The sequence below is a fragment of the Furipterus horrens genome, unplaced genomic scaffold (assembly GCF_987537825.1).
Source record: "Furipterus horrens unplaced genomic scaffold, mFurHor1.1.pri manual_scaffold_10, whole genome shotgun sequence".
In the NCBI taxonomy this organism is placed as follows: domain Eukaryota; kingdom Metazoa; phylum Chordata; class Mammalia; order Chiroptera; family Furipteridae; genus Furipterus; species Furipterus horrens.
Genome location: NW_028327180.1, coordinates 98,360,330 through 98,502,457, shown reverse-complemented (window position 1 = coordinate 98,502,457; position 142,128 = coordinate 98,360,330). Strand labels below are relative to the sequence as shown.

General features: G+C 53.6%; 2 protein-coding genes and 1 long non-coding RNA gene across 3 annotated transcripts; 2 read left to right on the top strand and 1 right to left on the bottom strand.

Annotated features, from left to right (window-relative positions):
• Window positions 1-56,007: 56,007 nt before the first annotated feature.
• Window positions 56,008-133,846, bottom strand: LOC150001023 (uncharacterized). The gene is made up of 3 exons (XR_016513758.1): window positions 133,483-133,846; window positions 68,022-68,115; window positions 56,008-56,173 (listed from the first exon to the last, which is right to left on the bottom strand). It is a non-coding gene; the product is annotated as an uncharacterized LOC150001023 (long non-coding RNA).
• STC2 (stanniocalcin 2) lies at window positions 75,861-86,196 on the top strand. Its single transcript, XM_090289821.1, is given in 5 exon segments — window positions 75,861-76,227; window positions 76,229-76,310; window positions 78,302-78,444; window positions 80,817-81,028; window positions 85,682-86,196. Coding segments are annotated over 5 exon segments (924 nt in total). The 5' UTR covers window positions 75,861-76,158; the 3' UTR covers window positions 86,100-86,196.
• Window positions 133,847-138,231: 4,385 nt separating the features above from the next.
• Window positions 138,232-141,658, top strand: NKX2-5 (NK2 homeobox 5). Its single transcript, XM_090289818.1, has 3 exons — window positions 138,232-138,306; window positions 138,435-139,027; window positions 140,547-141,658. The coding sequence occupies exons 2-3, from the start codon at window positions 138,697-138,699 to the stop codon at window positions 141,185-141,187; spliced, it is 972 nt and encodes a 323-aa protein (XP_090145944.1). The 5' UTR covers window positions 138,232-138,306; window positions 138,435-138,696; the 3' UTR covers window positions 141,188-141,658.
• Window positions 141,659-142,128: the final 470 nt, after the last annotated feature.

The following is a 142,128-nucleotide window of genomic DNA, read 5'->3' as shown; positions in this document are numbered from 1 at the left end:
GGGGCGGTAGATGTCGGAGAGACAACCACCATGGCCACTCACGGTCCTTCTCCTCTCCTGCTGGGAAGGCCCAGGCCCTGCCTGCGATCTCGTGCAAGCAGGGTCCCTGGGCCTCTTCCGGCTTGGCTGCCCTCCCCACACTGCCTACGTGCCCTGGGCATCCAGAAACACTGGCCAAGCCTGACCTGTGGCTTTCACAGTCATGTCCTACGTGGGGCCTACACTAGACAAGCTGCCGTGACCTGCAGCGGGGCCGCGGTTTGAGGTATAACCCTAGGCCGGTTCTTTTACCACGTTCCCCCTCCGTTTTCTCATCTGTAAAGTGGAATAATAACGCTTGGGTTCCTTTCAAGAGATAAAGCATGTACAGTCTGAGCTCACTGCATGGGGCACATGTTCCTCACAGATCTTGGCGGTATTAACATTAATAATAATCATTATCAGTTAATTCATTCTCTCCCGTTAGATATCAAAGTCAGTATCCACCTCCCCTGCACAGGGAAGTAAAGGTTGCCTGCTTCTCTGTCACTCACACCAGATCTGGAAGTGTGACCCCTGCCATCTGTGGATGCCCAGCTGTGCAGAAGGCCCACATTCTCTGCACAGCTCGCTCTCTGCCCGCCCAGACGCCACCCCTACCTCCACCTGCTCTGCGGCTGCCCCCTGCCCTCTGCCCTTTGTACCCCAGACTCTTGATATGTAGACTAAGCAGGACAACGCCACCGCAACAGAAATACCCACTTCCACTGACCGGGCGTCTTTGTTCTGCAACTTCAGTTGCGACTTTGTGCCTCCGTTACACAAACGTATCAAAGCAACGTCTGCAATACTGAGGTTCATTATAAGGGGGGGAAAAATCAGGCAGCTGGAAAGATAGTTTTAATAGTAACCATTCATCTTGTAAAATATTCGGCAACAAAGTAACTATGACACTATATTGCAGATGAGTTCAGCTAACCTTATGGTGGGGATCGCCTCACAATACATACATATATCGAATCACTGTGTTGTGCCCTTGAACTTATAAAGTTATATGCCAGTTCCAGCTCAGTAAAGCTGGGGGAAAGGGTGGTGAGTGAAGAGAGAGGAGATCTCAGTCCTAGCAGGACAGGAGAGAGCAGGGTGGCCACTCTCCTTGAAGGACCAGGGAAGAAGGAGATCAGCATCCCGCATGGGACGCAGCGTCGGCCCCTCCTCACATGCTCGCGTGGCGAACAACTGCTGAAGAGACACCTGCCGCGCACCCCTGCCCCCCTCCTCTGGCACTAACCCCAGCCTCCCTTGCGGGGAGCCACAGCCCCTTACTCTCAGCCCTGTGGTTTAGGAAGGCTTCCCTAACTCTCTGGCTCTAGGCAGGGGCTCGGGGGCATTCCTCTACCCTGGCCGCAGTGAGTGGGTCGCGGGTGGACACGTGACCCACGCCAGACCCGAAGAGCCAACCAGGGGACTTTGGGGGGACCGGTTATCGGGAATGAGAAGCTCACTTTCTGGGGAGGCTTTGGCCCAGAGCTGCGGGAGCCACCGCAGAAAGACAGACTGCCCAAGAAGGAAACACAGACAGAGGAAAGCCAGAGCAAAGAGCTGGAAAGAGACAGATGTCCAAAGACTTGGTGTGAGCGCCCAGACCCCGCTGCACCTGAAGTCAATACTACCCTGAACGTGGGCCCATAAATTTGTTTTCATTTCTTCAGGCGGTGGAGTTGGGTCCTTTCCCTCCCCCACGGAAGGGTCTCGATTCAGATGCCCCTTTGCCAGCCACGCTGTGCAATTGTTTCTCTCCATCCTTCTGCCTCTGGGGGCTAAAGTTAACGTTAAGAAAAAGCGTAGCACATCTGCGCTCATCCCTGGAAGTGCTATGGCCGGCCATGGGGTCAGGCCAGTGGCTCAAAACCTCTGAGAGGGGCCATGCCCACCGCTGCTGGTCGGGAGACTATGCAGCAGGTACTCATGCGGGCCTTCCTTCTTTCTCAGCAAGTGGCTGACCTTCCATCATTCTTGGGGGGCACTACTGAACACATCACCACCTCACCCCCCACCTCCCTCAGGACCCAGGGCTATGGCAAAGTTGCACTGAATATTTCTGAACTCTAGAGAGTTAAGAATTCATCAAGCCGTTCCACCTCCCAAGTCCCCACAGCAGCCCCCTCTAAAAAGCAACCTATCTTGTCACCGAGGGTCCTCTCCCTTTAAATGCATGCCAAAGCAATGCCACAAATGCACGCATTCAAACCAAATGCCATCAGCTGCTGGTTGAGGCCGTCTGGAAAACATGTTCCCCTTCCAGCCACCCCCCACCCCAGCTGTCAGGTCCCCCCACTTGGAGTCCTCAAATTCCTGAAATGATATGGGCAGTGCAGATGTCACAGGGCTTACGCAAGGCATTAGTGCAGCCTTGGCCTTGGGTGCTCCCCCGCTCAGCTGTCACGGCTGATCTGGCCACCCGTCCAAACAAGGGCTCACTCAGAGAGTCCCCAAGACAGGACTCACTGCCCCCTCCACCAGAGTCAAGCTGCTGAGCTCCCAGCGATGGCCTTGGTGAGACTGTGGACTGGCAACACTCACCCCTCTGAGGCCACAGACTTTACTGCCATTTTTTAAAAATCGTCCTTTCATTGTGGTAAAATGTATATAACATAACATTGACTGTCTCGACCATTCCTCAGGGCGCTCTTCAGTATCATTACAAATGAATTCACCGCGGGCAACCAGCCTCCAAGTGTGTTTACCTTTCGAAACTGATACCCTGTGCCTGTTAAACACCTCCCCACTCGGCCTCCCCCGGCTCCCAGCCCCCGCCACCCCACTTTCTGACTCTGTGGATGGGTGACTCTGGGTGTCTCATGGCAGTGGAGTCACACAGTACTTGTCCTTTTGTGACTTCACTCCGCATAAAGTCCTCAGAGTTTACCCACGTTGTCACAGGTGTCAGAATGCCCGTCCTTTTCAGGAAGAAGTAATATTCCACCTGACGTCCGTCCCACGCTGTCTCCACCGAGGACGTGTGGTGGCTTCCACAGCCCGGCTACTAAGGACGCGGGCGTGCTACCGTCTCTTTGTCAGCTCTTCTGAAGCTACGTACACCCCGAGGTGCACTTACTGGATCCCATGGCGGTTCCATTTTTAATTTTCTGTTTCCTGCAGCTGCAACCCCATTTCCGCATTTTACGTTTCCACCAGCAATACACAAGGGTTCTGATTTTTCCCCATGCTCCCCAACACGTGTGATTTTCTGGGTTCTGTCTTTGTTTTCTGTTGTATAGAAGACGCCCTAATGGATGTGAGGTGCACCGCACTGTGGCTTTGATTTGTACCATTAGCCTTGTTGTGATGGTCTTCACGGCCATGGATCGCCTTGTGCCTAATTACATCCCAAAGCCCTCCCCACCCCTCCAAATGCCATCATACTGGGGATGAGACTTATACATATGAACAGAGAGAGAATACAAACATTTCTCCCCAACCCTCCACCACGGGCCCCCCCAAATCCGTATCTTTTTTCGTGGGCAAAGTACATTCATTCCACCCAACAACCTCAAAGGTCTTAAGTCATTCCAGCACCAACCCTGAAGCCTAAGCCCAAAGCCTCACCCAAAGCAGACACCACCACACGCTGGTAGTTTCTTTAAAGGCTGTGCCAGGAGCATGAGGTGGGAAGTGAGACACACAAGAGAGAGGCAGCAGCGATTGGGGGCGCGGTGGGGGGTTACACCTTCAGACGAGTGGACCCTTCAGAATCCAGGCAGCACATGCCTCAGACTAGGGCCACTGGCAGACAGGGAGGCGCGGGCGGGGCTGGGGCATTTATTCGTCGTCTCTGCCCTCAACCGGCTGAGGCTTTCGGCAGGAGGCACCAGCACCCCCAGAGAAAGACCCTGGGGCGCTGGAGGTGGGAAGCTGCCAGTGAGCAGGCACCACCAGAATCTGCTACAGAACCTGTCACTACCCACCATGAGGTCATGGAGTGTGCCTGTCGGCCAAGGAGAGGACTCATGCGCGCAAGTCACTGGGTCTCAGGAAACGGACCCTGTGATCACGAAACATGCGTCAGACGCACTCCCTGGAGCTCAGACTCGGAGTCACCCCTACAATGGAGATACACCGAGCACCTACTATGTGCCAGGTACCGTGCTAAGCTCTGGGATAGAAGAGTGGACCAGACAGACATAGTTTCTGACTTCACAGGGCTTACAGGCTGGCAGGGGAGACCTGCATGCATCAAATAATTGCGCACCAAAATAAGTAACAGCTGTGACAGCTGGTCTAACGGTACAAATCTTCCTGCAGATTCAAGGGGGAGAAAGGCATTTTCTGCAGAGAATGACCATCCAAGACAGGCCAGGAATCTACAGCCCTTGACAAAGCTGCCGAAGTCGTCATGCGTGGTCCTAGGGTACACCAAAGACACAGTGGGCTGGTGTTACGGACTGAATGTTCACGTCCCTCTCCCTAAGTCTCCATGTTGAAGTCCTACCCTCAAGGGGATGGTATTCTGGGTGGGGCTTTTAGGGGGTGACTGGCTTAAATGAGGACAAGAGAGTGGAACCCCTGTGATGGGATTAGTTTCTCTGTCTCCCCCGCACCCCCAAAATGTGAGCACACAGCAAGCCAGGAAGAGAGCCCTCACCAAGAGACAAATCTGCCAACACCCCGATCTGAGACTTCCGGCCTCCAGAATTGTGAGAAATGGGTGCCTGTAGTTTAGGCCGCCCGTCTGCGGCGCGTTGTGACGGCAGCCCAGGCTGAGGAGACCGTGCTGTTGGAAGTGCATTGAGCCCTGTGGGGCTGCCTCTCAGAGGGGCTTCCTCACTCACGCACGGCGTAACGCGGGAGCCTCCGGGGGATACAGAGAAGTCAGGCAGACAGGAGTGTCTTCCAGAAACTGGACTTCTATCAGGGGGGTTGGTATCACTGCACCACAGATCCAGGCATTGAAATAATTGCCCTCAAAAGCAAGAAATACAACGAATACCCTAAGAACGGTGGGTTGCAGAGACAGAAGCCTGGGCTCCTTCATGACACTGTCAAGCCCTGGCGCTGGCTTTCCACAGCTCACCCCCACACCCCTCGTTATGAGAGCTCATTAAAAGTCCCTGTGACCTGACCCACTGTAAATCCAGCCTGCTGTCCCTCGTAGCCCAAAGTATCCCTGACACCACACATCATTTTCCCAAGACCCTCCATGAGAACTTGATCGTTCCCATGAGCCCGTGAAGGAAACTGACTCCCAGGGACAGGAACTGAGAAGCCCAGGGTCACACAGGTAACGGAGCTGGAGCTGGTACACAGGGCTTCGCAGGACCCACACTAGTCCGAGACGCTACAGTGAATGTAAGCCCTGTCGCTCCCCCCACGTTGTCCCCCACCCCCACCCCCAGAGCTGTTTTTAGCCTCCAAAGGCTGTGAGCCCCAGACTGGCAGCTGCTGCCTCGCAGCTCAGGGCCCCTGACATGATGTATCACCGTGGTGGCCTTTGCCGGCGGCGTCACCGTGGGAGTCCAGGGGGCCCGCAGGCCCCGAGCATCCCCGCTTTGCCAGTCGGTCCCACTCCCTTCCTTCTTTGGGCATGTTTTTCTGCCGGCCCCTCCAGATGTCCCCGCGCGCACACATTCTTGCAATAGTTAAAAGGGTGGCTGGGAAAGCTATGTAGTAACATTAGGACGTGATACGTTAAGTGGAAAAGCAGGGTACAAATTTGCATGCGCCAAGATATTAAAAACACACGTGCACACATAAAAACTAAGAGCAAAAACGCTAGGCTGCGTGCTGCACCTCAGGTTCCTTGGTAAGACTATGGCTGCTGTTTTTGGTCTTCTCTTCTGAGTTTCCAAATTTTCTGTGAGGTACTTATAATTTTAAAAATAGGTTAAAATGTGTTGTTGTTGTTTTTAATGTCATTGTTTATCGGACGCCTCTCCTGGGAGGCAGCAGAGCAGAGCATGCTGGTTAAAAGTATGATTCCTTGAGCTTCAGTGCCTGGGTTCAAATCCCAGCCCTGCCGTGTAAGCTCTGCACAACCCCTGGCGAGTTCCAGAACTATTTATTCTGTATCCCAGTTTCCTCATCTGTAACATGGACCGATAAGCGTACCTATCTGTAGGGTGGCTTTGAGGACTAAGTTCACATTCGTAAAGGGCTTCGAATGGCACCCAGTACACAGTTACATGTGGGATAAATACAAGCCTTTTCACTGCACCTGGGCAAGCGGGCAGGGGAGGGGGCACCTTGGTAGGCTTGCAGCAGTAGGACAACCTCATGTGGTTGAGAAGGACTCAGGCGGTGGAAGCTGCAAGGATGGACCTGGGCAACCCTAGAACGGCCTCACGCCAAGCAGGCTGGAGGTGAACTTCTTAGCTGGGGTGCTGCCTGTCCTAAATACTTCGTAGTCCATAAAGCATCCACGCGCTGGGCTGCTGGAGAACCAGGGGAAGAGGAGGTGAGCACATGCCCACAACGCTCAACGCCCTGAACATGTCTTCCTCTGCTTAAATAGGAGGAAGTCCTCTAGTGGCCAGGAGGGGACACGACAGCTCCCCGTCAGAGCCCCGGCCCAGGGGCCCCATGGTCGCTGGTGACCTTCGGCTGGGTTTGGTTTTGCTGAGCGAATCTGCAGAGAATGCAGGGCTCCCCCTCTCCCCACACTGGGAGGAGTCCCACAACATCTAGAACGGTGCCCGCAACTCAGTAGGTGCATCATGGAGACTTTATGGGAACTTGGTGTCACTTTCTATACTTGTCATTACTTTAGGAGTGGTCCTCATCAGAAAACCCACCTGATGATACATCATCTGCTCTTGCATCCTCAACTCATCACTGGTCAACGCCCATGAAAACAGGGCGCTGCATTAGAAACAGCCTTCCTCTGCTTTTATATTGAAAAAAGTAGCAAAAAGCAATAGACCACAGAAAAAAAACCCAGCGTAGCTCTTGGCAAACTTTCTGTCAAGGGCCAGGTGGTAAATAGTGCAGGCTTTTCGGGCCACGAATCTCTGTCACTACTCCCCTCTGCCACCTGCAGCATGACAGCAGCCACAGACAACACGCAGGAGGACGGGCGTGGCTGGAGCCCAATCCAACTAGGCTCCCCCCTCCCCGCCATGGCGCCACGGTCCCTCCCAGGTCTCCTCTCCACCATCACCACCTCACACAGGTCTTCCCTCTGCCCTCTCGGCCACTCTCTGCCCCCAGCCCCCGCCCCCCGTCCACCTTGCCTTATTTTTCTTCATAGCATTTCTATTCTTGTCCATCATCGATGGTATATTGCTTATTTGTCGTCTGTCTCCCCCAGAATGTAAGACCCATGAGGGCAAGGGCTTTGTTTTGCTCACTGCATGTCATGAACTGAACGTGTGTGTCCCCCCCCACCTCAAAATTCTCACATTTATGTCTTAATCCCCACAGTGATGGTATTTGGAGGCAGGGCCTTTGGCAATTGATTTAGATGACGTCGTGAGGGTGGGGCACTCATAATGGAATTAGTGTCCTTCTAAGAAGAGACCAGAGAGCTTGCTCTCTCTCTCTCTTCCCCCACGGGAGAAGGCAGCTGTCTGCAAAAGAGCCCTCACGAAGGAATAAAATGGGCCAGCACCTTGGTCTTGAACTTCCAGCCTAAAGAACCATGAGAAATAAGTGTTCATTGTTTAAGCCACCCGGCCGATGGCATTTTGTTACAGCAGCCTGAGCTAAGACCGACTGTTATCTCCGTTACTTAGAAGAGGATGTGGTGGGTGATGGATGCCCCATAAATATTGTTGAGTAAAATTTTCTCACAGTCCTCTGGGCAGAGCTCATATTCCAATTTGGAGGCAATCTGCTTCTCCTATCAAAATAATGGGAGGCAGCCTGGGGCTGTGATCGTGCCCTGGGGTCACCGCTCGCTCTGTGCACACAAGCCCACGCTCCATCCTAGAGTTCATCACGCCATCTTGCCATGACGCGACACATCTGTCTCCTGCACGAGTCTGGGAACTCGTCCTGAGCTGAGTGAAACTCCAGGGTAATGCTCAGAAGTGTTTCCTTGGGTCTCTGGGGTAGGAGGACCTGTCCCAGAGCAGCGATTTTATTAGCGGGTATTCCCAGTACCAGAGGAGGCCCGCAAGGGACAACACTCTGGCTGGGCGGCTGTCACAGTGCAGGTTCTTTTAGTTCCTAGTAACAGGAAGCCCAACTCAGGCTCAGCCTTGAAAGGGAACTAAAGATTCTGAAGGTAGTGCAGGCTTCAGGCATGGCCTGATCTAGTGGTGGAACCACGTTCGCCCAGTATCCATTTCTTGCCGTCTCCCTGTGGACCTACCCTACCCCAGCGTCAGCTTCATCCTACCACCGACTCCTCTCACGGTCACAAGAGAACTAACAGGGGTCACCGTCCTCGTTCATATCACAAGGGGGAGAGAGTTCCCCTTTCCCACAACCTTCAAAGAACTCCTGGGCTTCCTCTGGTTGGAGCCACTCCTGAACTAATAACTCAGTGCAGCAAGAATTAGGCTAATTGCCTTCAAGCAGGAAAGATCCATTTCTGGGGCTGGAGGTGGGGCCACCCTATCCACATGCTGGGACATGTGGGGTCCTCTGGGAAAGGAAGAAGGAAGATGGATGCCGGGGGAGTGACCGAAAAGGCTCCACGCGGTGGGTCTTCCAGAACGTTAACCCCTCCCAGGTGACCCTGCCCGTCTCCACACAGGATTAGTTCTGGGTGACCGCAGTCAAGTTACGGTTTGTATGAGATATGAACGAACCTAACCAAGGCTTTGGAATGTCTCTTTCAGAAATTAGTGGTGAGCAGGCCAAGCATACAATTAAGGATTGAATTTTTCTATAAACACAGAAACACAGATATGCACACAGCAGGGCCTGGCAGTCTGTCCTCCAGGCAGAGCCCTCTCCTGCCAGCCTGCCTTCTGCCAGAGGACCGCTGGTTAGAGAACGTGCCAAAGGCTGAAGCCGAGATGTTCCGCCGTCACCGAGGCAGCCCCTGCCCTCCGCACGGCGTGGGAGGCCTTTCTGTGGTGGCCCCGCAGCCCCGAGCCTGAGGGCTCTTGCTCCCTTTACGTCTCACCTCTCTCTCCTGCCAAGATCAACAGGAACTAAATGCTGGGGAAATCTTGACTGCTAAAGCGTTCCAGACCCTAAATAAGCTTCCCCTCTCCAAGTGATTAAAGGGTCCCAAAGAGCTTTCTTGTCTGTTACCACCTCTTCCATGAGTCCGTCTGGAGCCTAAAATTCCCATGGTGGTCAAGCCTTTGCATTGAGGGTCTCAAAATTGCAAGGCAATTATCTCTTGGGTAAGTAAGTAGCGGCTACTGACTCCAAGGCAGTTATAGTCTACTCTGCGCATATGTATGCATTACACGTTTACGTATGATGTACAGTGTACTATATCCTACACTACAGGCTAACGTATAATCTGTAATAATAGAACAGTGATATCATAATAACCCATGGAGAGCTGGTGGTGGCTTAAGTGGCATCGGTGGCCAAGCCTGAAGTACTGGCTGATTTCTCTGGGCCCCTGTGGCAGTGCTGTATTCCCACACCCTCACCGTGGTCTCCAGGAACGTGGGGGAACCTTCCCTTCCCTTGACTTTGGACTTGACCGTGCCACTTGCTTTGACCAGTGGGACGCTAGCAACGGCAGGAAATGGGCCTGCATGGCTGGCACTGCTCTCTGCGACGCTGCCTTTGGCCGCGGCCCCGGCTAGTGGGGGAGGGCCAGCCTCACTCGGAGCCGGCCCAGCCCAGCCCAGCCGCACGCGGGTCGGGCAAACCCCAGCTGCCCTGCGGACGTGGGAGCCGCCGGGCCCCGAGGGTCTGCGTTCGTTCATCACACAGCCAGCGCCGAGAGCCTGGTAAACACTCAGTGCCACGTGCTCTCCACGCTCTGCCTGGCATGAGGAGCGGCACGTGCTTCCCACAGCCGAGGATTCCCTGGCACTGCTCATTCATGACACAGTACTTGCCCTCGTGCTAGAAGTCACACCTGCGGGCTCTCCAGGGCCCACGCAGCGTGCGGACCCGCGGCGCCGTTCCCACGGCTCCCCTCCCATCGGCTCCTCACTCACTTTGAACGAGTGCCTTCCACCTTCACCAGGCGGCAGGACACACCACAGCAACGGGGCAGCCGCCTGCCGGGAGGGAGATGGAACACGCACACACATGCAGAAGACAGCGGGCCCAGATGTGGGAGCCGGGGGTGAGCACGGGGCAGGGGCCAGAGAGTAACTGGGGAGGCCTCTCTATCTGGTGGTCACGGAGGAGGGAAGGGCACGTGCAAAGTGTCTCAGGAGCCACGTGGCCCGAGAAGTGAGTGGGGGAGGGGAGGGGAGGCCAGCCTTGCAGGTCGAGGCAGGAAGTTTGATTTTATTCCCAGTGCAGTGAGCGAAGCCTCTGAAGGGTCCAAAGGAATGAGGACCCCCAGCCAGTGGCAGGCTAGCGAGGAGCTGAGCCTGGTGTCCCCTTGGAAGCCCGCCCAGCCCCCGGTCAGCCTGCACCCCCCCACACGCCGCCAGTGGGGGCAGCACTGGGTGGAGGGCATGAGACCGCACTCTCCTCTCCTCGCCACCCATCCAGGCACATGTGCGCAGCGGAGGGACAGAGCGTGCACCACGGCCTCGGGGAGGGACGCAAATGACAGCAGACATGCTGGCCTTCAAAGGCAAACGTAAGGACCCCAGACGGTGCCAAATCAAAGGACGGAGTCAAGCCCCAGCAGCCCCTCCTTGTCCTGCCCCAGGACACGGGCCACTCCAAGCAGCCGAAGGGCAGGCGAGAGAGACGCCTGAAGGAAACTCCTTCAGGTGCGCGGCTGGCGTTTTGGGGGTTCGTGGTGTTTCGGACTGTTACCGCCAGGGCAGTCTGGCCTGATGGCGCAACTACGTGAAGAAATAAAGTAACTTCAGTCCCCACCACCGGAAGGGGTTGGGTAGTGAGGGGCTTCCCGGGGCTCCAGGCCAGCCTAGCAGCCCAGACTCACTGTCCCCCAATGTCCACAGGAGAAAACGCCCCTTCTTCCCCTGCAAGGCAGCTCAGACCCCTCCCAGAAGCCTCTCGGGAACCCCCAGATGGGAGTGGGCTTGGCTTTCTCAATGCTCGGGGCACCAGGGAAGGGAGAGCGTGCCGTCCTTAGAGCGGGCGTTAGGGCCGGTCCCCTGGGATTCAAACCCCTGTTTCCATCTTATTGTCTGTCTGCCATGAATGAGCCACGAGCCTCCCTTTCTTCGGCTTCCTCACCTATAGAACACAGATGGGAACCAAACCTGCCTCCCAGGGGCGCAGCAACAGTGAGGTCACAGAGCAAAACACCGGGGACGAGCTGGACGCAAAACACACCCTAAGCTCCTGGTCGCCATCATCATCATCATCATTGCCATCACCATTATTTCTTCTCTTGGGATAAAGATCACACCATTTCCTGTAGGATCTCAACTGCTGAATTCTAGACCGGAGGCATCACCATGCATCAGTGACCCAAATCTCTGTTTTGCTCGGTGTGGCTTACACCAACTAAACAGAAATCGATAAATATTTCCTCAACGGATATACAGGCGCACTGGACGGATGCCGCTCCCTGCCCCACTGCCCACGCATTAGAATAAAATCTTGACACCGGTAATATTCAACGACCCCTTTTCCCAGGGACCCGAACGGCGGCGGGCTCCGCGTCCGGCAGCGGCAGGCCTGGCCGGCTCTTCCAGGCTCCAACCCTCCTTCCTTCCTCATAATGCTCTTCCCAACCTCCTTTCCCACAGCACAAAGGTGATGGGTCCTGTGGGAACTAAGGAGCAGGAATGAGGAATCCAAAGTCCGTTTAATGAGGAGGAACCAACCGCACAGCAGAGCAGAGGCCTGCACGCAGATGCCGGCCGGCTCTGTGCCTTACGGGCTCCGTGGCCTGGGACCAGTCAGTCCCGGTCTCGGAGCCTCAGTCTTCCTCACCTAGGAAATAAGGCTCAGAGGTCAATCCCCAGGCATGGCGGGGGATAAGAAAGCTCGCAAAAGGAGAGTGTGTCCTGGGCCTGCCACTCGGCAGACGCCCCAGCCCTGGGTTCTGAGAGCCGGGAGAGCCTGGCGCGGCCATACCCACGTCGGTCTATGCTGCAGTGCCCCCAAGGGAGCAGCAAGCTGCTTATGTAGATGTGCCTTGGTTTACTTTTCCCGACAGCCTGAAAGGCTGCCATGGGTGTGTTACCGGCCCTCTACCAACACTTCAGAAGAGCTGGGGACCTCTGGCCTGTCCAGGCAGGGGAAAGCTTAAATGATTCAGCAATGGAACCGGGACTAGAATTCAGGTTTCCTGGCTACCACTCTGTAGTAGGAGGCATCAGACGTGGGTCTCACAGCCCGAGGCCACTCAGAAGAGGACAAACAAGGTCTGCATGTGCCAGCGTCAGAGCTGGCTGGGCACGGACCACCAGGTTTTCAAGATGGAAATGAAATAAAAAGGACCCAACAATAATGTGAAAATGTTAAAACAAAACCAAGGAGAAGGCCGGGCCTCCCTCTCATCAGCAGCCAGAAGGATGGGAAGGACAGAGGCGGCAGCAGAGCCAGACAGAGACAGCGGAGGAAAAGGAACGGAGAAAAGGCAACCGAAGCAGGAAAGGGGACCAGGGAGGACAAGGAGGTTCCCTGAGAGTCTCAGTAAGACGCCGGCAAAGCAGCCGAAGAGACGGCCGGGGAGCTGAGTGCGGAGGAGCGGGGTGCAGAGAGGGTCCAGGGAGGAAAGCTCCTTCGGGACCGAAAGTGGGGACGGAAGAATCAGGCGATCGGACGCTCAGGGGTCTCCACAGCTCGAGCCAGAATCCTCCCTCCACCAGGCAGCCGAGGCAGGTGAAGTGAGGGCTGGTTATAAATTCGTGCTCCGGAGCCCAAAGCCTTGACCGGACACGGAGCAGCTGCAGTGTGAGGAAACAGAGACTATGTCTGGAGAAGTGGTCGCCGTGGGGAAGGGCAGCCCACCCGGCTGGGCTGTGCGGTCTGGTCTGAGAAGGAAAATGAGAGGCATTTCAGCAAGCCCGACTTCCCCAAGGGAGCTCTGGAGGCGGGTGACGGGGATGGCGGCCCAGCAGCGCGAGTTGCTTCCTGTCCCTGCTCTGTTTACACTGAGCGATGGGCACACGGATCAGTTTTGCGTCACGTGCACTTTATTACCGTAAAATATATATATATACACACAGACATATACACAGAGTGGAATATTATTTGGCCATGAAAAAGAAGGGACTTTTGGCCCCTGCTTTAGTTCTGAGACTCAATTTCCAATATGGAGGGGAGGGCTCACACTAACAAGCAATTCTTGGGACACCAGCTAGTGTCCCATAGTTCAACTCAATGCTAACACTCTACCCAGAGACAGTGTCAGACCCCACAGGTTGAGGGCTCAGTCCTTTAAGACTGTCCCCAACCCCAGGCTGTCTCCTGTGCTTCTGACCTCCTGGCTACAGATTGGAGGTTCCTACAACTCCCTCCTCTGGTTCAATTAAGTTGCTAGAGTGGCCTACTGCACTCAGAGAAACATTCCCCTTACTAGATCACTGGTTTATTACAAAGGATGTACAGTAATTCAGGAACGGCCCACGGGACAGATACGTGGGACCAGGTATGAGGAAGGGGCAGGAGCTTGCATGGCACCCAGGTGCTTCCCTCTCCCCAAGATTGCCAGTGCACCAGCCCAGAAACTCTCCAAACCCTGTCCTTTGGGGGTTTTATGGAGGTTTCATCATATGGGCATGAATGGTTAAATTTTTGGCCAGTGAAGATTGATTCAACATCAAGTCCCTATCCCCTACCCAGCAGGACCGAAAGTCCCAACCCTCTCATCGCCTGGCAAGGAGGCCCCATCCTTAGCTGCCTGCGGAGTCACCTAGTCACATAACAAGACACCTTTACCATTCTCACTCAGCACAAGAAATGCCAAGGGTGTTTGGGAGCTGTGAGCCCAGAGCTTTGAATGAAGGCCAAATATATATATATGACATATTTTAGTCATCTAAATGACCAAATAGTGTTTCCTATAAACCGCAATATGGCAGTTGCTACCACATGAAAACATTACATTAAATGAAAAAAGCCAGAGACTAAAGATCAATAGTTTATGATCCCACTTACATCGAGTAGCTAGAAAAGGCAAATTCCCAGAGACAGAAGAGAACAAAGGTTCCCAGGGGCTGGGGCGGAGGGAGAGGGGGCCTGGAGGTTTTGTTGGGGATATGAGAAGGATTGGGTATAGACCTTGGTGATGACCACAAAGCCTTGCGAACGTATTTAATGCTACTGAACTGTGTGCTCACAAGCTGGTGAAATGGTGAGCACCACGTTACGTGTATTTTACCGCACTCACAAAAAGGACCCTTACTCTACACGGATGTCTGTTAGAGAAACAAGCTGGGCCCCGGTGACACTAAGACCATTAAATACCTCCTTCAGTTCGGAGGCGGCAAAGTCCCAGTCTGCAGAGGCTGGGGACAGCCTCCGTCCTGGAGGGGACGCCACGTGGCTGGCCTCTCTTCGCCAGGATGGCTCAAAAACCAGGGTAACTTGGGGCCAGTGTCCTTCCTGAGTCTGCGCTGGCCCCCGGGTGCCTGCAGAAAACATCCCAGCTCCTTTGTCTATAAAAAGCCACCAGCTCACAAGGTGTGGCTGAAACCTCCCAAATCAAATGATGAATTTAATCCCACCTGGCATCGGGGCGCACGGACAGGAACTGTCTCCGCCACCCGTCCTCCTCTGGGGTCGAATAAATACAGACGGCCATGACGCTGACTTTCCTCCCTCCATCTCGCAGCCCTGCCCTGCTCTGCCAGGTGGGCTCGGAGGACAGCATGTCTGTGACAAAGATCCCACATTATAGCCAATGACATCAACAGCCTTTGGGTGGGGATGGGCACATTTCCACAGACTGTGAATTTCAGAACTTAAAGCGCCCTTTGAGGTCCTCCCACCTCAGCTCTTCACTTTCCCCAAAGGAAAAACAGAGGGAGGGAGCATGAAGCTCACTGACTCCTAGAGTTCCGCTGCCCTGGATCTGAACGTGACTTTGACACGTACTAGTTCTACGGTCTGAAACAAGGTGAGTCGTTGTCTTGGGCCATAGTCTGCTCGTCTGTAAACTGGAGATGATACTACTAACTCTGCAGGGTTGTTCGAAGATTTAAATAAGATTGAGCAATAAATGTCAAGAGCCTGGCACATGTGTCTCTCTGTGGCCGCTCTCCTCTTCCTCCTCCTCCACCCTTTTCTTCTTCTCCTTGCTCTCCTTATTCATCACCGCCATCATCATCGTCACCATTAACACCAGGAAGCTGAAGCCAGGAAGGTGGAGGGTTTGTCCCAAATCACACACAGCTGTGGTTTGTAGCAGAACCAGGTCCCCCACCCTAGTGGGGTTTTCCATTTCATCGCCCTGAGACAGCGCGATTGCCTGCGCCTGAAGTTTTACAGCACTTCATGGAAAATATTTGAAATTATATGGCTTTTCCACATTTCCAAATTAAAAGTCCGGCTTGATGTCCAAGAGCCTTCAGCTCAGAAACAAACTGTCCCAAGGTAAGCTTTGAAACCGGACAACGGGAGTCTCTGCTCCGCCACCTCCACGTGTGAACCAGGAGCTGTCAGACAGAACCACAGTGACGCTGGAGTCGGTCCAGAGAGCTCAGCCAGAGGGGTGGGCGCAGGAGTGGGCCCACGAAAATGACTAGACTTCTGTTCAGAAACTAAAGCCTGGCCCTGGCCAGTGTGGCTCAGCAGATTGGAGCATCAGCCCATAAACCAAAGGGTCGTGGGTTCGATTCCCAGTCGGGGTGCATGCCTAGGTTGCAGGTCCATCCCCAGTCAAGGCGTGTACGGGAGGCTACCCATCAATGTTTCTCTCTCTCCCCCTCCCCTGCCTTCTCTCAAAAGTCAATAAACATGTCCTCAGATGAGGATAAAAATAAATTAAAATAAATTTTAAAAGAAAGCTAAAGCCTAAAGGAGAGCTCAGATAAACTGTGAAGGGAACATATGTGATAATCAAAATGACAACATTTATTGAGCATTTAGCATATGCCAGATACCATTTTAAGCACCTTCTATTTATTAATACCTTTTGTAAGCCTCCAACCTTATGAAATAGGCAAAATTATTACACACGTGAATGAGAAAGACCATGGGACCTTTAGAAACTCACCCCCACCCCCGAGGAAGGCTTGTTGCATCTCATTGCTAAGGCCTAGCCGTACTAAGATACGAACTTGGCTCCCCAGCCCCCTGAACGGTCAAGCTCTCCTGTGTCACCTTTCCATGTGAAATGCCTTTCCTCCTGTCTGCTCGCCACAGCCCTCCTCATCCTTCAAGGCTCAGCAGGAATGTCACCCTCTCGGACTTCCCCAGGCCTAATTCTCCAGTTTGCTTTCTGAGTCACTCGCCTGGACGTTCTGCCCATACCCCATTGAATTATAGGTCATTGTGTGTGTGTGTGTGTGTGTGTGTGTACTTCTACACTAGGGGTCAAGCTCAATAAGGGCCTGAATTGTGTTTTATTTGCCTTTATATATTGCTTAGTGTACACAGAAGATGGTCAGTAAAGATTTGTTGGAATCTTGTCATGCCCTTGGGCACCCAGAAACTGGGACACCATCAATATGGACTTGCCTTTCAAATCTAAGAGCTCTCCCAAGCTGCTGATGGTTCAAATGTGCACAGTACAGTTTCCAACGAGCAACTTACCCTTCTGGGGTCACTGAATAAGTGGACAGAGACCCACATACAAGTGTGTTCACTACAGCCTCGTTTATAATGGGGAAAAGGACAGAACTGACTCGGAAGGACTGGTTACAGGGCTGCCAGTAAAGCTACTGTGGTGTGCACGTAAGATGAAGTGCTGTTACTTTAAAAGTGATTATGTGCATCTCAGCGCACAGAAATGCAAAGCTGCCTGTGATGGATTCCTGAAATAAAAAGTAGGTTGCAAAACCACATCATTAGTGTTATCTCATCCAAGGAAGTTTCCACAACTACACACACTGCCCATGTGCTTGGGGAGGTTTTGAAGGGAGCGGACCAAAAATAACAGCGGCTGTCTGTGTGAAGATGTTTGGGAGAACTTTTACTTTCTTTTGATACATTTTGTACACTCCTTAAGCTCTCGATTTTCAGGATGCATTGTCCACATGATCAGAAAATAAACAGTAATATATTTTTATTGGGGGGAGAAATGTATATCACCTCAAAGGAGACGTTATCAATTCATAGGCGACAAACTACTTCCTGAAGAGAGTTAGGGACCCTTAGACATGGAGGGGGCTTACTCCATGCAGGCACTGACCTCCCCATGGGGGGGGGGGGGGGAATTGAGCCATGCTACTGCCCTGCCCTGCCCACGGGCTGCAGCCAGGGTCTAAGGGGTTTGAAACTCTTGAAAAACAAAAGGCACCAAACAGATGCAAAACACGGATCATCTTTAACAAGGGGATCACTGCTTATCAAGCACTGGCAATAAATTTAGGAAGGCCCACGAGTTCAAACTGTAATCTCAAACGCCGCCAGGGGCTGGGCAGCTCAAGAGAAACCTGAAATCCAGAGTGTTGCGGAAATGCTCTCAATTTTGGAATGTTGGCATCTCATTTTAAAATTTCAAACATTATGCCATAGTACCATGGGTAGAAAACGGCCCAAGACCACATGTTTGCAATTTCTACTACATATTCCTTTACCTCCAAAGGAAATCCAGAATCAACGATCAATAGTTTATCGCTAGTCTATTGACAGAGCTATGGCATCATCCCAAGACTGAAGTACCCCCGGAATTAACAAGATCCAGTTATGCGTCGTCTAACTTTAGAGTCAGGTATTTCATTGCATTCTTGCTTTATTTTTTTAATTTATTTTATTTTATTTTAAAGAGAGGGGAAGGGAGGGAGAAAGAGAGGGAGAGGAACAGCGATGTGAGAGAGAAACACCGGCTGGTTGCCTTCTGCAAGCTTCCCAACCAGGGACGGGGCACCAGAGACCGCAACTCAGGCGACGTGCCGCGATCAGGAATCAGAAAACCTTAGGCATCCACTTAAGAAATGTGAATAATAATCTCAAAGAAAACAATGTCATGCATAGGCTTACCATCAAAGACAGCTACTGTTATCACTTTAGTCTGGTTTCCTTCTCATCTTTTTTCTATGGATCATTTTTAGGCTTTCTTTTTAGTTTAATTCATCTTTTTAAAAACTGGTAATACCTTCAAACGATTAAAAAAAAAATACAAACAGAATACAAAGGTGTAGAGTAAGAAGTTTCACATCCTTTCCTGTCTCTGTTCACCCCACCTTCTCTAATTAATCACTTGGACGAAGAATTCGGTGCACCCACCGCTGCCAAGTCTCTCTAGTCAAGTACAGATCAAGTGCAGATTCTTATTTCCCCCCTTTCTCACACAGAGGGGGCTGGCGGTCTGCAGGGCTCTGCACCTGGAGACCCTCCCACATAAGCGCTTCCTTCATCGCTCCCTGCAGCTGAATGTCCGGGGGTCCCAGTCCCCGACTGTGGCACCTGAGGAAACACCTGCACCTGCCTGGGTCCAGCTTCAGCAGGGACATGGGTCTCTGAGCCCATGACACTCCCCGGAAGGGACTGCTCAGTACTTCCCAGACTTCTCTCCTGCTCGGCACCCCCTTCCTTGTCCCTGACTCCCAGGCAGCACCACACAGCACGGTGTTTTGATAGAAGCAGCCAAGGGGCTTTCATCTGAGTCCTGGGAGCATCCGGCAAGAAAAGAGAAGGCCCAGACACAGAACGGGGAAGGGAACTGCTATGGGCCATATGGTGTCCCCCCAAATGTATCTGTTCAAGCCCCATCACCCAGCAGCTTCCCATGTGCATCAGGTGTCCTCATAAGAAGAGGAAGAGTCCCCAGGGGTGTGTATGAACAGAGGACACACTGAGAAGGCTGCCATCGCAAACCAAGGACAGAGGTCTCAGAAGTAATCGACCCTGCCAGCACCTTGACCTTGGACATCCAGCCTCCAGGACTGAGAAAAAACTGTTCTGCTGTTGACACCATGCAGCCCGTGGTGTTCTGTCATGGCAGTCCCAGCTGATGAACATGGGAACCACCTTGAAGCATGTCCCCAGAGCACCAATGAGTGGCCAGGCAAAATAGAGATGCCACCTGGCCTGGTTAGGTGCTCCTAGGAGTGTGAGTTATCAGCGGGCCCACAGAGGCCCACGGGAGCTGCATCCAAACCTAGGAACCTCACCGCCAAGGAAAGTGGAGGGACCAAAGATCAGAGACTTCAGTAGTGGGTCCTGGTGTAACCCCCCAAACAGATCAAGAAGGCTGAGCAGTCTCCCACCCCACAGGACCTGCACAGGGTCGCAGACCCCGGGCCCGACCAGCCACACCACAGCAGGGCCCATGGGACGCTGCCGTGAAGACCCCTGCGCCTGCCGCAAAGCTATCTGGAGGCCCCTGGAGAAAGGGAAGGAGGAGGAGAAATGGAAGATCGCTTGAGTATTTCCTCCAAAGAAACTGTTTTCCTGCAGCAACATTTAAGTTATCGTTCACACACAAGTTTGGGCTTTTCCCACCAGATTTCTTTTGCACTTCTGAATTATTGTGGATTCATTTCTGGTACTGGCAGTAAAACGCCATCTATAAATGAGACGGCAGGAAAAATGACCCAACGTTGGTCCATTGGAGCACAGAGTTTGAACTGGCCTGAAGTCCGTTCTACTGGGTTGAGTTCCATCCAGGAGCCTGAGGGGGCTCGAGTAGCACGAGCTCTCTGCTGAGATGTGGCATGGACCCCAGAAGCCGCATTGTATGAGGTTCTGGTCTGTCTCACCAGGGTGAGTTCTGTGTAATGGCTTGGAGGTCTTCCTGCTTTTTCCATTTTTAAAAGAGCAGATGTTCTCCCGGGAAAGAGAGACTGAGGTACCCAAACAAATCAGAGAAGTGGAGGAATGGAAATAAACCAGACATTTGCCTGCCACCGTGGCAGTGCCCAGAGGGACCACATTAGCTGGGAGGGAACAGCCGGCCCAGGGAGGGCCGCGCGGCTTGGCTCGGTGCCTGACCTGAGCAAATGACAAATACGACTGTCTTTATTCTGGTTCTCGACACGAAGGAGGGTCTGTGGGTTACTTGTCTAGTTTGTCGACTCTCACAAAAGGCATTCATAAATTTATTCTTAGCGTCAGGGGTGCTTCCCGGTGTCAGAGTGGAGTCCTTGCAGACAGTCGCTCCATGTTAAAACAACCCACTCCGATGCATCTATAAATAATTGTCTGGGCTTCGTTTCGCTAACAAATGGCTTTTTCTTTCTCCCTCCTCTCTTTTTAAAATCAATTCTAAAATAATTTCATAAACAACAGGAGGAATTTCCCATTAATACTAAACTGTGCCTGGGTTGGTCATTTTAATAGAACTTTCCAGAGGGAACAAGCAGTCCTTCCATCTTGTCCACGTGAAACCTGTTCCCTTTTCAGAGCAAGGCGTTTGGCAGCCCGGCCTCGCTAGGACCAGTCATGGTTTCCCCTCCCCACCATCCCATGTCCATCTCTTTCGCTGCTTTGGCCAAAAAGGAGGGACACAGCGAGGCCGTAGATGGCAGCAGCCTGAGCCAGTCAGGAGAATGTGTCACCGCCCCGAGTCTTCAGCGTTTCTACTCTGACCTCGCATCTCCGGAATTTTACTTTGCAGGCCACCACCCTTCTAGGCTAGAAAGGCAGAGTTATGGCTCTGCCATTTTAGTTGCTGTGACAGAACTCCCCACCACCCCACGCCAGCACCCTGAAAATAACAGTGGCTTAAAAGAAGACAGAAATGTATTTCTCGCTTATAAGAAAGTCTAGAGACAGACAATTTAGGGTGGGCGCGGTCACTCCCTAGTGTCATCTTCTGTCTTTGTTCACCACCATCCTTAACCTATCACTTCATGGTCCAAGGTCGCCGCTCAGGTCCAGGCATCATGTCTGCATTCCAAGAAGCCAGAAGAAAGAGGAGATGAAGGACATTCCCTCCCATTTAATGTCATGGCCTGAATTCTCTCACAGGACTTCTTATCCTGCACCGGACGGAATTTAGTCAGATGACCTCCCCTAGCTGCAAGGGAAGCTGGGCGCAGCGAAGCAGAAGTGCGACTGTGAGCATGGACATGGAGAAAAGTGGGCATCGGGGGGGCCCGCTAGCCATCTCAGCCACAATGAAGACAGCACTTGACGCCGCCCATGACGTCTGCCAGCACCTACAGCTCCAAACGCCCACGCGGCACCGCCACTGTTCTATTTTTAAAGCGTTTCGGTTTTCACATCCCTTCTTTTTAAAACTTACTTTATAACCTTCACCTTCTCTTTCTCAGAGTTGGGATTCTGAGAATTGAATTCAAGCTGCGTTCCCACCAGTCGGGACCACATGTTGTCCCGAACTCCTGCTCCACGAACCCATGCCCACACTCTGAAGGTCCTAGGACACCCGGCGTGGGAACTGCCCCTACAAGTACAACTTGAAGTCCAAACGTGCATGCTTAATTCCTGCTCCACTCAGAAATCAGCGCAAACCTTCCAGCCTTTATGGTCCACACGCAGGAAGGTGCCAAAAGCCAGGAGTCAAAGCCGCTCTGGCTGGGATGAACCCCGAGTCCCTTTAAAGGTGAACGCCAATCCCGAGCCCAGACCTCAGAGACAGTCTCCTATTCCTTTGGGTCCACCCTAGACCCCTAAGACCAACCTCAGCCTGGACCCCACACCTGGCTGAGACCCCGACACCATCCCTGCCTTGCCAGGTGGGATTTCAGCAGACCATACATGGCCTGTATCAGCTGACCTCCTGGGGCCCCTCCGCCCTCTGGGCCACTCCACCTCAGCTTCGTCACTGCTGGTGACAAATGCTATCGAGCGACAAGTGTCAGACAACAGCCTCCACATGAAGTCCACCCACCCACACCGCAGGCGTCATGTGAGTAGAGTGAGTGGTAAAAAGACACCCAAGCAGTTGTCACGAGAGACAAAGTGAGAAAGCCGCAAGTAGGAACGGCAGGGACACCACGCCACGGGACAGCCTCTTAGACATCGCTCAGCGGGCTCCAGGGCCGTGCCGTGTTAGCAGGCGTGTCCACACCCGGGGGTGCAGTCAGCGGCGTCCGGGAACTGCCGCCGCTAGAGACAGGGACCTCCGCAAGGGAGAGGCTCCGAGAAGGCCTGCGGCGTCCCCTCAACTCTTGGACCCCTTTCCCTCCGGAACGTCCATCAGCACCTCACGAAGCCCGCGTCCATCAGGACACTGAATGATATAGCGACGCCCTGAGGACCACAGCTCTGGAATCAAACCCCCGGCATTCGAGGCCCTGCTCGCAGGCATGTCGGTGAACCCCTTTGGGCGTTAGTTTTCTCCTCTTAAAGTGGGGGTGTAACAGCACCTGTGCCCCAGGGTAGTGGTGAGGGTTCAGTGAGCGGATGTGTTAGAACAGTGAGAACAAATATGAGCAGTGGCAGCGACGATGATGATGATGACGACGATGAGAACCCAGAACTGGAACACTCCCCCCAGTTCACATGTATGTTTCTCCCAGGGGTCAGGATTCTGATTAAAATCGCCTGTGTGTCTCCAGCACCCAGCAGGGAACCAAACACATGGAACCAGGAAGCACCACAGAAGGAGGCGTGACGAGCCACAGCCCCTTTGCACAGAGGCTGCCGGTGACGGGCAAAGCAGAACTCCCCGCGAGGTACAGAACCCCACTGGTGCTCCCTGGCGTGCATACACACCCCGAGGGGGGACCTGGTGAGCGGGTCTGGACAACTGCGTCTCACACACACTGACCTGTTCGCTGGGACAGCACCCACCTTTTTTCCTGCAGAGCCGACTTGCTACCAGTGTTGCTGGCGGCCACCCTGCCCACCCCCCACCCCCCCGGAAAGCACCACGATCGGCCCCTCGCTGACGACTGAAGGGTCGGGGCTGTGAAAGCCCAGCTCTCTAGCTCAGAGCCAACCCTGAGCAGTGAGTTACACCCCAGAGTCTCAGGCCCTGTCCAAAGCTGCTCTCCTGCTTGGCTTTACATCCTGCTTCCCCTCCATCACAGCCTCCCCTTGGGGGCCCTCACTTCATTAATCAACTGCACATAAATCCTCCGAGTGACATAATTTAAGACACCAGATGCAAAGAGGCCCAGGCCAGGTGGGCTGCGAGCATGAGACCGGGAAACTGGGGGTCATCTTCCCACCAACTCCCAGAAGACGTCACGGCAGCCACGCCGGCTGTTGTCTCTGCCGCTTCCTCCTGGCAGGGAGGGGGCTGCCTCGAGAAAGCCCACCACCAGGTCTGTCACACAGGAAGGGAACCCAACCTAGTTCCGTGCCCAAGGACAGCGGACGTGCCAAGTGACATTCAGGCACTCAGTCTTCCACCCCCACTCTGAGCCCAGACTGAAGGCTGGCCTACACAATGCATGTGGATCCCTCTCCTCCTCCAGCTCTCTGCACCGCCCCTGAAATGTTCGGGGTCATCAGTTCAACCACCATGGTCCAGTGACCAGGAACTCCACTAGGCAGCCCTCCAGCCCATCCTGGATCGGCCCGCAAGGCCACGAGCCAGGATCCCACAACAGGGCCTCTGGTTTCTCCTCCTCCCGGGGCACGGACAGCCAGACTGCATTTCTGCTTCTTTTGCTGGCCCAAGACGCACTTTTGCTCATAACTCAGGCAAAAGTGGGGCCTCGCCCCTTGGTGGTGCTCTGTGGGTGCCCCTCCTGCCTGTGGACCAAATGACCACCAGGAATGTGCAGGGCTTGTCCCAGCGTCCAGTGGGCGCAGCTGCTTTTGTCTGCTCAGAAGCCACTCCCTCTCCTACGGGTCGGAACCTCTGGGCCCTGTCCTTCTGAAGGCTCACCCGTGCACAGACGACACAGTGAAATTAACACCTAAGCCCTCGGCCACAGGGACGGGCTGGGGTGGACGCATGACCACAGCCAGGCCCATGAGACGTGACAGTGGCCTTGGGGTTAGCCCTGCCTTCCTTCCACTGGCCGGGAAGCGGGGGGCCCGGAGCACGGGAACGGCTGGGGGCCCTGAGGAGGGTCTGAGGGGAGCGAGGTCAGTGCACGCTCTCCTCTGGCGCCGCTGGGATTCTGCTGTTGTTTTTCATTTTGGCTTTCTGTCTAAGCCAGTTTGAACTGGATTTAATGTGTCCCTTGGAACCAACAGCATAACAGCTAATAGAAATATTGATGGATAACGTACAAGAGAGGAAACTGCCTGCCGCCCCAGCTCCGCCTCTAAGTCATCCCACAGCTTTGGATGAGGCCCTTAACACCCCAAACCCAGGCTGTGGGCAGACGGCGCAGAGGCCCCTTCCTGGCTCTAAGCAGGACACGGCCCGTTTCCCTGCCATTGCCTGCCTTCCACAGGATCCTCCTTCAGAGCCCTGTTCGAGCCTCCAGGAAGCCTGCGTCTCCCCCCACGCCCTTGGGAAGCCCTCACTGCTTTGAATTCCTGCCACGTTTCCCTGTCTGTGCCACTGACGGGTCCTCACAGCGCCTCGGTCCCTTCCGGTCCCATCCATGCGCAGGTGCTGTGTCCCCTCAGCTCCTAAGAGCAGCTCAGCGCATCACCATGCTCCAGGCACCGTGGGAAACCGGTGCATGCATGCTCCTGTGTGACGCGCATGACCGTCCTGGAGGCGGAGCATGTTACCGTCCCATTGCCCCCATTTTCAAGATGAGGGACTCAAAGTAAATAGGCACCTGTCAGAGGCCACCCAAGTCACACAGCAAAATGTTGTGTGAACAAAACCAATGCTCACCCGATCCAGATTCTTGATTTGAAAAGACACTCAGGAAGGAACACTGTACCTCCCCGTGTGGGCCCGTGGGGTGGGTACCGTGCTCTAAGGAACACTGTGTGAAGAATGTGGTTTAAAAATGGTACTTTATTTTAATCCTCCATAAGGATGAATCAGAAACTTTGAGACCCACCCGTTCCCCGTGTACTGACAGGAGCGTTTCATGGCTGAGCCATTACAGTGACAGAGCCTGACAGCGTCCGCCGAGCCACCAGAACCTGGAGTCCTGGTACCAACGACCCTGGTGACTTTGGACATGTTGCTCTGGGGCTGTGCTCAGCAGCAGTCAAGGGCAGGTGTGGACCTCGGACAGTCTGACTCAACCACCTGAGGCTGGGCATGCACAGCCCCCTTGAGCACGTCCCCTTTCTAAAATCCTGAGCCTCACAAAAGCACGTGACACCAGATTTCATGGTGGACGACCCGTTGGGCCAGCTAGAGCATCCCGTTCGCAGTCCACCCCAGCCTCTGGACCAGCTGCTTGCAGGTCCCCACCCTGCCAGCCACAAACACCTGCTGACCATATGAAGCCTAGGGCCCGAAGAAAGCGACTGGGGAGCACGCTGCATGGGAGGTGGGGGGATGGGCCCCACGTACTGTGACAGCACACACAAGCGGAAACAGTCCTCAGGCCGACCCAAGACCAGTTACACCTGTTTTAAAGACCGAGGGCTTCCAAAGGGCTGACAGAGTTACTCTGGGGTACGTGCCTGGAGACTAGGAGGCAGAGGACCCTGCCTTCAGTTTTACACTGGTGCCCACCATCTGGACGCTTCATAAGGAGGTGTGCACATTGCATTATATAATGTTCAGAATAAAGGCTAACACGCGTGCATATGTATGTACTATGAGCTAAACACAGAATAAAGACAGAAACTACAACGGCCTTAACGGCATAAAATCAGAAAACTTCTATTTGTAAAAAAAAGAAATTATACTATATTAAGAGGGGAACATATTCACAATAATAGTAATAGTAGATATTTACTATCTTAACATATAAAATGCACTTAGGGAAAAACCACACTCCAACAGAAAAAAAAGCAAATGACAAAGGTAAGCAATTTATGGAAGAAAAAACATAAAATATTCATCCCCATTAATAACTAAGGACACACAAAAAAGTCAGATAACATTTCTATCAAACTAGCAAATATGGTTCAAAGTTTCTATAAAATACTTGTTGACAAGAAGACCGACAGGTAGACAACTTCATGCAACGTTCACAGCAAGATGAACTGGTAAAACCTTTTTTGGAGGGTATTATTGCAAAACCCATTAATAACTTTTAAAAGATGCCTAAAACTTGCCATAGCGATCCCACTTTGAAGCACTTCTCCCTAAGGAAAATTATCAGGGCTAAAGATACATGCGTTCAGATAGCCAGTGAAGCAGAGTTTGTAAAAGCAGGAAGCTGGAAATAGCCTCACTGCCCAAACAATGAAGGACCGGCCTACGAATGGTTTGTACAATGCAAACCTGCTTTTATCCACATGGTATTTCTAACCATCTGATTATAGGCTATTTTAATTTTCTCCTTTATGTTTTCCTGCAATTTTTGTAATTAAGAATCTGTTTTCTTAATTAAAACAATACCCGGTACTGAAACACATCCGAGAATCATTTTCAAGTAATCAATTGGGTAACACTTTAAATCAACAAGTTAGGCACCAAAGACACAGCAGATGAGATTAAAGTCATATCAATTGTTCCAAATAACCCCTCCAATTTATCTTCTATGCCTTTTTTTTTTGAAAGCCCACAGAATCTGAGTTCATACAGATGAGGTCATTGTGTTGCAAAACTTGCTGGACGGGACAACATTCTAAAATCATAGCTTAGTCTTACCCACAGAGAAGAAGAAGAAAAGAAGTGTGCTCCCTTATTTTCCCAGGAGAAAAAAATTGCACCTTTAAAACTCAAGATGAAAAGGCTAAAGAAAGCCAGATTTCACAGGGCTCTGGAACCAGGATTGTTTGGTTCTCCGTTGACACTGCTTCTTGCCACTGTGACATTCAGACGTGCAGAGAAAGAAAGGGGCCCACGTGAAGGGAGCATGCTGTTTGCAAGCTGATGGGCAAGGTCCAGAAAGCGGCACGGGCGGAGGGAACTCTGGTGCCTGGGGGAGAGCGCCGCAGAGCCGGCAGAGCTCCCCAAGGCTGGAGGTCGCGCAGGCACCTGGCGCGTGGGAACGCTCAGTAAACGCAGGTGGTGAATTTCACCCGCTTCCCTTGCAGCTCCTAGCTGACCGCTTGCCCTTCACCAGAAATATGTCCCCTCTCAAGGGAGGCCAGCACAAAACACTGAGGTGGCAGGACTAGGATCTCCAGGACAAGGCAACGTCTCCATTAAGAGATAAGTCAGGCACCTGAGAAAAGCGTAAGCAGGGTGCTAATGGGTTAATCCACTCATACGTCTTTCCACGGGCAGGCAAGAACCTCCAGAAACAGTAACGCACCCTTAGCAAACCCATTAATGACTCCTGGTCAGACACACCCACGGCCTAGAAAGACAGTCCCCTTGGTTCATTCAAGTCCTTTGGGCAAGACAATGTTTTCACTCATCTGTGACTTTCTATGGTCAGCTCCCCAGAACTGCAGCGTCGGCTGTTTCTGTACTACTGATTCTTCCCAGGAGCCAGTCCAGAGCCTCTTGTGACCTCTGACCTGACACGCAGACAGAATTTCGTTTCTCATGTGCCATTTTGTAACTGAATAATGGGATTGTAAAAGAAATTTATCAGACTGGTTTTTCACCACCCTGGGGCTGTTCTCCCGCTGTCGGCGTGTTTCCGACCAACCCCACCACCACGTGATGGTGCGGCTCTGGGCACAGGGAAAGGATAGCGCCTAGCCCTCTCTCAGCCCTCGTCCCCGAAGAAGGGGCTGTCCTGTTTCCTTCCAGAGACCCACCCGCCTGGCTAAACGCTAAGGAGAGCGCGGATTTCCTGCGGGAAAGCCTCTGTACCCCACGGGGCTCCAGAAGGTCCCTGGAGGGCCCAGGCGCAGGTCTGTCCAATGGGAGGATGCTCAGCCACCACAGGCAGAGATGTCTGCTGAGTGGGAGAGGCCAGTGTTCTAAGGGTGTTAGTCCTGAGTCGTGCGGTTGGGGAAACGGATGGAGAGAGGCCTTCTGGCCAGGACAGGAGGAGGACACTGAAAATCAGACAGACATCGGACAGTCAAGACCTCATCCACGTCACTTTGTCCCAAGCAACGATGGGGCTAGTTAGGTAAGCAACAATCACTGAGCGTCCATTGTTTGAAAATCACTTTACTAAAAGAAAAGGGTTTGTTCACTTACATGTGGAAGCTAAAAAAAAATTAAAAATGAACAAAACAGAAACAGAGTCACAGATAGAGAACAAGCTGACGGCTGCCAAAGGAGAGAGCTGTGGGAGGATGGGGGAAGGGGGAAAAATTAAAATAATTTTTAAAAACCACTTTACTAAAAAAAGAGGGTTTTGTTGTATAAATGTTCTTTGTCAAATGCATGATGCTTGCCATTTTTAGCTGGAACTCTGGTTTATACTATTTATACAGAGATTTATGTCCCTCTTAGGCGACTTTTGTATATATTTGCGTGAGCCTGCTCCCTCTTACTTTGCATTGGTCAGCACTGAATATATGTTTGCTGCAGAAAGAGATAAATGAATGGCTGCCTTTGGAAAGCAAACATTTCCAAACATCTGGCCACAAAACTGGGGGAAACGCTGAAGATCTGATAGGATGCGGACCTGACCCCCTCTCCCACGACCTGAAGGATCCCATCTGGAAATCTCCCTGCAAGAATGCCAAAGAATATATGTGAGCAAAGGGGAAAAAGAAAGAGACCCACTGGGGAGTTGAAGAAATTGTGGCTAATGTTCATTTTCTTGAAGCTCATATCCAGGAGGGCCAAGCACCCTCTGGTTCTGTCCCTGAACCTCTGTTACCTGCTCCGTGGAAGGCAGTCCGCCCTTGCCCAGGCACGCCAAGCCCGGGGATGCGGCGGTCGGGGCCAGCCCATGGGACACCTCCCCTGAGTCTCCTCCTCACGTCTCGCGGACAAGACCTCAAATCCATGGAGGATTAATGGAATCACATGTGTCAATCCACACTCCACCAAGAGCCGGATCCCCCTAGGGTCTCCCTTTACCTCTAATACGGAAGAGTACTCCAAATAAAAATGCTACAACTCAGTGGGAATCTACAGCTCAGGAGGCAGACTCACCACTGAATAGACGCAAGATCATTTTCAATGAGGCTTACTTGAATATTTATTGTGAAACTAGTTACTTATATTATCCATTTACATTATTTGTATTATTTATTCTATTTATATTATTTGTTATTCCCTAGGGAAATTATAGCCAACCCATGAGCTACTGCTTCATGTGAGTGCTTGCCAAGGCGACACCCCAAAAGCAACCCTTTCAAAGAAGAGTTTGAGGCCAGGGTGTAGTTGGGGGCAAGACTACGTTGCTCTAGCTTTTGGGCCTTTTCTTCTGTTCAGTGCTCCCTGCTTTCCTCGCCTCTGGACGCACAAGGCCCTACAGACACACACAGGGAAGCAGTTAAACAGGTTTCAGAGAGCCTGCAAACCATACGGGTGTACATGCATCAGCCCAGGCAAGGTTCTGAGCGCGGCTGCAGTTTACGGAAATAGCCTGCTGAACTTCCTGTCACCTCTTCCCACACCACGTGTGCGACCAGCCCACGGGATACAACTTGCAAGGCAACGACAGTGGCCCTTTCTTACTGTGTTCTTTCTCTCAGAATGTTTGAGAGGCCACAGGGAAGTGCCCACACCTTGACTCAAAGGAATACAATTCCTAATGCAGGAGATGCAGGTCGTAAGCAGGAGGCTGGGAACTATTCCAAGTGGCAGCGGCTTCCTGGCACCCTGACTCCCACACTGGGGTGCTGTAAAAGAGGACACCCATCCCATGTACTCCACTGAGTGCCCAGTTACCTTTTATGGCTGGTCTATCACAAAGGCCAGAGGTGCCACTGATGAAGGTCAGCCTGGGAAGGGGTCTGGAGGTCAGAAGTACAGGGGTCGCCACCCGGAGTACGGCCCTCACTGGCCCACCGTAGACCAAACTCGACAAGACCCACCTGCCCATCCTTCCCCGGGGAACCAGATCTGCCTCCAGCGGGCATCCATCAGAAGGCCTCACCCCCATCGGGGCCGCGCCCTCCGCTGGTTCTCTGAGGCCCCCTGCCCCCCCCCCCCCCCGGGCCCAGGCGTTAATGCAGGCAGCCTCCCCAGGCTGGATATTCAAACTCCCCCGCCCCTTAGTGGAAAGAGAAAAGCATGAGCCTCCCAGCCCAGCTTCAGCCCCACTCCAGCCTGGCACAGCGGACCACTGTAGAAAGAGGAGGTGACCCTGCTGGGCACATTTGTTCCTCCCCCGGTGCCCTCCGATGGCCTTGGCTCAGTTTTTCTGGCCTTCCCAGGCCAGGCCAAGCCTTGGACTGTGAGAGGTCAAAGGCGGGTGCGAATGGAGGAAGTGTGTTCACGCTCACTCTCTCAAAGGGAGCGCCAAGAGTTCGTATATGGAAGGCCAGACTCTGGGAGGCTTTGGTCTTCCATCCTCAGCCCGGTGTTCGGCCATTTCCGGCCTGCACAGGTCCAGTCAAAGGCCGCGGTCCCTGCTCCAGGTAAACCACCGGGCTCAGAGGCCCGTCCCACGCTCCCCTGTGGCTGCAGCAGCTCCGAGGCCCTGGGGAGGCAAAATGCTCTCCCCAGCCACGAGCCGGCTTGACGCCTCATCTTTGGGCCTTAACCTCTATGGTGTTTGACCTGTGGAGGACCTTTGTGTTCGGTTGGGGGGTTTGCTTTTGGGTTCTCTTTTGCTTTTCCATACATTGACAAAAATGTAAGAAAATTCCATTTTCTTGACTTCCTTAGCTACATGAACATTTGTGCTCAGTGACTCACTCTGATACAGAGTCTCAAGGAGAGGTAACTGGGACGGGGACAAGATGCAGCCTGTCCCACAGAAAGGAGAGGCCCCGAGAACATTCCAGGCCCTTGCCCAATCGCCGGTTCCTTCCATACTCTGCATCAGCTGGGCATCAGGATGGAAAGGGAAATAAGCACCCCCCAACCCAGTATGGGCCCTCCAAAAACTCCCCCAAGTCCAGTGAGGGAGACAGGTGGGGGGCACAGTATTTAGTATTTGTTTGAATCTTGAAGAATGAGCATAAATCTCCTCAGGGACTTTTTAGAGGCATCTTCTTCCTGCCATGAATACGCATAATGATGCAGGGCGCCAAGGTAGACCAAGACAAAGCATCTGCTACAGCCCTCAGCCAGGGCTCCCTGGGGGCTGTGCCCCACCCCTGCCCAATGTCTACCTTTCCTGTATCAGGGAAAATGACAGGGACACACCCTGGAGCCATCAGCAAGAAGGGCGATGAGAGAGATGGCTTTGGGGGGGATAGATCCAGCCTCCAGATATTCCTTTGGGCCTCTAAAATATTTTTTAAAATTTGTATTAGTGCCATCATTTAAAAGGTTGAATATGTCACATAAAAGTTATCTTAAATTTTTCTCTTCTCTGGAAAAGTTGAGGCTATGATGATCCCGGGCCCATACTCTGGTGTGGCGACTCTTGGCTGGGGCTGAGTGGCAGCTGCTGGCATCAGATGGCACATGGACGAGTCGGCCTTGGCTGCCTGCGAAGCCACCCCAACACTTACGAGCAGCACGTATTAGCTATGATTCTGGGTGTCAGCAACTGGGGCTGGGCTCAGCTCAGTGTTTCTTCAGCGGGTCTTGCCCAGGCTCACACACATGGCTGCAGTCAGAGGCTGACCGGGTTGGAGGGACACCTGGATTCTCCCCGGGGGGGGGGGCTATCCAGCAGGCTACCTTGGTGCTTGTCCATCAGCAAGAGAAGGCGAGCCCCAAGAAACAGACTTTTCACAAGCCTCTGCCCACACACGCCTTTTATGAATGTCCCGCTGGTTAAAGCAAGACACACCGTCAGCCAGATAGAAGGCTCAGGGAAAGACTTCACCCCTCCATAGAAGGATTTCTGAAGGGTCTGTGGTTACTTTCTGGGGGCTCTCCAGTTCACTATAACCCCCACCTTGCAGGCACTGGGGGTCAGCTGCCCTTTCTCCTCGGACTTGAGTGGCTGGTTTTCCTGCGTCCAGCCTTCCTCAAAACCTCTCCACACCTAGAGCCTGGAGACAGCCAAGTTAAGGAACGGAACCTAGAACTCTCCTGGGACTCGGCTCAGAACAAGCAGGCCTGACCCTTCTGCTCATAAACATGGTAAAGTAAGTGAATGTGACGAAAATAAAGCCCAGAAAGAGGATCTAAAGTAGCAAGTGAAGGCTTTGCCCGGTGATGCCAAAGGGAAGTCAGGATGGCCAAGACCCCCAGGTGGCAGAGCAGCGGGACTGCTGAGACACGGCAGGGTCTCAGGGGAGAAGGGCACCATCGGAGAGGGGTGGCGGCATGGGACGGTGTGAGGCTTACAGGACAGCTGCAGAAGAACGGACAGAGGGACCCCTGCAGACAAGAGAGGAGGGGAAATCTCCCCTTTCCCAGTCAATTCTCATCAGGCTGGCTCTGCGGCCCAGCACTCGGCGGTGGCAGGAAGCCAAGGCCAGCGTGCCCAGGGAAGCCATGATGCTCACAGCGTGTGGTCTCAGACAGGTGGGAAACGCAGAAGACTGCAAAACAGGATGCTCGAGGGATAAGCCCTCGCCTCAGTGAGCAGAAGTCCCAGTACACGGTACAGACCATCTCCAGACGAGGCCAATGACCGGGAGAGCTCAGTGCGCTGGGGCGGCGGGGCGGTTGGGGAGGGACAAGGGCGAGTTCTGTGGGTACAAATAATGAAAAAGGCTGTCCTTCCCGCTCTTCCCTTGAGAATGGTTTGGCTTTTGCTGTCCCAGGTACAGAAGTGTGTCTGAAGTTTTTAAAAATGTCTTAAGAATGATTCTAGAATTCATTGCTAAAATATGCATACATCCCCTATGGTGGATTCTTGACAAAAATGAATGAATCTGCTCAAGCCTGCATGCCTGACTTCTAGGATGCAGCGAACACTGAGGACAGAGGAAAAACTAAAGCAACAGCATGAAGAGACATTCAGATGTTCAGAATGTGGGACTTTGTGCGACCGGATTGGCCCAGCCTCTCGTCGTGGTTATTTAAAAAAGAGAAAGGAGGCAGTAGACTGTTCTCAAATAAGATTAGACTGTTCTAGAAAGAAGTATATCATGCAAATGCAATACAGGAACACCGACTGGGTTCTAACCCCTAAATAACCAAAATGACAGCATAAAACACATCGGGGGGATACTTAGGGAAACTATAACAGGGATTGCATATGAGATGAAACTAGGAAACTGCTGTGTCTCAGGCATGACAGTGACATTGTGTAGAGGTAGGCAAGCCCTCTTAATTTAGGAGACACGTGCGATCGTATTTAAGGTTTGTGCCAAATGCTATCTCTTGGCTACAAACTCACCCTCCTGTACTTGGCCTGGGATGCTGGGTTGGGGTCTCTGCAAACCCTGTGACGGGCTCTGTCGAAAGGGGGTGCTACAGGCTGGAGGGGGAAGGGACTGGCGCCTTCTTGTTCACTTCCTATTCCTGCTCTGCCTCCCAGCCCCGCTCCCCTTCCCCCCACTGCCCCCCAGCAGCCAGCGAATGCCGCCCCACAGACAGCAGCCCCCTCTGGCAGCTCCCTTCTCGGAGGTCTGGGTCCAGACCCCACAGCTCAGGGACCAGCACCAGCCAAGCAGCCCCTTGGCCTCAAGAGATCCGAAGTTTCTAGCTTAATAATCCCAACCTTTCGCTTTTATGCCACCAGCCCTGAGGATGGAACCTGCTCGCTGAAATTGCCTCCTCCGTGATTCCTTAGAGTTCTCTATTTACTCTTCTAGTTACCTTGTTCATAACCTGACACACATTTAAGTCATTATAGTAAATTCCCTCCACTCAACTAGCAGGTGTGGTTTCTATCCCTGAAATGGGCAGTACGATCATGTTCGCAATTAAAAGGGTTCGGCCAAAATAAAAAACTATAGAGACACATAGGTACACCTACATATAACTATAACACGCACACAGGTACACAAACATACATGCTTGATAATACCAGGCCTCAGAAAGGATGTGGGAAGAAAGGGACTCTCAAAGCCGGCTGGCTGGGCTCGGTTTTGTGGAGCTACCGTGGGGACTAACCTGTCAATAGCTAATAACATCTGAAATACACACATCTACAAACAAGCAACTCCACTTCTCACCACCGGCCCATGGAGAGAGACTCCTTGCACGGATGCGCAAAAAGCATGCCCATGAATGTTCACTGAGAGCTGCGTGAAGCAGGGACAAACAGGAGGCAACATGAACGACAGTCATTAGGGCAACAGATAAGTTGGCACACGGCCATCCTATGAAATACCAGCAGCAGATAAAGAGAACGTAGTAGACAGAAGCAATGAGACCGGTGGCAATGAACTTGCCAGCCTGCAGACCTCGGTCTACGATACCATTCCCAACTAAAAGAAACCAGAGGCCCTTGGAGAAGCGGGTGATTCCAGGGCTGAGGCAGGGCAGGCACAAGATGAGCTGGGAACATTTTGTAATGCCAGAAAGTAACGGAGTACTCAAAAAAAAAAAAAAAAATGCTCGGTACATCACAAGGATACAGGAAGGGGCATCCACTGACTGAATCTGGGGCAATTTAAGGACCCAAATAATTGAGGACAGTAATAAATTATAAATCACTAAAAATTAGAACCTATGAGACCATAGTAAATAGACAACAAACATACCGGGGAGAACCCCAGCGTACAGCAGATTGCCAGGCCCACTGGCACCCACGGAGGGACTGCTCCAGCTGCCTGCAACCACCATAGTAAATATTGGCTCGGGCAAACATCATCAGTGGATGCTAACTCTGGGTGGGAACACTGAACTGCGTATTGGTCGCAAGGGGAAAAAACAGTAACTTTATAGTAGACAAATCAGACACCACCTTGATCAGGTGATCCAAATGCGCATCACCAACGAGGGCAGATGGACACTGATCTGGTACCCAGAGGACTCGTCACCTCCATACGCTGGCTAAGAATGCCTAACTCAAATCTATTCATCAATCTAATAACAAGAGAATGGCAGAAACTCCAAAAGAAGAAACAGTCCATTTCCTAAAAAGTGATTGTGTTCTTCAAAAAGGTCATTATCATAAAGTACAAAAAAAAAAAAAAAAGACATCTCTAAAACTGTTCCTCATTCGTAGAAAAACAGAGAGACGTGACAACCAAACGCAATACAGTATCTGATCTGAGACGGGATCCTAGATCGGAGGCGAAAATACATAGGACAAAGGACATTATTCCGTTAATTGACAAAATGGAATACAGATGGTTGACTAGGTAAACGCAGCATGTCAACACTAAATGTAAAGAGGCTGGTAACTACCATGACTATTTAGAGAATATATTTACTCTTAGGAAATGTATCGGGAAGTATTTAGGGATAAGATATATGGTACCCAGTCTCAAATGAGTCAGAAAGGAAAATTACATGGCATGTAATGTGTTTATATATACAAGATATATACAGACACCTAGCAAGTAGGACAAAATATTACATCTGGAGAAAAGGTATTTGAAGATTCTTTGAACTAGTCTTATTCTTGCAACTTTTTGGTTTCAAAATATGAAGTTACTGCTTCAAAAGAGAAGTTTTGGGGGAAAGGAATGGGCAGCTACATGCACTGGCGTAGGAAGAGCTCCAGAGATACTAGTGAGTAGAAAAGGAAAATGCCCACGTGTGACATTTCCCATATCACATCCATCTGTACACAAGCAACACGCAGAGAAAGGTCTGGAAAAAAGCGAACTGATCCTGTGGTTTGCCCCTGAGGAAGAGAAGAGGATGCTGGGATAGCAACTGTGGGGTCTTTTTGACTCTTCAGGAGAATTTACAAATTGCTCACGCAATCAGAAACAACTTTTTGCCAGGCTGAAGTGGCCTTCCTCTCAATCCCCGTCAGTGACAAGGACCGCGGCTCGGGATTTCTGAGACAGTCCTCATTTAAACAGTTGGGCCCTCTCGACTGTTTGAGAGCCTCCAAAACCCCGCCAGCTTTGGGGTTTGGGAAATCCGACCAGCGAGTGGCAGCCACACCGGCTGTCTCGATAGAGCCTGGGCTCAGAGTTAGAAGGAGCCAGTCTGAACCCTGCCTGCATCGCTCACCCACCATAGACACCAGGCAGGAGACAGACCTCTCTGAGCCTCAGTTCCCTCAGCTACACCAAGGGGGAACAGTGTCTAGAGAACAGAGGTGCTGTGAGCTTCAGGTGCAAGGGGCCGCATTTGCATGTTCTTAGACAGCAGACATGTAAAATGCCAAGACCACCCTGGGGCGGGCACAGAACAGCGGTTCATTGTTATCCATCTGCCTCTTTTTAGTGATGTGCTTCTCTGCACTGATCCCCTGTGAACCCAGAAGCTCTGTAAGGAAGGGTTCCTCCCTCCCTCATGTCTCCGCGTCCCACTGTGCCCCATAGAACACTTTGTCCATGAGCAAGTGACAAACATTTGGTGGCCGGGTAAGTGAACTTTGTCACAGAAAATCTGGAGCAATATGGGAGTCTGCAGTGAGGCCCCAGGTTTACTTTAGAATTATCAAATATAAGCAAACATGGCCTCTGTCACCTGCAGAAATCTGTAAATGCCAAGAGGTGGCCAGGGACCCACATGTTCCTGAACAATGGAGGTGAGAGGGCACCTGAACATTCCTCAAAGCCAGAGGTGACGTGTAGTAACAGGTGTTCTTTTAAAGAGTTTTATTTATTGGGATGGGGGGGGACGGAAGGAGAAAGAGAGGGAGAGAAACATCAATGTACAAGAGATAGATCAATCGGTTGCCTCTCATCCTGACTGGGAATTGAACCGGCAAACTTTTGGTTTGCAAGCTGGTGCTCAACCCACTGAGTCACACCAGCCACAGCGTAACAGGTATTATTTTAAAACTGTTCTGTGGTCAAGAATGTTTGGGAAATGCCAAATTAAGACAAAACTAAGCAGGCTTCTTTACTGCAGGACTTAGGAGCTCCTTTAATAAGCTAATGAGCTCTTTTAATATGCTAATCTGCATCATGACTACCCAACAGACAATATGGCGCACAATGCAGTCCTACCTCAGGGCCCAGCGCCCATAGAAAATGCTTTGGAAAGCACCGCTCGAAGCTGTCCCGTGGTCAGTGCGTGGTAAGAACAGCACTGGGTGGAAATTCAGCGCTGTAACTGGCTCCCCGAACCCAAGAGCGCAGGGGAGCAAAGTGGGCCGACAGGGAAGAGTCGCCGTTCGAGCCCCCTCTATCCCTTCTCCTCCTCTGCCTGCTGGTCCAGGGAACATTCACAATGAACTTTGACAAAAAGGCATGACGACGACTCCCACATGGGAGAGACCAGTCCCAATACCATCACCCCGGTCATTTCGGCTTCACTTTACCCTGAGCATTCAACACGGTGCATCAGTGGGCTGGACCCACGGGTGCTGGCCTGGGGCCGGGCCACGGACCGCACGTGGAAATACTGTGTCCAGCCCAGCTGATTGCAACACTGAGCACATGGCCCATGGGGGCAGGCTGAGGGGCCGACAGCCATGGCCATGCTCCGTATGACCTCGCAAACAGACATGGGGACAGTTCAAATCACGTCCTTCTCATTCGCTGCCTGAAGGAAGGGAACCCTGTCGCTTCAGCCCAGGCAGCGCCTACGGCCCCCTTTTGGGGGGCACCAACACACTTTCCTTCAGGGGAGTTATTCTTCCCGCCACCTTGTGTATGGTCAGTCTGGGTGCCATGTGCCCTCCCACCCAAGGAAGGGGGACTAGGCCCAAAGCAGGCCAGTCAGACCCGCTCTCACGCAGAAACCGGGGAGCTGGAGTGGAATAGACAGGCCAAAACCAGCCTGGCATTTTTATACTTGTCAGCACAGCCCTGGGAGGCGGCCTTTCAGCTCAGCCACCCGGGTCCCCAGCACGTCCTGGTCCCCGTCTGTGTGACTCAAGCACTCAGCTTGGCTTTGACCCCATGGGCACGCTCCGTGTCCTGCTGATGAAGTCCCAGAAGGCCTCTCTAGCCTGCAGCTGAAGAGCCCGGCCCGATCCCTCCTTACCTTTCCCAGAAAATCGCTGCACGGAAGACCTGACGGTGACCTAGGAGCCTCCCTGATGGCCTAACCACATTTCCAAAAAAGGACACTCTTATCTTGAAAGGCTAAGCCAGTGACCTCCAGTTCGTTCATGGTGGTCAGGAGCCCCACCAGCCTGCACGTCCGGAGCAGATTCCCAAAAGCTCCCATTTCCCGTGGAGATACGCCCCCAGCTGCTCTGGCTAAATGGTCATCAGAATGTGACAGCCTCCTCCCCGCCCTGCACCACCGACCACCGCTTCTCCCCAGCGCCCACATGTCCTTTAAATAGTCTGGGGGGCACTGCAGCCCCCACAATGTTCATAGCCTGCCCCCCCACCCCCGCCACAGCCCTTCAGCTCCCTGGGTGAGGAGCTCCAAGTACAAGCTCCCACCCCAAGGTGCATGTCAGCAGCTCCCCAGGGGGCCCACTGCCCACCGAGGACCCCAGTAGGTCCCACGTCACCTGCAAAGTGGGAGTTTACTCTGGAGAGAGCCATTCCGGGCACATCCGTAGCAGCAGCGAGCAGTACTTGTTTATACGCAGAACACAAAGTCAGCACATAAAATCCGCCCCAACTGCCAGTGTGGCGCTTAAAACAAACCCACCCCAGGGTTACCTCTCTGGGCTGTGCTGGCCTGGCCGTCAGAGTCACAGGCCGCCACGGGGACGCGGGACGGTAACAGACGGCGGCGCTCTTGGGGTCCTCGGGAAAGGGCTGGTGACCAGAGCCCCCATTTTCCTCTGTCAAGCTGATGTCTTTGCTGGTCACTGTGCGCGCGTCCCAAATCTGCGCCCTGTACAAAGCAAGGTCAAAGGCGAGTCGGTGCCAGTTCCCTGCAGTGCCACCACAGCTGGCCGAGTGAGGGCGGGACGGGGGCCAGACCTGCCTGCCCCCTGCCCACTCCCTGCTGGTCGCCCTGGGCCTCCTCTCCGGCCTTCCCTGGGCTCTGGACGGCCCTTCCTCACTTAAGGGGGCATTCCCCAAACCCCACCTACCTCTCCACCTCCCAACCTCAGCAAGGTGCCCCAGCCACCCCGGCCCACCGTGCGCCCTCCATCACGGAACTCCACTGTGTGGCTCTGAGCCTGTTTGCGCGTCTCTCCCAGCACTGGACACTGAGCCACGTGACAGCAAGGCCTGGGCGCCTCTGTCTCCATGTCCCCAGTGCCCAGCACAACACCCCACCCACAGCAGACACTCAAGGCGTCTCCGTGAAGAGGACAGAGCTAAAGACACAAGAGTGACGGCCACAGCCCCAGGCCCCAGAGAGGGAGCAGCTCTGCCGACAGTCACTCCCCCCGTCCAGGCCAGACCCACCTGCCCTGGGAAGAGCATGGCCTGGCCGCAGGGCCCGCGATCCTCCATGGAGCCAGCAGCTCCCAACGTGTCTGGGGGCCGCGGTGCCTTCGGGATGCCAGAGAGAGTGGCGTGGGAGATCAGAGCGTCAGGAACCAGAGAGCTGGTTCAAGGCCTGCCTCCACAACGCCCAGGCTGTGGGATTGTGGGCCAGTTAATCGCCCGATGCCTCAATGTCTTCAATCGTGAAACGGGGGTAATTGCAATATAGCATCAGAGGGTTGTTGTGAAGAAAGCGGGTTCATCTGTGCAAAGCACGCAGCGCCTCGCTCCGCACGTGGCGGCCATCACCGCTGATGACGGGGTAGGCGGCGCCGGGCAGCGCCTTAACCCCACTAACTCGGGGAACCAACCTGTTCTCAGTTCTTTCTGATTGCGTCCATGAAAAAGCCATAGCTGAATGCTAACAGGACCTTCGCACGCCTCTGAAACTTGCCCTTCTCCCTCCGAACGAAGAGAAAGCGGTTCTCAGGGTCAGGTCTCGGGCAGGCAGGCCGCTGAGCTGCATCAGGTGACTTTGCCTTTCCTGTACAATTACTGTCCTTTCGTGGCGATTGGCACTGATCTTCCCTTCACGAGAGGGGTATGACTTTTCACGTAAAATACATTTGTTGTATGAAGCAGGATTGATTTCAAAGGAAAATATGAAATCGCGTAAATAGCAGAAAGTCGTGAAGGTGAGACCCAGCGCCTCGGCGGGGAAGTACCAACTTCCGCTCAGGGAAGCCTGGGCACAGGAGCCCCACAACCGCGTGCTGTGCCCGGGAGCTCAGGGCGCCCCGAGACGCACACAGCACAGGGCGGCAGATGTGCTGAACGGAGGGGACGGTCGTCTGCCGCCCCCACCCTGCTCCCCGGCCGGGGTGCAGGTCAGTGGTGGCAGAGCAGTTCAGGAAGCTCCAAGGCAGAGGGGAGGCCGCTGTGCAGGGGACACTGGGACACTGACCGGTAGACAGCCGCACCTAGGGCAAGGCCAGGAGAGAGAAACCAGACCAGCCGTCAGCGAGCGAGGGCTGGGCAAAGGCCTGACGCACTTCCCAGGAACCCGCTGTCCCCTGCATTCCTGGCCACCCATACAACTGAGCGCAAGCCTGGGAGGGGAGAGGTTTCAGGGCGAAGAGAAGCCGCAGGGCCTTCCCAAGCTCTGTTGCAAAACAGCTCAGGGGCGTCTCTCAGCACACGGCATCCTCAGCACAAGCCAGTGTCCTGATTCTCTCTGCTCCTCCATTTGCAGTGGCCACTGGAGGATGGGGCGCTTCAGCAAATAGGTCTAGTGCGCTGTTCAAGCCAACCGCGTTCTCGTTCCCTGGGACTCGCATGCCGGGCTCACCCAGACACAGCCGGCCTTCTCCAGGCACCCGGCCACCCAAACCATGCCCTGGACGGGCGGGGGGGGCATGCAGAGGACTCACTATGCCTCCGCCCTTGGCCGGCATAGGGGACAAGACAGGCCAGCCCCCCAGGAGAAAAGCGTTACCTGCGTGACGGGCTCTACAGCAGTGACAGCCACCACTTCTAAAGGGTCTGTGCACATCAACTCTGACCCTCACAGACAGTCCCCATCCTATGCGTGAGGGAACACTGAGAGGCAAAATGACGGGCAGCCAGGAAGTGACCTGCGTCCATGTGCCTCGAAGCCCACACGCTCGCCGTCCAGTGCCGGCCCCCATGGCCTCACAAGGAAATGAGAGTCAGCATGGTGCCAACTGCAGAGCCGAGGGAACTGACTTAGTCGTCCTGGGACAGCGAGGGAAGGCTCCCCAGAGGTGGTGATGTTTGAGATGGGACCTGAAGGACAAGTAAGGGCTTTGTTGGGAAGACAAAATAAGCTAGAGTATGTTTGTTCATTCATTCATTCATTCCATGCCCATTTCCAGCACCATGCCAGGTACTTGGGGTATGGTGGTGAACAGATACAGCCCCGGTCCCCAAAAGCATCCTTACTAGTGGGAACAACAGGAAAAAGAACGACTAAAAAAGTTATTACTAATTCTATGGGCTGTGTAGGGATGTGTAACAAACAGAAATAGAGAATAATACCCGGAAAACCTATTTCAGGACAGTCACAGGAGGTCTTTCTGAGATGGTGACATTTCTGCTGAGCTTGAAAGATGAGATGAAGATGCTGGCCACGTAAAGTAAGGGGAGCGTGAGTCCTCCGGGCAGAGGGAACAGTGTGTGCAAAGGCCCTGAGGCTGGAAAGGGAGCTGTGTGTTCATGGAACCCAACGGTGAGAATGTGTGGAAGCAAGTGAGTCCAAGAAAAAGCAAAAGAAAAAGCATCATTTGCGGGGAGTCTGGGAGGGAGGCCAGCCGCGTGGTGTGGGGCTGTGGGAGAGAGTTTTATTCTCAGTGCGGTAAGAGTTTCCCTTCTAAGACCGGGCCTCAGTTCCCTCGTCTGTAAAATGGGAGTAAGTGAGAGAATTCACAGAAGTGCCGAGTCCCCTCCCTCGTTGAAGAATGGACTGAAGGTGTTCTCAAATGTACACCTGCATCAAGATCACCTGAGGTGCTTGTTAATCCAGACCGCTGGGCCCCACCCCCGGAGACGCTGGGAGAGGCCCACAGGTACGTGTAGCCGGCAAATTCCCAGACGATGATCCAGGACCCCACTTTGAGAACCCTTGGGTTAGGGAGAAAAATGAAGAAGAGGTGCGATCGAGACACCGTTGCAATCAGTAAGGGCAGGTGGGGCGAAATGAGGCCAGTGAGATGGGAACAGTGGTCCTGAATGGTTCTACTTTGGAGGCACCGTGTGTCCGAGACGAGCCAATGGCCTGGACGCTGGGGAAGAGGAAAAAGGAGGGATCAAGCAGGACGCGCTAAGATCCCTGGCTTGACAATGGCAGACACTGGGATGGGGACCACTTGAGGCAGAGAGAACCTGGAGATAAGGGCTGAGCCATTCTACCTTTGAGACTCTGTAATCCCGTGTGGCCACGTCAAACCGACAGGCGGGGCTTTCATGAGGACAGCGGTCCCATCTCTCATCCTTTCTTTTCTGTCCCCAGATCTGGCCCAGGGCCCCTGGCATGTAACAAATATTCAGAAAGCCTGTGTTATACTAGCTCCTTGACTAGACCCTTCCCCTTCTTTCCCCACTTCTCCTCCCCACCCCGCCACACCCGGCCCCTGTGGTCACTGTCAGTCTATTCCTTGTTTCCATGCCTGTGGTTTTATTTTGCTCTGGAGAGCAATGGGGGGAAAATCAGGACAACTGTAATAGAACAATTAAAAAAGAAAAAGAAGAACCTGTGTTAAAGGTTGAAGACTAAATGGAGGTTGAGGAACCGGGATCACCCAAGGTTGCCACATTGGAGGAGGCCATGAACAGTCATCCCGCAGGGGCTGCATCCTAGACCGGCTACCCCAGAACTCCATCACTTCCCACCCTTGCCCTGGGCGGTGAGGTGGGAGATTCGGGGGAGAACAAAGACAGGCATGAGCCACCTCATTCATGGCAGGGCTCTCCCCACAGCCGTCAGCAGGATCCCCCCTCGCACCTTTCCCGGGTGGGTCCTGGGATGGAAAGGTTTGAACTGTCAGCTTCACGAGGGTGAAGGCCAGAGAGATCTGGTTAACTTGGGTTTTTTATAAAACAGATCATGGGAAAATCAAGCTGTGCGACTAGGAGAAATGAGGAGGGCGGGACACAGGAAGAGAAGAAACAGGACAGACAGGCCAAGTGGCTTCACCGAGACCATCGACCCCCCAACAGCAGAAGGGGCCAGGCTCCAGAACTTGACCTCCCAGGCTAACGTCACCCCTGGGGTCCCCACCACATTTGCAGCAGGCACGATGGACCCTCCGTCTCCCCACTGACCGAATTGTAAATTAAAAGGCTGTAATTCCAGCCAGGGGTTCTGGTGACATCATTAACCACAGAACCACAAGCTCAAGTCACCAGAAGCCCCAGGATGGAATTACACCCTTTTTTCCTAATCCAGGCAGCTCTGGTCACTGCCATTTTTTTCATGATATAATAGAAGTGAGCAACATTTTAACCATTTGTGTGTGGCCTTTCCCATCCAGCCATAGGGCCGGTCTCCTGGCCTCTCCCCTTCTCTCTCACCCTGCTGTGTGCCTTCCTGACCAGGGGTCTCCTTCAGGGATGTCCCCCGCTTTGCCTGGCCGCTGCCCCTTTCCGCCACGTCTCTTTCCTCTTCCCCCCGGTTCTCCTGCTCAGCTGTTTCTGCTTATGAGCTAGCAGAGCCCTGGCCTCTACCTTAAATCTGCTTTGCAAGAGAAACCCAGTCTCTTCTGGGTCTAGGGCAATGACCTGAAGAACAGACCCCGTTGTGTGTCTGAAACACATTCCCAAAAGTAGCAGGAAAATGAAGTCATGTTTTAAATGCATCAGGGAAGTTTACAGCTTAAAGCAGCATTTTTGTGAAAGCAAAGCACACGATCGCTTCCAAGATCCTCTTCCTTTGTTTTGGACTCTGAATTTTCATAAAGTTTTGTTTATGAAAATCACTTTACCTTTACCCCTGCTTAAGCCTCAAGCTGGTACTAAAGTTCTTATGGGAATCTCACCAACGGGAAAAAGTCACAGAGATCGTAATAATAAAAACAGGGATTGTTGGATGCGTATCCCCTGTGTCTCAGAGAGTTAGGTTATTCTTCGTCGCTTTCCCAGAGATGTTATTTTCCTCATTTTATGGGAGAGGCTCAGAAACATAGACTGTTTGGCCCAGAGTCCTACATTACTAAGTAAAGCCCTTGGATTTGACCCCAATCTTTCTGATCCAAAAGCTTATACGTACATGTTCTCTCAATGTCCCTCCAAATAAAATATTTGGAGAATAAATGTTGCATGTGACTCCAAAAGGACTTTAATGATTTATCTTCAAGTTAACATGATTTTTTTAAATTTCAGAAGTGATGAAAATTCTACACTATTTTAGGTTACAATAAGAGTCAAAAACACATTCCAGTGTTCTGTGTAATAAACAAGCATAATAAATTATCTCAAAAGAAGTATGAATTCCCCAAACAAACAAAAAAACAACTTGAAGTCCACATGGATACAATTTGGCAGAAATGAGGTGAACCAGGGACTCTTTTTCTAGTGCCATCCACAAAAATGCACAGGAAACTGCCATCTTAAGAAATGAACTGACGTTTTGTAGATGACACTAAAAAATAAAAATAAACTATAAAATATAAAAATGAAACATATATTCCTTTAGGTTTCCCTAAATCTCATAAGATGCAGCTACATGGCCAGACAATAACACGACAGGCAGGTAGGTACGCGGCCAGGCAGCTACTAAAGCCAGACGCAACTTACGAGCTGGGCACTAACCAGCTAGTATGGTGGAGAGGCAGTTTCCTGAGGCCCTAGAGGCAGCCACGAACACACGAGGCAGCCGTTGCCTGTGGCAACTATAGCAAGAAGCAGCCGTGATCACAAGAGGCAGCTACTATCGCAAGAGACAGGCGCGCTCGTGAGAAGCAGCCATTGTGAATGGCAACTATAGCCAAGAGGCAGCTACTATCGCGAAGCCAGGAAGCTGGGACAGAGATGACACAATGTGGCAGCTGTGGTGGTGGTGGTGGTGGCAGCAAGGCAGTGGCTGTGGCCGGCTGGCAGGAATAGCAGTCAACATTAAAGCCAGGCGGGACACCTGGGCAGTGGTCCCAGTCCCAGGCCAGACCATGAAGCTCATGGTTCCAGCACCAGGAAAATCAAGCCTCATTGCTTCTGCCTGTGCAAACCAGTGGGGGTTGGGGCGGCAGAAGAAACTGCCACTCTCTCAGTAGAGTCCATTTAGAGGCCCCCCCACGGTCTTAGAATGTACGCAGACCCACCCACTCTGGGAACCATCACCAGGACAACAGCTAGAGGGGCGCCAGTCACATATGAAGTGACAGGAAAAGAGGTGAGTGCTGAGCAAGCAGTTTTGTTCCCTCTCTGACCCCTCCCCCACAGACAGCGCTACAAAGTTGTAACCGCATTGCCCCACACTGAGGAATCCCTAAGGCCCCACCCTTTACAACATAACAGATGTGACAGCTCTACCTAAGACACGGAGGCAAATACAGGGGGCTGTCAAGATGAGGAGGCAGAGAAGTGTGGCCCAAAAGAGGGAGCAGATCAAGGTTCCAGTGGGAGAACTGAGTGACGAGGAGACAGCCAGCCTAACAGACGCAAAGTTCAAAACACTGGTGATGAGCCCTGGCTGCTGTGGCTCAGTGCATTGAGTGCCGGCTTGCAAACCAAAGGGGTTGCTGGTTTGACTCCCAGTCAGAACACAGGCCTGGGTTGCAGGCCAGGTCCCCAGTTGGGGGCGTACAAGAGGCAGCCACACATTGATGTTTCTCTCCCTCTCTTTCTCACTCCCTTCCCCTCTCTCTAAAAATAAATAAATAAAATATTTTTTAAAAAGTCTATTAAAAAAAAAGCAACATGTGATAATGATGCTCACAGATGTAATTGAGTATGGGAAACACATAAGGGAAGGCGTGAAGGCTATACTAAGTGAAATGAAGGAAAATCCACATGAAACCAATGGTGAAGGGAAGGAAGCCGGGGTTCAAATCAATGATTTGGAACATAAGAAAGAAATAAACAGTCAACCAGTACAGAATGAAGAAACAAGAATTTTAAAAAACGAGGAGAAGCTTAGGAACCTCTGGGACAACTTTAAATGTACCAACATCTGAATCATAGGGGTGCCAGAAGGAGAAGAGGAAGAGCAAGAAATTGAAAATTTATTTGAAAAAATAAAGGAAAACATTCCTCATTTGGCAAAGAAAGTAGACATAAAAGTCCAGGAAGCACAGAGAGTCCCAAACAAGCTAGACCCGAAGAGGACCACACCAAGACACATCATAATTAAAACGCCAAAGGTTCAAGATAAAGAGAGAATCTCAAAAGCAGCAAGAGAAAGAAGAAAGTTACCCACAAAGGGGTGCCTATAAAACTGGCAGCTGATTTCTCAAAAGAAACTGTGCAGGCAAGAAGGGACTGGCAAGCAGTATTCAATGTAATGAAAAGCAAGGACCTACAACCAAGACTACTCTATCCAGCAAAGCTATCACTTAGAATGGAAGGGCAGATAAAGTGCTTCCCAGACAAGGTAAAGCTAAAGGAGTTCATCCTCACCAAGCCCTTATTATATGAAATGTTAAAGAGACACATTTAAGAAAAAGATCAAAACTATGAACACTAAAATGACAACAAACTCACAGCTATCAACAAATGAATCTAAGAAAACAAAAACAAAGTAAGCAAACAACCAGAACAGGAACAGAACCAGAGGTATGGAGATCATATGGAGGACTGTCAGTGGGGAGGCAGGAGGGGGGAAATGGGGGAAAATGTGCAGGGACTAAGAAGCATAATTGGTTGGTACAAAATAAACAGGGGGACGTTAAGACTAGTATAGTAAATGGAGAAGCCAAAGAACTTATACGCACAACCTATGGACATGAGTTAAGGGAAGGGGGATTGCTGGAGCGAAGAGAGGTACTAGGCAGAGGGGGGCAAAGGAGAAAAATTGGAACACCTGTAATAGCATAATCAATAAAATATACTTTAAAAAAAAGCATCAAGTCTCGGTGAGCCTCTGTGGGGGAGGGGTGGACAAATGGAGTGTGCATCACCTCTGGCAGGGGTGGTGGGGGCCAGCAGGCAGGAGAGGGACTCGAACCCCAAGACAGTCCAGAAAAGCGTTCAGTGGGCCACCCTGCTTTCCCTGGGTCTGCCCCACTGCGGCGTCCTGGGCATCAGAAACTGTGCCCTGGACTAGAAATCAAGAACTTGAGCCCTGGCCCCCGCCTGTCTTTACTTGGGAAGACCATGTAAGCTCTTCGCCTCAGTTTCCTGATCTGTAAAACGGAGTTGACTATGCCTAGCCTTCCCACTCTGTAGGACCACGTTAGGAATCAAATGGGATAATGAACCTGAATTGTAGCAGGGATAAAGCGTTACAGACACAAATATCAGGTAACATAACCTGTCTCTGCTCCTGTTTTACTCTTTAGCCTCTGGTTTTCTTTGCATTGTGTAAAAACATCTATATTTGTTTATACATGTTAAGGTAGCTTATCCTTTTTGAAATATGACTTGGAATAAATATAAACAACATACACAATTTTTTTTTAAAGGTGGCCACTTCCAAGAGTTCATACATACAGGTGGGACTGGCCAGGCTCTGCGTGGTAGGCAGCGTGAACCCTGGCACCTGGGAGATGTCCCCGGGGTGGGGAGAGGCCGGTGGCCGGGCACCTGGGAGGTACCCTCTAATGGCCTGAGGAAGCTGAGCTGCAGAGAGTTGATGCTTCAGCGGGACAGGGCTTCAGGGCTTTGTAAACTCCGGTGATGTTCCCTCCGGACAGAAGGCTCCGGGTTGCGCGCTTCACCAAGGAGGAGACGCACATCTGGCCCGCTTTCGGGATGCCGTCTGCAGGCGTTTGCGAAGACGGCGGTCCTGGAGAACAGTGGGGCCGGAACGGAAAAAGGCTCGGGTCCCTGCTCAGAGAGCGCGTCTCCGCGTCCTGCAGCACGTGGCGGGCGGTCTGAGGACGCCGTGGGAGGCGGCGCCCCAATTCCCTTCCCCTCGCGTCAGGGACAGGAAACCCCATCCTCCCGAGAGCACTCGTGGGGGGTCCGGTCCGCCTACATTATGCGCAGGGACCGCCACAGCGAGCAGGCAGGCGTCTCACTTCTCCAACTTCAAAACCTCCGCGTGATGGAGGACAACCTACTCATTCCCAGCAACAAACATTTAATTACCACGTTAAGCCCCTACCGTCGCACTGCATGATGGAAAATCGGCATCATCTTCTAAATGTGGGAAGACAATGGAGCTGAGAACATTTTGTGGGTTTTCCTCACCGACGGAGCGTCCAGGACCCCACACGCGGCGCTCACACCCACGGACCTGCCGCCAGCCAGCCTTGGTCAACAGCCCAGAAAGCCCCGAACCCTCATGACTTGCACCCAAGGGTTCCCCAGAGGCCGTGGTTAAGAGCACAGGCTCTGTCCCTGGCGTGGGGGGGGGGGGGGGGCGAGGGGGGTGCGCAGTTGGTTGGAGCGCCTCCCTGGGCACTAAAAGGTGCGGGCCGATCCCCAGAGCGTGCGCACAGGGGGCCACTGGGTGACGTTCCTCTCCCCATCGACGCTTCTCACTCGTGCGCTCTCCCCCCCTTCCTCTTTCTAACATCAATAATAAAAAATATCCTCGGGTGAGGACTAAAAAAGAAAAAAAAACGAACCAGTGTACAGGCTCTGAGGCCAGGCTGCCTAGATCCAGGCTTGACCGTGTGACGTTGGGCCAGGTTTTCAACGGGATATGCCTCAGTTTCCTTGTCTGTCAAGCGAGGCTAAGGGAGCCCTGCTGTGAGGATTAAATGAAATAACACACGACGTGCCTAGCACGGTGTGCAGCAAACACTTGGTGGCCGATGTCATGAGTCTCTTCTCCCCCAAGAGGTTTGGGGACTAGGCCAGGACTCAGGCTGGCCAAGGTTCTTGCCAGCGACAAAAAATCTCCCTGAGTGCACATGACTGAAAAGTCCAGAGGAATGCAGCCTCAGGTGCAGCTCGATCCAGGGGCTCCAATGGCACTGTCAGGCTCTGGTCTCTTGCCATCTCTTCTCTCCCCTTTCTCTGGCGTGGTTCCTTTCTCTCCCCTCTCCCCTCCTGGCGGCAAGATGGCCACCACAACACCAGCCTCCACCCCCTGGGTCCAAGTGCAGCAGGAAAGAAGGCCACACGCATCTCAGCAGATCCTGCACAAACCCAAGCCCGCAGCCCAGCCGTCCCACGGTGAGTCGCGCTCTTCATTCCCGATTACTCACAAGGTGAGCACGTTGTCACAGGTCCGTCGGCCTTCACATCACTAAAGGGTATTCACTTTCTCATCTCATTCAGCAGACTTCACACTCATGCACAATATGAGAGGAGGGTACGTTTTCTCCCCAGTAAACAAGAGGGGTTCCTGGATGTGCCCCAAGGAGAGGCGCCTCCCCTTTGGGGACAAGACCTCTGCCCCTGTGTTGTCGCTGCGTTGGCACGTTCTGTTAAAACGGTAACTCCAACCTGAAACCACGCCTCTTCACCTCATGTACCCAGCACCCCAAGTCCCAGCCTGACACCCCTCTTGGCTCCTGGGGCTGCTAATGTCCTGGAAGCACCATGGAGGAGGTGTGGCTGTGGTTGTCCCCATTCTTTCTGGCGTCGCATTGATCAAGTCCCTGCTCTTGCTGAAAACTTGCTTCCTCGGCTGCCCATGTCCCCACCCCTAAACAAGAAAGTACTAGAAAATCTGACCTGCCAAACATGCACACAGTTTCTGGACACCACGGCTCCAGGGAGTTCGCTGCCTAATGCTCCTGGGGAGCGGGGAGCCAAGAACTCTCCCCACCGACACGCTCGGTGCCCTTGGCTTTGTCCCCAAGCTATTTTTAGCCTAGGTGAGGCTGCTCTCTGTAAGGCCTTGACTCATGTGTCACCTGAATCTCCAAAACTGGAGTTAGTCATTCTGGCCTCTCCTGGGCCCTGTGGCTCATGCCAGGAACTTCCCCACCCACCCCCACCTACCACCGCACCCAGCACGGAGTTCTAGCTCAGCACCTGCACCTGAGCGACGGGATGTGTGTCTGTGCCCGAGAGCCTCACCGCCCCCGAGAGCCCGCTGCGGGGCTGCCCAAAGCGGGGTGCCTGGATCGTGCAGCTAGCTCCCTCCTTCCGCCAGCCGACGCGCGTGCTGGTTCGGACAGAGTCTCCAAACCCTCTGCCACAGGCTCTAAAACTAAAATTGAAAATCCCCAGTGAGAGCCGCGCTGTTCAGAACATTCCTTTGCTAGTTTTCATTTCCTGCTGCTCCGTCAGAGACGGTGTTTCTGAGGCCTTGATGACAGGCAGTGATGGCTTTCTGAAGTGGTGCCCCCCAAAGGTGTCCTTGTCCTGATCCCCAAAACCTATGACTGTGTCGCATTACCTGGCAAAAGGGTTTCCAGGTGTGGTTAAGGGTCTGGAGCTGGGAAGATCATGTTGGATTATCCAGATAGGCCTGATATAAACCCAAAGGTTTTTATTAGAGGGAAACAGAGGGGTCAAAGGCAGCAGAAGCAGAGGTCACAGTGACAGGAGGGGCCCCCGAATCTCACAGACTCTATGCCAAATTCTCTGTCAGTCCCCCAGGGGAGCTGCAGAGGCCCCTCCAGTGCAATGTGGTTTCACTGCACACAGGCTGCAGAGGGATGGGACGGCCAGCCGAAGATGCACGGAGCCCCGCATTCCAGGACAGTGACGGGGAGGGCCGCTCAAATCACGTGCGGGGCTGCCGGCCAAGAGGGTCTGGCCCAAGTCCGCCCTCTTATCGTGGATGAGGAGAAGTCTGCAGGGGTGGTGCCAAAATAAGTTTCCAAAAAAGAGTGTGTTTAAACATCAGAATGTGATGTCCTCACATATTTGTGTCAACATCAATCCTCTTTACAATAAGACTCTGGATAGATCTAGTAGTGCTTTGTTATGATTTGGTTTTTTAAAAAATGACACCAAAAAAAGCCAACGTTTGACTCTGACTTTGTGTGTACCAAGAGTTAGTGCACAGTTGCAACTATAAATTAAATTTGGTTAAGTGTGCGGTACATTTTTCCTAAAGAAATGGGGGGAAGGGTAATTTCACTGAGGCCTTGCTTGGCCTGAATGTCCCCGATTCTAATGAAATGAGACAGAACTCACCAGCAAGCAGACTGGCCTGTCTCTTATTTCCTCTGCTGAGCAATATCTGCTCGTGGCTTTGCCCATTTTTCTGTTTTCTTTGCTTATTGATTTGTAGGTTGATTTTTTAAAAATATATTCTTGATACTACTCCTTTGTTGTGTGTATTACAAATATCTTCTCCTAGTAACTTATTTACTGATGGTATCTTTTAATCGACAAAGCTTTGGTCAAGGGTTTTATTGTTTGTTTGCATGTTTGTGTTAGATTCAGTAAGAAGTTTCAGCCCCCACTTTAGGCAGATTGACTGTAAGAGTCGGTTTCTTAGTACTGATTATCTTCAGATAAGAACATCTATGGCTCAAAATCAAACTGCTTTCCTTCAAGTCAGTGCAAGATGCTGATAAAGTTTTACTCTTTTTTTTTTTTTTTTCTGCCAACATTCCTAATCAACATCAGGAAACAACCCAGCGCCGTTTCCTGGGGAGGGCCGGGTCAGATGTAATTAACAAAACGAGTGTTTCCCTTACATGATATGGTCTGTCTTAAAGTTGGTAACTTCGGTTACTTTAAGTTCCTTTCAGGAACTAGAAACCACTCCACTCGCATCATAAAAATCAGTGAGGTTAACCATTTCTTTAAAAGGTACCTAAAAAAATTGATCCTGGCTTTAGTTTCCAGTGTGGAAAATAACATTTATCTTTATGAAAACCCTACAACTACACTGGATTTTATTCCCCATCACACACTCAAAAAAATTATTTCTCCACCTACAAGAAAAACAAAATGAGAGCATGACCGCCTATCATATAAAACAACTGGTTCCTATCAGAGTAATGGTCTAAATGTAAAAGTAAAACAATATCAAAGAGCATTTTCATAAAGTCTAGAAAGGCCCCCAAAGACAGAGCAGGCAGATGCCACAACATAACCTTTTCACTTTTTTAGGGTGCAAGCTTCTTAATCAACCCAGTTAAAAGTGAATAAGCGATAAGGAGTAATAAGTGCATGAGCACCAAGACCAAAAGAAGGGGGGGTCCTGGTGTGGCCACCTCGGTCTCATCGTGTGAGCATCACCCAGGCTCGTCCTTTCTCCCTGGGATCCTCCACTCTGGCCTTTGGCCTCGGGCTTGGCCCGAGGTGCTATAGCTGCTGGGCCACGTCCTTCCACAACAGTGTCCAAAGGCAAAATAAGGAAGGGCAGTACTCCGCAGGTCCCTTTTCAAGAGTGGGAGCCAGTCCCGCCACCTCCCCTTCTCAGAACCCCACGGAGCCTTCCGTCACTGGCCCCATCCCATCACACCCATGCCTCGGGCACAGAACTAGTGGGACGACTGGGAGAGCCGGGGTTGGCTTGAACTGATCAAAATGCAGCATCTAGGGAGGAGTCTAGAGCCTGCCCCTAAAGCCTATGGCTGCCCCTGTGAGCGAGAAGGAAGAGGAGCCCTGGCTGGGTGGCTCAGTTGGTTAGAAAATCATCCCATGTGCCAAAAGGTCACCGGTTCGATCCCCGGTCAGGGCACATACCTAGGTTGCAGGTTTGACCCCTGGTCGAGGTACATATGGGAAGCAACTGATCGATATTTCTCTCACATCAGTGTTTCTTTCCCTCTTTCTTTCCACCTTCCTCTCTCTCTAAACTCAATAAACATATCCTCAGATGAGGATTAAACAAAAGAAAGAAGGGGAATGATCCCTGGGTGAACAACCCACAGAACCTACCATGGACAATATAAAATATCCTCCTCAAAATAAATAATTACTAAGTTCAAAATGAGTGCCAAGTTGCCCTCTCGGCACTCATGGTGTAATGCAAACATTGGCAAACTTTTTCTGTTAAAGACGAGATGCTAAATAGTTTAGGCTTCAAAGGATGTTCGTTCTTGTACAACTACTCACTCTGCCTTTGTGGCTCCAAAGCAGCGGCAGAAAGAACATAAACAAATCAGCGTGGCTGCATTCCAATAAAACTTTATTTACAAGAACAGGTGGCGGGCCAGATCTGATCCAAGGGCTGTAGTTTTTGAAGCCCTTGTCTAGTGGAAAAATAAGCGTGTAAACCAAAATCTCACACTGGCCTGCAGACAGGTTTTGTTTGGCAAACACACGGTTTAAGCAAGACATTCACTTTCTGGTTGGCCGCAGTCCGCACTCCTCCCTACTGTCTCACACCATGCACTTTCCACATCTGCTGCCAGGATTCCTGAGTAAAGGTAAAGGCAGTTTCACCCCCTTGCTTATTTATAGCATCCTTTGAGACAGATTTTTTTGCTACATAGATATCATTAATACCACACAGTGAAACCACTTGTTCCACTGGGACCCTTGGTATAAGTGGGGACCACAGACATACTCACACAGTTTAACTAAATTATTCGGGCACTGACTTTGCCAGGTATGCAGCCGAGGAGCCCTGCGATGATCCTTTCTCGGAGCAATGGGCAGTGCTGAGCGGCCCCGGAACAAGCCCCGCGGTAACCCAATCTCTGTATTCTGCTGACGAGCCGCGCTCCGTGGTTTATGAGCTCAGTGGAATCCCTCAATAGAATTATACCCTTTTATTGAGCCCTGAACCATATATTATCATGAATACTAAACCAGTTCAAATGGTCCATCTCCTCCGCCTCGACATAAGACAAAGCCTTCGGCAATTACCCTTCTCTTCAAAGAATGTGTTTTCTTTGGCACCGAGACCTGATGGGCCTGACTGCGTGCATGTCACCTCCAAGCTGGCTGCCTCGCCTCACATCGGTGTCAGGGGTCACTTGAACAAGGACCACTGAGAAGCTAACTATCGCCCTTTCCATAAAGAAAGGATTAGCAAGAAACACAAGAAGCGTAGGCTCCACGTCAGAGGGGATGGTTTCACTCCTGAGAACAAGGAGCAGCTCTGTCACCTGTCATTTTTTGGTGACATCAAGCACATACCTGAGAAGCATGCCTTGCCCCCCAGCAAGCCAGAGGCTCTTTCCAGCAGCGGTGCTCCCGTCAGCGATTCTAAATAAGGAAACATGCCATTTATGTTCATTCTTTCACTATCTACTCAGTATCTGCTGTCTCAAACACTGTGCAGAGCACTGCACGTCTAAGGGAGAGCAGAAAAGACCTGAGACTGGCCATTTGTGTGGCATTGGGGAGGGGGGTGTCAGGAGTCAGGCACAAACAGCCACCCACCCCATGATATGAAAGTCAGCCACTGTAACTGATGGGAAGAGAAAGGACAGGACGCTGTGCGTATGAGTTTCCGGTAGCTGCTATAACAAAGTGAGTGGCTTAAACAATAGAGATTTATTCTCTCACAGTTCTGGAGGCTGGACATTCAAAATCAAGGGGTGGGCAGAGCCGCGCTTCTCCCGAGGCTCTAGGAGACAAGCCTTCCTCGTCTCTCCCAGCTTCCACGGCCCCGCGCATTCCTGGGCTTGTGGCTGCTTCTCTGCTATCTCTGCCTTCTCCCTGTGTGCCTCTCTTCTTTTCCTTATGCAGACATGTGTCACTGGATTTAGGGTCCAACCAGAGAATCCAGGACGATCTCATTTGGAGAGCTTACCCTGAACCTGCAGAGACCCCTTTTCAAAATAAGGTTACACTCCCAGGTTTTCAGGACATTATCTTTTGGGGTCCACCATTCAAACCACTACACTGTGAGAGGTAACAACGGGGCAGCCTACCTTAGATCAGAGAAGGCCTTCGAGGAGGTGAGATTTTAGCTAAGACTTGCAGGCTCCGGGGAGCCCACCATGCAGAAGGGAGGGGAGCTGTGGGTAGGGAGAAGGGCACCCCTGACTGGGGGCAGTGTGTGCAGGGGGCCCTGGGGGCAGCTGAGTGCTCAGTGCTGCAGAAAGAGAAGGCCAGTGTGGCCGGGGCACGGTGAGTGAACTGGCCTGAGATCGGCTGGGAGGGGTGGGCAGAGGCTTATCCTACAGCCACAGTCAGGAACTGGGGTTTTACTTCCAGCGTAAGGAAAGGCCACTGAAAAGTTTTAAGCCTAAGAATAGCACGATGGGCCCTGATCCGTGTGGCTCAGTGGCTTGGGCATCATCCCACAAATCAAAATGTCAATGGTTCGATTCCTGGTCAGGGCACATGCCTGGGTTGTAGGCCAGGTCCCCAGTCGGGGGCGTGTGAGAGGCCTTGATCAATGCATCCCTCACACGTCAATTTTTCTCCCCTATCTTTCTCCCTCCCTTCTCTCTAAAAACAAAGATAAAATAAAATCTTTTTTAAAATAGTGATAAGAAAAGAATAGCATGATTACATTGACACTTTAGCTTGAAGATGTTTTCAAATAGCCTGGCTGGCCTCAGTTTAAATTGGGAGTTACTGTTTTTGTGGTAGCCTTAGCAATAACAAACGCTTAGTGCTTTATTGTTTACACCACTACAGGCATTAACTCATTTAATTAAAAAATGCATCTAACCCAAAGGCAAACCAGGCACCCCGTGGCCCAGTGTCTGCCTGATGTCACGGGTTAGGAAGTGCAGCCTAGAGATAAAAAATAACTCCGAGTAATTCCAGTCTTTGCCAGCCTCTCTCCTAGACCATCGAAGGGGAGCTTCTTCACTCTCCAGACCCCCTGCCCCACCCCTCACCTTCTCTGCTCCCAGCGACCCTAAGCCACAGCTTCCCGGCAGCCCCCCCTCCTCACGCTCAGCCTTGACTAATTCCTCATCAAAATCTGCCCCCAAACCCGAGCCTACGGTTCTCCACTGCTTCACCCCCCACCCCCTCTCTGAGTAGCCAGATACAGAATCCGAAGTCCTCTATCTATTGAGAGAGAAATGATACAAAGTATAAAGAGGGAAGGCCATGGGATATAAACAGATACAGATGTCTGGGTGGGGGGCGGTGGGCAGGACTGAGAATACAATGTTTATGTCTTACCTGATTGCTTTTCACAAATTTTTACATTTTTCATTATACCTTCCATGAGGCAGAAACTCCATCTGCGGCCCGTGCATCCCCTGCCTTGAAGAGCAGACCTCCTTGCCCAGAGGTGACAGAGCTGGCCTGACACCCCAAGTCCAGGCTCTGGGACCAAGTAAGCTTCCTACAGCGCTCCAACGTATCTGAGCTGAAACTGTCTGGTCTTCATTAAGCTTTGGCGACATTTGTCATGAGTGATTGACAACGTTTTTCCATCCACTCATCACTCCTAAAAATGGACTCGTTCCTGCTAACGAGAAATCAAGAAACTAAGTCAGCTGGGGCGTAGGTGGGGGGCAGGGGGATGGGGTACAGAGGGAAGAGGAGGGGCATCAGCCACCCTGGGGACCCCACTCCCAACTGCAGCCAGCAGGGTCAGCAAGGTCCCCTTCCACCGGGAGCACGTTCTGTGGGTGAGACAGGACCCTAAGACACAGAGAGAACCAGAGGGGGAAGGGGCAGGGGGGCTCTCTCCCGGAAAAGCCTGGAAAGACCAAGGGTTTGTGTATCTCACCATGGACTGCTGGCTTCGAAGGGCCAGGAACTGGGCTGAATTCCACTCTGTACTTCCTGCCTCCCCTCCGGCTTCCACGGTTGGGCTCCCGGGCTTCTAGCCTGGCACCTCGCGTTCTGTGAAGGTGGCAGGGTCATGGGTGACACAGCAACTGACCTCTGTGCCGAGAGCCCTAGGTTCCCTTCCCACGGGCCGTTCCTCCGAGACAGGACAGAGCCAGAGGCACATCTGCCCCTGCGCCTGGAGCCCCCCAGGCTGAGAACAAGGAATGATTTCTCATTCCACGCAGCAGAGTGAAATACAGAAATCCGGGCTTTGTGCTGCGTGGCTGCGCAGGGCTCCTAACACCCTGGAGATTTTCTGAGTGACGGTCCACGAGCCCCTTCTGACCATCCCTGAGTTTATGCTAACGAGGTGACTTCTGGCAGGCCCCTGAGGAATCCTTCACCCTGCCCTGCACACCCTCACGTCTGCAGAGCGGAGGGGGGCCAGAGGTGGGGCTCAGCCGTCCATGGCCAGCGAATTGATTAGCCATGCCTATTTTGATAAAAACTCTGAACATGAGGCTGCGGCTGTTTTCAGGTTGGTGAACACGGGGCTGTGCTGGGGGAGTGGGGGTGACACCCAGAGGGGGCCTGGGAGCTCTGCTCCGCCCCCAGCCCTGACCTATGCACCTCTTCCGTCCGTGGGTTGTGAGGTGTCGCCTCCGTATCGAAACTGTAATTGTAAGCCCAGTGCTTCCTAAGTTCTGTGAGTCGTTCTACAGTGAATTCTCAAACCTGAGAAAGGCGGGGTCCTGGGACCCCCCCAAATTTGTAGTTGGCCAGGCAGAATGTAGGATTCTTGGGGACCCCATTCAAGACTGGTCTCTCAAGTCAGGGTCTGCGTGTGAGACGGAGCCGCCCCCCCCCCCCCCGTGGGTCTGCGCTGGCTCCGGCTGATGGTGTCCGAAGTGAACGGAAGTGTGGGGCCCCCAGTGGGCGTCCGAGAGTGGAACATCTGGTCGTCGGCAAACACAGAGCGCACAGAGACTCCAAAGGGGCTCGTTCGTGTCTTTCAGGCCAGCCATCGGAGGAGAGACTTGCGGGTTAAAACGTTCTCATTTTAAGCATATGTGAGGATTTTTCATTTCAGCCTCCCGAACAGTTTGCCAGGTTCACTTAAGTCCCTCCTTCAGGACAAACACATTTTAATCACCTCTCAGGTGCTGTAGGCGGATGATCTCCAACAACTCCTATTACCCCTTAAAAAATTCCCATGCACGAGGTAGGCCCTTGCACATTTTTGGTTGACATCGAAAATGTTTACCGTAAGTTTAAATAGTACAAAAGATGCAACTCCCACTGTACTGTAAATATTGACATTACATATATGTATATATAAACTGTCACATCGCTCTTTTACATGTTTCCCATGGAATCTAAATGCTGTGGTAATCTGACACCCACCATCAGCTATTTTTAAAAATACACGAACAAACTCCTCTCTATAAGTCAGAAAAGTTTACATTTTTCCTTCTTCTTCCTTGAAATCTTATTTGCTTTTTCGTGCAGAATGTTTTTGTAACACGGTTTTTAGGACAGAAAGTATTTTATTAATCACTCTATCATAATTCCATGCAGGAAATGTATATAAACTGAGATTCTGGTTTCCTTTTTCATTTCTACAACCGTTAGCCTCTGAGTGCCTAAATTTTTTGCTCCAGACTGTGCTCTACCATTGCAATTATTATTGGTACACAGTCAAGACAATATCGATATATTACAAATTTTGGTGTATACGTGTTAAATACACACGTACGATTTATTACAAATATGTCTTCCTCCGGATGCAGGCGGACAGGAAGGTTTCACAGACCTCACTGTTCTGCATGGCACTGTTTGACACCTCAGGGTGTGGGAGGGCTGAGATTCTGTGAAAACGAGAGAGAAGCGTCTGGAAGGAAGAGAAGAAGAGAGCTGGGCTCGAAGCAGACGCGCTCTTGGGCAGGCGTGTTTGTGAAAAGCACAGGTCAGTGAATTCCTCGGACACTCCCTTTGCTCACATCCCCTGGGAAAGTTCCCCTGCACCTCCAGGGACACCAGCAGCCCAGGCCTGAAGATAAAGTCCCAGGCAAGTCAGCTAAGAACAAGACCGAATTCCAGTCTTTCCGGAGTTTACATCTGGATAAGGCACCAGGCTACGTGCATTTTGCCTGAGCCCAGTAGCAGCAAAAGACCCAAAGACCTGTCCAGACAATAGATAGAATGGGCAGCAAATGGCCCCCAGAGGTGTCCACATCCTGACCCCCAGAACCTATGAATGTGTTACCCTACATGGCCAAGGGGGGTGTTGTTAATGAGCTGACCTACAAGTAAGGAGATCACCCTGGACTACCCAGTGGGGCCAGGGCCACCGTTACATGGCTAACGCTGAAGCGGTTGCCTCCATGGGAAAATCCAGGTAGCTGGGTGTTAGGAGCATTATTCCCGAGTTTCATTTCCTCAGAATCAAGAACACCTATTTGGCTGTTTATAAGGAGTTGGTCTTGAGTCTTGTGTTCTCAGATTCGAGGGCACAGACTCTGGTTAGGTTTCGCTTTGCTCATGGAGGCCACCAATATTGTCCAGGACACGCCAGGCTCGTGGCCTCCATGCCTGACTACCATGACAGCAAGCAGCTCCCAGGTGCCGGCCACCAGCCCCCTTGCTGGATTGGGGAGCCGGCACCCACTCCCTTACGTAGAAATGCTTCCCAGCCTTGGCTGCCCTTAGAGTCACCGAGGGGAGAATACCAGAAGTCCCTCTGCTTGGGCCCCATGACGATAATTCTGGGCTCTGACTCAGGCGATCCGGGGGGCCAAGGGCAGCAGCAGTGTGTTCAGTTTCCCCAAGTGATTTGAATGTGCAACCAGGGTCAGGCATCACAGCCCTGAAACGGGAATATCTGCAAATGGGGCCCACACCGGAGTCGTACAGATCGGACACCGTCCTGCGTGTTCTGCGTATACATGCTAACTTAGTCCATACAACTACCGTATGAGACACGCACAGGGGTCATCCCCGTTTTGTAGGGGAGGAAACTGAGGCACAACAGAGAAAGAGCCAGCTCACACAGCTAACGGGCAGCAGCAGCGGGATGTGAACGCGGAGAGACCGGCGCCAGCGTCTGCGGGCTGACCCACGCCGCCCGCTTCCCTGGGGGGCGAGCGCTCCCTCCACCCCACACGTGGCCCAGTAACAGCCCCGGTGCTGGCAGGTGCCCGTGGCAGCGGGAAGTGCATCCGTCCCCTCGCGGCTGGGCTACAAACCATCTGGGGTTGCAGGAGGAAAGTCAGGAGGGGGGCTGCCTCTCCCTCCCACCGCTGGGTGCACCCTCCCAGCCCCTCACTGCCCTCGCTGGGCCTCCTTTCCATGGACTCTGCGCGCGGGCCCTGTGTCTCCTACAGACGCTGCCTTCCATCCGATCAGAAATATGATGTCCTTTGTGAAATCATTTTAACACGTTGTGGGCAGATGAACATTGTGAAATGGGGGCGGGGGGGCAGGGCTGTTTACAAAAGAGCATGTATAACAACTCCCTTTGGTGCAAGTCCATGTGCCTACACAGGCTAAAACCGGGAAAAGATACACCAAGGTGCTGGCAGAGGGTGCTTTTTAGTATTTCTCATTATCTGTTCTAAATATTTTAAGATAAATTTGCATTGCTTTTGAAATAAGGGCAAAATCGAAGTAATTGTTTTTAAAGCGATGGTTTTTAATAAATTAAGATGCTTGGAATTCTACCCAGAAGTATTTCTGTACCTAATCCTATATTAGCAAGAGTTGCTAAGGAACCCTGTGAAGTAAATCAGGAATGATCCCAAGTGTCGCTCAGAAGGGCGAAGGCAGAGGCAGGCAGGTAGACGGAGGCCTCGGGATCGGAGGAAGGAGGCGTGCGTTCTGGGTCTCACCTTGCTGGCTCCTTCTCCTCCTGCTCCCATGGAAAAGGACAGTCTGTCCCCCAAAGCACAGACACTCGGGTCATTGTGTGCAAGAGGATAAAGCCCAAGACAGCCGCGTACGTCAGGAGGAGTCAGGGCCGGGAGGAAATAGTGACCATGAGTGTTGATCAGATACTATATGCCAGGCCCTGGGCTCAGTGCTATTATCCCCATTGGACAGACACAGAAACTGAGGCACAAGGGGTCAGGCAATTGCCCCACGTCACACAGCCAGGAAGTGTCGGAGTGGAAACTCTGAGCCTAGACAGCCTGATTCCCGAGGCCGTGGAATGACGCTGTGTCTGGAGAAGGCAAGGGAAGGGTTTCACTGTGGTCCGAGCCGAGAATGAGACTCGGGGGGCTAGGGGGTGGGTACAAAGGGTTAAGGGGTTCAAATACGTGGTGACGGGAGGAGACTTTAGGCCGTGGACACGCAATGCAAAGTACAGATGACGTGGACTTGCACACGTGAAATCTGTATAATTTTATTAACCAGTGTCACCTCAATACATTTAATAAAAGAGAAGAAAAAGCATAAGACTCGGGGGCAGCTTTCAGGGCCAAAGTCAGAGTGAGGGGAAGAAGCAGCCCCTCTCCCCTTAAAGCAGAAAGAGAAACAGAGAAGGAAAAAGAGGAATCTGACAGTGAGAGAGGAGAGAGCAGAGTATGAGGTTTCATGTTGACCTTCATTTCCTTAATTTCTGCTCGCTTCGTAGTTTCTATAAATAGGGTGTTGTTTGATGTCCACGTTCGCCTGCTGAATAGCAGGGCTGCGTGGTGCCGGTGTCCACGTGTGTGCGTGTGTGCCTGTGGGTGTGTGGCGTGGTGCGAGCACGTGTGTGGACACATGTGCCCATGGGGGTGTGCGTGGGGGCGCACGCGTGTGTCTGCACATGACAGGGTCCGTGAGTGCGTGTGTGCACATGGGTGTGCGAGCACCGTGCACGGCCTCCCCCGCAGCCCAGACCATCCCCAGAGCACTTGTGTTTGCCCGGCGGCAACCTGGCCTCATTCCTCATCGGAAATTACCAGCCTCCCGGGAGCCAGCCCTCGCCCCGCCTCGGAGCGGCTGCCCACGTCTCCTCCTCTGTCTCCCCGTGCGCCCACAGAGCCCGGCGGACAGAGCGGCTCAGTCTGAGTTGTTGACACACTGACAGCAAGCGGGACTGTGGCCGGGGCAGGTGGGTGGGTCTGCCAGGGGCCCCGCCAGAGGCCCCTCCTTCCCGGTCTGACACTGACCGTTCATACATTCCTCAGGTTGGAAAGAAGAGAAAAGCTTGCTTATTCCACCCTCCCTGCTGAGGCACAGGCTGGGAGTGACTGGCGCTGTCAAGCAGAGGCCCAGGCAGGCCGCGTGGCCCGGTCACCAACCCTTCCTTCTGGGTGGGCTGCACAGCTTACCCCGCGCTCTCCTGAGCTGGGCTGTTCCGGCTGTGACCGCAGGCACACGCTCAAGCCTGTCCCTCAGATGGTACTGTACTCGGCCCCACAGGAAGGCGCCCCTCTTTGGGAGGCTTTCTTGGAACCAGGCAAACAGCAGGAAAGCAAGACCTGGCAGAAACTTCTTACCAAGTGGGCATCTTGCTTACCTATTCCTAACTATCGTGAACTCCCAAGCCCATTGCCAGTCCTCGCGCAAAGCAGTTTGCAGCCTTTCCTTCACTCAAGGCAACCGGCAAAGCCTTCCCCAGGGCAGCTTGTGGAAGACACCCCCTTAATGTGACAGCAAGGATCACCCAGAAAACAGGTCCCAAAGAGAGGCGCCAGAGACAGCAGCTTCTCCACAGGCTTCGGGAATCCGAAGTCACGATGCCCCTCAGCCCGTGCCCTGGCCCGGAGGTCCCTGTCCCATCTGTAGGGCAGAGAGCTGTGGGATCATTTCCAAAGCAAGGGGAGCAAGCATAAGAAATGGAGAGAAATGGCAGGAATGGTGCGGACTGAGCCTTCAGGTTACTTTTTAAAGCATCCAGAAGTGTGAATTCCCCAAGGAGGGTCATTGCAGTCAGAACAGGCGGGTGGAGAGCTATTAATGCAGAGGGAGACGGGGCAGGGCCGTCGTTCCAGCGAGGGAAAGAGAGCCGTGTGCACAAGTGAGCGACTGTCAGAAGTGTCGCTGAGGACCAAAACCACGCCTCCGCTCCAGACACCTAATTAACGCCTGCCCGGCCCCAGGCCCCTGCCTGCACATTTTCTGAACGCGAGCAGGAGCCAGGAGCCAGCCAGCTCCCCAAGCAAAATGGTGAGTAGGGAGGCCCCTCCGTCTCCCTCTGACCACGTCGGCCCCCCCTTCTAAGAGAGCAAGCACCCCTGACCGTCCCAGGCGTCACCACTCCTGAGAGAGCATGGAGGCCCAACCTCCTCGTTTCAGAGACGAGGGACAGAGGGTCAGGTCCCCCCACGCACGAGGGGCAGAGGCAGGACTAGAACCCAGATCTCCCAAGGCCTAACTCATTGGTGACACCGTTTCACATGCCAGGACCCATCCTGAGCAGGAGTCTGGAGGCAGAGAATGCTGCCTGGCTCCCAGTGCCCCTCGAATTGTATTCAGTAAGACAGACCCCAAAAAGCAGCCAGTCATAAGCGGGGTGCCACCCCACGCCGAAGCTGTAAAATGAGCGTGATGGCTGAACCCCTTATCCCTCAGGCCAGACCCCGCAACACTTCGTCAGGCCTACGTGCCAAGCTGTGGGCCACCAGGCACGATGTTTGGATGCCATGCCCGTGTGGCCAAGCTTCATCCTGCAGGAATGGTCTGTGGGGTGGGGGAGATTGTGGATAGACCATAAAGGGCTAGCAGAGATCAGACGTGCGTTTTAGGAGGGAGCTAGAGCCACACCTGGGTCAGTGAGCCACCAGGCCACCCTAAGAGTTCAGGTGAGAGAGAGGACAAGGGCCAGCCTGACAACACGCAGTCATCACCTGGGGGTGACCGCAGGGACAGCTGTGCATGTAAATGTACTGAAGGCCCCTGAACAGAACATTTAAAATGCTTAAAAGGGTACGTTATCATTATGTGTCTTGCATATTTCACCACAATAAAAAAATGTATCTTCCCCTAAGGTTACCCTTCTCATTTGTCAAAAGGACAAGAGGCATGAATTCCAAGACCACCCACTCCCAGGGCTCAAATGCTATGAAGAATGAAGATGAGTAACATTTGCTGAGGGCGTTTCCCATGATCATCTATTGTCCCAAGTACGTGTATTAACTCACGACAACCCTACGAGGCGGCTGCTGTTATCGCACCCATTTTCCACGTGAGAAAACCGAGCACAGAGACCTTAAGTAACTACCCCATGGAGGGGACGTGGCAAAACCCAGAATATGAACCCAGGGAGTCTGACTTCAGAGCCTGCGTGTTTACCCACTACACTACACCGCCTCTGTCCACTGAGATGCTAAACGTCTCGACAAGAATTGCCCAAAAATGTTGTCGGCTGACCCGCCAGCCCCCCTCCTCAGTAATTTGGCTTCACAGAGGACAGAAATGCAGGCAGCTGGCTGAATTATTTTTTCCATTGTCATCCAGATGTTTGGCATCACACAAACAAGATGATGTGCCCGTGATGGGGAGCCACTCGGGAATTATAACTGTGCCACCAATAGAAGTACTTAATGCAAGGTTGTCATTTCATGAATTAACATCCTGCCCGAAAATGTCTGTCGAGCCTCCTTGGGCATCGTACGTTTGAAGGGTCCATTTCTCACAGTCTCTTGCTTAATTAAGTTCAGGTTCAAGTCGTAGCTAGCAGACATCTTGCCCATTTCTCGTCCTCCCTCCAGTATTAGCTGAAGTCACAGTGGATCCTTTTTTTTTTTTTTTCATCACAAATAACAAAAGCCACGCATACTTTAACTTCATCTCTGGGATTAGAGTAAATACATAATTTTGGCAAATTGCTCAGAATTACGGGCTAGCAGCATCTGGTTCAGATATTCTCAAGTAAATTATTGGCACGGTCTCCGCCACATTTTTTAATTTTAACCAAAGCGTTCTCAGAAACATGTGTTTTCTGTCCTGTTTGCCTATAACCAGTTTCAGAAGGCCTCGGGGGTTTGAAACGGGGGTTTCGGAAATGAGCTGCGTACCTGGGCTGCCTCCTGGCGCGGGGGAGGTGCCGCGTGCTGCTGCCACCTCCGGCTCTCGGACACGAAGGCCCGCAGGTACCGCGTGTGCGTGTTCCCCGGCCTTCGCGCTACTCCCAAATTACATACCTCGCTTATATGTCAAGTCCAATATAGCTTCCTTAGCAGTTTTCCTTTCCTCCTTATTCCACATCAAGCGTACCCAACTGCTTTTATAAATACTTGTTTTAAAAATATCACAGTTTCCTGCTGCTTCAAATTCTGAAGGGCTGTGCAGGATTTCAGACTATTATAAATCCCTCAAACGGTTCATATTTTATCAACAAAGTGTGCTTTTTTCGTAAATCCTAAGTATAACTCCTCATCGGAGACATTCCGCCCCCCTCCATCAATTTTTTTTTTCATAAAAACGACAAAATAAAAGTAAACTCCAAGTCGTTTGCAATGGGCTCCTTGGGCTCATTACCTCTGCCTCGCCCAGCCACAGGGGTGGCGTCTTTGGTTAACAGAGAGGGCAGGAGGGTCGTCTGTTACAACCCATCCCAGCAGCGGTAAAGCAGGGTTATTTAGTGGGTCTTTCAAAGAAAATTCCAGGAAGGTTTTGGCTTTTGTGAACACTGCAAAGCTCCCTGGTACAAGGCAGAGACTTCCTGGCTGAATGTCCCTCACAGCGGCCAGGCCACGTAGCAGAAATGTCACCAGGACCGTGGAAGGCGTCGTGTGCAGGGAGGCTGGCCTCCAGGCCCTGCGGGTGCTCCCGTCCAACACGCAGCTCAGCTGTCTGCGTTCAGATACCCAAGGGACGGCCCCTGGGGAGGCCAGGCCCAGCGTGACATTTGGTCACCCAGTAAGACGCAGATCTAAGCACAATGACAATCGAGCTGCCTCCACCAAGCCAAGGACCATCTGGAAGCTGAAGAGCTTCAAGTCCTGGTCCCCTCTGCTGTGTCTGAACTTGTATCTGGAAACCACGCTGGGCAGTGAGAGACAGAACAAGGGAGACAAAGTGCAGTCTGGGTAGATTTTAGAGCTTTAGGCCTCAGACACAAAAAGAATACACTAACTCTTTGAAGTATGGCCTTGGGTGACATGCCCATGGTTACTCCCCAAAATCCAGGGACGGGTCTATAATCAGCTTAGACTCACCACCGCCCCCGCATCAGTGCCCCGCCCCCCGAAAGGCACTCACCTAGCCAACACGTGGTGACTGCCTGCTATGTGTCCATTCCTCTGGGAGTGGAGGAAGGTCCAAAGAAGTAGAACACGGGCACCTCACCTCCCAGAACCGAACTGTGGGGGTACAAGCTTAAAGCGATGGAGCCCCGCCAGGCACTATCTGAGGAAAGTCAAGGAGAAAGCCAGAATGTCGGTGCACAGGGACCAAAAGGAAGGCACAACTCTGGGGGCCAGCTACTCAGAGAAGCATCCAGAAGGGGAGGTCTGGGCCAGGCCAGACGAGGTGTTCTCAGTGAAACAGAACCAGTAACGTGTGTGCCTGTGTGATTTCTTGTAAGGAGCCGGCTCACGCCATTGTGGGGACTGGCAAGCCTGAAACGTTAGGACGCAGCAGTGGGCTGGGAACACACGTGGGAGGTGACACTGTAGCCCTTGAGGCCCAACTCCTTCTCTGAGGGACCTCACATTTGCTCTTCAGGCCTCGTTTACCGGATGGGGTCTCGCTGAGGGTATATAGGATTGCAAACCAGCCTGGGTCATCCTCTGAGTCACCCAGTCTTGAAGCAGAAGAAGGGGCTCACCAGCAGCTTGCGATGCCCCCTCCAGTCCTCAGCCAGACACACTGCTTCCCAACATCCTGGCAAAGACTTGTCCCAAACCGGGACGACGTGGGTACAAGAGCCAGAGGCCTGGGGTCTGGAGAGCAGGAGCGCAGCTTCAGGCCATCAGCAGCCTGGACAAAGCTGGAGGTCCCCTGAGAGGTAAGGGGTCACCTGCCAGGAGGATCCCCCACCACACTTATGTTCAGATTCTGGGAAGCCCGAGGGGCTCTGACATGTGCCGCACCGGCCACCTGCCACCTGCCACCCCAGGAGTCTCCGTATAAACACTGAGCCCAGGACGCAGCAGACTGGGAATCAGAGGTTGTCATCAATCTCTTAACCTGCTGAATCCGACCTGGAAATCAAGCCAAGTGCAAACACCCAACGCGGAATGAAAGCGTCCGTACCCTAAAAATCATCATATCGCTTCTACTTCCGTGCCTATGGACGGGTTACCCACTGCTACGCCGGAACCCAATGTGGCGCCTCTGTTATCCATGCAGCCAGCACCTCGAGGCTCCGGGGACACATCGCCTTGTGCTCCAAGCTGTCGGCAGGAAAGGCCAAGGGGTGACACCAGCAGAGGTCACCACCGTCAGCTTGGCCTGTGCCCAGAAGGTTCTGGTCAGCAAGCCAGATCTAGCAGGTCCTCTAAAGGGACACACACGGTGAGGGAAGAACGGGGCGAGGGGAGCCGGGTACAGGTCCCAAGCCGGCCACACACAGAAATATGCATGAGCAGATTTTGTGCACCGCGCAAGGTTTATCTTTGACCGTACTTATGGAAACATTATTCAAGAACATTGTGAACGCACAAAAATAAATCTTTAAAAATACCATTTGGACGACAGACACATGCGAATGTAAGATTTCTCTCTCTCTACTACAGCAGTCCATTAAGGCGTTTTTGAGAAGCCAGTGGGCTAGTGAACAGCACACTGGAAAATGCCAATCAACTGGTACCCAGGTACCACTCACACAGCTTCCCCAGAGGAAGCCCACCCCAATCTCACTGTCCAGAGTCACTTCAACCAAGGTGACAGGAGGGGCAGCACACCCACACTGTTTCCTGACGGGCCCAAAGCAACGGGAGGTCACAGTTCTTGCTCAGACCCGAATGTGGGTCAGAGGAAGGCCACGGCCACCATCCCTCCTTAGTCACTGCTATTTGGTGCCTGCAGGGGCCAAGCACTGAGCAAAGCACTTGGCACACTGTCTCATTTAGTCCTACAATCCTGTGGAGTACGTGGTATCACCCCTGGACTCAAGGTGAGCACACAGGAGCTCAGAGAGGCCAAGTGACCTGGCCACAGTCACCCAGTCAATCAAAGTCAAGACAGATTAGAATCCCATGGCTTCTAGAACCAAAGCCCCCACCCTCCCATGCCCCAGAAGGGGTGCGTCCCTCACACTCCATGAGCTCTTCCTGCCCTTCTTCATCTCCACCATCCAAGGACAGGATCTTCCTCTTTCCCGTCGCTCCTAAACGCCCACCATCAGCGGGGCCCATAGTGACAGTCATGGCCTTGGCCCCCACATTCTGCTCACAGGCGGGACCTCCCCTCTGGCCAGCCTCTGCCTTCCCCAGGCAGGGTGGCTGTGTCCTCTTTTCTTTTTTTCCTGATCAATTACCAACGTCTTGCTTTAGTTTTCCACGCCTAATTTATCTTGTTACCCACATGTTTTCGTTTGTAACCTTGCCAAAAAACAAGGAGAATCTGAAAATAGTCTTTGGCTTTCTTTTAGATTCTAATCTTACCTTTGTTCTTTTTTACTTCTTTCCTCTGAGGTCTTTTAGTTGATTCTCTCTTTTTCTTTTCTCTCTTCCTAGTTCTTCTGCCTTTCTCAAGGTTCTGAGGGAGAAAAAAATTTAAATATATTTATATATGTACACACACACACATGCACATACATGCATTACTCCAGCCATCAGGCTAAGTTCACTTTGATCAGCATCAAAATGACAGTGTTTTGCCACATGATCTGTAATCCGTCTTGTTCACTGGTAAACGGAGGTATGACTTCAAGAACAACCATAAAACACAAACCTGGGGATTTGAATGCCCAGGTCCACCTCTTGCCTTGGACAAGAATCTCTGCGCTTGAGGTTTTCGTCTGTAAAATAGGAATAATCATAGGATTCCCTCCCGAGGCTGTAGAGAGATTTAAATGAGTGATGTACATGAAAGCCCTTTCATGCCATGGATCATTTCAGCACAAAGCAGTATGAGATCAGGGCCCGGGTGGAACCAAGAAAAGCCACAAGAGGCGGGAGGACACTGGTTGAATTACCCACTGGACATCACACCCCTTTATATTCACTCCCTTCCCCCCAAACAGGGCTTCCCCTCTGTAAGTACCAGTTCTGCTCATGGAACTAGGAGGCACTTTGCTATCCAATAACCACACAGAGAAAATACACACACACACACACACACACACACACGTGAATAAATGAGTATCAGAGTGGATTCATGCTATAGACTGAATGTGTCCCCTTCAAAATGCATATCTGAAACTCTAATCCCCAATGGGATGGGATTTCGAAGTAGGTCTTTGGGAGGTGGTTACAGTGAGATAGATTATGAGGGTGGGGCCCTCGTTGGGATTAGTGCCCTTAACAGCAAGAAGAGCAGACACAAGAATCCCTCTCCCCCTCTCTCTCTGGGAACGCTCCAAGGAGGGCAATGTGGATCCGTCCCCAGGAAGCATGCTTTCACCAAGAACCGACCAGACTACCTAGACCCCCGTCTCAAACCTCCAGCCTTCAGTCTGTGCGGAATAATCGTTTGTCGTCTAAGCCACCCAATGAATGATATTCTGTGACGGCACCCCAAGACACGTAGACAGTTAAGTTCTAAAATCTTCCAATACAATAAAACTGTGACTGGTCAAAATTAATCTTAAAAAAGCTATATGCCACATACTAAATGCAGTACCCACTCCATGCGCCCTGTACGGCAGTTCTTATCCCCACTGGAGTTGGAGGAGCACTGAGTTCCATGTAAGGAGAGATAAAGCAGAGAGGCCGTGACTGTGTCTCTCTCTCAGACAGCCCACTTTAAAACAATTGTGGACCCTGCGCGGTGAGCCTGTGTGGGGAGGTGGGCGAGGACAGGGCTGGGAATGGACGGGGACTCCACAGAGACTCCGCAGTGACTTGCCTGAAGGAGTTTACTGGATTTTCACTTTACTATCCTGCCTCTGTAACCTTAGGCCCAGGGCACTAGGAAAAAGTTACCATCAGCCTCCCATAAGCCTTTTTATTTTTATGAGTAATTTACGGAGCAATAGAGGGATAGTTTTAAAACCTTGTTAGAAAATTTAATAACTTAGCCCTGGCTGGTGTGGCTCAGTGGACTGAGCATCAGCCTATGAACCACAAGGTTGCCGGTTCGATTTCTAGTCAGGGCACATCCCTTGGTTGCAGGCCAGGTCACCATTTGGGGGGCATGTGAGAGGCAACTGATCGATGTTTCTCTCCCTCTCTTTCTCCCTCCCTCCCCTCTCTCTAAAAATAAATCAATTTTTTCAAATCTTTTTTAAAAAGAAAATTGAATAATTTAAGCATAGCAAATTCTCATCCCCTGTTTCCAGGGCTTTGAATGCAAAATGGCCGGTGTTTTCTGAGTGCAGCTCACTGTTCATCAGCTATCATGAATGAACCTGGGAGCGAGCAGCCCATCTCATAAATACCGGTGCCAGATTTCAGGTAAATCTCCAGTAGATTCTGGTTCTTCTTCCACTTGCATCATGAAAGCAGTTACTTTTGAAACCTCTGGCGTCTCATAATTTGGGTAAAGAGAAGATGGTTGTCTTTTCCCCATAACTGCAAAGCATTTTCATTTTTAAAATTTATAAACACCAGGAAGCGTGATTAGTGCAGTAATTTTGTTTTTATTGCTACATCACCTATTCCCCCTTGATCAGCTGTGTAAGTGCCTCTGACTTCACCCAAATATAAAGAAATATTAGCCGCATTCCTTGAGCGCAACAGGATGGTCCAGGGTCTTGCTGAAAAATATGAAGCGATACAACCCTTCCTGTAGAATGACTACCTGGAAAATACGTCACATTTCCTTTTTCTCCTCAGAAATATACTGTTTATTCAGCAACGATAGCGTTCTTGAGGAAATCCATCCAGGTCTTTGTCTTGTGAGGCTCACCCTCTGAGCCGTCGCTTATGAAATCAATTTTTCCGTTATCGCTGGAGCCCACCTCGCTGCTGCCTGTCCTGACCTGCCGCACTTCTGCAGAACGTCTTCCTTTGTTGGTTTCCTTCTCTCCCCCGTCCTGTGCCGGAGAGGAAAACTTCGGGGTTCTCAGCTGGATGCCATGAAAGCGATAATAAAACTACAGGGATGGTGTCTTGTACGTTCCTTTACAGATTCTTAAAAGCCGGTGTGACTCTCAGCCGTGAACAGGCGACCGGATGGGGGGTGCAGTCCTGGCATTCCTTCCCTGGTGCGTCATCCTTCCAGGTGGTGATTCCCTCATGTCTCCATTTCCTGTTGTTTTCCTATTCTTTAGCACAATTGGCAATAATTGATAAGCATGAAATAATTTATAGGATGATCAAGGGGAAGCTGTTTCAAAATGTAAGAAAAATAAGGTCACTAAAATCCCATGAATGATCATAGATATATAAATGGTTCCAATGGTCCCGTGTGGCAAATTCAAGATAGAGTGAGTTTTTATTCTGTTTTTGTTTTAAAAAGGTAAATGTTCTCTTTGATCTTTTGAAGATTTCTTTTTAAAAAAAAGAGAGAGAGAGAGAGAGACATTATGAAACCTCAACCTTTACAAATAGTTAGAACTTCTCAGGAACAAAAACAACTAAGATCGAGTTCGACGGACCCTGATTGTACATGAACGACGAAATCATACTAATAAGTTTGGTTGTTTCATGAAGATTTTCAAACTCTGGCTCCCTGGAAAACTGCCCCCCACAAAGATTGTTCCTTCGTCTGCTTGGAATCGAGCAGTGCTCAGACCAAATCTGAAATGCAGTCACACAGAAGCTGTATCATATTCCAACAGCACAGCGCCCACCCCTGGGCTCCACCAACACCCCCCATGGGGACCAGGCAGCCCTTGCCCGGGGCAGTCCCTCCTGGGGTCCTGCTTCACACACAGCGAGGAAGAGAGACTTAGGACCCCAGGAAAACAGGCAGGACTTCTGGAATACTGTTCAGGCTTCAGAGCAAGGAACGGAGACAAAACTCAGAACACAGACGCCCAAAATCTACAGCTGTTACATTCTTTCCATAAACGGATTTATGGTGAGGGAGAGAGTGTTCCTGTTCTTCTGGGGTTTGTTTTTTTGTTTGTTTTTGTGTTTTGTTTTTAATTCTTTTTCATCTTCTGTGTTTTCGGTCAGGCCAGGGATACAGTTTGACTATTAATCTACGACACAGAGGAAATGTCCAATTCACAAAAGTGGCATGTTCCCAAACTTTGGGAATCGGTTGTCTGGGGAAACACAGAATATATTTTTCCTCCAACAAGCAATATTATAAATGATGATGAGGTTTTCCGGACCAGCCCAAGAGAAGCCTTCTGAGCTCATAATGTTGTTGAAGCCCTGTACTTTCAGAGTAAAGATTAGTAGAAAGTTCCTTTGTTGAAGCACTAAGAAGCAAGCTCAAAGACTGAAGACAGATTCTTCTTTGTTCTGAATTCTATTTAATGAAACACCAGTTTCGTGAAAAGGAGATAAAGGGAAAGGATGGGGACTTTTTGGGTAGAGAGTTCGCCTTCAGGAATGTTGGACCCTGTAGCAGTGTTATCTCGTCTTTTCCAGTTTCACCTTGATACCTTTTTTCGTTCCCTCCATTTAAGCGTGACGCCAAGGAGCCATGATCAGGGTAGATTTGGGGCTCGCGGGGGAAGGTAGCAAAGACTAGGGAGGAAAAACAAAAAGTTTGAAAGGGATTTCCCTGAGGGGTGACGAAATCCTGTCATTCTGAGAAGGTGGCCTAAATCAGCAGTAACTGATTTGCTAAGGAAGTTGAGGAGAAGGTGGGAGACCCAATGTTAGTGCCCCAGACCGGGGAGCCGGAGTCCACTGTTTGGCCAGACAGTTCCGTCTCTGACCATAAGGTGGTGCCATCCGCCCAGACAGTCATCCCAAGGGGGCCGGGCCTACAGCAGGAGGAACTCTCCACGTGCAAGCCACGTTTTCCACCCAGGCTCTAGAACTCACAGGAAGCCCGGAGTAAGCAGCGGGTATCAACCTCCACGTCACGGCCTCATCGCCCAGCAGCTGGGCCCGCCCTCCGAGGCCCCACCTGCTCACACCTGAGCAAGAACACCTTCTGGGCGCCGGGCAACTCAACCCACATCAAGAGTCCAACTAATGACTCCCAATTCCTCTCATGGGTGTTCTCCCCAACGTCGGCTCTGGGCTCTTCACGCTGCCTAATTCCAAAAGGGAGCCTAGTCCCAGAGCATCTGGGAGGCTCATCCTTCCATGCCCTCACAATGAGAGAGCAAGGTCTTCTCTGGTGGGCACGGATGGGTCACAAAGGCCTTGATGACAAGGCCTCACATGCCCTGGCCAGCTTTATCTTCCAGTTTAAAACCAACCCAAGCAACCTGATTCCAGACACAAGCGCCCCCAGTCCCCTGCATGCGTTCCTCCCTGCTAGCCGTCCCTCCCCCTCTCTCCCTCTCCCCCAAGAGCTCCTCATGAAGGGTTTAACTGAAACTGACCAGTGAATCGGAGTCGCAGAGTAAAACGTGGGGTCCACGCGTCAACGACAAATGCCCAGGGGTGGCGAGAGGCAGCCCCGCCTCGTCCTCTCTAAGGCTGGTTGGGTCTGAAACCGAGCAGGAGGGCCAATCTGAGCATGCTCCCCACTGAACACCAGGGCAGCTCAGTGTGTGGCACGGTGTCTGCTCTCAGTTCACGTTGGCTTTATCATCAGAACAATGGTGCTGTGAATACTGTCCCCTCTCCGCCCCCAGCCCCTCAGCCACAGTTGGCCAAACCAGGTCTGTGTTGCAGAGCTAAAAGGGTGAGGTGAGGAGGGGCGGTCACAACCAAGTCACCGCTCTGAGCTCCCCGCCCCGGGCCTGTGGCCTAGATGCGTAATCCCAGCAAACTGCCGACTGATTCTGCATAACTCGCTCTGCTCCCCTGGGACTGCCTGGAATGAGTCTTCTCCCCGGGAAGCCAGGCCCTGGCCTGAGGCCTGGAGATAAAACCTTTATGAACGTGTGCCTATACTTGGCAACACCTCAGAATCTACCTACCATTTGTCTTTTACTTCGAAAGGGGCAGTTGGCTCAGGTGAGAGACCCAAATGTCCCCTGAGAGGCTGGAGCAAATAGTGTCAAGATGAATTTTTAAATTATCCAGGTCCTCTGAAGGCTGCCCCAGGGCCTCACAGCGGCAAAAGGCCGTACAGAGCCAAAGGCCACGAGGAAGCAGGAACCCAGAGACCTCCATGGGCCTGGTCGCTGCCCCGGGTGCCCCCAGCACCAAGGAGACTCGAGTGTCTGCCTCCAGCAAAGGTGGCCTGGCTCCCGCAGGCTGGACCTCTCCTATTTCTGTTGCTCAAAGAACCAGGTGACCAGCTGCCTTTTTTAATGCCAATATTGCTCATGTTCTCACTTACGAAACAGGCCCCACGGCAAGAAAGCTTACCCAGGACATTCAGGGGCTTACAGAGCTGGTGAGAGGCCAGAAGGCGGCTGTTTGCTTCCGAGGCTTTGTCTTTTAAGGATTTACAGGAGTTGGTTTTTCATGAACCAATAAAGGAAGCCACGTCCACTCTGCAAACAAAAGCAGGCTGGGAAATGCAAACCACCTGTTTTAATGCATTTGTACCCCACCTGCTTCCATACAAGATCTGAGGGTGCATGAAGTAATTGCTATTGGAAACGTAGGCAGGAGTGGCCAGCTTCTTGCCACTGCTGCAGACTCAGACCTTCAAAGTGACCATTTATTGGGGCCCTGGAAGTCGGGTAGGGATAGTGGAGAGAGCCTCCCAGTCCTGCAACCCAGAGGAGAGCCCACTTGGGAGGCGCCTTCCCCACACTCTGCTCTTCTTCCTCCCGATTCAGGGCCAATGGTCACGCTGGACAGCTGTGGTCATTGGCGGCCACACTGGCCCCCGGCCCAAGTATAGTGGGACCCTTGGAAGGAAGCTCTCCTGGCGGCCTAAAGGCGGCTGGCCGAAGGATGACCTGGCCAGCGCACCTCTGCACCCCCTCCCCCAACCTTGTCACATGGCGACCCCTAGGAGGCTAGCAGTGCAGCCAGCTGCGGAGACCCAGGGCCGGGCCGCCGTGATGAAACTGCCCTCGCTCATTAGGGTGGAGGGCCCGGCCTGGGAGCTGGGTGGGGGAATGGGGTGGGAGCTGGTACCCCGGCTCACCTGTTCTCCTGCAGGAGGGTGGAGACAGCGCCCTCCCCCAGCCCTGCGAGCCCCCAGAGCGGCGCCCTGGGGCTGACGGTGCCCAGAGCAGTTCCTGTCCCTGGCCCGGCCCGGCGCCCGGGAGACGTGAGCCTGCACACGTACACACACAGTGGGGGAAGAGGCTCCCAGCGGCGCCCAACTTTCCCCCTGCTTCCTCCAGCCGGTGGAGAAAGCAGGGGGCGGCGTGGGGGGGGCATCCCGCCCTGGGCATGCTTGGGGAGGGAGCTCCAACGGGAACAGAGAAGAGATGGGGAGACTTCGTTCGAGTTTTGTGGGGGGAGGAGGGCTTAACCATTGCCATCAGATGGCTGGAGAGTACAGGGAACCCAGAGAGGGGCGGGGTGGCGGGGGATAGCGCTTGGGGAAAATGGAAGAGTGTGTTTGGAGACCCGTAAAGTTGCCTTTCAAGCTCCGGCCTCCTGGGCAAGTGATGCTCCGCGGCGGGCACTCTCAGAGGGCTGCCTGGGCCTCCCTGTCACCCGCCTGGAAATGATGCAATTCCAGTCTGTCACCTGGATCCCTGCAGCCCGGCCCAAAATCGATTGCGGGGGGTGGGGTGGGGTTATTGGCACGCTAGGTGTTGCACGGCCCACCACAGCGGGGCAAAAAGAAAGGGGTAAGATGGGGCAGTTGCTCGGGCCAAGTCCTATATCTAGTGCTTCTACTGTTCAATAGTTGGAGGGTTTCTTTAATGCAAAACGTCACAACGCCAGGGACTCCCATATGTGCTCAGTCTGCCCTCAGCATCATTGGGTCCATGAAACTCCTTCACTCTATCAAGGTCTCGGAGCTGGGACTCTCGCCGAATTCCAAACGGCGGAAAAAGGAAACTTCCCAGGTTCGGTGTGGGTGCGATGCGGGCCAGGGGCTCCGGGGAAGCTGTCCGGGCGCAGACCTTCCCCTCTTCCCTTTCTCTAGCTGCAGCCGGAGCTGCAACTCGCTTCTGTTTTTAAGCCGGTGCGGCCATTGCCCCGGAGCCCCCGCGCACACGCGCTCACACACACGCGCGCGCGCGCGCACACACACGCACGCAAACCCGTGCCCGCAGCCAGGTCGGCAACTTCGTGGGGCGCTCCCAGCGGGGCTCGGCTTCCTCGCATAGTAGTTAGGCGCTGGCCCCGCCCCCGGCCGTGTTGTCAAACGGGCCGGGGTCTCGGATTGGTCCAGCCGCTGGGACAACACCTGCTCGACTCCCTCATTCAAGTGACACCAGAGCTTCCAGGGATATTTGAGGCACCATCCCTGCCATCGCCCGGCACTCGCGGTGCTGCTAACAGCCCGGTCACATGCTCTCCCGAGAGCTGCGGGAGGGCGCTGGGTAACCTCTATCCAGCCTCGGCTGCGAGGAGGAGGGAGAAGGCGAACAAGGAGGAAGAGTGGGAGGAGGAGGGGAAGCGGCGAAGGAGGAGGAAGGGGGGAGGGAAGCACAAAGATTCCAGGTCTCCCGGAGGGAGGTTTACACCAAGAACCATGTGTGCCGAGCGCCTGAGCCAGTTCGTGACCCTGGCTTTGGTGTTGGCCACCTTCGACCTGGCGCGGGGGTACCGACGTTACCAACCCGCCGGAGGGTCCCCCAGACAGGGTCCCCCATCATAAAGGCCGCCTGTCCCTGCAGAACACAGGTAAGTTCGTGCGCCCCTGTGGCAGGGAGCCGCTGGGAGACAACACCCGGCACCCACGCAGGGCTCCCTGGGCGCTTCCCCGGAACTGGGTGCCCCACCTAGGGCCATGCAAACTCTTGGGGTGGCGCGGGGCATGCATAGGAGGAGAGTGTGAGGCCAGGCGAGGTCCGCGCCGGGCTCTGCGCGCCCGGAATCCGCACGTGCTGGCTGGGTGATGAAATAGCTCGGGCAGGACTTGTTGCTGTCCTCCCCAGGGTTGAGGGTAAATGAGGCAGAGCCAGAGGAGGCCAGTGCCGACCCCGGGCTCACTCGGTGTAACGCTTCTGGCCGCCAGGTGGGAGGCACGGAGGGTCCTGGGAGCTGGGCTGCACCCTACACCCACGGGAGAACTTCTTTTCTCAGCCAGCAGGCTATGGCGGGACCGCTTCTCCCCCTCCTCAAAAGATGCCCGAAAACCGAGAACTTTGTAGGGGAGATGCTGCGTGGGGAACTTGCCCCTGGGGCGCGCGGGGGGTGGTGCAAGGCATACCCCACTCCAGGGCAGGTCAGCAAGCGATGAAATGGTGACAGGGCCCCAACTGTGCACCACCGCTGGTCCGCTCACCGGCAAGCTGCCGAGGAGGGCCAGGAGCGCAGGGTGCGGGGCTGGCCCTTTTCCCAGCTCCGGGGAGAGAAAGAAAACCTGCCTACAGCTCCTGGGCTCTAGGTAGTTCCCCCTTCCTTTAGGGCACCTGAGAGCCCCGCAGTGTGGGAGCGTGCGCTCTCCGCAGGAGCAAAAATGCACGAGTGCCCAATGAGGGACTCCCCAAGCGAGTGAATCGCGGCCCTGCTGCGCGCTCCTGCCCAGCGTGCGGGGGCCACACATGGGATCCCATCGGAGCCCCCCACCTCCACACGCGAGAGCCCTCGCCCAGGTCCGCGCCACTTCTCCAAGGACCCTCGCCCTCCCTTCCCCCTCTCCAGCTCTTTCCCTGAGAATTGAACGTAATTTGTTGGTGACCCTCAACAAGTACACGCCCTCATTCCCTGGGTAGCTTCAAGTTGAATGTGGATTATCTACTCCTAACTTGCCCTCCTTCCAAAATATACTTTTCTGGTGGAATTTGGTGGTTGGTTGAAGTCCGGGAATTGAGTAGGGGGGAGGGAAGGAAGCGAGGCTCTGCACAGGGTGGCTTGACAGTTTAACTCCTTCACTCCATCCTTTCAGACAGACGAATTAGGGCCACGTTCTGCGAAGGAGGGCAGCAAACTATGGGTCCCAGGAATTCTAGGGGATTAAGTGACATGTCACACCGGACCCCTATTTAAAAGGAGCCTCTGACGGCGAAGGTGGCGAGTCTGTGGGCTAGCCCCCCGCTGCCCGTACTCCGAGCCTGCCTAGGGGCCAGTTCCTCTAACCTGGTATTTTTCATGCGGATGGTTTGGAGGTGCTGCCTTGATAGGAATTTTGTTGTGATTTTTAGGTGTTGAATCCTAAAGCTGAATTGAAACTGCTTTTTGGACGCTCTCATTGGGGGGGTCAGGAAGGAAATGGCTGTGATTTCATAGCTGCAGCTTCAAGGTCCAAGTAGAGAAGGGCATTTCATTGACAGCCTACAGGAGGGAGGGGCACGCTAATCATTTAAAATCTTAGATTTGTCTGTGGGTTTAGAAAGCTGAACCATCTTCTGTTCTCAGGCTAAGAATTCCCACAAGCACTTTAATAGAGACGGGGAGGGTGAAGAATGCTCACACCTAACTTCTGGTTGGGATTTTCGTAACGTAGGTTTGGCTAATTTTTTACAAATATTTATACATACCACTTTTTTTCATAAGTAGATTAAAATGACGACATTTTCTTTCCCTGGCTTTTTAGATCCTGAAATAGTCCTTCTAATTTTTTCTTCTCCTTAAATTTCCTTTTGGACATTACTTCTATTTCCGCTAACCTCTCTGCACTCCCCAGCACGGCTGAGAATTTTGTGTGTATTCGTATGTGATTCTCATTTTAGCGGAAATCCAGCACTGCCTGGTCAGCGCCGGCGATGTGGGATGTGGCGTGTTTGAATGTTTCGAGAACAACTCTTGTGAAATCCGGGGCTTACATGCGATTTGTATGACCTTTCTGCACAACGCTGGAAAATTTGACGCCCAGGTAAAAACCATCAAGAGCACAAAGAATGTTTGGGGTTAGGGGAACACTACAGACACGTTCACTGGGAAGACCTGTGAACAGATTTCCTGAGCTGATCCCTGGAGTGCGTACGAGCACTTGCAAGACACATTCTAGGGGTGCGGCAGGAAGCCAGTGTCTGCTCTCTGGAGCTCTCGTGGAGGCTAAACCCTTCCCCTCGCTTCAGCTGTGTCTACACAGGCAAACTAGATCGGAGACCAAGTTGAACAATGATCTGAGGATGCCTGGCCGAGAAGACAAAGGCCATGAGAAACATCTTGTCAGGAGGCAAACTATATCTGACTACCCAGGACCCAGTCTGTAAGGCCCGTCGCATAGGAACACGAAGTGGGGGGGGGGGGGGGGGGGACAGAGACTCCAATTATACCTTCCAAAAGCTAGTTTCCCCTAATGGGCAAGAATACACGAGACACAGAGTTCGGAGAAATTCACCTTCTCCTGGTGGTTGTGTGAGCAGGAAACCTGGGTAAACAGAGGCCTCAGAAGAGCAAACCTCTCTCCTCCCAACCTGCAAAGTCAAAACCATGAATGTGTCCGTCACGTGCCCCCCTTCTCTTTTGCTCTACCTAATATAGTCAGGGCCTGACCCACTTTGGGGTCCCAAGGGCAAAGCCCAGCAGCTGCGTGGGGCAGGAAGAGAACCCAACAAGCAACCTCTGGCTCCAGTGCTGACCGTCCGAATACATGGCAGATGGCACGAGGCTCACCTTCGTGCACCTCCCCCCCATATATGCTCCGTGAAGCGCCCTGTTATTCTCTCCCATAAACTTCTGCCCCCATCTCACCAGAGAGCGATGATAACGTCTGGATGAGGCCAACAGTTTAGGAGTGATTTATGAACGTCACCAGCCCCTGACATTCGTAGAGGGCCTGACCAAGCAAGGCCAAGGAACCAGGAAGGGACGCGGCGGGGCTGGCAGCCTCCCCTACAGAGGACGTGGGGCGGCAGGAGGGGAAGCAAACCCGCGAAGGGAAGACGTTGCCGGTTTGAACTCCCTGAGGCTCCCGGGTGAAGCATCCCTTCTGGGTGCACTGGAATTAGGAAGCATAATAGGAAACCCGGAGGGAAGGTGTGTGTTCCAGGGCGACCCCACCAGATGTCAGGGAGGAGTACCAGGCCCAGATTGTCGCAGTCCTCACATAAATTCCTCTTCCTTTTTACCCTCAACCGAGGGGAGGGTGTTCTCAAGTGAGAGGCATCCCTTACAAGTCATTTCTCAGTGCATAACTGCTTCATAAACCAGCACACCCTGCCCTCCACCCTCTCTGGCTCCCGTTGGAGAGTCGAGAAGAGGGGGCAGTGGGCAGGGGGGGGTGGTTTTCAGTGACCAGACACCAACCCTAGACATGCCGCTTGCTTCTAAAGGCAAGAACCGAAATAAACGTGCTGGCGGGCTTCCCACGCCCGACCTAAACCCCTTTACTTGCTCAGCTTCATTCCTTCTGGGTCTAAAAACAGGGGTGACCTCTCCAAGGACAGTGTGTCCCTATGGTAATGGGGGCGCGGCATCGCCGGTAGGTCCCCCATGATGCCTCTCTGCCCCCAAGGCTGGTAAGGGGGCTAACAGCCCAGCTCGCCTCCACAGCCCCCAACAGCTGTCTCCTCTCTAGGATAAGAACAATCTCGAGGGGTTGCCAGGAAAGAGAAGTGTGGGCCAGATGTATGCCTGGCTGTCTTCGCCACTCAGAGGCAGGGCGCGGGGGCGGGGCCGGCGCTTGGGCCAGACGCTGCCAGGCACCGTGCCAAGTGGGCCTTTTAGAGGCAGTAATCCTAACAGTTTAAAGGAGTCAGACGGTTTTCAAAAAGGAAAAGAATGCTCCTCCTCAAAGGATGGGGGAGACGAGAGTGTGGGGCAGGCACAAAAGGAAGGTGTGAGGTTTGGGGAAGCAGCCGCTTTCTACTTGGGGAGAAGGCTTGCTGGGAACCACTAAGGAGTTCTGGGTGCATGTCAGCCCGAAGTCCCCTTGTGTTCCAGAAAAGTGGCCACCAAACAGCCAACCCTGGTCTGTCTGCCTTGGGGACAGCCAGCCACGAAAGCTCCAGTGTGAGGGACGCTAGCAGGGCAGCTGGGGGGAAAGGAGGCAGATCTGTCTATCTCCCCAAGTGGCATCCTTTTGGCCAGACATCAGAGGTGTCATGCCACTCTGGAGACACCTCCTGATGAAGCACCCACCTGCCACCTGCAAGGACGTCACTCTGCAGCGGGGTCTTGGGGTTCAGCTCTCAGAAAGCTCCCAGGTGAGGCCAAAAGGGTCTATGTCTAAGCGTGTAACAAGGTCTCGTCTCTTCTGCCCCCTCTCTCCCTCCTCTGTCCTCTGTCCTCTGTCCCCAGGGCAAGTCCTTCATCAAGGATGCCTTAAAGTGCAAGGCCCATTCTCTGCGGCACCGCTTCGGCTGCATAAGCCGGAAGTGCCCGGCCATTAAGGAACTGGTGTTACAGCTGCAGCGGGAATGCTACGTCAAACATGACCTGTGCTCGGCCGCCCGGGAGAACACGCGGGTGATGGCGGAGATGATCCACTTCAAGGACCTACTGATGCTCGAGTGAGTGTGTGCTCGGTGTGAGGGCCCGTGTGGAGGGGCTGAACCCCCTGTTGGGTGGGGGAGGCCCCCGGGGAGGGCCTTTCCTGCTGACCCTCAGGAAAAGCAAAAGACATTTCCACCATCAGTTTCTAAATCATAAGCAAGAGATACAGGAAACTTACTAAGCACGAAATGGGCAGGATTCAGAAATGCCCTTGGCCTTCCCCTCAGGTCTCTGAGGGTTCCCCCTAGTTCTGTGGGGGCCCCATCAGACCGCCAAGAGCTGATCGCATCTGTCCAGCAGTTACCAGGTGCCAGGCGCAGAGCTGAGCGCCTTCTGAGAATTGTTCGCTGGATCCTCACAATAGCCCTAGTCTGGTCCCATCTTCCTCTCCATTTTACAGAGGAGAAAACCGAGGCTCACTGAGGTCAAGGTCACAGACAGTGAGGGGCCAAGCCAAGGGGCCAGGCAGTCTGGCTCCAGAACCTACATACCCTCTTAAGGGCCAAACACTGAGAAAAGGGGCTTCTTTGTTTCCCCACTTCCATAAGCTCTCCTTGCCGCTAGGAAATCCAATTCATCTTCTCCAGCACATGAACAGCCCCCCAGAAAAAAATGCAAAACAAATGTCAAAGGCTCTAACCAGCCGGGCCCCTTTACGCCAAAGCGAGGAAGGAGGGACTTCCCTAGTTGAAGATCTGAAATGCAATCGTAAGCCCAGGATGTCTCGCTCCTTAAAAGGCGCGCCATCGAGGGCACCCTAAATCTGGCAGAATGGTGAGGTGCGCGTCTGCTCCTAACACGAAGCATTATCCATAGCCCCGGAAGTTTACCATAGCTCCTTCCTTCTTCAGAGCATTAGGACAGAAAGCCAGCCCCAAGCTAAGCAGCCCAGGACCGGTCCTTGTCCACTTGAGGGCAGCGTCCCCCTGACTCATTAGGGCCAAATCGGTATCATTCTTGAATCCCCGCTCTTTCTGCCAGTGTTCCCCAGCTGCATTCGCTCAGCAGGCTGCTCCCCACCCACCTGCGCCACTTAGATCACGGGGGACAGCCACCTGCTGTCACTTTCCACTCGGTAGTGAGGGTCTAGGTGTCTTGCCACAGCCCAGTGTTAGAATGATAAGACTCACCACAAATCTCCACAGGCGGCTCTGTTCTGTGAGTCACACTCAGACTGGATAACGTACTTTTTATTCTCCCAAATGCCTGTGAAGACACAAGGCAACCATGGCATCCATGGGACAACTATCATGACATAAAAGCATGTGTTGGGTGGGCCGGGGCCGGGGCTTTCCCGGGATTATGTCAGGATTCTTTCCCACCAACGCTACAAGGTAGAGGTTGCCATCCCCTGTCACAGAGGAGGGGGCGGGGAGTGAGGCTGAACTGAAAAACCTCCCTCTGGGATTGGGCTCCTGCTTTCCAACCTGGGAACAGGTGACGTATGTGCCTGAAGCCAGCTGCCAGGAACAAACCCCGAACCTCCCTGCTGTGGCCTGCTCTCTCCCCACTGGCCCTGCTGGAGGCTCATGGGTCCCTATGTGTGGCCGGGGTTTTTCCTTTCACACGAACAGAGCCCGGTGAATGTCCCTTCAAGGTGCCCCCTGGAAGACACAAACGCCCGTATGACTGAAAAACTCATGCAGGTCATTTGTCCGAAATCCACATCCCATTAGAGACAGTGTGTGGGCCTCTCGAGGGGGAACTGGTTTACGTCCTTACTATATTCCTGGAGACAAGAAGACTGTCTTTGGGGAGAAAAATCTTCTTTCAGAAAACGACAGGTTTTAAAGACCCTCACCCACCCATCCCCGCATTTAGGAAGCGGCAAAGCACTGTGGCTTCTGTGTCCCCTCCATGGAGACATGGCTCATGGGGCCATGGGACCCTTGCTTCCAAAGGGCTTCTTGCCTCACTTAGAACAAACACATGACATCCCCCCACCCAGCCCACTCTGGAAATGCAGGTGCCCCCCACCCAAAGGAAGCCTGGGCCTCCTTTAAGAAGACTCGCTGCCCTGTACCCAAGTCCTCCTGCCTCCTGCTAAGCCTGCACCTCCAGGCAGTGGGTCCTATCTCACTCAGCCCCCCACCAACCCCCACTACTACCCCTTCAGAAGCCACGACTAAGCAGTGCATTAACTTGAATGAGTTTCTTGTTTGGGGTTTTTTTTTTTTTTTTTTAACTATCATAACTGATTTGGGCACAAAGGATCTCGTCAGTCCCCCGAAATCAAGACGACCACTTAAGAGTGTGTAGCATTGGTCACAGGCAAGGAAAATAAGAGCTGAGTTTTCTTTTCACTTCAGAGAGGAGGAAATCACGATCACCTCAGTAACCACATCACCCCCATTCCTCCATCCATCCCCATCTATGCCCAAACACTGTAACGTTCAGTTAGAGGGGTCCCCTCAGCCCTTCCCACCCCACTTTCTCTGTATCAACAACCTGGGCCCCTGCACATCCTGTCACTGGGTGCTGGCAGCCTGCAGGCACGTCCCCTTCCAAGTCCTTTCTTTTTAAAACCCTTTAGCCCGGCTGACACCCAGTTGAGAGGGCTGGGCTGTGTCATCAGACACGGGCTGAGCTTCAGCCTGAGAAGGCACCAGGCCAGCTCAGAGTCACACACTCCCCTCCCCACGGTTCCCAGCTCAGGGGGCCAGGGGCTAATGGGCATGTGGGCCGGTCCAGCCATCTCAGTCCCACCTTGGAGGCTGAGAGCCGTCCGGCAGGCCGACTGCCCTGGTGAAGGAGGTGAGAGGCAGTGCATTCATTCCTGAGAGTGCTCCCCTGACCCTGCGGAAAGAAACTTGAAGAGGAGCGTTGGTTGGGTGTCTCCAAAAGGCAAGCAAATGCTCAGGCCCTGCAGTTCACTCGTGGGGCCCCAGAGCTGTGTTGGGGATGGGCGCGTGCTGCTGTGGCAGATACACTCAGTGAACTTGAACTCCCTGAGACAGTCAGGAGGGAAGGAAACTAGAATGAACGGACCCTTTTCCCCCATGTTGCCCCATGGCCTCCTCTCTCAGCCCAAGAAGACGAGGGTCATCACTGTGCCTGCCCCTGCTAGGGGCCTGCCTTCAAGAGGTTAAGCGCCCTGCCCATCAGCCATGGACAAACTCTCGGACGCCGAAGGCATCTGGGAGGCCTTAAAAGGCAGCCTGCCCCACCAGCCAGGACATTCCTCTGCTCCACTCAGCCCAGCCTGAGGCCTTCCAGGCCCAGAAGCTTCCAAAAGGCCCTTTCTCCCCACCTCGAGCCCATCCTTACATCTGCGAAATGAGGGCAGTTTGTTCAACTCCGAGTTGAGGACGAATTCATAGAAATGGCAGCAAATACTTCCCAAGTCCTAACACAATCTGCCCTCCTGCGTAGCAGCCACTGCCAACCTAAAAAGAAAAGAGGTGGCAGGCTCACGGGGGTGCAGGGAGGGGCAGTTTTGGTCCTTGTGAGCGATCGCACAGTCCAGGGTGATTTCCCTGCCCAAGGCGGTGGCGGCAGGGCTCGTGGTCCGGTAGATCCGGGCACTCTGCTAGCTGAGGCCCGCTTCAGGACGCGAGGGAGCCCAGCGGACCCTTCCACGCCGTGAGAGGCACCTCCTGCTGGAGACCCCTCTTCCCGGCTGGTCCCATGAATACAAAAAGCAAGCACACCACTCGCCCCTTCTGCACGCAGCTTCCCCCCCCCCCCACCCCCGGAGGGAGGTTTGCATGATGGGGACACCCTTCCTGCACTTTGCACTTTCCCTGAAGGAAGACCCACAGCCGCTGGGATGGCCCGAGCGTGTTTATTTCGGAGACAGCTCGCTTTCATTCCAAACACACACCGGCCCCTCGCGGCCAGCCCTCACCTCCGGTTCTGGGGAAGCCCACGTGCGTGCGAAGATGCTTAGGCAGCCAGCCCCGCTCCCCGCACAGAGGGCCGCCCCAGGGGCCGTGACATCCCAGGGAGGCGGTCTCCCCCAACCCTCTCCTCCTGTTTTCAAAATCATCCTTCCTCGTCATGAGCCCCAGCCAGGGGCCCAGACAGACATGGGGGAAATGGCGCCGGGCAGCCTCGCTTAGAGAAGGCTTATCCGGAAGAGGGACAGAGCCAGCTGGCCCTGCTGACGCCTCGTGTGAGGGGGCAATCTAAGGCTCCCCAAGTCCTGAACCTACAATGGCTTCTCCTTTCCTACCAAAAAGACTCCTCGGTTTGGTATTTGAGGCCCTTTACCACTGGCCTCCTTAGCTCTCCTCTGGTCCCCAAGACCCATCTACACGCCCACTAAAGCCCCCCCGCTTAGCACACCCCAAAACACGCCCAGGGCTCCCAGCCACGCTGTTGGCACAGCGGCCCTACCCGGCACTTTCCACCCCACCTTCCCTGGAGGCTCCTCCTCCGTCACAGGCACCTGCGAGTTGTTATGGACCCTCTTCCTTGTGGGGGGCTTTGTCCCAAGCGCCTAACTCTCTCCGGTGCCTGGCATGGGGCCTGACACCTAACAGGCACCCCGGAAATGGGGGTTGAGACCAGCTGGAGCTAATTCCAGAAAGTTCTCCCACCAAACCCAACCCCAAGACAAGCCCTAGGTTCCCCACCTCTGTCTTCCCTGCTCTGGCCACTGCGCTCCGTGGCCCAGGCAAGACAGGCAGGCTCCATTCCCGGTCTCTCTGCCCCGCCCCCGTCCCCAGACCCTACGCGGACCTGGTGAAGTCGCTGCTGAACTGTGGGGAGGAGGTGAAGGAGGCCGTCACCCGCAGCGTGCAGGCGCAGTGTGAGCAGAACTGGGGGAGCCTGTGTTCCGTCTTGAGCTTCTGCACCTCGGCCATCCACCGCCCCCCCACGGCGCCCCCTGAGCGTCCGCCGCAGGTGGACAGAGCCAAGCCCTCCAGACCCCACCACCGCGACGCAGGCCACCACCTCTCGGAGCCCGGCAGCAGGGAGCCCGGCAGCAGGGAGCCCGGCCGAGGTGCCCGGGGCGAGCGAGGCAGGAAGAGCCCCCCGAACGCCCACGCCCGGATCCGAGCCGCGGACCACGGAGCCCAGGGAACCTCTGGGAGCAGCGAGTGGGAAGAGGAGCGGTCCGAGTATTCTGATATCCGCAGGTGAAGCCGAGGCCCGGCCAGGAAACCGTTCCTCCACGCCATACATTTTCTTCTCTATGGACATTCCAAGACAACTGCCATTAAAGAAGGGGGATGTCACACGCAGGCTTTGGTGGGGATTGTGCACTGGGGTGACGGTGTATGTTAGCTTAATGAGTGGGTGAGGCGGAGACTCCCAGGCAGCAGGGAGGTCTCGGGGGAGGCCCGGCGGGGTCCACGCCTTTGCCTCCCTCGACGCCACGTGCGCTGCCTGTAGCTTTGCCTTCTTTATATCCATGGGGCCGCTGGGCGCGGCCTGCGGTCTCCTCTGCGGGGGGGACCGTGGGCCGGGGAGGGGGCAGCAGCCCCCCCCCCCAGGCTGGACCACACTCTTGGTGCTGTGCCCATCTGGTGCTGTCTTGGTGGAGGGTGGCAGGTTCTAGTGCAGGAATAGACATGAAAATCTCGCTGGGAAGGAGAGCCTGGAGTGGAGGCAGGGGCCGTGGGGGTGCTTGGTGCCACATGGAATTCAGTTTCTTGCATGGGACCTGGGGGGTTGGAGCTTCTTGGCGGGGGTGGGGGTGGGGGCATGGGTTCTCAGTGTGACTTCTGAGCCATTGTTCTGTCAGGGGCACCCCGTCTGAGGGAGTGGCCTCTGTGTTTGTATTTTAACCACTGCTTCAAGTCTCCGTATCACTTTTTTATTTATCCAGTTACATCTACATATCTGTCATCTAAATAAAAGGCTTTCAAACAAAGCAACTGAGTCGTTAAAACCAGCTCAAAGGGGAAACAAACAAACCAACCCAGCCCATGTCTGGGGGCTGATTTTATTTTTGCTTAAGTGTTATTTTCAAAGGCATTCTAGAGCAATGTCCCTGTACATCTGACTGCCTGGTGGGGCCTATAGCCACTTAGAGGGAACCACCCCCCCTCCGGGGGGGGTGCACTCAAGAACATCTAACAGACCCGCTCAGCCCCTCATCATCCCACCTCAACCCCCCGCCAAGCTCGATGATTCCCGGAGGCCACGCTGGACAGCGGGCTTCTCATTGCCAGAGGACAGACACGGGAAGAGGGAAGCCAGGCCGCTCAGTCACTCCCACGGGGAATGCCAGCCTTTCACACACAGCGAGGAGTGGCCGAAGCGGGGGAGGGCCAGGAGCTTCCAGATCTGGATCGGCAATCCCGCTATGAGGAAAGGAGTCAGAGTGTACAAAGGAGAGGCAGGAGGGGAGGCAGAACCAGACATCCCAGGAGGAAGGGGATCCTAACAGAAGGTGTCCCCGGAGGACTTCTGGCTTCTAGAGCAGGGTCAGCAAGCTTCTTGCAAAGCCCCAGGGAGTAAATACGCTGTTTTCAGTTCGGTGCGTCACCCGGTTTCTGTCACTACTCAGCTCAGCCCTTGTGGCACGAACGCAGACATACAGAGACGGTACATCACAGGCTTGGCCCCGCGCCAGTACCCTTTTATTTAACAGGCGCCTGGCTGCGTTTCTCTCTTGGGCCTGAGATGGCTGACCCCTATTCTACTGAGTGGGTGAAAAAATATGCACCCTCCGTTCACATCAGCTCATAGCTCGCCCGGGAAGCAACCTGAAGCCAGAGATAAGGAAGCTAAGTGTACCTCCTCTAAAAGGACGTGTTGCAGGGAATGCCCTTACCCAGAGCACAGCTAGTAGGTCTGCACCCCGATCATGGCTGCCAGTCTTTCATGGCCTGTGCTGGGTGTTGGGGGCAGGGGAGCCAAATGCTGGAGAAGCACCCAGAAAGAGCTGGGGTTGCAGAAAGCGGAGGAGATGGCGCACTTAATCCAGCCCTGCCCGCAGGGCGCAGGGAGGACCGGTGTGTCCGGCTCTGCCATGGGAACCGAGCACAAACTGTGGCCGTCTCCCGCCACGGGCCACGGCAGCACGCTGACTGTGCTCCTGACGTCACCCTAGAGCTGAAGCAGTCACAGTCGCCCGCGTTGCTGGGTCAGCTCTTCATTTGTTCGCCGGCTGCTGGGCTGGACGTGTGAACGGCATCACGCTGACATTTCCCTCCGTGTCAACGTTGTATGTGCCGCTTCTGTTGCAAACATGGGTCCCGTGTGTTTATCAGCGTCCCCCTAAGGCATAAAAGGGTCTCCTTTTCCTGTCACTGCTTGGTTCTCTCTCCGAAGCCAGGTCGCGAGCCTTTCATTCTGGTTCCTAACGTTCTAAGGCTGACAGTCGTATTGACTGCTAAGGTTCTTCTGCTCCAAACTGAGGACAGTCCAAATTCCTGTACGCGTTGGCAGACAGGCGTTTGTACCACCGAAAACACCAGCAGAGCCATCATGAAAAACAGAGCCTGCGCTCGGGCTTTGTACTTCATACACATTTACTCACGAGCCTTCCCGTGGGGAAGGATGTGGATTTCCAAGTGCAGGTACCATGTTTATTTTGAGCCTTGCATCCTAACAAGATGATCAGAACACACCTCCCCTTTGTATCAATAAATAGCCCTGCCCTGGCTGCTGTGGCTCAGGGCATTGAGCGTCGGCCTGCGAACCACGTGTCGCTGGTTCGATTCCCAGTCAGAGCACATGACTAGGTTGCACGTCAGGTCCCCAGTTGGGGGCACGAGTGAGAGGCAACCACACAGTTATGTTTCTCGCCCTCTCTTTCTTTCCCCTCTAAAAATAAATAAACAAACAAATTATTTAAAAATAAATAAATAAAAGCCCTGTTCTTCTGAAAGGAGAGGACTGAATTGACGGACAGGCTGACACCCAAAACTAAATAAATAGCAACACCAGCCCAGACCTGGAGTCACACGTTGACACACACACGAAGAGAGAAATTCAAACCCCGACCAAGGAAAAGGCTTCGCTGGTGCCACTCGGGGAAAGAACACCCTCGGCGCCCATTTCCTAAGGAAGAACCACCTCGTCTGGCCTCAGAATTGGCCCCGCGCGACCTCACTAACTCCTGCTGCCTGTGTCTGTCACGGACTTAGGCAGCAGGACCTGGCCATCGTCACGTGGCATTACTTTCCCCCCAAGCCCTAAGACAGGTTTTATAGGAACGGCGTCCCCGGGAGCAGCGTTAGCGTCAGAGAGTGCAGAGGGGTAGGGGCTGCGACCAGCGGACGTTCAGCTTATGGGGAGGGGAGCCAGGTGACAGAGACCACCCTGGGCTTCTCCTCCGGTCAGAGGGACTCTGTCCAAAACCCTGCCCGAGTCGCCCAGACCCAGAGGAGACTGAACTCTGTGTAGCTGGCCGGGAAGTGCCAGCCCCGAGGCCATTTGGGAGGTTAGGGTTAGGGTCAGGGTAGTCTCACCTTTGAGTCTCCTCTGGGGCCTGGCCACCTGTTTTTGTCTTTTTTTTTCCCCAGGCTGAGTCTGCACAGAGGCCACCAGCCCAGCAGCTCAGTGGCCTGGCCCCGGCCAGGAAGTCCACCGCCTCCCCCCACCTCTTTCAGGTTTACTCAGACTGTGGCTGGTGCACCGACTCAGCGCTGGCATTTGCACGCCTTCTGTCCTCCTCTGTCCCACGGGCAACACGTATGACCCCGCTTTACAGGTGAAGAAGCCGAGGCACAGAAAGGTCAGTGACTTGTCCCAAACCGTGTGTATAGTGAGTAGGGTTCTGAACTCAAACCCACGTGGGTGACTGGAAGTCCACATGCCCCCACCCCCGGCCTATATTCACTATGCTAGATTTACTTTTCATGTAAGCCAATCGGTATTACTCCTGTTCTATACGAGGCTCCGAGAAAGAATGATTACACTCATCCTTATAGCGCCCGGCCTCTGAGAAGCTCCGCCTCAGAACAGAAAGGAAAATGGATACCTTTCCTCTCTGCAAAGACTCAAACGTTGGTTCTGCTAAAGGACAGCAAGCGAATCCCGGCACCTCGTCACTCTTCTGTGCATGTGGGTCATCCTCAAAGGTCACTCTGTACTGCTGAGGAACGTGTTCTGGGGGTGGCTAGTTTATGTGGCCACGCAGCCAGAACTTTCTGCTCCAAACCCACCCCATCACCAGGCCTGTCCAAGAAGCCAGGCTCCTCTGAATCACTACCATCATCATCCTCACCGGGATAGTTAGTCTCTTCTGGATCCATTAGGCGCTGCCTGGTGCTTTGCAGATATTATTTCTGAGTCCCGTTTGATACACGAAGAAGCAGAGGCCCATAGGCATCTTAATATGCCGAGAACAGGCCGTGAGGCCCACCCCCACAGGGCAGGGCTCGCTCGGCATCTCTCACCCCAGCTGTGAAATGTGGGTTAAATCCACCGCGTTCAGAAACACAGCTGCCTTCCCCAACCCTTCCGTGGGCTCCATCCATCGCTTCCAAATACACTGGGGTCTAAGCAAAGTTTCCAAGGGAAGCTGGGGCCGTGAGCCCCAGAATCTGGAGACAGAAATCTGAATTTGTCCTAAAGCCAACAAAAGAGAGAGCCCCCCCCACCCCACCCCCGCCGCTGGGGTTAGGGGACAAGCCTTGGCCAGAGCACAGGTTTCATGTGAAATTATTTTTTGTGGGTGGAGAAGAGCAACTCAAGCCTTGGGCGTCACGCAGTTGAGTTTTCATCCCTTCCCAAAGCACACACGCACAGAGAAGTCCCTCTCCAAAGACAACGGGGTGCGGGGAGCCACAGAGCCAACCTAAGCTTAGGCAAAAAACAGGCCGTACCTGGATGAACCCTGACCTCCCCCAGAACCCCAGGTGTGTGGCACCCGGGGGTGTGCGCCCACCTAGCCACCATTAAACAGCAGAGCTGCCTGGGCCAGTGAAAACAGGAAAGACAAGAACATTGCTCCCAGGACCTCGGAGACAGGGCTATTGTTCACAAGGGGCAGAGGAGAATCGGCTGGTTCCATTTTCCATTTGACAGTTTCCAGGGTGTTTTATGGTTCTTAAAGCTGGGGGTAGGGGGCGGCATGTGAAAAGCAATGGTACCCCACGGGCGAGGCTCGGGACTGCTGGCCTGCTGGCCTTCCGTGAGCAACACTCAGCAGAGGCTGAGGGCTCCTGAGAGCTTCCTGCAGGAAGAATGACCAGGCCTTCCACTTCTGTCTTGGGGGTCTATTGCCATGTTAACAAACTACCCCCCAAACTTAATAGATTGAAACGACTATTTTCTTTTGCTCACCATTGTGTGAGTTAGAAATTTAGAAAAGGCTCGGCTGGGGGGTGGGCCTGTCTCTTCTCCCGGTGGACAACCGGGGCTAGAGGGTCCCCACCCCTGATGGCTCCTTCAAGATGGTGCCTCAGGTCCCCCAGTCTCTCTCTCTCTCTCCCTACCTGGCCCCTCATCCCTCCCTTGGGGCCTCTCAGAGTATGAGCATCTCAGGGTATTTAGTCTCCCTCTTCCACGGCTGGGGAGAGGTTTCCCTAAGAGAAGACAGAGGGTTTGATAGCATAATCTTCATGAATGAATGAATGAATGAAACTTCTTGTCTACAACGTACAAATTCTCTGCCCTGACCAATGTGGCTCAGTTGGTTGAATGTTGGCCCATAAACCAAAAGGTCACAGGTTCAATTCCCTGCCAGGGCACAGGCCTGGGTTGCAGGATCAATCCCAGTTGGGGACGTGCGAGAGGCGACTGATTGATGTATCTCTTCCTTTCTCCCCCCCTTTCTTCTCTCTCTAAAATCCATCAATAAAAGTGGTTTTAAAAAGATACAAGTTCTCAAATCAGATAAGTTTCCATTCACTTTAAACTCCAAAAGTAAATAAATCCTGTGTCCTTGTAAAGGGTCATCGACATGTCATAAAATCAGTGAGTGGGTGTCAATATTAAAAATATTTTAAAAGGCTGTCATTCTGGAGTCAGAAGACATAGATAGAAATACCCATCCAGCCACCACGCACTCATCTTGCACCAGGTCCTTCTCTCTCTCTCTCTCTCTCTCTCTCTCTAATTAATGGAAAAAAAAAAATCAAGACTGGCCCTGAGACCTTGGCAAATCAGCTCAGCTTCCGAAGCCTGTTTCCTCAGCTACAGAATGAAGATGCGGAGGGCCAGCCTGCTTCCTTCACGGGGGAGCCGAGATTAAATGACAGAAGCTACACGGAGTCACAACACATAGGAAGTGCTTTGAAGACGGAAATGCCACGTGCGCGGTGGGCATTATTTCTCCTGCGCATTTTGCAACGCTCACACCCCACACCGAGAGCACCGACGAGACCAGCTGCCCCGTCCTGTCCCCTGCCTCGCCCGTTCTCCGAGGCAGGTATGGAGTCTTCCTTGACCAGGACAGAGGACTAGGTGGGGACCCTCTCTAAGGTGGAAGAGTGGCCCCTGAGCAGCCCCGTGATGCCTCAGCTCTCACTAGGCGTGAGGTCCAAGAGGAGCTCTGAGGGGCGACCTTGCCCGACAGTGACAGGGCCACGCGGGGAGCAGACGGCCTCCCTACCCGGCTCTGCGTGCAAACCTCAAGGCGAGGCCCCCATAGAAAAGCCAGTTAGTTCATCAACCTCTTTAATGAGAAAGGGAAGCAGAGACGGACAGAGACGGGGGAGCCCACTGCTCTCTGTGCCAGCGTTCCTGAGAGTCTGACATTTGGAAAGGAGCCAGCCTGGAGGAGCCAAGGATTGGGGACAGGGCTCCTTCCGGCTCCCGGGAGTGTCAAGAAGAGGAGGAGGAGGAAAATGACTCAGCTGAAATGAAGAGAAATGTATTTTTAAAGAGTGCGCGGATGAAAGGCACAAAGGAACGAAGTGCAGGCCCAGGATGGGGTCCAAATGCCTTCTCAGAGGAAGTGGGGCGAACGCACTGAGCGCTAGAGCGCTCACTGGGGCTTCCAGACCAAGAATAACACCACGAAAATGAAGAGACTCTTCTGCGCTTGCCAGGCGTGGTCCCGGGGGGCTGGGGCCCCCTCCGCACAGGGGACATGCTGAAGCCCCACACTTTAGATTCTGAAAATGGGGTGAGCGCTGTCACCGAGGGGTTGGGTGTGAACCCCGCTCGCCCAGCAGGGCAAGGCTGGCGGCAGGGGCCACGGTGCCCTGCAGGACCCTCCCCTGCTCTGTCCCACCACAGAAAGGCCTGGGGAGCCCAGAGGGAAGGGGGGCGTCAAAGGAGGCGCCCTCCCCCAAAGTTGGCACAACTCCGCCCCCTCCCACAGCCAAGGTCAGATGACCCTGATTGTAAAAGTATCATTTTGAAATAGTCAACCAGGGGAACAAGCGTGTTAATGAGGAGAGATGCGAGCCCCGAGCTCTGCCCCGCCCTCCCCCGTCACACTGGGTCCCACCTCCTCCCTGGCATGCGCTCCGTGAAAAGTCACATTTCTAGAAAAGGGGGTGTTGGGAAGGAGAGCTCAGCTCAGCAGGGCCCATGAACTGTGACCTCTCTCAGGGACACATCAACCCTGCTGGCCTTTTAAACAATCTCCCAAGGATTTTCAGACTGAAAAGGCCTAATGAGGACCGAAGACAGTGAATGAAAGACTCCCAACAAGAGGCGTTCTTCTGAAATTTCAGAATTCCTGGGGATAAAGAGAAGGAAAATCCTAAACACTCCCAGAGGCCGGCAGGGGGTGGAGGGGACAGTACAGAAAGGAATCAAGTGTCAGAATTCTCCCGGCACCTGTGGGAGCTGGGAGGCAGGGCGCGACACTTCAGCACTCAGAGGGGAAGGACCCCTACTCCCAGGCACACCACCCGTCCAGAGGAGTATTCAGAGGAGTCCAGTCCAGATATTTTCAAAACACGCAAGGTCGCGGGAAATGTCTTTCTCCAATATCCTTTCCCAGGAAGATCCCAAATGCTGTGCTCCATCAGGATGAGGGAGGAGTGGAGAACAAGGTCATAACGGGGTGCAGGAAGCAGAGACCGGCACAGGAGAGAGGGAAAGGACTTCCCAGGATGATGGCCAGCAGAGTGCAGGGGACAGCTGAGCAGGCAACCTCACGGGGGCAGGTGACAGAGAAGATAACAGAGGATCACGTCATGGTTCTGTCAGCGGGCTGGGGGCGGGGGGGCGGGGGGGGGTTAGCTAGCGGTGGTTATTAGTTATAGGGAACTAAGCATACCAAAAATGTGCAAGAGACTAGAACGGGCATTTCACAAAACAGGACGTCCAAATAGCCGATGGGCACGTGAGAAAAGCCTCATCGTCACTAGTCACTAGGAAAATGCCAATTAAGATACGATGATATTTACAGCACTATCCACCCTGCAGAACAGACCAAATTAAGAACGAGAGACCATCCCACGTGCAGGCAAGGCGCTGGCCCTCACACACGCTGCCAGCGGGGACACCGACGGTACCCACAACCGCTTCAGAAAACTTCTTGGCCGTTTCTTGTAAAGTCAAACGCACCCCCGTGCTATGGCCCAGCAACCCCACTCCTAGGAATACATCCGGAGAAATGAGCACGCCCAGCCACAAACGCACTCGTAACGAACACGGAGAGCAGCTTTATGCATCACAGTCCCCATTGGGAACCGGCCCAAAGGCCTGGCACTTCAGGAGCGGTGACCAAAGCGTGCCGTTCCCACCCCAGGACCGCGGCTCTGCATTAAAAAGGACTGAACGACGGGCACACACAGCCTCACGGGTGAATCCTAGAAACATGATGAGGAGTAGAAGCCAGAAAGAAAAACACACATGTGGTGGGAGTCTGCTTACATGAGGTTCAAAAACAGGACAAACTAATCTGTGGAGTCCGATTCAAAACAGCGGTGATCTCGGGGAGAGGAGGCACAAGCAGGGACAGGCGGGTAGTGAGTGACAGGGATGCCAGGGAACCCGCGGGGATGACAGACAGGTCCCAGTGTCCCAGCTATATCATCTGCAAGTCATGAAGCTGGGCACTCAAGGTGGTTATATTTTACCACATGCAATTTGTTCCTTAGTAAAGTACTTAAAGAACAGGAAACTAACCAAACCCCAAAAGACGCACTGTTACTTCCATGAAAGGTAAAAAGTTATATTAAAAACGCAACTGTAATCCTGGGTGGGACACTCCCCATAGAATAAACTTAGCTTGGCTAAGAAAAGAATCGCGTGGTGGTAATAATGAATAAATACCTAATATGGATTCAACCAGCAACCTGTACTGGCAGGGAGAGTATGAGGGCCGTGGTTGGGTGGAGCAGGGGGGTGGGGGCATGAACAAAGAGAGCTAAATCCTAATATGTTGTCGTCAGAAATCCATAGAAAATGTCTGAGTCAAACGAATGAATAAATGAGAAAAAGCAGAGGGGTGGGCTATTCAGACAGCCGGAGGTAAATACTAGAAGGAAGAGCTAAAGGGAAGCAAAGGGTTGTCTCCGGGGAGTACAGTCAGGGCTGGGGAGGTGTGGGCAAGGTTTGGAACCACTGGAATTAGATTTGGCAGAAAGAAACAGAAACCCTAAACAAAATCCCATAATGAAAATAGAAATGTATTTCCGTGTCAGGTAAAAGTCTGGAGGTGGGCAACTCGGGGCTGCTCCCCGCGGTCCTCAAAGACTCGGGCTCCTTTTTCTCGCTCCTAGACCATCCACACCCTCCAGTTCCAAGATGACCTCCTGGTTCTGGGCGGCGGCTGCGGCTCCTGCCATCGAGGCCACATTCCAGCCAGCAGGACGGAAGAAGGTGAAAAAGGGTGTAAGCCCGCTGTCCTTTTCGAATGTTTACCCAAAGCTACAACGGAGCATTTCTGCTTCAATACCGTCGCCCAGAACGGAGTCCCATGGTCCCTCCTGGCGACAGGGGAAGCTGGACAAACACCATCTCTATTCTGGACAGCCATGTGAGGGGAGCCTCTGCCAAAAGGAAAACGTGAGGAGCAGTTCTGCCCCGTGGATCAGCACCGCAGGACGCACGGGTCCCCAGCGCACACCTGGGCAGCGCTGCCCCCGCCACAGCTGGGAACCAGAAGCGGGACCCGCGGAAGGAAGACTGAGTAGCTGACCTCGTGCAGTGAATGCACTGGGGCACACACACAGGGCCAAGGGCCTCCATGACAACAGCCCTGCAGAGAGCCCCAAGTGTGGAAACCCTTCCTCAACTTCACTGAGACCAGTTTTGGAACAGATAACGTTGTGCAGTGCCCCACAAAGGTGGACACCATGATTCCTCCTCTGCAGAGAACAGCTCGGGCTCCCAGAGGGGAAGCAGCTTCCCCCAGGCTGTGACGGGGAGCCACTGCCGAGTCCGGTTCCTCCAAGGTACAGGCGTCCCTCCAAGGGAGCTGGGCGGCCACCCACAGCCTCTGGATTCCCTGCAGGGGCCACATCAGGTCTGTCAATAAGTCACAAGCAGCAATGAGTCATCTGAAGACAAGATAAACAACAGGGAGGCCCAGGGGGATTCGAGGTCCTGTTTCCTAGGAAGCTGCCTTCTTCTTCGGGGGGAAGAACACACAGGGAGCGGGAAGGGGCCCCCTCCACAAACACCAGCGCCTGCGGTTTGCAGACGAAGAGAAAGTGCTGCTGATCCTAGAAATGGGCGGCCGGGCGGGGAGCTGCAGTTACTTCCGTCCTGAAAGGGCTTTTGTTGGGCCTGGCATATAGAATTCCAAGCTTTTCCCTTCCAGTTCCTCCAAAACCAGAAGGGAAGTCAGTCTCCACGGCTCTAATAATAGTTGTTTGCTGCCTCTCATCCGAGGATCTCGAAAGGCCTCACCAACCTTTCTGGGTAAAACTGCAGACACGCGAAGTGACGCTGTACCCCCGTTCTCAGGGGGAGAACAAAGGGCTCTCAGGGAGCCCGCAGCAATTTGGCCAAGGGCAGAGGGCGCTTCCTGCCCCCAGAACCCCAGTCCTAGCCAGGTCTGGCTGGATGCAATGAGCTCATGGGGACCAGCCTGAGCCCAGACAGGAAAGTGGCAGGCGGGTCAGGGAGAGCCAGGCAGACAGAAATAAGTGGAGGGCAGGGCAGAACTTGTGGAGGCCGGCAAGAGAGACCCAGCCCAGGGCTCAGGGACAGAGCCCGGCACCTGCAAAGACTCGGGTCCAGGTGGGACCCCGCCCCCAGAAAGAATCTGCTCTCGGGCAAAGGATCCTGGGAGAGCTTGGTCATCGGGGAGGCAGACAGGAGACAGGCCTGCTGGGCTCTAGGTGAGCACGAGGTGACGTAATGCTGACTCAGCCAGGGAGACCTTAAAGGAACTTTCCGTGCTCCCTGACCAGTCATGGAAATGTTTGCACCACAGTCCGCAGTCAAGGCAGCTTTGACAGTCTGGGGACAGGGCACCTGCAAGGCAAACCAGGAAGCAGCCATGTGCCAGGCCACCTCCCTCACGTCCCCCTGCTTTCAAGGTCCTTCTCCACAAAAGCATTAAAGGTGGCCTTCAAAGCACCCCGGAGGCCCTGGGACAATACCCAAGACAAAGCCCTGCTCAGTGGCGACCCTTCCTAGACTCCTCCAGCCTAAACGGGTCTTCCTCATGCGAGAGTTCGCCTCTGACCCAGTTCAGGTCTCCTGCTGTTATTTTAAAATGACTTACGCTCGCTCCACCCCAGCACCCAGTGCTGTGCCATGTGGTCAGAAGAGCTCACTAAATATCTTTGTTTTTCTTTTTACTTCGCTAGAAAATAATTCAGTTAAGAAGATTAAAAAAGAACTATGTGAAAAAATGACAATAAGCAAATAAGCACAAAATTATGCCATCCAAATACAAGTCATGAATCCTGAGGGAGCAATGAAAAAAATAAGTGAAGCAGAGAGTGGGAGCATTAATCTGGGAAGGCTACCTGGAGGAGGTAGGCTTTGAACCAGTTACTAGGAGAAATAGAGTTTGAGTTTATGTATTAGGATTATTTTGGTTTCAAGCAATAGCAATCTAAAAAAAAGGCAGACAGGAAGGAAGGAGAAAAAAATACAAGGCACTGCATTGGCTCAGGCAATGGGATGCAGGGAAGGCTGGATCCAGGATCTCAGATGAAATCAGGAATCCACTCTGTTTTCCTCTGTGATAGCTCCATTCCAAGGCAGCCTCCACCAGGGTGGCTCCCTGGACGTAGGTCCCAAAGGGTTTTCCACCCCACCAGGAAGCGCGCACTTCTCATTTCCAGTAATTGAAAGAGGTTTAAAATAAAACAAACAAAAAAGCCCTTTCATTGTAAAGAAATTCTGGAGGGGTTGATTTGTTACTGCAGCTTAACCTGGCCTGTCTTGACTGATACATGTTTCCTTGGTCTAGTTTGGGACAAAGGCTTCCTGCAAACCCCCAACCTCCAGGTAGCAAGGTATGGTGTTCTCATTGACCAGACTGACCTGGGGGTGGGGGGAGGTATGGTGTTCTGATTGGTCAGGCTGACACTCAGAAGGAGGGTGGGAATATGGCGTTCTGATTGGCCAGGCTGAGTCACAGGCCCACCCTGGGAACCTTGATCATGTGGTCTGAGGTTTCCCCAAAGGAAACTAAAGCCACTACTACCCAAGAGAAAAAGGAGCGGGCGCTGGGCAGCGTAGATCCGCAGAGCACACCCCACTGGGCCGAGGGGTAGAGGGAGGTTGAGCACACCTCACACCAACCACTCCTGCATTTGGGGCCCACTTGACCCCCCCCCCCTCCAAGGCACGTAAACCAGAGTACCGGGTTCCCGGCCTCCCCATGGGAGATTTCTGAAATGAAAGCTGGGGTCCCCGAGGAGAGCTTGGGGCTCCCAGCAGCGACAGGTCTGCGCCCCTCTCCTTGCTGCCCACAACCTGCTCTGGCCCAGACTCCCTGAGAAGAAGGCTCCCAGCCCTGCTGGAGGCTTGCAGGGGTCCAACCATGACCTGGAGGCCCGGCGCCCACGCCTGCGGCCTCTGACGGCCACGAGAGCCCCCGGACTCCCCAGCAGCGGGCCCCCGGACGCTCACACGGCATTCCAGCGGGGCCGAGCCCTCGGGGGCCGAGCGGAGCACGCAGCAGTTTCGGCGCTGCCATCCCCTGCATATGTTTAACCTCCTGGATGGAAGAATTCAATCGGGCTTGTCGGCCTCTCCCCACGGACTTCAGCATCCAGCCCACGTCACACTTCCTGCCGCAGCCCGGGGGTCAGGAGTGCACCCGCTGGACCACTGCCTGCGGAGCGGGGGTCCTAACAAGTATTGCATCCTCCCCCAGAGCTCTGACAGCTGTGGGACAGGAAGGGACCAAAGAGCCGCGGGAGGCATGGCGGGGAGCAGGACTGCTTGGCGTGGGGCTCCAGGGCCGAGGGTCCGCCTCTCGGTTACCGTTTCCAGCAGGTCTGTTTTGCATTCCTGCCTTGGTTTACCCGTTAGCAAAATGGGGGTGAAAGGGATCATTTCGGGGAAGTGAGCCTGTCTTTGATAGAGGAGGAGCTTCAGCCGGGTCCGAGAGCAGTCCAAAGCCCAGCCAACCCTTTTTGGAGAGAACTTTCTAGACTCCCCACCTTAGGAGAGAGAACGGCAGTCTAGCTGATCCTCAGGTCTCTGTCTCAGCTGGGCCCTGGATAAAACGAAAACGTGGAGGACGGAGCCGTGGGTGACCAGAGCTGGCAGAAGGAGGACCGGCCACAGTGTCCCCAAGTTTTTAGAGCACCGAGGTAAAGGGAGCCTCTGAGGACGCACAACCTGCCGCTCAGGGCATCACCTGTATTTATAAAGGCGGCAAAAACAGAGCGACGGGAGGGAGATGAAGAGAACTAAGCACACGAGGAGGTCAGAATAGGCAAGAGAGGCGTGGTTCCCGGCTGTTGGTGGAGAACTCAAAAGTTATTCATTGAGCGGGGAAAAAAAAGTAGAAAATTAAAAGAAAAAAAGAAAACGGTATAAAGCACCTTCTATGCATGAGGCTGGGGAGCAAACAGCTAAATATAAAGGCCAGAGCCCGCTTGGGGGTGAGGCTGACTGAAAGCCCTTTGTATGGAAGGTGCTTCAGAGAACAAATCTAACAAACTCACTTCAATGGGAATGAGGGCAAGTCCTGGCAATTGTCAGATGACTGGGGTTGCCAGTGGCAGCCATCCAATTCAAACTGGCTTAAGCCAACAACAAGGGGAGCTTTTTGGCTCCCTCGACTAAAAAGGTCAGGGGCACCAGCTTCAGGCATAGTTGGATCCAGGCTCAGGAGGTCCCATGAGTGCTTAGCCACGCCCTCTCCATCTCTCGGCCCTGCCTCCCTCCGTGCCAGCTGCACTGGAAGATGCCATGTGGCATCCCCTGGAGGCTGCAGGCTCACGGTCTCCCTCCTACCAGCAACCACAGAGGGAAAACGAGCTCCTTCCCGAGGCTCTCACTGGCCCAGTCTGTAGCGCAGTCGGGGGGCTGGGGAGAAGAAGTACATGGATTGCTCAGAGCAGAGCCATGTGGGGAGTTTCATACGAAGGTCAGGAACTTGGGAGAAAGGCCTGTGCTGGAGATTTAAAGACTTTGTTTATTTATTTTTGAGAGAGAGAGAAAGAGAGGAAGGGAGTGAGAGAGGGAGAGAAACATCTCTGGGTAGTTGCCTCTCCCACTCCCCAACTGGGGACCTGGCCTGCAACCCAGGCAGGTGCCCTGACTGGGAATCGAACCGGCGACCCTTTGGTACACAGGCCAGCTTGGTGGACTGAGCCACACCAGCCAGGGCTTGTGCTGGAGATTTAAAGGTGGGGGGACTAATTGGGATGTATTGCCATTGCTCGGCTGTGGAGACTGGGTGAGTCAGTGCCCCACTGTGAACCTCTGTTTCCTCATCTGTAAATGGGGTAACAGTTCTTACTGGAGACAGCTGCTGTGGAGCTCAAACAAGATAATTCGTGTAAAATACCTAGGACAGAGCACTCCAACTCCTTTTTATTCCATTTGTTTCTCACTTAAGTTTCCCGTTCCCCTGCCCCACCTTAAGACTGCCAGAGGCTTGCCTTCTGCACTACTCAGTATCCTGGAAAGTGCCGAGCTGAAGAGATGGGGGGCGTGGGGGGGGGCACTGCCGGGCCTCATTGGTTCCTCCCTCCAACCTGACTGGGCGTGCCAGGTGCCCCCAAGAGGCCCAGGCTGGGGCTGGAGCAGGGGTTCTGCCCGAGACACCGAGACATCATGAACTACCGGGAACTACGTGTCCGGGACAAGGGCCCCAGCCAGGCCAAGTGCAGAGCCTCTAAGAACACAGCTCCTCGGTTTAGAAGCATCGAGGCGGGACTGGGACTGGGGCTGTGGGTGGAGAGGGTGGGACCAGGCCAGGGAAGCAAAGGAAGGAGGCAGAGAGCGGTGACCCTCGGGGACGGACTGCTCAGTGAGCCAAGGCCATCCCCAAGTTCCACGAAACTGCAGAAATTCTTTGAATTCAGAAAAACATCAGGGTAACCCCACCCCCTGTTCCTGGAAAGGGCTACATGATGACACCATCAATCATGGCCCAGATTCCGGGGGGAGTCCAGGGAGGAGCAGTCATCGGGGGCAGGATGAGGCAGGCAAGGCTGCCCTGCTCCACCTGCCCACCAGGGGGCCCCCAGAGCAAGAACACGCAGCGTGGGGGGGCTCAGGAGCAACTCTTAAAAGATCTCGGGGGGGGGAGGAGGAAGGGGAGTATAAGGGGGACAAATGGTAATGGAAAAAAAGATACAGCTAAAAAAAATTTTAAATACAAATAAATGAGCCAACTTAAAAAAAAAAAAGACCTCTAGCTCTTCCCTGTCAAGTCTGCTACTGGCAGCAGAGTGCACAGAACTGGGCTTTTCTGAGTCAGAATTCCTGATCAGAGAGGCAAAGACAGCATCGGGAGGGGGCGGTGCAGCCAAGTTCAACATCTGCATTTCGGAGGCACCCTGGTTGGGTTCAAATACTGGCTCCAAGTTTTAGCTGTGTCCTTTGGGCAAGCTTTTCCCCTTCCCAGGCCTTCGTTCTGCCATCTGTAAAACGGTGATAACAATAGTTTCTGTGTTAAATGAATTCAGCAATCAGTGCATAAAGAAGTCACCTGGTGATGGTGGCTGCTATAACTGATACCATCATCATCCTCATCGTTATCATCAGGTTCAGAGAATGAAAAGAGGTCTTCAGCAAAACATTTCAATATCCACAGATTAAGAGCGGCAGCTCACAACCTAAAATTTGGTTTTCTCGTTCCTTTATCTTTCTGTTTCCTTGTCTCCCGGGCGACTTCTTCTCGAGGTGGCCTGACCACCAGCCCGCCATCGGGCGGCAGTATAGAAATGGGTGTTAAAAACTCAGATAAGGAAATGGGAAAAGCTAGTAACAGGGAGGAGCTTGAAAACCAGACTGGCACGCCTGTGCTGGCATCTGATGAAACGGGTGAGTGCCCCCTGCTGCTTGTGTCCTCTGACATGGATCACACACTGAACCCCCCAGGGGGCCTGTGGAGGAGCAAGGGTCCGAGGCGGTGGCTTCCGGGAGCTGAGTGCTAACACTGCATCATTTGTCACATATAAAGATGGCACAATCCGTCCATAGTCACAAGCACAGAAGCCGTGGGGAGCCCTGGAGACAGGTTTGCAATGATCCTGTCCCAAGCCTGGCCACACACCACACCCCGCATTTGTCCAAGAAGTGTGGCATCTGCTTGCAGATCATCTGGAGAAGTGAAAGGACAGTCAGTGACCTGAAATGGAGAGAGAGGCCGAGAGGGCCCAAGGGTGCAGCTTGGGCACCGCCAGCCTTTAGGGACTTGTGAGGGCTCACCCTGCATTGAGCTTTTGATTCATCTGACATTATAATGCAGCTGGACGCCTCCAGCACAGGGCAGTGACTGGAAGTAACCGGAGGTGGCAGGGAGGGTGCTCGGGGACGCTGGGGCAGACAAGGGAGGCTGGGTAGGGACTCAAATGTTCCAGGTCCTCTCACCAGCAGGCCTGGAGCAGCGGCGGCCTTCTTGTGACCGAGGGGACAACTACAGAGCCCAAATGCCCACGTGTTGAAGACGGAGAAGTGGGAAGACAGAAAAGGCCGCGGTCTCTGGGGCTGCTGAGCCCAGACTGCGACTGCCCTCTCCAGCTTCTCTGTCCATGAGTTCACTAGATTTTCTAAAGCTTAAGCCATTGTTGGTGAGGTTTCCTGGCGCTTACAGCCAAAGGCAGCCCCGCTGATATAATGGTAGGCAAGTCCCTGCCCTCGCTGCCTGCCGGGACCCCGGCTTGGGGGGCCTCTTGCCCACTGGCCGGAGTATGCACACACACCCTTACGTGAGCCCCAGGCACCTGCAGGCCTCCACCGGGAGCAGGACACCAGCCTGCCTCTGGGGTCGGTAGGACGGCCACTAACCAACCTGGGGCCTGTGGACCACACACCCAGTTAGTGCCACCCCAGTATCCACTGGAAGTCGCTCCACGTAGGGCTGCCTCTCCTGGTGGGTTTCAAGGACAACATAGCAGTTCACTCACTCCTGCTGTATCTCTCTTCCCCAGTGCGTTCCCTCCTCGCCCTGAACAGTCGATCTTAATAGCAGTAGGCTTTCGGCTTGCTTTCCTCCTTCCTCTGAAGATCTCCCCGGGGCTCTGCCCTTATTTCTTCTCGCCCGGCCGGGCTGTGAATTCGTTTCCTATTCTGTGGCGCCACTTTGTGGCCGTGGAGAGTATAGCGCGTTTTTGCTCTAGGGGGCAAAGTGGGGAGGCTTCACCTCTTCTTCCCAGGTCTGAGATCCTCTGAATGCCAGGCCAGCAGCAAAACCAGTGCTTCCGGCGCAGCCCGCTCTGCCCCCCCACGGGACTCACACTGGCACTCACCCCCCGGCAGGACACAGAGAGGCCCTCCCTTCTTCACCAGGTGGTCTCGTCCAGGTTCCGGCAGCTGCTGGGCACAGTCCAGTACAAACCAGTGGACACCTGGCTGGCTGGTCTGCCAGGCCCCAGGCAGGGAAGGGAACACACCCCCCACTGCAGAGATGCCACACACAGCTCTACACCAGTCAGTGGAGGGTCAGCCCTAGGTTACCCCAAAGCTTCAGCAAGCTGCCTCTTCCCTCCAACGTGGGGAAACTCATCCTTAGGACATCATTTTAAATGGTAAATGCAGAATAGACAATGGTACGTACTGGGCAGAGCTTTATATTTTTACATAAACTTCATATGTTACCAAACTGCACATATGTTAAGATGTTATTTGTGAGCAGGATTTTTAATCTACTTTTCTACACATTCAGCTTTTCCACAATTTTCCTGGAATACCTTTACCATGAAGGGGAGGCAGAAGGAAAATTGAGAACCTTTCCCATGATGCACTGGGGTGCTGTGATGCAGGACCTAGCCTTGAACTTGAGGTGGAAAGCCCTCTGACAAGCTGAGTCACCTTGGGGAAGTCACCTCCCTAACCAACCCCCATCCTGTCCCCCATAAACTAGAAAAAATTAGAGCCGCCCCCTCCCAGTGTTACTGTGCGTGCTAAATGCAATCGTGTATGTAAAAACACTGGTGTGGGTTACGGGCTCAGTAAATTTGCTTTGAGTAAGAGTGGTTTATACACTTAGGATGGAGCTGTTCCATACAAGTGATTGAAGGCCAACTCAATCCAGTTTAGGAAAAGAAAGGACAAAATTCCTTAAGTTATAACAGTGAAAATTTCTGGGTTTCAGACATAGATGTATCAGGGTGCTCCTTCGGTATCAGTGAGAGATCTCCTTCCTCCACCTCTCTGTTCTTCTTCCCCCTGTACTGGCTCAGCTCACAGGCAGGCTCTTCCTAGCAGGGGCAAGACGGTCCTCAGCAGGCCTCGCATCTCCCCGTCTCAGGAGTCTGGTCTCAGCAGGAAGACAGCCTCTCTTCCCCAGTAATCCCAACAGAAGTTGCTCAGCCCTGATCCAAACACTAACACAAGAGTCTGACGATCAAGCCCGGGACGTCACAGCACCGCCTTGGGAAGGGGGCTGCAGGGCCTGCCCTATCCAAACCATGTGGTTATTTGTGGTGTTTCCCCAGAGGAAGCCTGGAGTACAGGGACCAGGGGGGAAGAAACGGCAGGCCCCAGCAATGTGAACATTAATCGAATAACGGGCCGCAAAGGCTGTCCCACACGTCGGGTTGCACCTCTCTGGAGACCCAGACTCTGATAAGTCAATTGAGGACCTGTGCAAAGTGCCTCAAGGCAGGAGGAAGAGTAGGAAGGCAGGACACGTGCATCCTACTTGAAGCCCATCCTGCGTCCTACCTGGCCTTGAAACTGCCGGCTTGCAGCCGGGCCTGCGTCTGACATGACCTTGAATCTGCCAGGTCCCCGTTTCTTCATCTGCCCACCGAGGTGTTGGACCGGGACCCAGGCTCACACACTCACATGCCTCCAGGGCCAGCCAGGTAGCACACTCACGATGTGGCAGGTTCAGCCCGGCAAGGTGTGGTGTCCCCATGGGTGTCTCCATGAGCACAGGTCCTCTCAATGCCTGTCGTGCTGTGATGCTGCCCCAGCGTCACCAGGTCATCTGCTTTTTGAAGCCGTCCTGCGACATCTCGTGATTTTTCAATATTAAACAAGCATTTAACTGTAGCGATTCACAGAGCTCTGGAGTCCGGCTGGTCTGCCAGTGAAAGCCACCGGACTGTGCCCTTCAGCAGGTGAAGAGGACGGCACGTGGACTGTATCTCTAAGGCTGCTGCAGCACGGGTGGACCGTGACAACAATCTGCAAAGTGAAGGAAGCCAGTCCCCAAGGGCCACCTTGTGTATGATTCCATTTATACGAAACATCCAGAACGGGCAGAAGCAGGCGGGTGGTGGCCAGGGTCTGGGTCACCAGGGAGCGACTGGAGTTTCCTTCCAGGCTGATGATCATGTCTGGAACCAGACAGTGGCGGTAGTTGTACAACATTATGGATGTACTAAATGCCACTCACCTGGACACTTCAGAATGGTTCATTTTATGTAAATTTCACTTCAATTTAAAAAAAAAATTTTTTTAAACACTCTGCTAACCAAATACAACATATACGTGGGCTGAATTGTGCCCAGTGGTTTCTGGTTTTTAATCTTGCTAAGGTCCCTTCTAATGCTCCGATCCCATGTTTCCGGGGACCAAAACATGGCCTCCTGGCAGGGGAGCAGGGCCCAGCAGTTTCTGGCCAAGAGGAGAGAGGCTCTCTGTCTCCTCCACGCAGAACCTCCCAAAGATAATTTGAGGCCAGAAAATAAAAGTCTGCTGAGGCTGGAACCTGGCCAGGGCTTTCCTTTTTCCCCCCTCACTGCCCTTTGCCACAAGGAAGGGCAACAGATTGCATCTGGGTGACAGCAAATGGACTTTGTTGACACGGGCCAACTTTAATTTTTGTGAAGTTAATAATGAGGCTGTCATCCCCCTGCTCCAGAGCAATTAGTGGCCTGCAGGGGGGATGAATGGGTCCCATTATCACAGGGAATTATAAATAGAAGGGGGGGGCGGGGAGCCCTGCACTGCATCACCCCTGCCCTCTGCCAGCACCAGCGGCTCCACAGGCCCGACTGTGCTGACTTGCCTCCGGGTGACAGCTTGAATCCCAGCTGCCATCCAGAGGGGCTCTAAATTCTGTCTCTGTCATCCGAACCTGACTTTTTACGCTGTCCAGAGCAGCGCGAGCAGCCCAGCTGAGCAGCAGGAGAGCGGGAGGAGATAACCACCTTTGTTTTGGTTGCCTCCCGACTCCAGGGGCTGGAGGTGTCTGGTGCTGAGCAGAAGGAACCGGGCTCAGCCTGACAGGCCGGGGTGTTAGGGACACTGAGTGACAGCCTGCTCGGTGGTTCCCCAGGTCAGAGCAGGTTCCTGGCCAGGAGGAGCAGCAGCAGCCCCCAGACCGCAGCCTTGGCAGGAGACAGCCTGGGGTCCACGCTGGGATCCTTTCCTGGTAGCAGTCCTTGCAACGAAGGACCGGTACGTCCTCGAGAAAGTCCTTCACCCCTCTGCACAGTCTTCTATGTATTGGGTCCGAAGGAAACAGAGTCTGGTTGTCCAAGAAGGAAAAGGGGCTGTCACTGGAAGGGGAAAGCAGCAATCCAAAAAACAAGAACAAAAAAACGCAAGTACCTGCAGCCAGAAAACGGTTACGATCAGAGCTAACGTTTATATAATACTGCCAATGCACCAGGCTCTTTTCACATATGAAGCCGTGTAAGGCCCCTCAGCAGCCCTGCGAGACAGGAACTCGCATCCCCGCATTCCGCACGCAGGTTTGGGAGCTGAGGCAGCAACGGCTAACGTGCCCCAGTCACACAGCCGGCAGGGAAAACGCAAACGCGGGCACTCCGGCTCAAGTGCAGCCACTTCCTAGGGCTGATCCTTCGGTCCACGAGCGAAGCCCACCAGGGGTGGGAGTCAAGGCGTGCTGGAGGCTGCGTTCCAGCTCCCAGAGCAGGCACACGGCAGGGACCCAACCACTGTCCAGCAGTCCCAGCCACACAGACAGCCAAGCATCCTCGCTCCGGCCGCTTTCCATAGCTCCCTCCCCAGGACCGGGCGCTGGACGCAGCCACAGGTGCGGCAGAGGCTTTGGGGTGACAGCCGAAGATTCTGCTCCCTCCCGCCAAGAATGGGCTGCTGAGCTGCGCCGCGGTGGGGAGGACCCTGTTGGGATTCTGGGTCCCTGGCCACACCGGTGAGCAGGCGGCTCTCGCTGGCCAGGCCACCAGGGGGCAGCCGTCCGGCATCCCTGGGCATCCGCCCGCCCCAGGCGGGCAGGGCTGGGTCGGAAGGCCGCTGCCCGGGGCCCCAGCTCGGCTCTCGGCCCTCGGGCTCTCGCCGGGGGTACATTCCTGCCGACGCCGTTGGGGCGGGGGGGCCATGGTGGCTGGGGGTGCTCACGGAAACGCCGGCAGCCCCCAGGGGTCAGTGCCCACCGCTAGGAGGCAGCGCACAGCAATCCTGGCGGGTCCCCCCCGCCCCGCGCAGCCCCGCGCAGCCCCGCGCAGCCCCGCGCAGCCCCGGCACAGAAGCGGGCGCGCGGACAGGTCCCCCGCACACACTGGCTGGGAAAAGCAAGGTGTGGGCGCCCCATCTGTGGAAATAACTACATGCGGTGTTTCCCTGTTGGTCTGCGCAGAAGAAAACTCGTGAGGGCACCCCGCGCCGCTGTTTCGGGGCTACCTTCGGAAGAGGGCCTTTTGCTTTTCCTTTCCTGCATTTCTGGGCTGTTTACATTGCTTTTTGCTGCTGGACTCTATTGATTGTTTCAAATGAACAGGGATTATCAGGAAGTTGGGATTTGTGGAGATTTTGTGTTTGCTTTCTTTTCTTTTTTTTTTTTTTTACAATTTCTTGGTTTTTTAACCTAATTAATACCGTTTCTAATGGGGGAGGAGGGCATTGTAGGGCCAGCTGCGGGCACTGCCTTCTTAGGCCTCAGGGCAGGAGGGCCAGCTGGCAGAGCCCACGCTGTCTCCTCTGCAGGACAGGGCGACCCCCCCCCCACCCTGCAGCATGGGGTCCAGACACCCTGAGCTACTGGGAGGCCAGCACCACTCAATTTTCCGAGACCACCTTTGAGGAACCAGGACAGGTCCACGGGGGCTGAGGGCTTGGTGCTTCAGTCCTGACTGTGAAGCCCAGTGGCCACGGGCATAAGCAGAGGAGCCTCGCCACAGCCCTGTGAGGTGGCATCCGGGAATGGCAGGGCCGAGGGCTGCAAAAGCAACTGGTATGAGCTGGGGATTTCAGGGCAGCGCCACCTAACAGCTTCATAGGCAGATAGAAGATTGGTCAGCAGGTGGGGAGGTGGGGCGGAGGGTCAAATGGGGAGGACTTTTAACAGACTTGACTTTGAACTGGCTCCTGCCTGACAGCGGGGTGACTTTGGGCAAGTGACTTGACCTCTCTGAGCCTTGATTTTCTCATCTATAAACAGCAGTTATAAGAGCATTGTTATAAAATTAAGCATTGATACACGTAAACCGCCGAACAAAAAGGCTGACATATAGAAGACGTTTAATTAATGGTGACCATAGTCATTACCATCATCACCCTCTTCTCCTTCTCGAAAGTAAATCAGCCATAAAACTGGATGGAATGAAAACAGAATCCAGAAAGTCTGCAGCCTGGTGACTGTCATCTAATTGGTCCATCTCCGAACCAGATCAGTGTCTCCTTGAGCTGAGAAGACTTCCTGCTCCTCTCTCAACCCTACACCGCTAACCACAGCGCCCTCCCCCACCCTATGGGAGGCGCGCAGACCCCAGCTGCCTGCCCTGCAGTTCCCCGAGTTCTCACTTGAAGGCAACATCGAGCTTCAGATTTCAACCTGCCAGGAGGGACCCGCGCTGCGCAGTCCCAGTCCCATTACCACATCACAGACTTAACAGAGCCAGGTTACTTACTCCAAACGCTCAGAGAGCCGCTCTACAGACAAAGACAAGACATGCTACGGCCCCCCGTGGAGTCAGGGCACGAAACATGCTAACCTGGAGGTGGTGTTAGCTGAAAACATGAATGCATTTCAGAAGATACGGAGACCAGAAATAAGAGGGAGGGGAGGACCATGTGCATCTTTGCGGACTTACCTTTCAATAAGGAAATAATTACAATAAGAGCTACGATAGTGCAGTAAATTACAATGCATCCGCTCGGATGAACGTGTTCAATTCTGATGACGAAGCTTATGCAGCGACCTGGGACGATGGCATGAGAGTGGCTGGGTCTTAGCTGACATCTGTATGTAGACAGGGGACTCACAAGGGAGGCATCCTGATTGTGCCCATTTCACAGATAAGAAAACTGAAGCTTGGAGGCAGAAAGGAACCTTCCCAAAGCCACTCAGTTGGGACAGTGTGACAGACTCCAGAGTCCAAGCTCCCTGCAGCCCAGGCTCTCAGCTGCTACAATATAATGCCTTCCACTCTGTCACACCATTTTGATGGAAAAAAGCAAAAGCATAGCCACCACTCTGACCCTCAGGCTTTTCATCTATAAAGTGGGCCAATAACTAATAACTACCTCAGAGAGTTCTTGTGGGACTTCAATAAGTAAATACCTGTAAAGCAACATCTGGCCGGCACTCAGTAGGCATTACTTGTTACTTAATTATCACCGAGATTATAGAGACCAGACTTGGAAGGACCGACGGGACCCAGTCCCACATCCCTGTAACAACTTCTGATCTCTGCTGAAACTGGGAAGGAGCCGCCCCCGCTCTGTGAGGCCAGCCATTTGTTCTTTCACTGAGACGTTCCTGGTTAGGAATGTCTTCCTAACATATTTGGCTAAGTCAGGCTCACACGGCGCATGTACAGTCAGCCCAGGTCTATTTCTGCCCCAGAAGACAGATAGTGGCCTGTGCCACTGTCACTTGGCAGTGCTGCTGAGCTGAGGCCGAGCCCCCTGCCCGCCCCCAGCCCTCCAGAGCCCTCCCGCTGCGCCCCCTTCCCACGGAGCACCCTCACCTCTAGAAGCCGAGAACGGGACACTGACGTCTGGCAGGCCGTGCCACTTCCCCGAAGTGGGCTCATATTGGTGCAGCGTTGACGCCCCCTAGTCTCACAGTGACAGTACTGACCACAGAAAGGACAGGTGCGTGTGCAGCCCACAGCTCATTCTCGCTGGCAGCTGAAGCCTCCGGCGTGGGAGAGGCCTTTGTCCAGGTCCCTGTTCTAGGGGCCTCTGCGCTGTGACTGTCCTTTCTGCACACTCAGGCACTGTGACTAAACCAAACAGACAGGGCTGGGTTCAAAACGCACTTCTGCCCGCACGGCCACATACCCCGTGGGCCAGGGCTGCCTGGAAGCCGGAGCCCCGCTCTGCCAGGACTCATCCTCGCACCACGTCCACACCGCACGCCGCCAGGCTCTGGGCCAACTTCCCACAGAGGCGGAGCTGGCGTTGGGAGTCTCCTATCTCCCGAGGCTGCAGGGAGCTGGCACCGCTCAGGGCAGGGAAGGGCCCTCCCCACGCCAAAGAAACAGGTAGGTATTGGACGGCAGGAAGGACACAGGAGGGTTGCTTTCTGGTCTCAACTTCATGGGGATTCGTTTGAATGCATGAAAGCGTCCTGGAGAGTTCAAGCTTTATTCAAAGTCTGAGCGGAGCTCTTCCCGGGGAGCACTCATTCACGGTACTACAAAGGTCTGTTTCCTTTCCTGGATCGCTCCCCTCCATGTGGGAGCTCCTGAGGGCAGGAACCCTGCACAGTGCCCAGATACAGTAGGCGATCAGTCAGCATTTGTTGATGAATTGATTCAATGAGTGATTCTTCTTAGCTCTTAAACAGATCCGTGTACTGTGCCTGAAACAAAGCCAGATGAAAGGCGGATCCGTGGGCTTTCAATTTCAAGATGGCGAGACAAAGATTTTTCCTCTTAGAATGTATAATGACAGGAAAAAGAAGCATGTACAAAGTTCCTTGTCAGTGAAACTAGGAGACCCCTAGAACCCTTCACCTCAATGTATAAAACGACAGAAACATAGAGAAATGGAAATGACGCAAGTCAGACTCATAGGCCTGCTGGGTTGGGTTGGGGGGACCAGCAATTTGTTCTACAAAAATCCCCCAAAGGCTCCGGAGTAGGAGGCATCATATAGAGGTTGAACAGAGAATGAAAAGAAGAATTATTTGGAAAATCTTTTTAAAGAATACATAGAGTCCCTCAGCTGATAAATGGATAAACAAAATGTAGTCTGTCCATATGTTGGAATATTATTCAGCCATGAAAAGGAATGGAGTGTTGATTCAAGCTACAATATGGCTGAACCTTGAGAACATGTTAACTGAAAGAAGCCAGACATGATGGTCACGAGTTGTATGACCATTTATTTAAAACATCTAGAATAGGCAAATCTATAGAGGGAGTCTATTAGTGGTGGCCAGGGGCTGGAGGAGGGGGCCTGGGTAGTGACTTCTCATGGGTACAGGGATTCTCTTGGGGGTGATGAAAATGTTCTGGAATTACATCGTGGTGAGGGTTGCACAACCTTGTAAATGCACTAACACAACTGAATTGTACTCTTTAAAGGAATAAATTTTGTAGTATGTGAATTATATCTCAACATTAAAAAAAAGAGAGCGAGTACAGAGCTTCCAGCCAGCTTTAGATTTAGACGTGAGCTGAGAGGCAGGGATTACCAGATTCTTGAAGAGACCAAAACACACAAAGACAACAAAGAAGCTCGGAGCAAGCAGAGATAAGTCAGGGCTCAGAGAAGCTGTAAGTGCCCTAAAACCGCCGTCTGCCGTGCCTCGGAGGCAAGCCGCCGTGGTCAGACTGATAGCCACATATGCCTATTTGGAGACATGGGAGCAAACGCCAGAATAAATTGCTGAGCGGGTGGAAAGATGGTGCTTCTGGGAGGAGGGTGTCTGCGTTAGGTGGGTGCACTGGGGGGAGATAGGGCAAGGTGATTTTGACAAAATTTAAAAAATGATTTCACATGCACTGGCTTTAAAGTCAAGACATGGGTTTGACCTGGTTTGGCCTCTTCGAAGCTGGGCGACCGTGAGCGAATTCTCTCCCTTCTCCGGCCTCAGTGTCTTCTGTGTTAACAATCCATCTAATGCACCCCAAGCGTACAATGTCTTCGTAGGTTGTTACTTGGCTGCAGCAATCGACTGAGGTTTAGAAAACTCTATCCTTGGGAGTTCATTGTTTTTTAATGTTTTAGTACATGCCTGGGAGGGATAATGCACTGAGAGGTGGGCCTGGGCAGAGAGCCCAGAGACAGAGTTCACACTGGGCCTGCGGGCACCCACACTCAGCCACGCCGCTTTCCCCCGGGGGAATTCCAGGGCAGAATTCCACGGGGCTCTATCCTGAGCCCCTTCCTGACCCAGGGTGGGCAGCCAAGGCCTGGCATTGTCCAGTCTCACCCAGGACAGGGAAGGACTCCAAAAGCAACCCTCCGGGCCCAGTAGAAGAATTCCACGCCCCACGCCCTAGAGGCGGGAACAAGTCCCACTGACAAAGTAACAGGCTCCTTTTTTAAGTAGCTTGCTGGGGTCATCTAGCCCAATCCTAGGGAGACACGACACACCTTTGAGAAACCTCTCCGTTTCCTGAAAGAAGACCTGGCCGGCCAGAACCTCCCCACCTCCTCCGAAGGGGCGCGGGGCAGGGAGGGCAAGGAAAGAGGGGCAGAAACAAAGATGGACCAAGTTCAGCAGAGCAAGCCCTTTTAATCCCCCTGCACTTAAGTCTGGGACTCTCGGGCCCTTGGTGCTTTTCTGGGCAGCCTAAAAGGAGGGCGCATCAGTGCTCCTCACGTGCAAGTGGGGAAGCTGTACACGGGGTGGGGGCGGGTAGGAGGCTTCCTAGACTCCAAGACTTCAGGGGATTAGGGAGGTGACAGGCGTCTTCTGCAGGGAACGCTGCCAGCCCCCACCTCCCGCAAGCCTGGGGGCAGCCTCTCCCTGCATCTCAGTGCACGACTGTGGACATTTGGGGAGGGGACGAAGGCCTTGGCAGGTCTGGTGGCCACCAACTGCCACCTTGCCTGGTGTGAGCAGAGCAGCAGGTGGGCCCAGAAGGAAGGGCAGTTTGCCTGTGTTGGCATCTGGCAGCATCAAGCTGCGGCTTCCAGGATATAAATACAGGAGCGAAAATAGCTAATCCCAGATAACAGCGGTGCAATCACCCAGCGCCCGGCCTGGAATCCCGGAGCATTCGGAGGCGGCAGCTGCGGGGCAGCCCCATCGACAGCCCGCTGCCCCTGGGCGGCCTGGGCCGAGAGCGGGGGCCGGGACAAAGCTGGGGGGCCGAGAGCAACTGGGGGAGGGGGGCCTGATGAAAAACACCTCCGGCCGCGGCTCTGCCTGGGAAGAGAAGACTTTTCTAGAAGCACCATGGAAATTCTGAGCCTGCAGCCATGAGAGCCTGCCTTCCTGCCCCCCGGCTGAGACGTATGATGGTATCTCATGGAATCACCCAGGGTCTGTCTCGCTTGTTATTGTCATCACTGGTGTCATGACTGTCCAGGCTGGGAGGGCCCATCAACCTGGCTCTGGGCACCCGGGTGGCCAGTGTGGTCAGGCGACGGTCCCAATGGCGGGCGGCACTGTCCAGCATCTCGGACCAGCTGCTGCGCGTGCCGCCTTCAGCCATTTTGTGCAGACAGGACATTTCGTTAGGGCTCGTTGAGATGGTACAAACAGCTCCGGCCTCCTCTGACTTATTTAGTGCGTCTTTGAGTCTCTGGCTGCCAAGGGGGGACAAGCGAGCCCCAGCTGCCAGGCCTGTCTTTCCTCACACTCTCCGGGGCAGGCGCTGGCTCCCCGGTTGCATCTCAGAAGGGCCCTGGACAGTCAGCTCCCTCTGCTGGGTCAGGAGGCGCTGCCTCGCTCAGACAGGGACCGCAGACAGGGCCTGGCCTCCGTGGAGGACACGAATGTGACCAGGGAGTGTGACCAGGCCGCAGAAGGGCTCGGAAGCAACGGTGGGGACTGGGCCTCAGAGCTGCATCCTCAGGGAGTTCCCAAACATTTGAGTCCCCGGGGCACCATCATCACCATCCCTCTACATCCAGGGGAAGGGGAGAGGAACATTCCAGAGCAAACAGGAGAATGGGAAATGGGATCATGTGTCCTCTCCGCACAGCTCAGGGCCGGCAGTGACGAGACTGCCCCTGCCTGGTTTCTGAGAGGCTGTCCCCAGATGCTCTAGCCTGGAGGACCTGGCTCATTACCGATAACGTCATTTTTATTTGGATTTCCACGTCCCTTTACCACACAAGGGTTGTGCAGTCGACCACAGTTGGCAATCCCTGTGTCCCCTACCCCAGCTGGGTCGTAAAGATCAGTCAAAAATATTTCAGAGAGAAGCAAAATGCGAGCTGCACGCATCTCTGAGCCCCGAGCGGAAGGTGGCAGATGGCGGGAGGGAGGGGGGCCCTCCTTGGAGCCCCCCCAGTACCCCGGAGGTGGGGAGCCTGTGGGCAGGGGGCCTGGGAGGTTGAAATGCCACCCTGAGCCACCACAATCAGATTTGGAAAGAATACTGATGACAAGGGGAAATGCTTATAATTTTCTATTAAGTGGAAAAATCAGGATGGACGCTGCATATGACGTGACCTCAGGCACATAAAACACGCAGCGGAAAGCCACACGCCTCAACGCTGTCTGGGCTTTTAGTCACGTAGGAAGATTATAATGATTTTTCTTCTTTCGCACGAATTCATCACACCCCGAGTTTCTCCTGAGCATCGTTCCCCTGTAGAGTCGGGACACTGGCCCTGCTGTGTCACCTGAGCGTTACAGAAACCCGGGACTGCTTGGATATGCTCACTAACTGTTCAAGGCTAAAATGAGTTTTCAAGTTAAAAAAAAAAGAGAGCCAATTTAAATTAAATAAAAAATAACAGATATTGCTTAGACAGACAGCTGAGGTTCAGGAAACTCTAGGGTATTAATTTTTTTAAAACACCCTGAAAATATAAACAAATGCCTGACTTGGTGGAGGATAATCCAGTTCCATCCTTGAGATTTTTGGCACAAGACCGAGTCAGAGAGAGAGGGACAAAGGCCACAGGCCACTAAAAGACGGCAGCACTGACGCACGACTCACCCCCCGCGAACCCACGCGGCGCTCTCTGGAGCCTCCTCCCAATCCGGTCCCCCCGCACGCTGCTCCCGCATTGCGCCCCCACGCAGGTCCTCAGTGACCGTCCCCGAGGACTGAGATGAAAGGTGACATTTGGGGTCATAACCCCAGTGCCTCCCAACTAGATCCGAATCTCTCACTCATCGCAAAGCTCTTCCTCCCCTAGGTCGTGGGCAAATGAACAACGAAAGAACAAAAAAGGAAGTAAATGTCATTCGCTGGGCGCGTGCTGTGTTCCCACAACGAGAGCAGGAACAGAACGCGCTGCACGTCACGCAGAGGTGGCCCTCGCACCCTGCCGGTCCCAGATGAAGAGCTGAGCCTCGGAGCGGTTAGGGAGCTCACCCAAGGCCACCCAGCTAGAAGGGGTCAAGCAGAAATTCAAATCTGGCGACTCTGTCACCAAAGCCAGGGCCTCCATAGGCAACCACGCGGCCCCCTGCCTCAGGAAGGACGTGTCTGCTGTGATTCACGGAGGGCAATGTGGGGTGAGAGGAGGAGAGGGGACAGGAGCTGAGAGTGACAAGATTCCGGGTGGGTGACAACCGTTCTCACCGGACGGCTCAGCCTGGGGAGAAAAAGAAAGGCAGAGAAGGGAGAGGAGCAAAGGCTCCAAGACTGCACCTGGCTGCGCCCCCGCCGGTAAACATGCTTCTTCTGCACATAAACGAACAGCCGGCCTCTGGTCTCTGCCAGACAGCAACCCCGGCTGTAATCTAATCACACCCTTGGCGCCCCCGCCAACAGTCTCCTTCCCGCTCCCTGTCACACATGCCATCACGTTGCATCACAGACCCCCTCACACGCGCAGCCCCGGCGGGACGCTGGGACCTGTCTCGCCCACACATCCACAGATCGGCGGGGTCAGCCCTGGTCCTGTGAGTTCAGAAAGGCCAGGCTGAGAGGGACACCCTGATGGGCCCCTGCGGGGGCAGGCCTGGCTGGCTGGGGAAGGCCAGGCGTGGTGGCTTTCTCCTGGCTGAGTCCCGGTCCCTTGCTGGTGCACACAGTGGGTCTGCTTGTGGCACGCTATTAGTGACACAAGCTAAAAAAAAAAAATAATAATAATCCAGGGATGCTTCCTGAAATGCAATTATTTAGAAAAAGGAATAAGAAGAAGCATCATAAAGCCTCGCCCAGTGATCCAGACTTAAGACTTGACTGCTGTCACAGTGTACCATTAACCAGCCCGACGCTTAGATGGTCACAGAATGCACGGCTGATGCCAGCGGCCCTGGGCGCCACCACCCCGGGCTGGAGCCGGCATGCACCTCCCGTCCCAAAGATTCAGATGCCTCTGCAAAGCCTGGGAATGGGGGCCAGTGGGGAGCGGGCTCCAGCACTTTGCACTGACATTGGGTTCCAAGTTTCCATGTAGCTTATCTGGGAGGCCAGTCAGCTCAGTGTTATTGTCCTCTTTTGACTAATGGGGAAGCAAAGGCCCATGGGACCCACGGTCCTGCACGTCATTTGTGACAGAGCTGGGACAAGAATGAGATCTGGAAGCATGAAGTCCCGTGACCAATAATAGCAAGCGGGGCCACTGAGATGACCCACCATTCTGTGGGGGACAAATCCAAAAGCTGCCAAACAAGCAAACCCTTAACTGAGCAAATGGAAGACATCCACGGGTTTTCTTAGAGCAGGTCAAGAAGAGAAACATCGCTGAGCTCTGTCATGTCCCCCCACACATTTTTCAATAGGGAGATTATGAACAGACTCAAAGGCAACAGCAAAATACCCTGCCCCCTTCTCAGTAAATGTAAAATCATAATTATTTTTATTATTATTATTAGTCCTAAATAGGGATCGTTTTGCCTTAGATGGAAGGCTTTGTCAGTAAAGCCTGCAAAGGTGAAATAGGCTAAGTGGAAAATCTATATGTGCTTTTTTTAGAAGTGGTTTCTTTGTAAGAATTTTATCTGCCGAAACACCTTTTGAGAAAGAAAAGGGGTAAACCCAGTAAAATATATTGTCAGCTTACTGAGTTGTTGTTTATAAACATTTGTTTTGGGCTCTAATATTAAGGGCCCAGCATGAAGAGAGAAGGAACATGGCAGAAGCAATATGTGAAGAGATAACAGCTGAGAATTTTCCAAAAGTGATGAAAGACACCATCATACCACGGACTCAATCAAGAAGCCCTATAAATCCCAAGCAGGATAAATAAAAAGAGATCCACACCTAGAAGCAAGGCTAAAAAAGACCACTGAAAACCAAGAAGGAAAAGAAAATCTTCAAGCCATCTAGAGAAAAAAAATGGATTACCATAAAAAGGAGAAGACGTGGGTAGACAGCTGACTTTCCACCAGATGATGGAAGCCAGATGACGATAAGACTGCATTCTTGATTTGCTCAGTGAACGCGGGCCTGATACAAGTCTCACTCTCTTCTTATTGCCCCTCAAGGTTTCGTGTCTTGGGGGCTTCTGGAGCTGGATGAAGCTGAGTTTAAACACTACCTGTCTGATGTCAAGCCTCTGCTTTCTCTCTGGAAAACATAGGTGGTAAATTTTAGTAGCAAGTTTATATAAACCATCCGGCACATAGCAGCTGCTCAATAAAATTGAGCCCCTACTTCATCATTGTTTTTCTCCTCCCTCCGTGAGACTCTGATATACGATCAAATAACCATCACTGATACATTTTGTTCCTCTTCTCTGTTTTTTTCTTGTAAAAGTGCTAGTGACTTGCTGAACCACAGTTATATGATGCATATTTAAATTTTCTGGGAGGGTGGCCCGCTTTATTCCATCTCGCTTGCTTTAAGGGTTCTTCTTTCTTGGGGTCTCCCCATCTGTCCTGGCCTGGACCCCTCCATTACAGCCCCTCTGAGCCCAAGCTCAGTGCTCTGGTCACCTCGCCTCCTGACAGTCACACGTGAGGGTGGCAACCACTCCTCTCATCCTGCTCTGATGTGTCAGATACTTGGCTACCTTATGTTGGACTATAGCTGTATTCTAGAAGACATGAAGCATGAACTTGACCGTGGCCCAACTACAGTTGCAGGAAGACAGTAGTTCCTCCTCAATCATACAATCCTATGACCCCAGCGAACACTCAGTGAGAACCTCCCATGGGTCAGGCGTTACACTGAGCATCACAGCGGCAGAGGTAAGACACAGTGCCTGCCCCCAACACCCTCCCAGTCTTCTAAGGAAAAGCCATTTCAACAAGGGCCAGAATAGAGTGTGATCTGGTTAGGAGAAGGGGAAACTTGCCTGAGCAAAGACAAGACCAGTCCTGAGCCCTCTTCCCTTTCTCTAAAACCTCCCTGCACAATATCATCCATGGTCACGGCTTTAAGTACCATCTCTACACTGATGGACTCAAAATGACATCACCAACCCAGATCGGTCCGCTAACCTTCAGATCCAGAGAACAGCTGCCCCTTAGAAAACTGAATGTCTACCAGAACCTAAGACGGAACACATCTTCAAGAAGCCATTGAGCTCCTGCCGCGTATCCCTCCCCTAACACAAACATGCACACACGCGCACACACCCCTAATCTTCAAGTTACCCCAGGAAACGCTAGCTGCCTGGGCCACACACTTAAGCCCTGAGGTGCTCTCCTCAAGTCTGCTCTGTCCTTCACCCCCTCAAACCAATCCGCACAGGCTCTACTTCCAAAACGATGGTATTTACCCGTTTGAATCTGCTCACTGTCTCCCGTCAGACTGTTCTCTTTGCACATGCGGGAACTTCGTTGTCCCTGTGGGCTTTCTCTGGGTGACGTCTACGGCTGCACACCCAGCCGGCAGAGCAGCGACTGCCATTTCACGGGCCTTGAATAAACACGTGTCACGCGCTAAGGATGTCAGGGAATGTGTCACAGAGGAGGTGATATTGGATCTGGGTCTTGAAACAGAAGCGGGTGTTCACCTGCTAGAGGAGGAGAAATGGAACATCCAGAAGAGGGGGTGGTATGAGCTCAGGCAGTGAAGCCACGGGAGAGGCACAGAGAGTGTCGGGCTCTGAGGTCAGGCAAGCTCCGTGCAAATTCCGGCTCAGCCCCGACCTCTGCGGCCTTGCAGGAAGTAGTTGCCTTATCTGAATAAAACGGAACTAATACTCATACACTCTTCAGAGCGCAGCCCCGATAATTAAATAAGAATGCGCGCAGCATGCTACGAGCCTGCAATGGATGGTAGTTTTAATATTGATACATGTGTAATTGGTAGCATCGTTTTAATAATTAGGTATGGCCAGAGTTGTGTGAGGGGGGGGGTTACATGAGAAGTTTCTGGGAGATGCGACTAGACGGTCAGGTTGGGTCAACTGGTCACGGCTCTGCAAATTATTCGGTCCCACAGAGCATCAGGTGACCAGCCAACGTCACCTGAAGGCAGCCAGGTAACACAAACAGCCCTCAACTGTACCAGCCGGTGTGTTGATTACCTACTGCCGTATCACCAACGACCCCAGGGCTTGGCAGCCTAACACAACCACGGACGGCTATTATCTCAACCCGTTTCTGTGTCAGGAACAGCTTAGCTGGGTCCCTCTGGCTTGGGGTTTCTCGTGAGAATGAAGTCCAAGGTGCCAAAGTGGAGAAACCGAGACTTGAGGCGGGAAACCCTAGCTGAGCCGGAAAATCAAGGTGCCCTCGCTCATGCCGGCTGGGGGCCCCTGTCCTCCACACCCGAGACCCTCTTCCTTCCATCGCGGGCTCAGGGGCAGAGTCCCAGGGGAGAAGGAGCAAGCTGCAAGGCCTCTCATGAGGCAGCTCTGGGCCCATCCAAGGCTGCCTGCACCATATCCCATTGGCCAAAGCAAGTCCCCAGGTGGCCCAGACTGCAGGCCGTGGAGGCGGGGGCCCGCCTCGCTGGGAGGAGGCGCAGTCACACTCACAGGGCCGTGTGCGCTGGTGCGGGAGGAACCTCGGACTGTTAAACCATCTGCCACAAGATGTGAGATTACATACGTGACAGCTGGAGCACCAGCGCTCTGAGCACGGCTCTAAGAAGCCGGTGGTTCTCAAAGTGTGTTCCCAGGCCTGCGACAGGAGGTCTTGTCAGAGATGCCAGTTCTTGGGTCCTGCCCCCCGCAGCTGGATCAGAACCACGGGAACGGCAGCCAGCTGAGGGTCAGCAAGCCCTCCCGCTGACCAGCCGCAAGTAAGCCACCAGGTCCAACCCCTACACACGCCCTCCCACTGGCTTCCGTGCCTCCAGGAACCAAAACGTGTCTCCCCGGCTCTGCCCACTTCTTCCTGGGTCTCTGGCCATTCACCTGAGAACAAAATTCTGTCTTTTAAAAAAAAATTTTGTTTATTTTTAGAGAAAAGGGAAGAGAGGGAGAGCCTGCAGGAACGCGGAGCTCCGGGGAAGCAACGCCGGGCAGGAAGGCAGCTCCTTGGGAGCTGGGGGGAGGAACCAGAAGAGAAGAGTTATTTCGTCTTGTTTATGCTACTAAAAGTATTCGCATAAGAAATGGACAAGCCCTCATGGGTGTGGCTCAGTGGGTTGAGCATGATCCAGCGAACGAAAGGTCACATGTTTGATTCCCGGTCAGGGCACAGGCCTGGATTTTTGGGTCCGAAACACGTACAAGAAGCAACCATTTGATGTTCCTCTCTCACACTGATGTTTTGCTCCCTCTTTTTCTCCCCTTCTCCCCTCTCTCTAAAATTAAAGAAATAAAATCTTTAAAAAAAAGAAATGGACAAAATGTTAATATTCAATAAAATAAATAAATGGGTTTTTTTAAGCTAAAAAATAAACTAGCAGAGCCCATTTATGATTTTTTATCCTCAGCCCAGAACTCACATTTACATCACTGATCAAGAAGTAGAACTGGACTGAACCGGTGCCAGTTAAGACTATAAAACCCCTGGCTTCCGACACCCCCACTCTCAGCAGCCTTCAGGCAAAACCGCAGGTAGAACACAGTCCCAAGCTGCCCTCGAGTCCCCTCTGCTGACTGGGCCTCTGCTTGGGGTTTTAGTTTTGTTTTTGTTTACCCGGGACGTCACTGAGACCGTTGTGACCTGGGCAGGGCCAGCCAAGAGCGCTGTGCGGAGGTACGGGAACACCCCAGGCTGTCCCGCTGCGCCGGGGAAGCCCTGGCCCACGGGACTCCTGCAGGGACAGGGTGGGGAACTCACAGCCTCTGCCCGCTTCCCCTCCAGGAACCCCCTACCCAGAGCCAACCGGGTCCTCACGGACATTGAAGAACACTGGCACCTTACACGAGCCTAGTCCAATCTATGTCAAGATGAACTTGGCTAGATGCCCAAAACTTCAAGGTCCCACAAAAGGACTCAGTCCTCACTCAGCACAAATAGGGCCCTGTAGCCTCAGGTAGTCACCAACTTCCGGGCGGGTCCTAAAGGGGCTTCCAGAGTCTCCTGGGGGCCATGGCCTTGGGAGAGGAGGCAAGAGGACTTCTCTGCCATTAACTGCCATTAACTTAAGTCGTTGTGACCACTGGCTCCTTCTAAGCATAGTAGGGACTGCCTTCTAAGTAGTGGGCCCCTCACAGAAGTTACAGCAGCAAGAAGCACGACATTAACGAGCGATTGTTGGGGTGCTACCGTGGGAATTTAGGGCCCAAATAGAGACTATAAACACAACAGATTCCTAACAGAAGCCCCCGTGAGGACGGGCGCGCCCTCCCGCCCACCCAGTCCCGTTTTATGAACTGGAGTTCCGCATAGAAAGAGCACGTCATCGGGTCCCACTGCTTTAAAACAAAGCATGATAATGACGGAACTGACTTTCAGATTCCAAGGCTCTGTGGGTTAATTATCCAGGTGCCCAGAGTAATATTTAATAAGAACTAAACCACAATTACCCTCCTTGCCGTAATCTCTAAGGCATGACTATAAACTATCACGACAGCACAAACACCCCAACAGAACACTCATGTCCCCTTCCCCGGAAAAACTGAAGTCCCTCTTCTTGGGTTTGAACAGGGGTGGCAGAGCCGTTTCATTTTTGACCTTTCACTCTTCATCGCTCTGAGAAAATGGTGATGACATCTTTTTGGCCACATGAAACCGATGGGAGATTTATGGAGCAGCTGAGAACTGTCAAAGCCAGGCCAGGCAGATCCCACAAGACAATGACCATGGCCTTTTCATCAAGGAGCGCGTTGCTTTCTGGAATCCACGAACACAAGAGGTTCATATCTACCCAGTCATCGGCAAGATTATCCCAACACCCCGCCAGCTGCTGCCACCCAACCCGGAGGCCTCCACTTCTGCTCTTGAGGGACGGCATGTGACTGTATCCCTCACCCACCATCACCCCGCCCCCACCCCCGTCTGGCACCCACAGCCCTCCCAGAGCGGGAAACCTCATCCAATGCCTCTCTGTTACAGAGATTTCAGAAATTAGTCACACAGAGGAGGGCGGGAAGGGAGTGGAGGTTTCCTGAAGGAACCGGTAACAAGATCTGGGGTGTTTCACCTCGAGGTCATGGCAGCTCAGACTGTCCCTGCGGCAGCAATGAGTGGTCAAGAATGAAACCGACCTCTGCAAACTCTCTGCTGGCTTGTCCACCATCTACGATACTAAGAGGGTCCGAGAGACCCTGCCTCTCTTCCACTCCCGTCCCCCAACCGCGGAAGGTGGTGTTCTCTGTCTGGCTTATCTCACTTAGCACAATACCCTCCAGGTCCATCCGTGCTGTTGCAAAGGGCATGATCTCCTTCTTTTTTATGGCTGAGTAGTATTCCATCGTGTGTCTGTACCACATCCTGCATTCATCTACCAGTGAACCCTGAGACTGCTTCTGTACTTGGCTATGGTAAACACTGCGGCAGCGAACATGGGGGGTGCCTATGTCTTTTCAAGTTAGTGTTTTTGTTTTCTAAGCAAGACTTTCTGACGTGCAGCCCAAGAATCTGCAATAAACAAAAACTCCAGGGGATTCCGAAGCCCAGCTAAGACACAAAGGGATCTAATTCTCCGCTCCCCAACATTCTACTGCCGATTCCTGGCTCGACCCTGAGGCCACCTAGAATCCTGCCGAATCATGAATGATGCTTAGGGACCCCACCACTAAAAAGCAGGCCATGCCTTGGCAAAGGCGGTCTTGTCCAGAGTGGGCCCTGCTTCTAAGTCAGGATGGGGGGACCCGCAGCCCATTCCTGTGCGGGGAATGTGAACAGCGCTCCTTTCTCCTCCCACCACCCAGGAGGTGACATCGGACATTCGAGGGTGGGGGAGGTTTTGCCTCAAGGTGAGATCTTGTATCTATTTGGTTTTTGTTGGTTTTTGTTTCCCTTCTTTTCAAAGAAACCAAAGGTACTCTTCACTGTTTTTAAAAGGAAGGGCAATTTTCTCAAAAGCACGTTCTCCAGAGTGAACCATGATTACAGCCTCCACGTGTGAATACTGGCTTCCGTCTTTCTCAGGCACTGAGCCCTCAGAACATGTCAAGATTCAGGAGGATTCATGGGGGCGGGGGGGCTGGAGCTGGAGGGAGAAACTAAACTTTCCCATACTGAGCCCTCTGCGCTTGGCTGTGAGCTAGGCAGTGGGTGCAGGATCCCAGTTCACTGTCCCGCTTTCACCACGGACAGGGGGGTGAGGGGGCTGGTACTCACGGAGCCGGGGAGAGACAGCGGCCGGTCCCTCTGCGGCGGCTCCACACGGAAGAACCCTCTGACACCAAATGATTTACTGCTCACTTCACCCCCACTCAGCCACGTTTAGCTGATTAAAAGGAAGGCCCTCTCACAACAGTTAAACAAGCGGGCGAACATTTTCATCAAAGCTAACTGTCCTTTAATAATCTGATGCCCATCTTCCTTCCCTGACACCTGGCCGCTGTCAGTCTCCCTGCGGATGAGAGAGACGGAATGTTTCTGCAGCCCCCACGCCCCCCCACCCTCTGGGTGCATTCCCTCAGAGGACCCTCCCCTCCCTAGAAAGTCCTCTGCCCCCCACCTCACCCCCTGTCTGTGTCTGCCTCTCGCTCTCCCCGTCCCTCTCTGCCTTTCCCATTTCTGCATCTCTCCCTCTCTCTCCCCTCTGTCTCCCTTTCTCTCCATCTCTCTATCTCCGTCCCACCTCTCAGTCTGTCTTTCCCCCCTTCCTTGTCCCCCTCTCCCCCTTCCCGTTCTCTAGGAAAAGCAACCAGCTGCAAAGGCAGCAAAGCAGAATGAAGAGGGGGCAGGGAGCCCCGTCTGGGCAGCCTCCCCGAGGCTGAAAGTCAAGGTGAGCTGCAACGCAGCTGAGCGCACAAAGCCAGGAGCAGGGCCGCGGGCAGCGGTGACCGTTGCCCAGATGTTCTGGCAGTTGTGGAAAATCTCCTGGTGCCGCTCTGCCTGCCTCTTCAGAGGGCGGAGAAGCCTGTCGGCTCTGAGGAGAGCCGGGCGGCGCCCACCACGGAAACCCGAGAGGATTCCCCAGGCCCAGTTGTCCACGGTCCCCTGAGGAGGCTGCCATGAGGACCACCATCTCAGGCCCTGCCGTCCCCTGAAATTCTACCGTGTTTGCTCCATCAAGGCTTTGCCTTCTGCAGGTCTGAGCTCCCTGACCTCACCTGTGGTAGTCGTCCTCCCCGAGGGCTTGGGGAGGGAAGAGCAGGTGAACTTGAACAGAACCCACTGAAGGAACGAGGTGCGGCCACAGAGAGATCCCTGCCTGTGCAGGGGGCACTGCGCACACGCGTGGACTTGCTGTAACGTCACTGCTCCATGTTCCTACCTATCAATCAAGCATTTGTTCAGCCCCCGCCACTGGCAAGAAGCGTGCTAAGAACACATTCTCTGCCCTCAAGGGCCTGGAGACTCAGCGACGGGTCTGAAGGCTCACGACTTACTGAAAAGCAGCGCAAGGGACACTAAGGTTCCGCGTGGCTGTTATTCCGCTTCTGTATTGTTCTGCTTTCAGAGTTCAAGCAACAAAATGTTTTCTCACACCCCCTGCTCCCCGCCACCCCGGTCCCCAAGCTCCCCTCGGCCTCTGACCCTTGCCAACACCACTCCAGAGTTTTGTTTTGTTTTTTAAGAGAAGGGGGATGGGAAAGAGAAAATGCCGAGGCCCTCGACCACCTCCCTTTCTGGTTCCTTGCAGTTTGGACTCTGGAGGGAGGGGGAGGGGAGCTCACATCAGAGCCAAAGTAAAGACACGGTGCAGGTGGAAGGCCTGAGATCATCTTGGATCGGCTTTCCTAGAGCAGCCCTGTCTGCTTTGCTTCCCTCAGAGCTTTTTTTCCCCACTCTGGGACAACCCCGTCACCAACACCACTACTAAGGACCCGTGTTTATTAAACACCTACTCCCAAGCAAACGGCCTGCAAACCCATTTTGCTTAAGCCATGTCCCGGTTATCATCGCCGCCTGACAACAGCCAAGGGACCCAAAACTTCGTGGTATGAAGACAGCCATTGGATTATGTTCCCTCGTTCTGTGGGTCCGGAATTTAGACAGGACCCAGGAGGGACGGCTGGTCTCTGCCCTGTGACGTCTGGGCCTGGGCTAGGAAAACTGGCCGGGTGGGATGCAGGGTCCGGCGGGGTGCAGGGCCCAGCGGGGTGCAGGGCCCAGCGGAAGGCTTCCTTACCCCCAGGCCCAGCACCTGCTCCGGAGTGACTAGAGGCCTGGCTCAGCGGGGCACTGTCAACCAGTGTGCCCCCACGTGACCTCTTCATGTGGCTTGAGCTTCCTCACAGCATGGTGGCCTCAGGGTGTTAAACTTCATACAGGGCAGTTCATGGCTCCAAGAGCCAGTGTTTCAGCAAATAGGAAAGAGGCTGCATGGCGCTTTCCGAACCAGCCACGGTGACAGTATCTGTGGGCTGTATCCACGGAGACAGAGCCAGCCCTGCCCAGTTTCACAAAGCAAGCACACAGACCCCACGTGTCACGGACAGGCGTGTCAGAGACTCTGCAGGTAGGTCTTACGGTGCTCTCTGGTTCACTCCCCATGTAACAACCCTTTGAGGAAGTATGAGTATTCTCCCTGGGTTAATGGTGAGGGCGCTGCGGTTCACGGAGGTTAAACAATTCAGGCTACGCTACGCCAGGACCTGAGCTCCAAATCACTGCCCACGAGGCGCCCGCCTGTCGTTCCTGATGCCCGCCTCTGTCCTGGATGCTCCCCAACCCCCCCCCCCCCAGCTCCGACTCCACGACCCTGCTCGCCTTACCTCTGTTTGCTGGTTTATGGACTCTGAATGTCCTTCTGCCCTGGGAGGAGTCCCTGAGACTCCCACCTCCAGCCCATCTTCACCTGGAGCCGACGATGGGGATTTCAAGAGAGGCAGCCCCCACAGGTGTGGTCCATCTCTAATGCCTGAGACATACAGGCTCTGCAGGCTCTGTGAGGCCAGAGTAGGAATGGCCTCTGTCCTGTGGGGTCCTCACTGGCTCAGGACAGCTGCTGCCATGGGCCGGGGCCCGGATGGACCCAGCCTTCCCTCTGCCGTTGGCTGGTGGCCAGTCCTAATTGGGTAAAGAATCCCACCTGAGTTTGAGTAGCTCCTTTAAACATTATCATCAGGTGCCTTCAAATAAAAATGACCTTTTTAGGAAGACAAATGGGAAAATGGGAAAAAATAAATAAAAAACTGAGGGCATAAAATAAAATGGCAAAGGGTTTACTGGTTAATAAAGATGGCTCATAGAAATCCATAAGAGAAAACTAAGATCTCAATAGAGAAACAGTCTAAAGGTGCAGACAGGTGATACATTTCAGAAAGAATACAAATGGATTGCAAACCTTGGAAAATAATTAAAAGTCATTGCACTATGCTGTTTTCACCTTTAATATTTGCAAAGATTCTTAAAATGAGAATTCCCAAATTGCTTTCCGGAAGGGTTGTATGAAATTATACTCTGGTTTCACTCATCCCAAAAGGAGAATGTGGCTCCTCCCCAGGTGCCGGGGGAAGAACCAGGAACGGCTTCCAGGAGATGCAGGACGTTCAAAGATGGTGTGAAGGGGTCAGTCCACATTCCATTAGTGGCAACCTAGCGCACACTACGACGACCCCCTCTGCAAGAACACACAGCTAGTCTCCCCTCCGGGGCCGCCGCACTTTGGTTACTAATAATAATCAAATTCAACACTTTTCTTTTCAATTGAGGCTGAGGTCATATGGGTCCACAGCGGGAAGGCAGGCCTAGAGGAGGGCCTTACAGAAGAAGGTGCAGACATCCCTCCCCGTGAGGCAGAAAGGCAATGCCTCCCCTGCTTCACTTCCACCAGGAGTTTCTGTTTGCATAAATGGACCCTGATAAATGAGGACCCGGGTTTTCCCAAGGCCTGCGTGTCCCCCGGCTCAGTTTCTGTGGGTGGTCTTCTCTCAGCGGCCAGGGTAATCCGCGTGATCCCCCCAAGTTGGAAGGGAGCAAGTCTGTAAGGAAGCCAAGAAGTAATTTCCCCCCTCCAGCTTCCCAGCAGAAGAGGACCCTGAGGGTCATGTGAGGCTGGAAATAAAGGGACCCTCTCTGTCCCAGTTATGGAGGTGGTTGATTTTGTGCATGTTTATGGGGTGAGAGGAAGGAGGGGATTGAAAAGCTTTTGTTATTGTTATTTGGTAAATTTTTCTCAAAAAAAAAGAAAAAAGAAAGACCACATACAACCAGCTTTGAACATAGAAACAGAAAAGTGAAAAGGTGCAGGTAACAACACTTAGACACAGGACAGAGCCCCGGGCCTACCAGCTGCCAGACACACGTAAAAACACTTCTGTGCAGGGCCTGGCCCTCGGGTCTGCGGAGGGCAGGGCGGGGGTGGGCTAGGCTTCACCAAGGGAAAGGAAAGCCTAGTTGACCACAGAACCTTTGCAGAGGTTGGAAGACCAGCCTGGGATCTCCCCTGAGCCCTGCTCTGGGCCAGCTGGAGTCAGCCCTCAATACAATTTGCTACAGGCTGGGGGGCAGAGGCTAGGACGGTGGCCAGATCCCGGGTCCTGTTGACCTTTAGGACTTAGGGCTCCCTTCAGTCCCCAGCACCAGTCACCGGGATGTTGGTGAAAACCCACTTTACCGCAGTGGGAAGGCTAACCTGGTACCCAGGAGGCGCTTCCCAAACGCCTGCGGGGCCCTTTCCAAATAGTAAACCTGGCTCACCTAGCGCACAACCAAGGCTGCCCACAGGGCCACCAAAGAGCAGCTCTCAACTAGCTTATTGCTCAGGTCCTCTATTTTCGTGGTTAGAAAAAGGAGCACACTCCCCAGCTACCCCTGTGTTCAGCGGAAGGCTTCCCCAGGCCGGTCCATTTCAGCCTGTTGTTACTTTCCTCCCCTGCACGGTTGGAAGGTCTGGGCCCCCGCACCTTCATCCTGGCCCCCGCCTCTCCTCCCCATCCACCCTCCCGGGCGCCCCAAGGGGCAGCGGGGGCCTAGCCTGGGGCGCTGCGCGTGACCCCGAGCGGAAGGGCCCCAGTCTGGGTCCTAATGCGGGTGGCGTCTCGCTTGACAGGAGACGTTTGGGGACAACAGCGGGGACGGGAGATAAGGTGACATACCAGAGCAGATTTGGTGCGCGCGCTGATACTCTTCGCCCGACAGGAAACGCGGAGCTATTTAAAAGACCCTATCGATCACTTTATCTTTCCCGGAGGAAAGCTTCTTGCCCAGGGACAAAAGATGTTCCCTACCTAGAGATACAAGGCCACAGGCCTCCACACAGCACAGGTCTGCCCCGGCGACGCCCGATTACGGCGCGGGGAGAGCAGAGACACGTACTCGTCAGTGCTCAGATGCCGGTGCCAGGACGGGCGCGGGTGGGCCGCACGGGCGAGAGGGCAACGCGGCCCTTTCACAGGATAACCTTCTGCGCCCTTGGAAACATTTTTGGCCGTGCGCACTTAAAACACACAAAGAAAGTGACTGTGCTCTTGAAGTGCGTGTGCCCATCCATGTCGTTTGAGCATCTTTAAAGCGCACCAGTAAGCACATTCAAAGCGGGTCCTGGTGGCGCTGTGACCGTATTCCACAGATTCGTGTCTACAATGTAAACGCTCCCCCGTGCTCCTTTTAAGGGCCTGAATGTCCACAACTGTCATGCGTACACCGAAAGCGTGGGACTGTGTCAACACAACCCTCGGTAGCGCGCTCGCTTCGCGACTGAATCCCCGCACCTCGCTGATTTGTCTGGCGCACGGAATGCCCTCTGAGACATCCCGCTGCTGACACTGGGTTTGCCCCGTGACCTGCAGCTCGCTGGCCTCCGGGTCCCCTGCGCCAAGCCCCGGAGAGACGCTAGTAGATACCGACTGGACCCAACAGCACGGGACCCAACGGTGTTTCCTGTGCGGCCCCGCCCCCACCGCGGACACTTTGCCGCGGAAGTTTTGTTTGGGGACGCGGCTGTTTGCCTCGCCTCCCGCCCGCAGGGCAGGTCGGAAGGGAAGACGAATAAGGAAGATGCAGGGGACAGAAGCGTGGCGGATCTAAGAGCCTGCCATCGGCCCCTGACCGACCGTTTCCAGCTTAAATTCAGCACAGACCAGGCCGCAGCACCCCGGGGCGACCTGCTGGGTCAGCCGGAGCCCGGGGCGCGGCACGGGGGTGGGCGCGGGGGAGCCCGGCCGCAGCGCAGCTGTAGGCCTCGCCGGCCCCCCGCGCTCTGTGCAGAAGCGGGCAGCGGTTCGCCCCCCGCTCGGCGCCTCCCACACCTGCGCACGGACGCCCGCCCAGCAGGTGTGCGCCCATCCGGCCGAGAAAACCCGGCTCCTCTTCCCCGTGTTCCGAGTCGAGTCGCGGGTCCGTCTGACTCCACCGCCACCTGATTCTTCCAGCTGTGACCTTCCCCGAAGAGATCCAGAGGGGCGGATTCCAGCGGCGGATTCTCCCCGCCTCTCCGCGCTGTCCCCGACGTCGCCGAAGCGGTTTGCAGCCTGGGAGGGGGGCGAGGACAGAAGGAGGCACGGGCAACAGACAGGCAAAAGCCCGAAAGCAACGAGCAACGCCCGTGGAAGTTTGAAAGCGACTCCCTCCCATCTGGCGAACCCTAACGCGAGCCTTAAAAGTGGGTCACATCTGACGCAGGATCAGTTTGGTTTTAGGAACATACCCCCCCAAAACGTAAGAAAGTGACTTAAACCAAGACGCACGCAGCACAACTGGCCGCTGGAAAATGTAAAGGAGTCCGCCAGCCTAGCGGCTCTCAGGGGGTACAGTCCAGTGTATGATGACGCTTAAACCTGCAGAAAATACCTCTAGAGGGATATACTTTTTAAAAGCTTCTGACCGCCTGGACGGATGGGGTGGGAATTAACTGCGAAGTGGGAAGGGAACCTTTTCAGGTGATGGTTTTGTTTGTATCTAGATGGTGGTGGCCCTTACAGGGGGGCTTGTCATGGGTCAAGGCTCACTGTACTGCACACTTAAACTGTGTTCATTCTGTTCTTGGTATATTGTGCCTTAATAAATAAACCCAGGAACAAACTTGACTTTAGGTAAAGGAACCAGGTACCTGGAAGAGGGGCATAGTACATTTTATATTCTACCTTGTTTTTTACTTGTTTGTTATTTTTTGCCATTGGTTTGTTTTTAGGGTGTATTCCTTATTCAAAATATGTAAGCAGGCTAATTGATAATGTGACTATAAAAGAATTATTAAGAAAACCAACAAAAGCAGGGACAGAAGATGCTTGGACACCCTCTGTAGGAATAAAAAAAAAAAAAAGGTGCTGTCCATGCCTAGGAAATATTTTGGAAGGTGAGATATATCTCCAATGATCCGATTTGTTTTACTGTATTTGAGTTTTGCTAATATGGTTAACACAGCAACGAAAACTGAGGATGGAGAACTTCTGTGGTGCTCCCATGTGGTGTGGGGGGCCAACACCTCTTCTAGGACACCCAGGGCAGGCGGGCCACAGGAGAGGGCGACAGAGGCCACAGGAGCAGGAGCAGTGGGTGATCCCGCTTCCAGCAAAGACGCGGTGGCCCGCAGCGCTGTGGGAGAAGGCCGGAGCCCCGGTCTCAGTTAATATCGGAGCTGCCCAGGGTGCCTCTGTGGGCTCCCAGCTTCCAGGGCGGGGCCTGGTCCACCTCCCGGTGGGGGCTCGTGGCTTTGAGGGTCGCATCTATTTGGGGGAAGCAGGTTTGAAATACCTACTCCATTTATTGCCGTGGATAGTAGGGAAGAGTCACTTCAGCCTTATTTGGGACAGATTGCCTGTCTGGTTTGGATTCAGAGCTATTTCCCAGGCTGGTCAAGAGAGAGCTAGACTGGGCCAGAGGCCGGGACGAGGAAAAGGAGAAACTGCCAGACTCCTCTGCTGGCTGGGGACAGGGTGGGGGTGGACAGGGCCTGGGTGGGGTTCCCCAGCCCGTGGGCCAGCCTCATCTGCTGCCCCACTCCCAGCCACCAGGCCCACAGCACCTTCACGTGGTAAACCAGCACTGATAAATGTGGGGAAACTGCCTGCCCAGGGTACACACTTTTTATTCGAAACTCCAAGATGAGGGGTGGGACCCAGACACGTGCATTTTTAACACATACCCCCAGGGGATTCTGGCCTAGATATATCCACGGCCCCAAGAGTTTCTACCTTTCTATAAAGGCACAACTTAATTCACTGCATTTGGAAAATTGTGACTTTTAAAAGTTCCTTTAAGGCAATAAATGCATACGGAAGGAAACAACAGAAAGAAAATTGTCCTTCAAAAGGTACTGTGGACAGTGTTATGTCTTATTCCTGACCCCCGACCCTCGCCCAGTTCTCTCCCCCAGAAGCCTTCATGACCATCTTGTGCATCCATCAAAACAAATCCAAAGAACCAAATGCTCCCATTTAAAATACAAATTATGCTCCCTGGTTTGATATTTAATATATCTCAAAATGTATCCGTAAGAGGACATATACATGTAACAAATTCTTTCTCATGGCTGCTAGGTATTCTGTTCTATTGGCGAACATGTTTTTAAAGCAGTCTCCTAAAGGAGACATACGATTTGTTAATGTTCTGATCCCTTAGAAGTTGAAAACGTCAATGAAAATACTCTTCTGATGTGCATATACCTACAGAACAGTCCTTGAAGCGGCAATGCTTGTTCGAAAGGCTAATGTATTTTTAATTTTGATAGTGCCAAATTGCTCCAAAGAGAGTTACCTATTTACACTTTCAATCAACAATGCAAAACAGTCACGAGGTGGAGCAATGATCAAAGTCTTGGTGTTTGCGAATAACACACGTGAAAACAGCTGCCTCTTTTGTGTCTTCATTTGCCTTTCCCTCCTTCCTTCTATCCATCAGCAGAGGTCGTTTGCCAATGTTAACTGTTTTCTTGGGTCATTTTCTTATTGACTTACAAGAACTCTTTCCATATTGTGGAAATCAGTTTTTCTTGTCATTATTTCTAGCATTTAACCTGTATGTTATTTTCACTTTGAATCTATTTAGGGTCTTTTGGGCTGTGCACAAGTTCATTTTTATGCCATTAGGTTTACTGAATTCATCTTTTATGGTTTCTAGGTGTTTAGTTTTCCTCGTCTACCCTCACAGATACACAAACATTCCAGATTGACAGCACTTTTACGTTTCACTACTTAGATTTAAGTTTTTAATCTATCCGGAACCCAACCTATTCGGTGTAAGCATAATCCATTTCCCTTGCCTTCACCTTGAATGTGTATCCTTGTACGGACCACACTCTCCGAAGCAGTATAGCATCCCAATTGGCCCGGGCCTCACTTCCCATCTTGCCAGTTTCACTTTGTGGATTAAGTAACCACCAGCATGTCGGCTCCGCCCCTTCCTGCCTCCCAGGTGAGTGCAAGTAAACAGCCTGGGATGTTTCCCCAAATTGCTCAGCTGGGAAGGGAAACAAACATGAAACTGACAACCAGAGAAGGAAAAGGATGTGGTCAAGGTCAGCGGGTAGGTGAGAGAGGCAAGACGGGAGGGCAGTACTGGCTCCAGGTCTAGTACAGCGCAGCCTCCCACACCATCTGTGGGTCTGGGGCTGCGCAACCTCAGTACCTAGGGCATAGTGAGCACCACGGAGCGTGGCTGGAGGGACTCAGGGAACCAGGCCCAGAGTCTTAACAGTGACAGGCGATGGAGTCACTTGAAGCTGGGTGGAACTTCCAGCCCATTCTTTTAGCCGTTCCCCTCCCTGTCTCCTCCCTCACACGCGCATACACATACTCATACACTTACAGTATCCACCCGCCGGATGTGCGCTCTGTGGGCCGCGGGCGCTTCCTAGCACCAAGTGACTTTGGATGGACAGCCGCTAAAGCAGTTCTGGGAACTTCCTGCCTCTCCCAGCTGGCTAGCAGAGGCCAGAGAAAGCCAAGAGCCAGTGAGAGCAGAGGCTTTGTGAACATAGAGATGGTATTTCCAGGGCTCTGCTCAGACTGCCCAGATAGCAGGCTGGCTGTGTAATTTGTGGTGTCCAGGACAAAATGAAAACGTCCAGCCTATTGTAGAAAACATACCAAGAATTTCAAGACATCAACAGTACTGCGCAGGGCCCGTCTAAGCTCAGGCCCTGTGCAGAGAGGCACAGGTCACATGCCCAGGGAGCCAGCCTGCAGGAAAGGATAGGGTTGAATACAGCAGAGGGGAGATGAGAGTCTTCCTCAGGCCTCTGAAGGTTTGACTTTTAGGGTAAAGTGGGCTGGGGGAGGGGGGCCTTCATAGTAGCTAAAATATGGAAACAACCCAAATGCCCATCAGCTGATGAATACAGAAACAAAATGTCTCTCCACACACTAGAATATTATTCAGCCATTAAAAGGAACAAGGTACTGAGACATGCTCCATGGATGAAACTTGGAAACATTATGCTAAGTGAAAGGAGCCAGACACAAAAGGCCACATATTGTATGATTACATTTGTATGTAATTCCCAGAATGGGCAAATGATAGAGACATAAAGTAGATGGATTTGTGGTTGTCTAGAGCTGGGGAAGTGGAAGATGGGGGAGAGGCTTAGGGTCTCTTTTGGGGGTGATGAAAATGTCCTAACAATGTGTGATGGTCACACAAACCTGTCAATGTATGAAAAATCATTGAATTGTATACTTTAAATTGATGAATTGTATGGCTGTGAATTACACCTATTATATCTTAAAGCTGTTACCAAAAGAAGGAGGAAGAGGAGGAGGAGATGGAGGAAAAGGAATCTTAAATTTCCCCCTCATTCTCTCAAATGAACTCTATGCAAAAGTGCCCCTTGTCCATTAAGGTTTGGGGGAACCCCGTACCCTAAGCCCCGCAGCCTAGTCCTCCTGTCGCTGCGCGGGCGGGTGGAGGGCACCTTGCTTCCAGTCCTGGCGGTGTGGCTCTGGGAGGCGGGGACCCGCAGTAAAGCGTTCACGACTCCGTAGGCACTCTTCTGTCCCAGTGCTGACTCGGTCCCGTCCCGTCTGTGTGACCTTGGGCGAGTCCCTTCACCTGCCTGAGCCTTTGACCTCTGCCGAGCGATCGAGATAAGCGGATCCGCGAGGACGGAGGCGACAGCGCGTCGTCAGCCACTAGGCGCTCAAGAAACGGCTGCACGAGGACGTGGTGTCGAAAGAGCCACCGGGGCCAGAAAAATCCAGGGCCGCGGATGCCACCCGACTCTGGAGGAGCCCAGGGCGAGGGCCGCAGCCCCAAGAGTCGCCCCCGCCCCCAGCCCGGGGCCCGGAAGGAAGCCCGGGCGGCGAAGGGGCCCCGCGGCCGAGCGGGGAGCCAGGGCGAGGGCCGGGAGCCGAGCCCGCAGCCGCCGCGGCTCATCCATCAGCCGGACGAAGAGCAGAGGCGCGCTCTCGGCCCTCTGTTTGCTTTCTCGCCAATTATTGCCGCGCCTGAGCCCCTTTGTTGATACAGTAGTCCGAAAAAGTGCTAATGTTCATTTATCAGGGGGCCCGCCCGGGACGCCACGAGTTGCGATTCTTCCCAAAATATAAACATGGGGCGAGCGTCCCAGACAGAAACCCCCATCTGTTTCCCCGGCGCGGGCCGAGAGCGAGGCGTTGTTGAAGATAAAGCCGCGGATAACGCCGCCTGTCTCCAATGGACGTCTCCCTGGCGCATTAATGACATTCCCGGTTATAGTTCCAGCTTATCTTTCAATTAATCATATATACCTTTTTCGGCCGGCCGGGCTGATTGCAGGAACGGAGCCCGCTCGGGCCGCGCCGATCGCTTTTCAATTAATAATATTTTATGTGCGCAGAATGCGCTCGAGTCATCCTGGTAGTCGGCTCATCTTAAAGCACTAATTCTTTAAAAGGCAAGAAAATAGATGGGCACACTTTCGATCTCTCGTCCCTGCGGTCTGTCCGTCCGTCTGTCTTCTCTCTCTCCCTCTCTCTCCCTCCCCCTCCTCGAGGCCTTTCTCTAGGCTGACGGCTGTTTGTTTGTCCTGCTGGTTTGGCCAAAGTGGGGCTTAGAGAGGAGACCAGGATGGGTCAGCCGCCTTGGGAAGGAAGAGACACCCCTGGTGGGGCTGGAGAATCCGGTTTCGCCCCTCCCCACCCCCAACCATTTGCAACTAATAGTTAAAGAAAACAGAACCATTTTTACTCAGAACAGAGAGGACTGCAAGGAAAAGCGAGAGGTTGCTCTTGGACATTTCTATGCGGAGACCAGTGTGGGTCACCCCAATTTCGATGTTGTCCCTACTTATCCGTTTTTGCCCCTGTTTTCTCTCTCCAGCAATTCTAAGGCCTCTTTTAGAGCCAAGAGAAAGTATTAAGGGGACTCCCCAGAGGGTGCACAGAGATAGAGAAGTCACTGATGCCCAAATAGGGAGGGTTTTCTTTCCTCCCCTATTCATGACACCTGACCCTCAGGTGTTTCAGCCCTGGAAACCCCCATTCCCGAAATAAGTGATAGGTCTTCACCACACTGATTTGCAGAGGAAATGCTAATTTTTCTTCCTCTAGAACTATCTCTTTTAAAAAAATTAAAAACCCACTAAAAACAGGGATCCCGGATGCAGCCTCCATGTTCCCCATTAAACGGTAATATTTCAGGCGTCAGCTCACACTAATCTTTCAAACTGTCATCGCTAGCCGACCGGCCAGCCCATTCACTTAACAGCGCTCCCAGGACCCTCATTCTGAGCTCTTTTCAGCGAGACGTTTAATTGAATCGGATGTGGCTCGTTTGCCAGACGTCACCGCCTGGGCGATAGGCATCCTCTCCCACTCCCCAAAAAGCAATCTTCAAAGGCCAGGCGGGCCCCCAAGCTAGGCTAGCTGAGAGCAGTGACTATAACCCTGGCCAAACCCTGGCAAGGAAGAGCCAAAGGGAGGCCATTGATGAGCAGACCCATCCCAGGAGAAGCCCGGTTAGGGGGTTGAGAGATGGGCAAAAGCGGTGGGTTTCTGGGTCTGGATAGCCCCCACATTGGAAAAAAGACATCTCTCCCCAACGCCAGCTAAGGATCAGCTAAAGATCCCGGAACCGCGTGTCGACCCTGGCTCAAAAACTCAAGCAAGACTCCGCCCCAGCAGCCCAGGCCTGCTCCTGGAGGCTGGCGCCTGGAAGCCGGGGTCGGAGTACTCCGATTCTCCTGCAACCTTCGCGGATCCCCTGTCCTGTGCTCGGAGGCTGCAGGCCCTGGGAGTGTGGGCTGGATTTGGGGCTGGGAAGGTCTCAATATCAGGCCTATGCTCGACTCCAGGGGACCCTTGCCTGGGGCCCCCGCCCGCCGCTCACCATCGCGCTTGAGCAGCCAGGTTCACGTTCTGGACGACAGCCGCCACCTTGTTCCCCTTCTCTGTGCGTTTCCCCTGAGCCTTGGGCCCACGTTCTGAAGCCTCAGGCCCGAGCCGGGCCCTCAGTTCCCCCTGAGCCCTGCACGGCCTTACTGCCAATCCAAGAGCATCTGACTCCAGTTTCCAGCTGGCCCTCCGCATGGACCCAACCCCTCCAAGTCTCCCTTCTCAGCGAGTCCGTGCCGCCCACAGAAACTTGGGTCGTGGGAAATCAAGGCTTTTCCCCAGAGATAGGGTAAGGTGGCAACTTTAACCTGGGGCCGTTCTGCCTGCAGGAAACTCCCTGAAATTGCACACACCATAGAGCGCCTCGCTGCAGAGTCCTGGGGGTGAGGGGAAGGCCAGAAGCTGGTGTCAGATCTCCCAAGGAACCCAGAGGATGAGCCGCCTGCTCTGGGACCTGGCCTGGTAGCTTGCGCTCCCGAATTTCTGGTAAATGTGTCCTACAGAGGATCCCTACTTAACAGACCCTGGGCTGAAAATTAACACTCCTCCTGCCCTGCGCTTCCCCTATGCGCCCGGCCAGTCCGATGCCAGGGCACCCCACTCGGATCTGGCCCAGAAACTTCAGAGAAATCCTCCCAGGGCTGTGCTCAGAGGAGCCCGCCTGCTGGAGAGCTAAGCCTGGTTTGGGACCTGAGGCCTTGGGGCTGGCGGAGGCCAGACAGCCTTACAGCTAGGAAGTGTGGGCAGGGGAGGGAGGGGGGCAGGAATGGTGAGCTCCAGACTGGGAGAAGGTGGGCCACTGGGAGCTAGGGCACCCTAGCACACAGTTCTCTTCTGGGAAGCTGTTTACCAGCTGGGGTTCTGGATTATTAAGGGGAGGGTCGCCTCTTTAGGAGGAGACAGGCAGTGACCAGTGCCCCCTGGAGTTGTGTGTGTAAAACTCCACACCACAACTACCCATCTTGCCTTTCTGCTTGACACACCCAGGAGCCCCCTGGGAAAGAGGGGACCACTGGGCCATGACTGGCCCTGTAAGCCAAGTCAAACAGAGCCCCCATGTCATCCTGGATCTGCCCCTCCTGCCATCCCCCCAGAGCAACACCCCTTCTTGTCTTATTCAGACTCTTCCCAGTCATCCACCTGCAGCAATAAAGCCTTTAAGACGCCTGGATCCGACACCCCTGCCCAGCGCCCTACCCAATCCTTCACTCTCCCATTCTATTTTAGGTGCTGAGAAACATCTCTTCAAATTCCCGATCCCGCCCGGATTCAGAGAAGAATCGAGTTCTTCCCTGTGAACGCGTCCTGGTGGGGGTTTCAGGTAAATACTGCGGGGAAGTCTTAGGCTGCTGGAGCAGGAGAGCCTTCCAAGTGTGTGTCGGCCCCTTTAAAAAGCTGAGCAGGAATTTTTTTTTTTTTTTTTTTTTTTTTTTTTTTTTTTTTTTTTAGCCTAATGACTATATTAGGTGACACGAAACTGCTCATCGCTCCTGTCAACACAGCCCCTGGCCCAATGGCAAGCTGAGTCCCCCTCCTCCGGCCCGGTCCCGCCTCCCCTGTCCCAGAGCTCCATACTACCTGCAGTCTGGCCACAACCGGAGCGGGAAGGCGGGTGCGCGGGCGGCGGGCACCATGCAGGGAGGCTGCCAGGGGCCGTGGGCAGCGCCGCTCACTGCCGCCCACCTGGCGTGGTGAGACGCGCGCTGCCACCATGTTCCCCAGCCCTGCGCTCACGCCCACGCCGTTCTCGGTCAAAGACATCCTGAACCTGGAGCAGCAACAGCGCAGCCTGGCCTCCGGGGAGCTCTCGGCGCGCCTGGAGGCCACCCTGGCGCCCGCTTCCTGCATGCTGGCCGCCTTCAAGCCCGAGGCCTACGCGGGGCCCGAGGCCTCTGTGCCCGGCCTCCCCGAGCTGCGCGCCGAGTTGGGCCCTGCACCTTCGCAGGCCAAGTGCGCGCCTGCCTTCCCAGCCGCCCCCGCCTTCTATCCGCGTGCCTACGGCGACCCCGACCCTGCCAAGGACCTTCGGGCGGATAAAAAAGGTAAGGAGGAAACACAAGACCCTTCTCCCTCTTCAGTCGATTTTGTCCCCGAACCCCGCCGCCAAGAAGCTCTGGCCTGGGTGGAAGAGAGGGCCGAGCTCAGGGGGCTGGGAGTGTGAGCCAGGGCCCCCGCGCCCCGCGTGCAATCGGAGGGTTAGAGAAAATGCTGGATTGAGATGGTCAGAAACAAGAGACAAAGTACTTTTTCGGCCTAACAAAGCCTCAGGCGGCCGCAGCCCTGCTCCTGGATCTGTTCCGAAGTTGAGCAATCGATTTATAGTAGGAGTCAGAACAGAGAGAGAGATTTTCTGTGTCAGTGGGTTTTTAAAAAATCTCTTTTGTGTACAGGGGTGTTTTTGAGGACCTGAGGAAAACCGATAAACAAATTAAAATGCTGCACACCAGACATGCTTTTGTGCAAAATCGGAGGAGGGTCCAAGACCTACGTACCCAACTGTAACCCGAGTTTCTGGGGCTTTTCCTCCTTTGTTCCAGGAGAGTGGAATCTTGGGAACAAGGGCCTCGATTTTAAAACTGGGGCACTGTGGACCCTCAGGAATGTGACTTACTACCTATAGTTTTCCAGCACAATGTCCTCACGTGCTCAGGGCTGAGAAGTTCTCCTCTGGAAAAAGTTAGAAAATACCTCGCGACTAAAGGTGCGGGGCAGTGGAGGAGATGACCGGGGAGGTGGCCTGATTGCCACGCATGTGCCTTCCCGGAGGCGGGGGAGGCTGACCCGCCGCGGAAGAGGGCGCATTGGTGGCACCTTGGCTCGATGCGGGGTCCGCGAAAACCCGGGGAGGCCGGGGCTGCGGGAGACGGGCTGCTGTGAGCCCAGAGAGCATCTTTCTGTGCGCCCAGAAAGGTTTGTCTCAGACCACAGGGAAGGCCGGGGACAGATGCTGGCGGGCAGGGCGGGCTAAAGCGTTTGCTACGAATTCGAATCCAATTCGAGCTCGCGGGGCGGACAGGTTCCGAGGGGGCTGCCCACCCCGCGGCTTCCCGGCACTGCACGAACCCCGCGCCGGTCGTATGGGAGCCTCAGGTCACCAGACCGACACCTCTAGGCCTTCTGTTTCTGTGGTTCAGTGAATTTTGAGAAAATGTGGCCGACTCTGGGGTGAGGCCTCGGTCTCCCTTCATCTAAGCAAAGTAGCCCTAATCTGCTTCACCCCAGGGCAGCACCCGGTTGTTTCCTTTGCAACCCGAAATCTTAAGCCACCGTCCATGCCCCGGACCCCAGTGCGAACCACCCGAGGGCAGGGACCACTGTTGCTTTGTTCTGAAGTCCCTAGAGCCACGCCTGGCACATAGTAAGCATTCAACAAATGCTAGCTGACTGTCGAGCGGAAACCGAGCCGTCCGGGGTGCTCAGTGCGTGGGCAGAGCGAGCCGCAGCCACGCTGGGCTCTCCAGGCGGGCCGGAGCGGCACCAGCCAAGGCCCGTTACCCGGCGGGCGCCCCGCGGGTCGGGCCGTTCTGACCGAGCGTCTCTCCGCCTCTCTGTGCCCCTCAGAGCTGTGCGCGCTGCAGAAGGCGGTGGAGCTGGAGAAGCCGGAGGCGGACAGCGCCGAGCGACCCCGGGCGCGACGGCGGAGGAAGCCGCGCGTGCTTTTCTCGCAGGCGCAGGTCTACGAGCTGGAGCGGCGCTTCAAGCAGCAGCGGTACCTGTCGGCCCCCGAGCGCGACCAGCTGGCCAGCGTGCTGAAGCTCACGTCCACGCAGGTCAAGATCTGGTTCCAGAACCGGCGCTACAAGTGCAAGCGGCAGCGGCAGGACCAGACTCTGGAGCTGGTGGGGCTGCCTCCGCCGCCGCCGCCGCCCGCGCGCAGGATCGCGGTGCCCGTGCTGGTGCGCGACGGCAAGCCCTGCCTCGGGGACTCCGCGCCCTACGCGCCGGCCTACGGCGTGGGCCTCAACGCCTACGGCTACAACGCGTACCCCGCCTACCCGGGGTACGGGGGCGCGGCCTGCAGCCCCGGCTACAGCTGCGCCGCTCCGTACCCGGCCGCGCCGCCCCCGGCGCAGTCGGCCACGGCCGCGGCCAACAGCAACTTCGTGAACTTTGGCGTCGGGGACTTGAACGCGGTGCAGAGCCCCGGGATTCCTCAGGGCAACTCGGGGGTATCGACGCTGCACGGTATCCGAGCCTGGTAGGGAAGGGGCCTGCCTGGGGCGCTCCCGACGGATCCCACCTCTATCGAAGGGCACAGATCCTCGGGGCAAGGGAGGGCTCCCGACACGGTCCCGGGCCCTCGGATTTCACCTTCTCTCTCGCGGAGGCCTCGGGGCTTTTCCCACCCCACATGCCTTTGTCCCTACGCGGGGAAGAGTCTGTAGCAGAGTTTACGAAACTTGCGGTGAATGGTCCCGCCCCCTGGTGCCTTAGCCCTCGGCCGAGGACTACCCTCCGAGCGCCCACGGGCATCCCCAGCGGGCCGAACGCTGGCCAATTGGGACTGGGAGCCCGGGCGCGCGGGGCCTAAGATCAGGCCGCCCTTCTGGAGCCTGGGCCCGGCGCCCGGGCACTTGCTGCCTTGCCGCCGCCCGCCTGCCCACCCGTATTTATGTATTTACCTGTTGCTGTAAGTACTGAGAATCCCCTTCCCATTAAAGAGAGTGCGCTGACCCGGCACGTGTGCTTCTTTCAGCCTGTGGCGCTGCAGACACCGAGTTTCGGAGGCAGAGGCTGCCCCTGCTGGCCTTGGGCTGCAGGCGGAGGCGGTCACTGAGCAAATCACTAAACCAGGCTGGGTCCCTTGTTGGGCGCTTTCTGGGGTTGTCTCTTGTAATTTAAAAAGGTTAGCGGGCCGAGTCTTGGAGAGGCTTACTGACTTGCCTGGGGGCAAACAGCCAGCAGGGGGTCGAACTCAGGGAGGGAGACCATCCGCCCAGAGCCCAGCGACACCTCCGTGAACCCTGCTGTGTGCCAGGTACTGTCCCAGGAGCTGGGCTTTACATGGAGGGCTCCGTGACTCATCCCGCTTAGGGGAAAAAAGTGCCTTAGTCCATTTTACAGATGAAAAGCCGAGAACCGAAGCCCTTGTCAAGCTTCCCAGAGCCCCCGAGCCCAGTGGCACTCCGGTGGAAATGCCCGG

Excerpts from the sequence above, each read along its gene's own strand:
- NKX2-5 (XM_090289818.1), top strand. The coding sequence starts at position 138,697 with ATGTTCCCCAGCCCTGCGCTCACGCCCACGCCGTTCTCGGTCAAAGAC. Across the intron at positions 139,028-140,546 it reads CCTTCGGGCGGATAAAAAAG|AGCTGTGCGCGCTGCAGAAG; the intron begins GTAAGGAGGAAA and ends TGTGCCCCTCAG.